Source organism: Oncorhynchus mykiss, chromosome 7 (genome assembly GCF_013265735.2).
Source record: "Oncorhynchus mykiss isolate Arlee chromosome 7, USDA_OmykA_1.1, whole genome shotgun sequence".
In the NCBI taxonomy this organism is placed as follows: Eukaryota; Metazoa; Chordata; class Actinopteri; order Salmoniformes; family Salmonidae; genus Oncorhynchus; species Oncorhynchus mykiss.
The window spans coordinates 25,795,794-25,939,332 of record NC_048571.1 but is presented as its reverse complement, the minus strand read 5'-3'; the positions used below and the strand labels follow the sequence as shown (position 1 = coordinate 25,939,332).

At 42.8% G+C, this 143,539-nt stretch overlaps 3 protein-coding genes across 14 annotated transcripts; all 3 read right to left on the bottom strand.

Moving 5' to 3' along the window:
* Window positions 1–4,968: 4,968 nt before the first annotated feature.
* LOC110527579 (ras-related protein Rap-2a) lies at window positions 4,969–17,614 on the bottom strand. The gene is made up of 2 exons (XM_021608959.2): window positions 16,638–17,614; window positions 4,969–6,456 (listed from the first exon to the last, which is right to left on the bottom strand). Exons 1-2 carry the CDS (start codon window positions 16,949–16,951, stop codon window positions 6,216–6,218), a joined length of 555 nt encoding a protein of 184 aa, XP_021464634.1. The 5' UTR covers window positions 16,952–17,614; the 3' UTR covers window positions 4,969–6,215.
* Window positions 17,615–35,835: 18,221 nt separating this feature from the next.
* On the bottom strand, window positions 35,836–44,604 carry LOC110527578 (N-acetyllactosaminide beta-1,3-N-acetylglucosaminyltransferase 4). Its single transcript, XM_021608958.2, has 2 exons — window positions 44,323–44,604; window positions 35,836–38,668 (listed from the first exon to the last, which is right to left on the bottom strand). Exon 2 carries the CDS (start codon window positions 38,662–38,664, stop codon window positions 37,585–37,587), a length of 1,080 nt encoding a protein of 359 aa, XP_021464633.2. The 5' UTR covers window positions 38,665–38,668; window positions 44,323–44,604; the 3' UTR covers window positions 35,836–37,584.
* Window positions 44,605–64,824: 20,220 nt separating this feature from the next.
* Window positions 64,825–135,783, bottom strand: LOC110527576 (muscleblind-like protein 2a). Of its 12 annotated transcripts, none has more exons than XM_021608947.2 (10): window positions 135,515–135,783; window positions 119,354–120,240; window positions 84,689–84,856; window positions 84,372–84,578; window positions 83,127–83,375; window positions 79,270–79,323; window positions 78,616–78,775; window positions 76,593–76,628; window positions 75,593–75,684; window positions 64,825–69,159 (listed from the first exon to the last, which is right to left on the bottom strand). In XM_021608947.2, exons 2-10 carry the CDS (start codon window positions 119,525–119,527, stop codon window positions 69,145–69,147), a joined length of 1,155 nt encoding a protein of 384 aa, XP_021464622.2. In that variant the 5' UTR covers window positions 119,528–120,240; window positions 135,515–135,783; the 3' UTR covers window positions 64,825–69,144. The 12 variants fall into 12 exon arrangements, with proteins under 12 accessions (XP_021464622.2, XP_021464620.2, XP_021464621.2 ...); XM_021608945.2 differs by having other exon boundaries at window positions 135,523–135,782; XM_021608946.2 differs by lacking the exon at window positions 135,515–135,783 and adding an exon at window positions 131,534–131,837.
* Window positions 135,784–143,539: the final 7,756 nt, after the last annotated feature.

Below are 143,539 nucleotides of genomic sequence, written 5' to 3'. Positions count from 1 at the left end.
ATATACAATATCCCCATGATATGGCAGGCCCTATAAAATACAAACTCATAAACGTCTCTTTCATTTCATAATTTTTTTGGAGTCAGTGGTGGGATAACAATTGCACGGAATGAGCATGCATAGTCATATAAACATGAAAGTTGTTCTCCAAGGGGTTGAGGCGTGGCACTCAATTAGGTGCGTGGTTAAATGTCGCCATCGTGTGTTCAATAAATGAAATCACATTTTATTGGGCGCATACACAGTACCAGCCAAAAGTTTGGACACACCTACTCATTCAAGGGTTTTTCTTTTACTATTTTCTGCATTGTATGATAATAGTGAAGACATTAAAACTATGAAATAACACGTGTAATCATGTATTAACCAAAAAGGTGTTAAACAAATCAATATATATTTTAGATTCGTCAAGTAGCCACACTTTGTCTTGATGACAGCGTTGCACACTCTTGGGATTCTCTCAACCAGCTTCACCTGGAATTATTTTCCAACAGTCTTGAAGGAGTTCCCACATATGCAGAGTAATTGTTGGCTGCTTTTCCTTCACTCTGCGGCCCAACTCATCCCAAACCATCTCAATTGGGTTGAGGTCGGGTGAATTTGGAGGCCAGGTCATCTGATGCAGCACTCCGTCACTCTCCTTCCTGGTCAAATAGGTGTGTTAGGTCATTGTCCTGTTGAAAAACAAATGAAAGTTCCACTAAGCACAAATCAGATGGGATGGCATATCGCTGCAGAATGCTGTGGTAGCCATGTTGGTTAAGTGTGCCTTGAATTCTAAATAAATCAGTAACAGTGTCACCAGCAAAGCACCCCCACACCATCACACCTCCTCCTCCATGTTTCATGGTGGGAACCACACATGCAGAGATCCTCCGTTCACCTACTCTGCGTCTCACAAAGACAGTGGTTTGAACCAAAAATCTAAAATTTGGACTCATCAGACCAAAGGACAGATTTCCACCGGTCTAATGTCCAATGCTCATGTTTCTTGGCCAAACAAGGTGCCGTTAACTCTAATGAACGTATCCCTATGCATCAGAGGTAATTCTGGGTCTTCCTTTCTTGTGGCATGAGAGCCAGTTTCATCATAGCATTTGATGGTCTTTGTGACTGCACTTAAAGAAACTTCCAAAGTTCTTGAAATGTTCCAGACTGACTGACCTTCATGTCTTAAAGTAATGATGGACTGTCATTTCTCTTTGATTTTTTGAGCTGTACTTGCAAAAATATGGACTTGGTCTTTTACCAAATAAGGATATCTTCTGTATACCACCCCTGTCTTGTCACAACACAACTGATTGGCTCCAACGCATTAAGAAGGAAAGAAATTCCACAAATTAACTTTTAACAAGGCACACCTGTTAATTGAAATGCATTCCAGGTGACTACCTCATGAAGCTGGTTGAGAGAATGCCAAGAGTGTGCAAAGCTGTCATCAAGGCAAAGGGTGGCTATTTGAAGAATCTCAACCAACAGTCTTGTTTAACACTGTTTTGGTTACTACATTATTCCATATGTGTTATTTCATAGTTTTGATGTCTTCACAATTATTCTACAATGTAGAAAATAGTCAAATAAAGAAAAAACATTGAATGAGTAGGTGTTCTAAAACGTTTGACCAGTAGTGTATATAGTAAAGTAAACAAGATAATTAAGAAATAAGAGAGGAAGCTATATACAGGGATAGACAGATATACATGAACACAGGGCTGAAAAGTGACTGGTAGCAGGAACATATATCAACTTCTGGTAATATACTACTGGTAAGATATACAGTTGAAGTCGGAAGTTTACATACACTTAGGTCGGAGTCAGTAAAACTAGTTTTTCAACCACTCCACAAATTTTTTGTTAACAAACTATAGTTTTGGCAAGTCGGTTAGGACATTACTTTGTGCATGACACAAGCAATTTTTTGTTTACAGACAGATTATTTCACTTTTAATTCACTGTATCACAATTGCAGTGGGTCAGAAGTTTACATACACTAAATTGACTGTGCCTTTAAACAGCTTGGAAAATTCAGGAAAATGGTGTCATGGCTTTAGAAGCTTCTGATAGGATAATTGACATAATTTGAGTCAATTGGAGGTGTACCTGTGGATGTATTTCAAGGCCTACCTTCAAACTCAGTGCCTCTTTGCTTGACATCATGGGAAAATCAAAAGAAATCAGCCAAGACTTCAGAAAAAAAAATGTAGACCTGCACAAGTCTGGTTCATCCTTGGGAACAATTTCCAAACGCCTGAAGGTACCACGTTCATCTGTACAAACAATAGTACACAAGTACACTGCTAAAAATAATAAAGGGAACACTAAAATAACACATCCTAGATCTGAATGAATGAAATATTCTTATTAAATATTTTTTCTTTACATAGTTGAATGTGCTGGCAACAAAATCACACAAATCTTATCAATGGAAATCAAATTTATCAACCCATGGAGGTCTGGATTTGGAGTCACACTCAAAATGAAAGTGGAAAACCACACTACAGGCTGATCCAACTTTGATGTAATGTCCTTAAAACAAGTCAAAATGAGGCTCAGTAGTGTGTGTGGCCTCCACGTGCCTGTATGACCTCCCTACAATGCCTGGGCATGTGCCTGATGAGGTGGCGGATGGTCTCCTGAGGGATCTCCTCCCAGACCTGGACTAAAGCATCCACCAACTCCTGGACAGTCTGTGGTGCAACGTGGCGTTGGTGGATGGAGCGAGACATGATGTCCCAGATGTGCTCAATTGGATTCAGGTCTGGGGAACGGGCGGGCCAGTCCCTAGCATCAATGCCTTCCTCTTGCAGGAACTGCTGACACACTCCAGCCACATGAGGTCTAGCATTAGGAGGAACCCAGGGCCAACCGCACCAGCATATGGTCTCACAAGGGGTCTGAGGATCTCATCTCGGTACCTAATGGCAGTCAGGCTACCTCTGGAGAGTACATGGAGGGCTGTGCGGCCCCCCCAAAGAAATGCCACCCCACACCATGACTGACCCACCGCCAAACCGGTCATGCTGGAGGATGTTGCAGGCAGCAGAACGTTCTCCACGGCGTCTCCAGACTCTGTCATGTTTGTCACATGTGCTCAGTGTGAACCTGCTTTCATCTGTGAAGAGCACAGGGCGCCAGTGACGAATTTGCCAATCTTGGTGTTCTCTGGCAAATGCCAAACGTCCTGCACGGTGTTGGGCTGTAAGCACAACCCCCACCTGTGGACGTCGGGCCCTCATACCACCCTCATGGAGTCTGTTTCTGACCGTTTGAGCAGACACATGCACATTTGTGGCCTGATGGAGGTCATTTTGGAGGGCTCTGGCAGTGCCCCTTCTTGCACAAAGGCGGAGGTAGCGGTCCTGTCATGTCTGCCACCTGCCCTCCATCAAGGTCCTGCACGACTCCAGGGCAAGGAAGAGTTCAGGAAAGATTGCCAACCCCTCCCACCCTGGTCACCCCCTCCTCCAAAAATGAACCCCTAGCAGGCGGTTCAGGTCAATCATGACCAAAACCTCCCACACCTGAAAAGTTTCTTTGCCCGGGCTGTGGCCTTCACCAACCGACCATCTGTCCGTTTCCCTTTCCCTGGATCACTATCCTGCTCTCCATCCTGACGGTTTTCCTGACCATCATTGAGTTTCCAAAATAGTCCAAATTGGTGAAGTGAAATGGAAAAAAATGACTTTTACAACAGAAAAGTGGTGCATACATATGTATTCACTCTCTTTGCTATGAAGCCCCTAAATAAGATCTGGTGCAACCAATTACCTGCAGAAGTCACATAATTAGTTAAATAAAGTCCACCTGTGTGCAATCTAAGTGTTACATGATCTCAGTAAATATACACCTGTTCTGAAAGGCCCCAGACTCTGCAACACCACTAACCAAGAGGCACCACCAAGCAAGTGGCACCATGAAGACCAAGGAGCTCTCCAAACAGGTCAGGGACAAAGTTGTAGAGAAGTACAGATCAGGGTTGGGTTATAGAAAATATATATATACAGTGGGGAGAACAAGTATTTGATACACTGCCGATTTTGCAGGTTTTCCTACTTACAAAGCAAGTAGAGGTCTGTAATTTTTTTTATCATAGGTACACTTCAACTGTGAGAGACGGAATCTAAAACAAAAATCCAGAAAATCACATTGTATGATTTTTAAGTAATTAATTTGCATTTTATTGCATGACATAAGTATTTGATCACCTACCAACCAGTAAGAATTCCAGCTCTCACAGACCTGTTAGTTTTTCTTTAAGAAGCCCTCCTGTTCTCCACTCATTACTTGTATTAACTGCACCTGTTTGAACTCATTACCTGTATAAAAGACACCTGTCCACACACTCAATCAAACAGACTCCAACCTCTCCACAATGGCCAAGACCAGAGAGCTGTGTAAGGACATCAGGGTTAAAATTGTAGACCTGCACAAGGCTGGGATGGGCAACAGGACAATAGGCAAGCAGCTTGGTGAGAAGGCAACAACTATTGGCGCAATTATTAGAAAATGGAAGAAGTTCAAGATGGCGGTCAATCACCCTCGGTCTGGGGCTCCATGCAAGATCTCACCTCGTGGGGCATCAATGATCATGAGGAAGGTGAGGGATCAGCCCAGAACTACACGGCAGGACCTGGTCAATGACCTGAAGAGAGCTGGGACCACAGTCTCAAAGTAAACCATTAGTAACACACTACGCCGTCATGGATTAAAATCCTGCAGCACACGCAAGGTCCCCCTGCTCAAGCCAGCGCATGTCCAGGCCCGTCTGAAGTTTGCCAATAACCATCTGGATGATCCAGAGGAATGGGAGAAGGTCATGTGGTCTGATGAGACAAAAATATAGTTTTTTGGTCTAAACACCACTCGCCGTGTTTGGAGGAAGAAGGATGTGTATAACCCCAAGAACACCAACCCAACCGTGAAGCATGGAGGTGGAAACATCATTCTTTGGGGATGCTTTTCTGCAAAGGGGACAGGACGACTGCACCGTATTGAGGGGAGGATGGATGGGGCCATGTATCGCGAGATCTTGGCCAACAACCTCCTTCCCTCAGTAAGAGCATTGAAGATGCTGTATAATGTGGTGTGGGAAGTCATGTTCAAAGTCTAGAGTTTCATAAAAACCTGATGATCTAATAACTAACACACGTATATAATTTATATCGTTTACACATGTAGGATTTTCATTTGAGCCAGTTTGCTACAGCAGCAACAGGAAATGTGAATTATTATGTGGATAATAATGAATTACATTTTTTTGTAGGGGTTGATACATTTTACAATAGGGCAAATCAAGTCTGAAATTTTGAAGTGGAAATGTAAAAACTCGGAAGCCTTTTTAAACCTTATACACTACATGTTTGCATTTCCGACTGTGCAGGAACATTCAAATGAAGATCCTACATCTGTATGATACTGATATTTGTATTATAGCCTATTAATAATTGTACAAATGTCATTAAATACATTTGACTCTTTTTCCACATTTGTTGAAAATGTATATATTGAGGTGCAAAATAAAACCGAAGTGGGAGATTAAATGTAACTGTACACATTAAAAACATGTGTAGTCAACCACGAACCTCAGGTAACAAGGCAAACAATTTGTTGTGTATGGCAACCAAGATGCACAGACAACGCCAAGCTAAACTATGTGAAGCATTACAGATTGCACAATAGAAATGTAAATTCCAATTGAGTCCGACATACAGTATATAGTGTTTACCGTAAATGCAGTCTCCGCTAACACCGGAAAATTGACTTTAAATTTCTATCCCGCTGTAAGGCTAAACTTTTGCGATACAGATTTAATAGAACCCTTAGACTGTCTGTCTGTCCGTGCTTCTGTCCGTCCTTCGGTCTTGGTGAGTTTGATTCTACGTACTCAATAGTGTCCCATACTATGCCCCATCCTTTTGAGTCAACACACGATGTAGGCTTACAATGTTAATCTGTTTTCTTTCACCCCTGTTTCCAAATGCTTCTCTGGCGAATGTGTAACGGAGGGAATTCGGTGTACCACTGTCGCATGAAGAGTAACCTTGCCTGAGACCTGAAGACTTCTATAGCTCACCATCACAAACATGTTTTATTCATTGAGGGCGGAATTGTCCAACTCCCCCCTGAAGTTGGTAAATACTGCAAACCGAGCAGCTGTGCGCCTATTTGTTCAGCCCCCTGTCCGCCACCCTCTCACAGACCCGCCTCCCCGCGAGCTACTGTATACTGCAGGCTAAGCCGCAGCAGGGTTCCGCTCTGTTGGGCAGCGAGGAGGAGTCCATCAGTCGGACGATTTCAGTGAAAAGCTCGTCCACCATGGTCTTGCTCTTCGCCGAGGTCTCTAGGAAGGGACAGCCCCAGTCCTCGGCCAAAGCCTGGCCCTCTCCACAAGACACCTCCCTCTCTCCCTCCTGGTCCACCTTATTCCCCACAAGGATCACAGGCACACTCTCATACCTAGGAAGGAGGGAGAGAGAGATAAATAGAGATGGGGGAGATACAGTATATCTGTATGCATCTCTGTATTTATTAAAGCAATGTACAGAATAGAGATACAGTGCATTCGGGAAAGTATTCAGACCCCTTGACATTTTCCACATTTTGTTACTTTACAGCCTTATTCAAAAATGGATTACATTTTTTGTTTTCCTCATCAATCGACACACAATACCCCATAAAGACAAAGCAAAACACAGGTTTAAATTCTTGTTCAAATTTCTAACAAATACATTGAAATATCACATTTACAGAAGTATTCAGACCCTTTAGTCAGTACTTTGTTGAAGAACCTGGCAGTGATTACAGCCTTGAGTCGTCTTGGGTATGTGCTGTTGTAACAGAGTAGGTTCTGTCCCTGTCCCTCACTGGGCACAAACCAGTTACATTCTGCACAACAATACTTTGATTCCATATCAGCTATTATGTACAGATCTAGGATCAGCTTCCGCTCCCCCAAACCTAACCTTAAACATTAGTGGGGGAAATGCAAAACTGACCCAAGTTCAGCAACTTCTCTCTACACCACATCAGCTGTCATAAACCAATAACCCACTTACATTTCAGTAAGCATTTATTTTGGGGAGTTTCTCCCATTCTTCTCTGCAGATCCTCTCAAGCGCTGTCAGGTAGGATGAGGGGCGTTGCTATACAGCTATTTTAGGTCTCTCCTGAGATGTGTGATCGGGTTCAAGTCTGGGCTCTGGCTGGGCTACTCAAAGACATTCAGAGACTTGTCCCAAAGCTTCTCCTGAGTTGTCTAGGCTGTGTGCTTAGGGTCGTTGTCCTGTTGGAAGGAGAACTTTCGACCCAGTCTGAGGTTCTGAGCGCTCTGGAGCAGGTTTTCATCAAGGATCTCTGTACTTTGCTCCGTTCATCTTTCCCTTGATCCTGACTAGTCTCCTGGTCCCTGCCGCTGAAAAACATCCCCACAGCATGATGCTGCACCACCATGCTTCACCGTAGGGACGGTGCCAGTTTCTCTCCAGACGTAACGCTTGGCATTCAGGCTAAATAGTTCAATCTTGGTTTCATCAGACCAGATAATGTTGTTTCTCATGGTCTGTGAGTCTTTAGGTGGCTTTTGGTAAACTCCAAGCGGGCTGTCATGTGCCTTTTAATGAGTGGCTTCCGTTTGGCCACTCTACCATAAAGGCCTGATTGGTGGAATGCTGCAGAGATGGTTGTCCTTCTGGGAGGTTCTCCCATCTCCACAGAGGAACTCTAGAGCTATGTCAGAGTGACCATTGGGTTCTTGGTCAACTATACGACCAAGGCCCTTCTCCAACGATTGATCAGTTCGGCCAGGTGGCCAGCTCTAGGAAGAGTTTTGGTGGTTCAAAACGTATTCCGTTTAAGAATGATGGAGGCCAATGTGGTCTTGGGAACATTCAATAATGCTGACATTTTTTGGAACCCTTCCCCAGATCTGTGCCTCGACACAATCCTGTCTCGGAGCTCTACCGACAATTCCTTCGACACCATGGCTTGGTATTTCAACAGGACAATGACCCAACACACCTCCAAGCTGTGTAAGGGCTATTTGACCAAGAAGGAGAGTGAGGGAGTGCTGCATCAGATGACCTGGCCTCCACAATCATCTGACCTCAACTCGAAATGAGATGGTTTGGGATGAGTCGGACCGCAGAGTGAAGGAAAAGCAGCCAACAAGTGTTCAGCATATGTGGGAACTCCTTCAAGACTGTTGGAAAAGCATTTCAGGTGAAGCTGGTTGAGAGAATGCCAAGAGTCCGCAAAGCTGTCATTAAGGCAAAGGGTGGCTACTTTGAAGAATGTCAAATATAAACATTTGTTTAACACTTTTATTGTTGTGTTATTTAATGGTTTTGATGTCTTCACTATTGTTGTACAATATAGAAATAGTAAAAATAAAGAAAAACCCTTGAATGAGTTGGTTTGTCCAAACTTTTGACTGCTACTGTAGGTTCCTCTCTACCTTCCAGCTGTGCCAGTCCATAAACAATAAAAATACCCCAAAATGTATTTATTATGATTTTTATTATGATTATGATTATTATAGCACTCATAATGGCTTGATTTTGGCAGTTCTCTTCCAGGCCTCCTCTGGCCTTGTAGGGAATCCTGCCATTATCACTAATGTTACATTTCTCTGGCCTCTTGCCTCTCTTCTGAACAATACTGATCCAGTGACAGATTACCATTGCCTTGGGCACTGCTGCTATGACAGTGATTCTCCAGAGTCCTAGGCCATTTCCATGACTCCATGGGCAGCAGGTAGCCTAGCGGGTTAAGAGTGTTGGGCCAGTAACTGAAAATGTTGCTGGTTTGAGTACCCAAGCCGACTAGGTGAACAATCTGTCAATGTTCCCTTGAGCAAAGCCCTAATTTCTCTGGATAAGAGTGTCTGCTAAATGACTAAAATGTAAGAAGAAAAAAAGACTTGTGCCACTGTGTTGAGGATCAGCATAGTGGAGGTGTTGTTTCCTATATTCACCACTTGGGGCGCCCAGTCAGGAAGTCCAGGACCCAGTTGAACAGGGCGGCGTTCAGACCCAGGGCCCCGAGCTTAATGATGAGCTGGAGGGTACTATGGTTTTGAGGGCTGAGCTATAGTCTATGAACAGTATTCATATATAGATATTCCTCTTGTCCAGATGGGATAGGGCAGTGTGCAGTGCGAGGGCGATTGCACCATCTGTGAATCTATTGGGGCGGGGCGGTATGCAAATTGAGTTGGTCTAGGGTGTCAGGTAAGGTGCAGGTGATATGATCCTTAACTAGCCTCTCAAAGCACTTCATGATGACAGAAGTGAGACCTACAGGGCAATAGTCATTTAGTTCAGTTACCTTTGCTTTCTTGGGACAGGAACAATGGTGGACATCTTGAAGCAATTGGTGACAGCAGACTTGGATAGGGAGAGATTGAATATGTCCGTAAACACTCCGGCAGCCTGCCGAGGGTTAAAATGCTTTAATCCCTTACTTAGGTCGGCCACGGAGAACGAGAGCCCACAGTCCTTGGGAGCGGGCCGCGTTGGTGGCACTGTGTTATCCTCCAAGCGGGCGTTAAATGTGATGTTTTCCACACTTTGGGTTTCTTGCAGTGCAGATTTGATTGAATTCCAAGTCCAAGTTTAATAACCCAGAAACAGTGCCGTCAGAAAGTATTCTTCCCCCTTGACTTATTCCACATTTTGTTGTGTTACAGCCTGAATTCTAAATTGATTAAATATATTTTTTTCTTACCCTCACCCATCGACACCCCATAATGACAAAGCAAAAACATGTTTTTAGCCTATTTGCAAAAGTATTGAAAATTAAATACAGACATATCTCTTTTACATACACTACCGTTCACAAGTTTGGGGTCACTTAGAAATGTCCTTGTTTTTTAAAGAAAAGCACATTTTTTGTCCTTTAAAATTACATCAAATTGATCAGAATTACAGTGTAGACATTGTTAATGTTGCAAATGACTATTGTCGCTGGAAAATTAATGGAATATCTACATACGCGTACAAAGGCCCATTATCAGCGACCATCACTCCTGTGTTCCAATGGCACGTTGTGTTAGCTAATCCAAGTTTATCATTTTAAAAGGCTAATTGATCATTAGAAAACCCTTTTGCAATTATGTTAAATTAAATACTGATGAAGCAATCCTTTTTTTCAATTTACACATACTGCGCTGGCTCAGCGCAGCTGGGAAGGTCCCCGACATCGCCCCGTACTACTGTGTGTTGTCCAGTCACGTGCGTTATTTAAATCACTTCACGAAACTCAGCCAATCAAAGCGAATGTTTACAATGCATGTTAGGAGACTGATGTTGTCAGAGAGAGACAGCGAGAGATGCAAAAGCGGAAGCGAGAGGAGAACTTATACAATGGCGTGCGCAAAAGTCAGGAAAGTCTATACAGAAAATCAAGCTTTCAAAGAGGAGTGGACTGACAAACATGCCTTTATCAGGTAGAGTATGTTCAGAGACCGTGGCGCTAATAAAAAAGTGCCAACATGAAGAGCCACTACGAAAACAAAGCACAGATATTTTGAGCAAACATATCCACAGCAGTCTGAGGTGAGGGCACGCAAAAATAAACAAATTGTTACGGTTTTCTTCTGGTGAAAGAGAGGAGGACCAAAATGCAGCGTGGTTATCTTTATACATCTTTAATGAAAAATAAACAATATACAAAAACAAGAAACGTGAAAAACCAAAACAGCCCTATCTGGTGCAACAAACACAGAGACCGGAACAAACACCCACAAAATACTCAAAATAATATGGCTGCCTAAATATGGTTCCCAATCAGAGACAACGATAAACACCTGCCTCTGATTGAGAACCACTCTAGGCAACCATAGACCTACCTAGACTACTTCACTAACCACAATCCCATAACCTACAAAAAAAACCTAGACAAAACACACCACATAAATACCCATGTCACACCCTAAAGAAAACACAAAATACTAAGGCCAGGGTGTGACACAAACTCAAAGCCCAGTATGATCATTCCACCAGAGTCCTCTCCCATGCCTTCACTGCCCAACAACGTGCAAACGAATGTTCCATAAAAAAATAGCTTGGATTTTGGGTCAACACCAAAAGCCATTTATTGACGGGGGAGTGGTGAACGAGTGCGTGAAAGCTGTTGCTGAAACATTACTTGACGGTAAACAAAAAAGGCGAGCTGTGTGAGAAGATCAAGCAAATCCCAATGCCATGTCCAACAACGGCAAGAAAGAGTGAAATACTAAAACAGGATGTATTAACACAGCGTGATGAAGCTATTCGGAGTGCACCATGCATAGCACTAACTCTTGATGAATCTACTGAGGTGAGTGATAAGGCCCAGCTTCTGGTGTATGTTAGATTTTACCACAGAGAGAAAGAAGGAATTCTGTGAAGACCTGCTAGGTGTAACACCACTCGAGACGCATACAAGAGGAAAAAGACATATACATGGCCATAAAGGAGATGCTGAGAAAGAGGGGGATAGATCTAAAAACAAGTGGTCTCTATCACCTCAGTGGTCTCTATCACCCCTGCCATGACAGGAAGAGAGAGAGGAGCTGTGGCACGGCTGAACGAGGACAACCCTGATCTCACAGCCTACCACCGCGTCATTCATCAGTCCGTCCCGTGCGCCAATCTGTCAGAAGGGTATGCTGAAGTGATGAATACAATGATGAAACTCATCCACTTCCTCAGGGCATCCTCATCTCATCAACATCACCTGCTGAGAGAATTCCTGAAAGAAGTTGAGGCAAATGCAAATGGCCTACTGCTGCACAACAACGTAAGATGGCTCAGTAAATGTAGGGTGTTGGAACGCTTTTGGTCCATTTGAAAGGAAATGACAGCTTTCCTTGTACAGCTCAAGAGCCAGAAGGCAACAAAGTTTTTTTTTTTCGCTTTTTTTTTGCAAGACGAGAGCAAAATGGATATTGTTGCTTTTTTGGTAGACATCACACCTTAATGAGCTCAACGTGAAACTACAGGGCAAGAACAATTCCGTTTGTGATTTGATGACATCTGTCCGCTCCTTCCAGAGGAAACTGGAAGTGTTCAAGGAAGATCTTCAAGGAGACTGTGCACACTTCCCAAAAGTGCAGGAACAGATTCAGGGTGAGAGAGATGTTCCTCCTCATGCTGACTTCATAGATAAGCTGATTGGAAATGTGGAGGTGACACAGACCTTCAAGTGGGCACGTGCTGGATCTCTACAGATGGAACCGATTGATCTGCAAGCAAATGTTGCACTAAGGGAGCACTTTCAACTAACTGATCATGACGCTTTCTGGCTGCAGGCTGTGTCTGAGACTGTTTTCCCTGGTCTAACCAAAGACACAACAAGAAAACCGCTGTGTTTTTTGAAAAGGCATTTCCATTCTTTGTTTCGCCTGAAGGAGCGTCAGCCTGCTCCCTTATCCAGCACACCGACACCAGCTTCCTAAAGCACAGTGCAATTACACTAATGACTGCGGAGCATGCGCCCTCTCCAGCACGATGCCCCCCCCCCCCCAAGCCTTGAGCTGCTGTTGTTTCATTGTTTCATTGCACCTTTAATTAACGACAAATAAGTACAACCTGGGATATTTGCATGCAATTTTTTTTTTTTGCAGGCAAGACATTTGCAGGAAATGTTTGGTCATTCAAATTAATGGGGCAGTGCATTGTAATACATGCTTTTTCAGTGTTTTATATATATACTGTATATATATTTCCACACTATGATGCTGGACTAATTCTGTGAAACTGTAACAATGATGATAATACCTTTTTTAGTGTAAGAGCTGTTTAAAAGGCTGCCTGAAATGTCTGCTTGTTTTTGCATGGATGCAGTTTTGGCTTGCCTGGCAACATCAAGTTAATAGATCGATAACAAATTAGAGTTGAACCTTTCTGCCAATAACAGCTAGTTTTCAGGTTACATATCCCTCCCATTAGGCTCCTCCCAATTAGGTCACTCACTCAGACCTATCCCAGACAGTCCTAGCAAAATTCTTGCTTAAATTGCTTTTTTACTATGTTTATTTTTGATCATTTCAATTGAATTTTTTTTCTCTCCCAGAAATGGTTTGAGATTATTGAGATGGTTGCATTGGACCTTTAATGATATACATCCCCATTGATTCTTGAAGAAAATAACTGCAGTCGGGATGAAACACAAATACCAGATTGTGGCTTTCCCAATCCTGTAGCCTTATGGTGGCTAAGCTAACATACAGTACTTAGATAGATGTTCCTTTGGCGTACTGAGGGAGAGCTAGGGAAAATAATAACAAAATGGATGTGGAGTCCCAAGAGATGCTGTGATGACGGGCTTCCCACACTGTGCTGCTGCTGCTGGGCTGTGGGCTTATAAACCTATACTTATAAGCTTATAAACTTACAAAAACTTAACACAACACAACAAAAGGCCACATATAGTTTTTGACAACAAAAATAAATAGGGCAAATCAGTGAATTCAACATGAACCATAACAGTAACTTGAACTAAATAATGTTCCTTCCTGGAACTTTAAAGCTCTATGGCAAACCGGGGAATGAGGCCTAAGAAATGGGTCTACATGGTCAAAAACAGGCTATTCGTGATACTTTTCAAATTGAGTCCCAGTACTTCTAAAACATAGCTACAAGTACTGGTTCCATTTCATAGCCTATATTTATGTTCTCTAAGTCATGCTGACCAATACCCATTTTTGTGTCTTTTTAGAAAAAATGTATCCAGATAGACCTACAGTGTTGAGTGCATACATTTTCATTCTGGTCCCCCATGGGAATCGAACCCACAACCCTGGTGTTGCAAGCTCCATGCTTTACCAACTGAGCCATGCAGGACCCTGTGGGTACCAAACATTTTGTTACGATGTGCCTAATGAACACCACCACGGTGAGCCAGGACGTGGGTTAAACGGCAGAACGTCAGTCACACATCCCTCCTTAGAAGTGTAGTTTGAGACCACACCCCATTGCACAAATGACTACACTTAACAGCCTGTGTTGTTCCTCTCTTGCTATTAAACACAGCATCAGTGCAGTGTGAAATCCATCTGAAAGTGCTTTGAAAACACAGCTTCTAGGTCGATCGACTCATTATCCTTCACATTCATGTGAGGAAAGCGTTAAGATCAAGTTGGAGCACACCCAGGTTGGATTTCCGAAACAACAATATACACGATACAGTAATTTATTTGGTTTGTGGGGTGCTGCAGCAAGAGTTGAAAGTACACACACACACACACACACACACACACACACACACACACACACACACACACACACACACACACACATTACCTCACTCTTGGATCCCCCTAGTTCTGAGGATTCCGCTGCTAGGAGTCAAACGTGGCTTTAGGTTATGTGCCTTCTCACTAATGGAGACCTGATGTTTCTTTGGCTTCCAAATCACACACAATCCCGAGTTGTGGTGAGTGAGGATATAGTGCACTTCTGCTCGCTGGCTCAGCAATAATGGGTTTTGCGAGGCAGTAAAAGTACTGTAAAGCCACTTTCTGGAGTTAGCTAATGGGAGTAGAGTGAAGTTTCCCCTAGATGCTGATCTTGGTTCAGTTTAGCATTTTCCCCACTAATGGTTAAGGTTAGGTCTGTGGGAGGGGAAGCTGATCCTAGATCTGTATCCAGGGGACATTTTACCATGGAGGAGTACTATGCATCTTAGTAATGACAGGCTGGAAAATAGAAGCTAAACCAAGCAAAACCAACCCGAGCTGTACTGGGATGGCCAGTAAAGTATGGTTCGCTTTGGGTCGGCCCTATAGTGTGAAACAGGCATCTGATTTGCATTTACCACTTCATCATCTCACTTGTTCCAACTAACAGAGTGAAACTTTGAGTAGGGGACTTTAGTTTTTCTTGACCATGTGATCTGAGCAGGACAAGTTATTGCCAATACCTAGGATCTAGAATTTTTCCTGGGCTTTTCTCTAAACCATCGTGTCTAACATCTCTGGTTACAAAGATACAGTACTTCCTAAATGAGTTGCCAGGGAGGAGGGAAACTGCTACTCTGGACCAGTATGTTATTCTGGACCAGCATTGGTATGGAGATGACCTACAGAGCCTTCAGAAAGTATTCACACCCTTTGACTTTTTCCACACTTTGTTGTGTTACAGGCTGAATTTTAAATTTAGATTTTGTGTCACTGTTCTACACAGATAATATCCAATCATTTCAAAGTGAAATTTAGTTTTTAGAATTTTTTACATATTAATAAAAAATGAAAAGCTAAAATGTCGAGTCAATAACTATTTATCCCCTTTGTTATGACAAGAACAAATAAGGTCAGACGTAAAGATAATCCGTTTTCCAGATGCCTCGCAAAGAAGGACACCGATTGGTAGATGGGTTTAAAAAAAAGGAATAAATACAGACACTGAATATCCCTTTGAGCATGGTGAAGTTATTCATTAGGCTTTGGATGGTGTATTAAAACACCCAGTCACTACAAAGATACAGGGAAGGAAACCGCACAGGGATTTTACCATGAGGCCAATGATGATTTTAAAATGGTTACAGAGCTTAATGGCTGTGATAGTAGAAAACTGAGAATGGAACAACATCCTTGTAGTTACTCCATAATACTAACCTAAATGACAGAGTGAAAAGAAGGAAGCCTGTTCAGAATAAACATTTTCAAAAAAATGCATCCTGTTTGCAACAAGGTACTAAAGTAAAGAATGTGGCAAAGACATTTACATTTTGTCCTAAATAAAAGCGTTAAATTTGGGGCGAATCCAAACACATCACTGAGTAACAATCTTCATATTTTCGAGCATGGTGATGGCTGCATCATGGTATGGGTATGCTTGTCATAGGCAAAATCCTAGAGGAAAACCTGGTTCAGTCTGCTTTCCAAAAGACACTGGGAGTTGAATTCACCTTCCAGCAGGACAATAACCTAAAACATAAAGCCAAATTCTAACATGTAATGACTCAGGGGGTGAGTACTTATCTAATCAAGATATATTTGTGTTTTTGTTTTTCATTAATACATTTTTTTTTTAAATAAAAACAAATCTTCCAATTTGACATTGCATCGTACTTTGTGTAGATAATTGACAGAAAAATGACAATTTAATCCATTTGAATCACACTTTGTAACACAACAAAATGTGGAAAAAGTCAAATGGTGTGAATACTTTCTGAAGGAACTGTATGTGGGACAATCTGAATGATGGCCTATGCTCTGACCTGTTCAGGTTTCGTATGGGTTCTCCATCTAGCTAGAAGTCCAACATCAAACCATAGGACTTCTGGGCAATAGAGTACAGGTGAAGCACAGCTGGACTTTCATGACTAACACATGACCTGGATGAATCAGATAATATCTCCTCAAAGAACAGGGAGATTATTTGGTTTCATGTCCAAGATAAAACTAAGCAGATGTGAGCCCAGCCCTGCTCAAGTATTATCGATCCAAAGGAATCAAATCACACACCCATGCACACGCACACATACATACTAATTTGGAATAAACTAGAGTAATTACTAGACCATTAGAATTTCCTAGAATATAGTCTATATTCATTGATTTCAATAGGGCCATTGGCCATGACCCTGATCGTGTTCCAAATTAACTTTCAATCTAGTGACACAGTCAGGGAATTAATATCAAACTCAGAAATCACCTTTTAACTCTGATGATCTGATCTCTCATTGGCTTGATGTCTTGGAAACTCTGTTGGTTGACCAGACTGTAGACTAGTATGAAGCCCTGGCCATTCTTGATGTAAAGGTCTCTCATAGAAGCAAACTGCTCTGTCCCAGCAGTGTCCAGAATCTCCAGCACCGACGGGGAGGAATCCACCTCGATCTCCTTTCGATAAAAATCTTCAATTGTCGGGTCATACTTCTCTATGAAGGTCCCGGTCACAAATTGCACGGTGAGAGCAGACTTGCCGACACCTCCGCTGCCGAGGACCACGACTTTATACTCACGCATTGCCCCACTGATGATGACGATTAGAATAATTTGTCAAAATGCCACTGCCTCCAGCCGATACCAAAGCAATTAAATAGGCTAAACTAAAGCAATAACATTTTATAGAATGTCCATTTCGTAACACAAAATAGCCTACGGCAGTTGATGGGACATTATAATAACTAATAACTTAATTACAGAAAATACCACATTAAATAATCTAAGAAAAAAAAAACGTATCGTTTTGTTGGAAAAAACTTAACGTAATGCATGTGAGTTCGACTGTATAGGCTGATTTGCTCATCTTTTCAGGCCATGGTTTAAAAACTTGCCTCTGTTCTGCGTGCCTTCTTCAGGAATCCTTTGGAGACTCCAGGATGATTTACGCAAAGGAAATACTTAGTTTTGAAATACCTTGCAGAAAAAGTTACATTGGAATATGTAGGACATTCCGACTTTCTATCACTCTATGTCCACCACTCACGCCTGTCTGACATTCTTCAGTCGCCATTCCCGCGGGTGGAGACAAAATATTTCGTCTCTCCTCGGCTTCCGTAGGCCTATATGCAATATGTCTCCCATCTCAATGACGAGAATACATGAAACAATATAATATGTCTACTCTCTCTTATGGAAAGAGTAGGCTGACAGACGAATGGAGCTCTTCATTTGTTATGTTCCACTTTAAGCCTCGCCCACATGTTATACGTCAGGTTGTACCAGATACTTTTTTTGAATATATGTAGCCCCCCCAGTAGTCTGTACAATAGTGACATCTTCAGACAGAACAGAATCAAGTATCCCTAACTCAAATCAAATCAATCAAATTTTATTGGTCACAAACACGTGTTTAGCAGATGTTTTTGCGGGTGAAACGAAATGCTTGTGTTTCTATTTCCAACAGTGCAGTAATATCTAACAAGTAATATCTAAGAATTTTACAACAATACACACAATACACAAAAATCTAAGTAAAGGAAGTGAGTTAAGAATATATAAATATATGGATGAGCAATGTCAGAGCGGCATAGACTAAGATACAGTAGAATGCAATAGAATACAGTATATACGTATGGGATGAGTAATGCAAAATATGTACACATTATTAAAGTGACTAGTGTTCCATTCATTAAAGTGGCCAGTCATTTCAAGTCCATGTAAATAGGCAGCAGTCTCGAATGTGCTAGTGATGGCTATTTTAACAGTCTGATGGCCTTGAGATAGAAGCTAATTTTCAATCTCTCGGTCCAAAGCTTTGATGAACCTGTACTGACCTCGCTTTCTGGATGATAGCGGGGTGAAGAGGCAGTGGCTCGGGGGGTTGTTGTCTTTTGATGATATTTTTGGCCTTCCTGTGACATCAGGTGCTGCTGGTGTCCTGGAGGGCAGGTAGTTTTCCCCCGGTGATGAGTTGGCCAGACCGCACCACCCACTGGAGAGCCCTGCGGTTGCAGGCGGTGCAGTTTCCGTACCAGGCGGTGTTTCAGCCCGACAGGTTGCTCTCAATTGTGCATCTGTAAAAGTTTGTGAGAGTGTAAGGTGCCATGCCAAATTTCTTCAGCCTCCTGAAGTTGAAGAGGTGCTATTGCGCCTTCTTCAACACACTCTCTGTGTGGGTGGACAATTTCAGTTTGTCAGTGATGTGTACGTCGAGGAACTTGAAGCTTTCCACCTTCTCCACCGTGGTCCCATTGATGTGGATAGGGAGGGTCCTCCCTCTGCTGTTTCCTGAAGTCCCACAATCATCTCCTCCCAAAGCCCTCACCTACTCCCTGTAGGCTGTCTCGTCATTGTTGGTAATCAAGCCTACTACTGTTGTGTCGTCTGCTAACTTGATGATTGAGTTGGAGGTGTGCGTGGCCACGCAGTCATGGGTGAACAGGGAATACAGGAGGGGCTGAGCACGCACCCTTGTGGGGCCCCAGTGTTGAGGATCAGCGTAGTGGAGGAGCTGTTTCCTACCTTCACCACCTGGGGAGGAGCCGTCAGGTAGTCCAGGACCAAGTTGCATACGGCGGGGTTTAGACCCAGGGCCTTGAGCTTGTTGATGAGCTTGGTATTACTGCGTTGAATGCTAAGCTATAGTCAATTAAGAGCATTCTTACATTAGGTATTCCTCTTGTCCAGATGGGATAGGGCAGTGTGCAGTGCGATGGCAATTGCATCATCTGTGGATCTATTGGTGCGGTAAGCAAATTGAAGTGGGTCTAGGGTGTCAGGTAAGGTAGAGGTGATATGATCCTTGACAAGTCTCTCATAGCACTTCATGATGACAGAAGAGAGAGCTACAGGGTGATAGTAATTTAGTTCAGTTACCTTTGCTTTCTTGGGTAGAGGAACAATGGTGGACATCTTGAAGCATGTGGGGACAGCAGACTGGGATAGGGAGAGATCGAATATGTCCATAAACACACCAGCCAGCTGGTCTGCACATACATGAGGACGTGGCTAGGAATGCCATCTGGGCCGGCAGCCTTGTGAGGGTTAACAAGCTTAAACCTCTTACTCACGTCAGCTATGGAGAAGGAGAGCCCACAGTCCTTGGTAGTGGGCCGCATTGGTGGCACTGTGTTATCCTCAAAGCGGGCAAAGAAGGTGTTTAGCTTGTCCGGAAGCAAGATGTCAGTGTCCTCAACGTGGCTGGTTTTCCTTTTGTAGTTCGTGATTGTCTGTAGACCCTGCCACATACGTCTTGTGTCTGAGCCGTTGAATTGGAATTCCACTTTGTCTCTATACTGACGTGTTGCCTGTTTGATTGCCTTATGGATGGAAAAACTACACTGCCAGATTCCCAGTCACCTTGCCATGGTTGAATGCAGTGGTTCGCATTTTCAGTTTGGCGCGAATGCTGCCATCTATCCACAGTTTCTGATTAGGGTAGGTTTTAATAGTCACAGTGGGTACGACATCTCCTATCACTTCCTGATAAACTCAGTCACCGTATCAGTATTTTCATCAATGTTATTGTCAGAGGCTACCCGGAACATATCCAAGTCCGTGTGATCATAACAATCTTGAAGTGTGGATTCCGATTGTTCAGACCAGCGTTGAACAATCCTTAGCACGGGTACTTCCTGTTTCAGTTTCTGCCTATAGGAGGGGAGGACCAAAATGGAGTTGTGATCAGATTTGCCGAAGGGAGGGAGGGGGAGGGCCTTGTAGGCATCCCGGAAGTTGGAGTAGGAGTGCTCAAGTGTTTTAGCAGCGCAAGTACTGCAGTCAATATGTTGATAAAACTTCGGTAGCGTTTTCCTCAGATTAGCTTTGTTAAAATCCCCAGCTACAATACATGCGGCCTCAGGATATGTGGTTTCCAGTTTGCATAAAGTCCAGTGAAGTTCTTTGAGGGACGTTGTGGTAACGACTTGAGAGGGAATATACACGGCTGTGACTATAACCTAAGAAAGTTATCTTGGGAGGTAATATGGTCGGGATTTGATTGTGAGGTATTTTAGGTTGTATGAACAAAAGACTTTAGTTCCTGTATGTTATCACAATCACACAGTGAGTAGTTAATCATGAAATATACACCTCCGCCCTTCTTCTTCCCGGAGAGATATTTATTCCTGTCTGCGTGATGAACTGAGAACCCCACTGGCTATACGGATTCAGACAGTATGTCCCGAGAGAGCCATGTTTCCGTGAAACAGAGTATAGTACATTACAATCCCTGATGTCTCTCTGGAAGGAAATCCACACACTCAGCTCGTCAACTTTATAATCCAGAGATTGAACATTAGCGAGTAATATACTTGTGTCGTGTCGTGACCATCATTAATGTGTTTGACTGTTATTTTATCAAATCAATTAACTACGTTTAATTATTACGATGATTACATTTATCATGTACCAATTAACACAGTAGTAATCTTGGGGCACCACGGGAAAAGTTTATTTAACAAGTTACTATCTCCTGACTAAACTCTAAAGATAAATATCTCTTACATCAGTCACAGTCAATTCATTAATTCTAATTTACCTCATCAGTCTCATTCTGAATGTCACAAATTCTTGAATATCTGCACGAAACCTAGCATAATTGATGAATCAAAGATATACAAATTGGCTTAATAATGTATTTACTAACTAACAAAATAATCACACAGAAATACATAAGCACACACAGGATAGGTTACACATTGATTACTACATAATGCAATGAAAATTCCCTTGTGGACTAACCCGATATGACGGCTTGTTACACAATGAAAAAGGAGGGGCATTTAAGAAAGAGCAGGAGAAGAAGAGACAAAGGACTTCACGTATCGTACATACAGTTGATTAATACGCTCATTATAAACATGTATATTTAGCACCCCAACAACCACTCATTCGGATTTAGAAATACAATGTACATATTTACGATTGTATGACTGTCGTCTCGCTCTGTTGAAATCACTCGATCAGTCTGGAGAGTAATTCATCAGAATCAATAATTTTCCTCTTTTTTTAGCATATCTTAGATATAAAACTTAATTTGTTCATTGAAAATTCTGAAAAACTCACCACAGGTTAATGAGAAGGGTGTGCTTGAAAGTATGCACATAACTCTGCAATGTAGGTTTGTATTGGAGAGAGTCTCAGTCTTAAATCATTTTCCACACACAGTCTGTACCTGTATTTAGTTTTCATGTTCGTGAGGGCCGAGAATCCCCTCTCACATACGTGGTACGTGGTTGCAAAGGGCATCAGCGCGATTTGCCAAGGCAAGAAACTCTGAGCGCAGCCCTATCCAGAAATCTGGCAATGGCTTCTGATTAAATTACATTTTTACAGAACTGCTTGTTGAAATTTCGATGAGGCTCTCTTGCTCAGATATCGGTAAATGGACTGGAGGCAGGGCATGAAAGGGATAATGAATCCAGTTGTTTGTGTCATCAGTTTTGGGAAAGTACCTGCGTAATTGCGCACCCAACTCACTCAGGTGCTTTACTATATCACATTTGACATTGTCCGTAAGCTTGAGTTCATTTTCACAGAAAAAAATCATACAATGACGGAAAGACCTGTGTGTTGTCCTTGTTTATGCAAACAGAGTAGAGCTCCAACTTCTTAATCATAGCCTCAGTTTTGTCCCGCACATTGAATATAGTTCAGGGGAGTCCCTGTGATCCTAGATGCAGATCATTCAGGCAAGAAAAAACATCACCCAGATCGACCAGTCGTGTGAGAAATTCATCTTGCAAGCAGTCAGACAAGTGAAAATTATGATCAGTAAAGAAAACTTTAAGCTCGTCTCTCAATTCAAAAAAATGTGTCAATACTTTGCCCCTTGAAAACCAGCGCACTTCTGTATGTTGTAAAATGGTTGTTACATGGTCGTTGCCTGTCACGGTCATCATAAAGAGGAGACCAAGGCGCAGCGTGGTAAGCGAACATAACTCTTTAATTAAAGAGAGAACACTGAACAGAACTAAACAAAACAACAAAACGAACCGTGAAGCAATGTGGCTAGCGCAGAACAGGCAACTAAACACAACCCACAAACTATCCAAGGAATATGGCTACCTAAATATGGTCCCCAATCAGAGACAACGATAAACAGCTACCTCTGATTGAGAACCAATCTAGTCAAACATAGACACACCTAGACTAGAAAAACCCCATAAACATACCAAATAACCACTAGATACAAAAACTACACAAACCACCCTTGTCACACTCTGACCCAACCAAATAATAAAGAAAACAAAGATAACTAAGGTCAGGGTGGGACACTGCCCATATCATTGCATAGTGCAGAAAATACAAGAGAGTTCAGGGACCTTGCTTTAACAAAGTTAACCATTTTCACTGTAGTGTCCAAAACGTCTTTCAAGCTGTCAGGCATTCCTTTTAATTAAGTCCTCCACAATAGTATGGGGCCTGCCTGTCCTAGCCACTCGGTAGCTCACAATATAAGACTCTTCTAGGCCCTTCTTATTTAATGGTATCTGTTGCTTTTATACATGTCTTACTACTTGAAAGTCACCTTAATTCTCGCAAAAAAAACTCCTGTGGCTTATTTTTCAAATTGGCATGTTTTATTTCTAAATGTTTGCACATGTGTTAAGGTTTCATCGAGTTGTGAGACAGTACTTTTGCACATATAGCACACTGTGGCTGAGGAAAGGCACTACTCCCAATATAAGTGAACCCCAAATCAATGTAGTTCTCATCATATTTGCACCTCTTCGATGGTCCCTGTCTGGTGTCCGGTGATTTCCTGGGTAAGGGGGCAGTAGCTCTTCAGCTGCATCAGATTCACAACTGTCAGTGTAGAATTGCTGATGCTGGCATTGGATGTGCTCGTGGAAGCAGAACGACTTGTGTCATCAACAGGTGCTGGTAGTAGCAATACTACCAGTAGAGCTGGTCAGTGTCTCTAAGGACGCGGGCCGTACTTTTTAAAAAGCGTTTATCCATTTTCGAGTTAATGTGATTGGATGTTCATTATTTGACTAGGCTACCTGTTTTTGCCATTGTGTTGTTATTTCGCTGAACACTAGATGGTTTAATTTTATTTTTGGCAGTGAACCGAGGCTACTCAGGTGAGACAAAAACCTCACCCAAACGTTGGAAAATATAAATGGACTGTTTGAAAATGTGAACAGGTATTCCCAGTTTGGGAATACCAGTTTTAGGGGAAGTGTTTGTTAGAGTGGATCTTTCAAAGTACCACCCGGTGGTTCTCTGTCGAGTTTACTAGACTAAAGTACTTAAACAGCTGCAGACTGAATGTTTCAGAGTTTCTAACCATTTTGTCCCTTTCAGCTCACGCTGTTGGTTACGCTGGTCTAATGTAGAGTCTAACCATTTTACATGTCCGGTTTACTGTCCGTATACTGGTGTCTAACCATTCGTGACGTCCGGCTTACCCTCCACCTATTGGTCTGATGTGAATTTCGTCATATGTCGTTTTACACACTCTGGAAAAAGGCCGGTTCCATTACGTTTGGCATAATGTCTGTGCTCACGTGGTTACTGACTGGATAAACTTTATTTGAAAAACATTTTCTCATTTAGAAGGGTAAGATCACATTTAATCTTCTCACAAATAGTTTCATATGTAATCATATAAGTCCCACAACATTTAGATGTAAATCTGATAACTGGGAAATATACACACTCAGAGATACAGTTATGTTGTTCTACTGTCCTTAGTTACATCACAGATTAGTAACGAATTCGACATGATTGTTCTTTAAGTCCCCCCCACCATTTCCAACATTATTTATATTAGAAATATTGTTTCATTCTCCACTTTTGGATGATGGAGTTTTGGTGGGAAGAAAGTTTTGTTGCAAAAGGGTTCTTTCCCCTCAATCCTGCAGAGCCCAAAGGCAGAGTTTCTGCAAGGCATTTACGACCGTTATAAAACTGTTCAACTCCATCCCTCTCCCTCTCTGCGGAGATCCTCACAGGAGAGTCATGACATTTGGAAGCTGTGGGTGGTGTGCCAGCCTCCTGAGTCGGACTAGAAGTGCACTCCGAGTACCTCTTCTATGCCGGCAATGTTTTGGGTCAGCCTCTGGAATCAGTTCAATTGCCCTTGGGGGTACGAACAAAGGATCCGATTCGGGAAAGCCGTATTCCTGGTCGTAATGCTGGTAATGCTGGTGAGTTACCGCCGCTCTGATATCCAAAAGTTCATCCAGGTTGTATGTAATAACACAAACATTTTTCTGGCCTAGTAATATAAGAAATAACACCTAAAAAAAACAATGGTAACTGCTCCTCACCTAAGGAAACAGCAGGGATATGTTGCTTCTACATCCAATCTACCTCCAATCTTCCTCATTGATCCTTAACTAGCCTATGTGCAGGTGGTTATGACCTGAGGTTGCTTCAGAAACGTGGGATGGATCTCAATATTCAAGCATCGTATGTACTGTATGAGCGTGGATTGGAGCAAAGAATAAAATCAAACAATGCAGAAGATAAAATAAAACATTCATTGCAGTGAATAAAAAATACCCAAGCTTATGCCTGTAACAAAAGTGGACTGCTATTTGCAATGAATTCAAAGCAAATTACATCCATTTCTAATTTCAATGTCTCAATTCGGGATGAACTAAATAACCACAATACATAAGACTTATAGCTAAATATGTTGTTTTAATCAGGCTTCAGCAGGAGAGACCAGAATCACCTGTACCCAGCTGTGTTCATGTAGAGTGACTGGTCTATGGATCCACCTCTCCAGTTCAGACAAGAAGACTTTCAAGTTAGATACATGTGCAGCAATAAACGTACCCCCCCCCCCCCCCCCGGTTAGTTCATAGAATCACGGTTATGTGAGTAACCTCTGATATCTGCTATTAGCGGTTGTGACAAACAGAGCAGTTTCTGTTTTCTACCTACACATTTGGCTAACTTTTGAGACATCCTACCCAATTATTTTCTGAAATACTGCCTCAAAAACAGCCAGATCGATCTGATCCTGGATGAAGTTGCATGGACTCACTCTGTGTGCAATAATAGTGTTTAACATGATTTTTTAATCACTACCTCATCTCTGTACCCCACACATACAGTTGAAATCGGAAGTTTACATACACTTAGGTTGGAGTCATGAAAACTAGTTTTTCAACCACTCCACAAATTTATTGTTAACAAACAAACTATATTTTTTGGCAAGTCGGTTAGGACATCTGCATGACACAAGTCATTTTTCCAACAATTGTTTACAGACAGATTATTTCTGATCTCAAGACATCAGTCAGGAAGTTTAAGCTTGGTTGCAAATGGGCAATGACTCCAAGCATACTTCCAAAGTTGTGGCAAAATGGCTTAAGGACAACAAAGTCAAGGCATTGGAATGGCCATCACAAAGCCCTGACCTCAATCCCAAAGAAAAGTTGTGGGCAGAACTGAAAAAGCGTGTGCGAGCAAGGAGGCCTACAAACCTGACTCGGTGGGCCAAAATTCACTTAACTTATTGTGGGAAGCTTGTGGAAGGCTACCCAAAACATTTGACCCAAGTTAAACAATTTAAAGGCAATGCTACCAAATACTAATTGAGTGTATGTAAACTTCTGACCCACTGGGAATGTGATGAAAGAAATAAAAGCTGAAATAAATAATTCTCTACTATTATTCTGACAATTCATATTCTTAAAATAAAGTGGTGATCCTAACTGACCTTAAACAAGGGAGTTGTACTCTGATTAAATGTCAGGAATTATGAAAGACTCTTTCATTGGCTAAGGTGTATGTAAACTTCTGATTTCAACTGTACTGTTCAATCTGTAAGGTCTCAGTCGAGCAGTGAATTTCCAAAACAGATTCAAGCACAAAGACCAGGGAAGTTTTCCAATGTTTCACAAAGGGCACCTATTGGTAGATTGGTAAAAAAAAAAAAGACATTGAATATATTTAAGCATGGTGAAGTCATTAATTACACTTTGGATGGTGTATCAATACACCCAGTCACGACAAAGATACAGGCGTCCTTCCTAACTCAGTTGCCGGAAAGGAAGGAAACCACTAAGGGATTTCACCATACTAACCTAATTGACAGAGTGAAAAGGGGCCCCCGAGTGGCGCAGTGGTCTAAGGCACTGCATCTCAGTGCTAGAGGTGTCACTTGTGAGAACAGAAATTGCAAGATTATGTTATAATACTGTGATTGCATCAAAATAGGGGGGTTTTAGAACACTCATCTGAGTGTGGACTGAAAGTGTGCCTGGGAGATTTAACACTGACAGTAGATTTACGATGGATTGGTGATAAAACAGCATTCCATTCCATGATTAATGTCTGTCTGTCGGTAACAGGGAGAACCAATCTCCAGTTTCTTGAGAGAAAGGATTTAGTATTCTAGGATGCATTAGTATTTTTGTACAAGCAAGCAGTAAATGAACTCGAGACAGATATTTGGCACCATATAAATCTTGATGTCTGTTGCATGAGAGCAAAATGTACCTTTGTATAAATTCTCTCATCTGTGATTTGTCATGAACATCCAGGAGGATGGACTGTGCTATACAATGCTGTGGCTTTTAATCCTGCTGGTTGGGCTCTCAACGAATCACCTACGGGAGGGTGGTTGACAAACTCCATTATTTCAGTAATTACATAATAAAGTTAACTTGTTTTTAAGAAATGTAATTCAATTTTGATTCGAATAATTTCATGACAATTTTGGCGACGATGAATGAACTTCATTTTTCTGATTGTTCCCGGTGAAATTCAGGTTAACCGTGCACGGGGAGTTGCATTAGATGCAGTTGGGGAATGCCACTCTCCACTATTCAGAGCAGATCGGATCCCCACCTGGCTGGGAGCGTCAGCTGAATGGATACATCATTTAGAACAGAATTGGATTGAGACTGGTTTCTTACAATCTTTGAACTTAAAAGTGCACAGAATTGATAGTACTAATTAGACATTAATTGAACATTGATGTCGGAGTGGACAATCTGTCAATAAGCGATGATAAGATAAGAAAAAATAAAGATAAGAAAAAGATAAAAGCTCCCGTTGAGGGTATGCTCAGAGCAAGGTGTTACGGTGCGTGAATGAGGACCCAAAAGCGAATTAACGTAAACAGAGCTTCTTTAATAACAAAACAAACGTAGGCTCAGATGGACCGGCAGATTCCGACAGGACAGGACAAGGTTGCAGCAAACATGACGATAGTCTGGTTCAGGCATGAATAACACAAACAAGAATCCGACAAAGACAGGAACAAAAACAGAGAGAGATATAGAGGACTAATCAGAGGGAAAAAGGGAACAGGTGGGAAAAGGGGTGACGAGGTAGTTAGGAGGAGACAAGGAACAGCTGGGGGAAAGAGGGGGAGAAAAGGTAACCTAATAACGACCAGCAGAGGGAGACAGGGTGAAGGGAAAGGACAGAAACAAGACACAACATGACAATACATGACACAAGGTCTTCCTTAAGAGGGCCACAGCTGGGGCAACTGAGTTGAGTTGATAAGAGTGTTCTTAAGTGAGGTATCCTTGGACATGATTGTTAATCAGCCAGTTGCGGGCTACCAAAAGTCCAGATCCGTGGTTCTGGGTTTGATCACAGTTGGACTGGTGAGGTTAACTTATTGAACAAGGAACTAGAGTGCAGGAAACGCCTTGCGAGGGCATCTGGCTTGGTGAAGTTGAAATTATAACTATAATGAAATGTTTATATTTGGGTAATATTTTGATAATGTTATGGGTTTCCCTGTTCATATAGACAGGGTTTGAAATCCTGTGTGGGTAATCTTTGTAAAAGCATTCTGTGTGGGCGTGGTAGGTTGACTCTGTGAGGGTGATCTTTCAATGATGTTCTGTGTGGACATCTGACCAAGTCTGTATGAGTGGTGTCGTGGAAATGTCCTCTATTTGCCAAATCATGAGAGCAAACCACACACCAGTCAGAGTTATGCTTAATCTTCACCTTTAATAATAATGAAGCTTTTGCAATAGCATTTTGACTTTCAACAGTTCAGTATCTCTAATGAAAAGTTGAGAGTCCCAACATAATGGCAAATGGGATCCTTTATAGCAAGGATCCACCCCCCCTAGACGACATGACAAACCACAGGTCTTAGGAACTTACACAAAGAAAAACTTTACTTCAGAGAGGAATATCCCCTAGCCAGACAGAGTTGGCTATAAATTATCGTTCAGTTTGGTCTCCTAAACAAAGCTCTTATTTCGTCCTTGGTACAAAATGGTACCAAGACATTACCCCCACCCTATTATATATATCAAATTGTCATTTAGATACAACCAATTCTAAATACAACCAAGCTCACGGAGAGGAGAGTGAGGCTATAGGTTAAGATAGGAGCAACAAAAGAGGGAGCATAGAATGATTCCAGACACTGCCATCCTCCTCTCCCCGATGGGAAAAGTAGGGAGTGACTGGCACACAGACACAGTGGAGCAAAAGTTATGTTTACACATGATGACACCTTGACCTCTCCCCTCTCTCCGGCCCAAGCAACTTAGTCTTGACATAGAACAGATACTGCAACCCCGCCACAGTATTATACAAAAATAACATTCTGATGAGAAGTAACTTACAAACATATGATGAATATAAAACATCTTACCTATGTTACCACCTAATTATGATTATTCCCCAACAGTGGTCTGACCATTCCTGTGTGGATGGTTATTTAGTAATGTTTTGTGTGAGCATTTGATCAATCCTGTGCGGGTGATCATTAAGGTTCTGTGCGAGCCTGAGAGAAATAACAATTAGTAGATAAGTTAATGATATGCAATGGTTTTAAATAGTTAGGCACATATGTGAAAGCTATAAACCAAATCCACCTATTGAAGTAAGAAAATATTCCTGCAGGTGATAAAAATTGATTAAGTGAAATAATATATAGACATTTGCATAATAAGATGATTGACATTTGCATAATAAGTATTGATATCATGTTATCGTGGGGTTCCGTCCATCACTGGGCATCATAGAATATCTCGGGGTGGTATTGAAAGCGGGATGTTAGCAGCAAGTCTATAGTTTCTGGGAGGCTGGACTTTTCCGTGGTTTCTGGGAGGACAGAGAGCCATTTAGGATCCCATGACAGGGCAGGGCAGTGTCTGGGAAAGTTCCGTTTTTTTCCCCCGGCTGGGAGAATGTTTTTGAACATGGATTGGTGGATGTGAGTACCTAAGAATTTCTAACGTTCGATATGGATTCTGTGAAGACATGAACATCTGATAAATTGTATGTGTGTATAATAGATTACTAGAGATTTGATAAAAGTAATACTGGGAATATAATGAGATGCAATTTAAACAACCCATTCATACAGTAGACATACTAGTAGACATACTTCAGAGTTGGTCCCTTTGATGAAGATGGTTTACGCATTATTAAACTCTACAAAGTCTGGGCAATTGTTTCAGAAACGGATCGGAGTGTGTCCAGGCACGGCGCAAGGATTTTTTTCTCTCCCGGGGCTAAGGGAGGGTTTGACCAATATGTGCGGGTGCTAAGAAGATAGTCGATGTTCATGAATTTAGAGTTATAAGGAAGTTCTCGCTTTTTCAATAAAAGCAGATATGGCACACAGCACATTAGATGTAAATGTGGTTTTTAATTGAATTTGACCAAATATTAAACAAAATAGCTATAAACCTAATACAGGTGACCACAATGCAATGACAAAAACGTCAGAAATGAATAATATCCAAAGTGCAGCCACAACGAGAAGTGCAATGCATTTAACCCATGCCTGTTAACTGTGCACACACTTGTAAAACGAACTGGCTATCATCACAATCTTAGTGATTATATTTCTATTGTAGGCCGATAATATGCTGCGTCTTCTTGTTCCATCCAGATCAGCGGGATTGAATCATGTTCCCACCACCGGACATGCGCACTCTGTCAATAAATGAAAGGCCTTTCAGTTACTCACCAAGTGTGACAGCCATGTCGTTTTCTACGTCTCCTCTCTGTGAAAGTACCTGGTATGCAGTGCAACGCAATGACTCCACACCTCCTCTCATATACTCTCTGTTCTCTCGGACTAGTTTCGAATGTCCATCACTTAGAGCATTGCATATTTATGCTCCACACTAGAGTTGTGTCTTGAATGAACTTGTGGACTTCTTCCAGTTCTGGTAGCCATCGAGGGTAAATGCCGCCTTCTCTCCACCATGGTTTCCTGGACGTTGAAAGTGGCGGCATGCAATGATAATTTTTTCCATTGATCAACCTTGAGACGTTTCTACAACTTGATTGGAGTCCACCTGTGGCAAACTCACTTGATTGGGCATGATTAGGAAAGGAAAACACCTGTCTGTATAAGGTCCCACAGTTGACAGTGCATGCCAGAGCAAAAACCAGGCTATAAGTTTGAAGGAATTGTCTGTAGAGCTCCAAGACAGGATTGTGTCGAGGCACAGATCTGGGGAAGGGTACCAAAAGATGTCTGCAGCATTGAAGGTCCCTAAGAACACAGTGGCCATCATTCTTAAATTAAAATAAGTTTGGAACCACCAAGACTCTTCCTAGTGAACTGAGCAATTGAGGGAGAAGGGCATTGGTTAGGGAGGTGACCAAGAACCCAATGGTCACTCTGACAGAGTGAGCCCGGACTTGAACCCGATTAAACATCTCTGAAAAGACCAGAAAATAGCTGTGCAGCAACGCTCCCCATCCAACCTGCAGAGAAGAATGGGAGAAACACTCCAAATACCAGTGTGCTAAGCTTGTAGTGTCATACCCAAGAAGACTCGAGGCTGCTATCACTGCCAATGGTACAAAGTACTGAGTAAAGGGTATGAATACTTATGTAAATGTGATATTTCAGTCTTTTATATTTAATACATTTGCAAACAATACAAAATAAGATGTTGCTTTGTCATTGTGGGGTATTGTGTAGATTGAGGGGGAAAAAATAATTTAATCAATTTTAGAATAAGTCTAACGTAACAAAATGTGGAAAAAGTCAAGGGGTCTGAATATTTTACGAATGCACTGTAAATCCAATTTTTATAGACTTGCTAAAGTGCAATTTCCACAAAAATGTTTTACTGCTGTGACTCCTTGGAAGATTTTAACCCACTTATCTCCAACATTTCTCCCGAGTTTTCACCATTTTTTTTTTTACAAAGTTGCACTACCCAAAAGGTAGGCTATTTAATTGGTGGAACGACCCAACTAATACCCAGTGCGCGTGTGTAATGTATTTACACTCAGAATGTAAATGTCAGAGCGAGAAGGATTACAAGCTGTCATGACTTCCGCTGAAGTCGGTTCCTCTCCTTGTTCGGGCGGCGTTCGGCGGTCGACGTCACCGGTCTTCCAGCCATCGCCGCTCCACCTTTCATTTTCCATTTGTTTTGTCTTGTTTTTCCCCACACACCTGGTTCACATTCCCTCATCAGACTAAATGTATATTAGCCTCTGTTTCCCCCATGTCTGTGTGTGGAATTGTTCTTTGTGTAGGGTGTTACGCTACAGGCTGGCTTGCGCTAGGTTTGAAACAAACCTAGCGCAAGCCAGCCTGTTGTTTGTTTTGTATAATCCGGTTCATGTTACCGTGGTTGTGCTTTGTGCTGCCTCGCCTGTGCCTTTGGGCCAGGGTGTATATTAAAGTTCTCCTGTTATCACCCATCTCTGCTCTCCTGCGCCTGACTTCCCGGCAACCAGTCACTCACCCCGTTACACAAGGATGGCGAAAAGAAAGCAAGTTTGCATTCCTTCTATCAAGAAAAATAAATGGATACATACTGTACATACACAGCTGACTATCAAAGCCATCTTATTGACCACATTGGGAACATGCAAAACAGGGAGATTCCACTGATGACGAGTGGACGGTGTGGCTGGGAAGAGAAGAATCTGGGCTTTTGTGATGGGCTTCACTTCTCATGCACACACAAATGGTATACTCACTTCTCCTCAATAGGGTCTGGCGCCAACAGATACACTAGATGGCATCGAACATCTCATTCCAAAATCATGAGCATTAATATGGAGTTGGTACCCACCTTTGCTGAAATAACAGCATCCACTTTTCTGGGAAGTCTTTCCACTAGATACTTTAACATTGCTACATTGACTGCATGCCACGAGCACTAATGAGGTCGGGCACTGATGTTGGGCGATTAGGCCTGGCTCGCAGTCGACATTCCAATTCATCCCAAAGGTGTTCGATGGGGTTGAAGTCAGAGATCTGTGGAGGCCAGTCAAGTTCTTCCACACCGATCTCAACAAACCATTTCTAAATGGACTTCGCTTTGTGCACAGGGGCATTGTCATGATGAAACAGGGAAGGGCCTTCCCCAACAAAGTTGGAAGCACAGAATCGTCTAGAATGTTATTATATGCTGTAGCGTTTATATTGCCCATCATTGTAACTAAGGGGCCCAGCCCAAACCATGAAAAGTAGTTCCAGACCATTATTTCTCCTCCATCAAACTTTACAGTTGACACTATACATTGGGGCAGGTAGTGTTCTCCTGGCATCCTCCAAACCCAGATTTGTCCAGACTGCCAGATGGTGATGCGGGATTCATCACTCCAGAGAAGGCGTTCCCAGAGTCCAATGGCGGTGAGCTTTACACCACTCCAGCTGACGCTTGGCTTTGTGCATAGTTATTTTGCCTGTGCTTAGCTTTATTATGTTTATTTTCATCCTACAAAACTCCCTAGTCCTTGCCGATGACAAGCATACCCATAACATGGTTCAGCCACCACCATGCTTGAAAATGTGAAGAGTGGTACTCAGTGATGTGTTGGATTTGCCCAAACATAACACTTGTTTCTGTTTTTTATTTTGAATACATTTGCTAAATAAAAAAATAAAAAGTTTTTGTTTTGTCATTATTGGGTATTGTGTGTATATTGATGAGGGGGGAAAAAAACAAATGAATACATTTTAGAATAACGTAACAAAATGTGAAGAAAGGGAAGGGGTCTGAATACTTTCTGAATGCACTGTATAGAATCTTCCACGTGGTCTACATTAAACGACACTTATTTAATATAACAGGCTTTTAAAATGTAAATATTGGTACACAATTTCTACTTAAAATACCACAACGGTACAGAAAAGGCACTCTTCATGTAGCGACCCAGTTATAGCTCATTGCTCTCAAAAGTATTCAGACATTCAATATTCAGACATTTAAGTGGCAGACATTCTTTTAGTGACTTTATGTAGTTTTTTTTTTTTTTGTTCATTGATGGGTACAATATCAAAATGTTATATTCCGTTTAGATCATATTTCACATTCATTATTTCACACATGTACAGTATATTATTGTTGTACCTGTGCCACAAAACATTTAAAAAAAGGTACATAACTACAATTGATCATTTTTATCCTATTACAGATGAAGTAATAATAAAATTCAGTATGTACAGGAAAAGAAAACACAAAAAGAAGTGGGCCTCAGCACCACGCAACAAGCAACAAGAAATTGCCCCCATCCCTCCTGGTATTGGGCAACTTTAATCTTTTTTGTTGTTGTTGTCTGAGTGAGGGAAATGCTGTAAATTAAGATGACTCTATGTCTTTTGAAAGACGTCACTTGGAAACACCAGTTAGTCCTCTCACTCAAACCCTTGTAATTGTTTTGTCTTATGTTGCACCTACCCCACATTTTCCAGGAATAGTCTTATCATGCTACTGAATGTAGCCAGAATATTTTCAGATTTCGTTATCAACAAATGCAACTGAACAGTACAGTAAATGTAAAATGCACATAATATCAACAGTGTAATTTTGGATTTGGTCTTGTGTCAGTTGCTAAGCTAAGGACCCTGGGACTAAACACCTCCCTCTGCAACTGGATCCTGGACTTCCTGAGGGGCCGCCCCCAGGTGGTAAGGGTAGGTAACAACACATCTGCCACGCTGATCCTCAAAACAGGGGCCCCCTCAGGGTGCATGCTTAGTCCCTGTTCACTCATGACTGCATGGCAAAGCACGACTCCAACACCATTCTTAAATATGCCGATGACACAACAGTGGTAAGCCTGACCACGGACAACAATGAGACAGCCTATAGGGAGGAGGTCAGAGACTGGCCGTGTGGTGCCAGGATAACAACCTTTCCCTCAATGTGATCAAGACAAAGGAGATGATTGTGGACTACAGGAAAAGGAGGACTGAGCCCACCCCCATTCTCATCGACGGGGCTGTAGTGGAACAGGTTGAGAGCTTCAAGTTCCTTGGTATTGTGACGACCCTCCCACTCTGTCTGCCGTATTCTGTCTTTGTTCTTAGTTACTTATTAGGATGCCGGTGGGCGGAGTTGGGAGGGTCGTCAGCTACATGGGAAACACCTGGGCCAGGTGTGTCCCAGGATAAATAGACCTCTTCCACATTCATGGAGAGACTCTCTCCATGCAGACACCTTTGTAGATTGTGTTGTGGGTCTTGGTGGCCGTTTGTTTGCTTTGTATATTTTCCTTAGTTGCTTTAGTTAATAAATATATATTTTGTTACTCCTTATCTCCATGTTGTCTCCCTTTGTTACGGGCTTTGAGCCGGTTCGTGACAGTATCTACATCACCAACAAACTGTCATGGTCCAAACACACCAAGACAGTTGTGAAGAGGGCACGACATCGCCTATTCCCCCTCAATATATATATATATATATATATTTATATATATATTTATAGATTTGAATTGAAGTGTTGTGTACTCACCTTTGGTCTAATCATTTTCCCATTATCTCAAAACTGTTCCCATCCCATTTGCTACCATGGTTATGCATATAATTTGCTGGTTCATTTCGATCCAAATCTAGTCGCTGAAGCGTTACAGATTGCGCCACAGCAGGGACAGGGAAGATGGTTAAAATTGATGGGAAGATGGATGGAGCCAAATACAGGACCATTCTGGAAGAAAACCTGATGGAGTCTGCAAAAGACCTGAGACTGGGACGGAGATTTGTCTTCCAACAAGACAATGATCCAAAACATAAAGCAAAATCTACAATGGAATGGTTCAAAAATAAACATATCCAGGTGTTTAGAATGGCCAAGTCAAAGTCCAGACCTGAATCCAATCGAGAATCTGTGGAAAGAACTGAAAACTGCTGTTCACAAATGCTCTCCATCCAACCTCACTGAGCTCGAGCTGTTTTGCAAGGAGGAATGGGAAAAAATGTCAGTCTCTCGATGTGCAAAACTGATAGAGACATACCCCAAGCGACTTACAGCTGTAATCGCAGCAAAAGGTGGCGCTACAAAGTATTAATTTAAGGGGGCTGAATAATTTTGCACGGCCAATTTTTCAGTTTTTGATTTGTTAAAAAAGTTTGAAATATTCAATAAATGTCGTTCCACTTCATGATTGTGTCCCACTTGTTGTTGATTCTTCACAAAAAAATACAGTTTTATATCTTTATGTTTGAAGCCTGAAATGTGGCAAAAGGTCGCAAAGTTCAAGGGGGCCGAATACTTTCGCAAGGCACTGTATCTGTAACAAAAATAGAAAATACATTAAAAAAAAAAAATCAATATTATGTGTTTCAAAACATGTGCAGGAGCTTTTGTGAAATTAACCTTTTAAACACATTTCAAATTACAGCGTGTATGTATGCTATCAGAAATAAATTAGGTGGGTAGCTAGGTAAGTGTGTCATTGTAGCAAAGTAATTATAAGCAACAAATCCGAACTCTTAAATGTTTTGTTCATTTTTGTTCTTTTATCTATACAATAGGCAATCATTGATCTTGACATATTACATCTTTCACGGAGTTTTCCGTTTTGATATGGTTATTTTGCCTAAAAACCTTTGGGCCTGCCAATAGAAAAAAAACTACTTTGCACTCCTGCCCAGCCTGGCCAGTGTCCTGAAGGCATAGCTGCGGGAAGATGTTTGGGGGTGCTGCTTTGAGAGAAAAAAAAAGTATCCCTGCGCTGCAGTCCTAATATAGGAGTAGTAAAGGCCCAGTGCACTACTTTTGTGAAATAAATCACAATATAAAAATGTATTTGTATTATTATTGTTTGTATTGTTATTTTTTTCACAAAGAAGTGCACTGTGCCTTTACCACTCCTGTATTTGTTTTTTTCAGAGGGCGCTGCAGTACCCTCAGCGCCCCTATGTCCCGTGGCTATGCCCAAAGTGTGTTCAGCATCCCCAGTGGCTCTACAAGTGCATAGATAGAGGGTATATTCCACTGCTGGCCTGCTCTCTAGGTACCATCTCATGAGGCTGAAGCCACAGACTCTGGCCAAACTTGTGTTTTCTAAAGTGAATTCAAAGGCATTTAATAAAGGAATTTTTCATTTCATTTGTATTTAATTATAAGTAAGTCACAGCCTATATGCGCAATTTCTAGACTAAAATGATTTAATACAACAAAATGTTGTTTAAATGCTGGACGCTTAATGTTCCTGCCAGTCTAGAGTGTTGGACTTGCAAATGCTTCATTTATTTATTTGTAGACTATAGCCTTGAAATAATTGAAATAAAAGGCTAATAAAATAGCCTAAATTATTCATTTTTGTTCCTTCCACTTGTTCCTTCCACTCAACTTGCTCATATACTCTGATCTTGGCACTTCTCCACCATTCAAAAAAATATTTTGGAAGCTATCAAAAGACGTATTAATATACCACTTATTCTATTACATAGCCTTATGCCTCTATTTAGGAAGATACTGACTTTACGGCCTAAATTAATCTACTTGCACTTTTTAGTCAATTTTGGTACTGGAAAAAAGATTTCTGATTAATATCGATGTCACATACGCCGAGAGAAGTCAGTTCCCGAGTTCAGACCTGCTTTAATGTTTCCCGACAATACCCCTGTAACCCACTCGACCTGTTTTTAAAGTTTCCCATCAATACCTCTGTAACCCACTCTACCTGTTTTTAAAGTTTCCCATCAATACCTCTGTAACCCACTCTACCTGTTTTTAAAGTTTCCCATCAATATCTCTTTTCCAACCTTATAGAATCCTAGAAACATTCTACAAACGTCCTCATCGGAAGTGTCAAATGGCACTAGATGCATCTCAGTATTCTTAAATGGATCTTACACTGTCTGTGCTGATCTGAACATACAGGATAAGGGAAGGCAAATGTCAGAATACATTCAAATATTAGTTTGGGTAAAGGAAAGTATGCTATTTTAGACCATTCATAAGGATAATTTATCTATGAAAGGAATTCTCAATTTAAGGTAGCGAGACAGATAAGCACAGCATGATATACACACAATGCCAGATGTCTCACGTCCTTGATCTAAAGCATTGCAGCTTTGGGTCCTGCTGTAGAGACCACATTGTCCACATCTCGGTGGGATTCAGTTTGTGCACCACCATGAGCTCCCTGTAAATGCAGGGGTTGAAGTGTGTCACCCCCTGTTTGAGCCCAAAGGTCTTGAAGCCAGAGTGGTGCGTCAGCGTGATGTTCATCTTCTGTAGGCACAAGCCCACAAAGACATCATCAATGGGGAACAGGTCAATACTGGACGCTGCCACTTCCAGACTCAGCACAGTCTGATTTGACATCAGGTAGCCCCCACCCCCAGCGTATAGAGGATATGGCTTGTTGGGGTACATCTCCACTGGTATGAAATATTTACTTTGTTTGTCCCGGACTGGATAGCCAGACATGATGTTCCCAGCATATAGTTGCTCGGAGGGCTTGTTGTCCTTAACATATTCCACCAGATTGCTGGTGTGAACAAAAACATCATCGTCCCCTTTGAACACATAGTGTGCCCAGCGGCACTCCAGGCGGAACCATTTGAGGAAGTGGATCTCCTTTAGGGTCAGGTTGAAAAAACTGTCGTCAAAATCCCACTGCAGGATGTCCCCAAACTCTCTGCTCTCCCACTCCAGTACCTGCTGCAGCGGGTAACCCTGTATTGTGTCTGAAGACTTACCTACTAGGAACAATAGTTTCACCGTCTTACCCTGAACATATCCCTTCTTCCCCCATGTGTTCCGAAGTGCAGACCTGCGATCAACCTGGATGGCTGTGGACTTAACGGCCAGCAGGAGAAAGAGGTCATTCTGACAGGGTGTCGGAGACAGCAGGCGGGAGAATGTCCTGCAGTGTTTGTACACAAGGAAGTTGCGGTGGGTAGGTGGAATAGAGGATGAAATGTTGTTCACAGTGTCATTCCGGGAGCACTTGAAGACATCCACAGCGGACTGTGAAGGTGGTGGTTTGGCAGAGGGAGAAGTGTTCCGGGGCCCATCTGTGTGGTTCACGTGCAATAGTCTGAGGACGCCAATCAACAACGCAGTGCCAATGACAAGGGACCATCTACTGCGGCTCTGGATTCTGAAGAGGATCCTCATGGTTCTGAAAAAGAATTGCAAGCATACCACTTTTTAGCCACAAGGAGACAGAATTGGAACTGGTACCAGTGGGGAGAACAAGTATTTGATACACTGACGATTTTGCAGGTTTTCCTACTAACAAAGCATGTAGAGGTCTGTAATTTTTATCATAGGTACACTTCGACTGTGAGAGACGGAATCTAAAACAAAAATCCAGAAAATCACATTGTATCATTATTAAGTAATTAATTAGCATTTTATTGCATGACATAAGTATTTGATACATCAGAAAAGCAGAACTCAATATTTGGTACAGAAACTTTTGTTTGCAATTACAGAGATCATACGTTTCCTGTAGTTCTTGACCAGGTTTGCACACACTGCAGCAGGGATTTTGGCCCACTCCTCCATACAGACCTTCTCCAGATCCTTCAGGTTTCGGGGCTGTCGCTGGGCAATACGGACTTTCAGCTCCCTCCAACGATTTTCTATTGGGTTCAGGTCTGGACACTGGCTAGGCCACTTCAGGACCTTGAGATACTTCTTACGGAGCCACTCCTTAATTGCGCTGGCTGTGTGTTTCAGGTCGTTGTCATGCTGGAAGACCCAGCCACGACCATCTTCAATGCTCTTACTGAGGGAAGGAGGTTGTTGGCCAAGATCTCGCGATACATGGCCCCATCCATCCTCCCCTCAATATGGTGCAGTCGTCCTGTCCTCTTTGCAGAAAAACATCCCCAAAGAATGATGTTTCCACCTCCATGCTTCACGGTTGGGATGGTGTTCTTGGGGTTGTACTCATCCTTCTTCCTCCAAACACGGCGAGTGGAGTTTAGACCAAAAACCCCTATTTTTGTCTCATCAGACCACATGACCTTCTCCCATTCCTCCTCTGGATCATCCAGATGGTCATTGGCAAACTTCAGACGGGCCTGGACATGTGCTGGCTTGAGCAGGGGGACCTTGCGTGCGCTGCAGGATTTTAATCCATGACGGCGTAGTGTATTACTAATGGTTTTCTTTGAGACTGTGGTCCCAGCTCTCTTCAGGTCATTGACCAGGTCCTGCCGTGTAGTTCTGGGCTGATCCCTCACCTTCCTCATGATCATTGATGCCCCACGAGGTGAGATCTTGCATGGAGCCCCAGACCGAGGGTGATTGACCGTCATCTTGAACTTCTTCCATTTTCTAATAATTGCGCCAACAGTTGTTGCCTTCTCACCAAGCTGCTTGCCTATTGTCCTGTTGCCCATCCCAGCCTTGTGCAGGTCTACAATTTTATCCCTGATGTCCTTACACAGATGTCTGCTCTTGGCCATTGTGGAGAGGTCTGTTTGATTGAGTGTATGATTAAGTGACTTTTATACAGGTAACAAGTTCAAACAGGTGCAGTGAATATAGGTAATGAGTGGAGAACAGGAGGGCTTCTTAAAGAAAAACTAACAGGTCTGTGAGAGCCGGAATTCTTACTGGTTGGTAGGTGATCAAATACTTATGTCATGCAATAAAATGCTAATTAATTACTTAAAAATCATACAATGTGATTTTCAGGTTTTTTGTTTTAGATTCCATCTCGCACAGTTGAAGTGTACCTATGATAAAAATTACAGACCTCTACATGCTTTGTAAGTAGGAAAACCTGCAAAATCGTCAGTGTATCAAATACTTGTCCTCCCCACTGTATATGAAGTAGGCCTAAAATAGGCTACAAGTGGCACAGTTTAATTTGTCTCATACCAAAAGTATGTATGTCACACATTGTTGTGCCTAGGACAAGTGGCACCTACCTCAGAGGCTTTCTCAAGCACAGAATAATACACCTACAGTTGAAGTCGGAAGTTGACGTACAACTTAGCCAAATACATTTCAACTCAAATCTTTCACAATTCTTGACATTTTAATCCAAGTAAAAATTCCCTATTTTAGGTCAGTTAGGATCACCACTTTATTTTAAGAATGTGAAATGTCAGAATAATAGAAGAGAGAATGAATTAGTTCAGCTTTGATTTTGTACCTGTTTCCTTCAACATCTTCACAAGGCCCTTTGCTGTTGTTCTGTGATTGATTTGCACTTTTCGCACCAAAGTACGTTCATCTCTAGGGGACAGAACGAGTCTCCTTCCTGAGCGGTATGGCGGCTGTGTGGTCCCATGGTGTTTATACTTGCATACTATTGTTTGTACAGATGAACGTAGTACCTTCAGGTGTTTGGAAATTTCTCCCAAGGATGAACCAGACTATTGGAGGTCTACAATTTATTTTCTGAGGTCTTGGCTGATTTCTTTTGATTTTCCCATGATGTCAAGCAAAGAGGCACTGAGTTTGAAGGTAGGCCTTGAAATACATCCACAGTTACACCTCCAATTGACTCAAATTATGTCAATTAGCCTATAAGAATGTTCTAAAGCCATGACATCATTTTCTAGAATTTTCCAAGCTGTTTAAAAGCACTGTCAACTTAGTGTATGTAAATTGCTGACCCACTAGAATTGTGATACAGTGAATTATAAGTGAAATAATATGTCTGTAAACAATATTTGGAAAAAAGACATGCACAAACTAGATGTTAGATGTAGATGTCCTAACCGACTTGCCAAAACTATAGTTTTTTAACAAGGAATTTGTAGAGTGGTTGAAAAACAAGTTTTAATGACTCCAACCTAAGTGTATGTAAACTTTCGACTTCAACTGTATGTGATTATAAATGTATTAACTCGTGACCTACCTCTCACATGCCCAGGGCCCACTTTGGGTCCCGACCCACAGTTTAAGAAACTCTGCTTTACCTCCCTAAGTGTGCACTAATGGCACACCTCATCATTGACTTTAAAGCATTGGATTGAGTTATATATTTTTTTCAATCTGGTTTGTATTTAAAACCCAGCAATAGCATATGATTTCAGCCTTTCTGGTCAAAGAGGACTGAACACATTTTATCGGTTACATTTTTTTTCATAATAACATAAATTGAATATCAATGCACAATGCTACATTTTTTGGGAAAGATACAATGCCTGTAAGAACCCTGATAATAGTACTTATCTAATTAGGTACTCTTTGTTTGTTTTACAGGTTGTGGAGAGGGTTGCAGTGGAGGTTGTAGAGTAGTGAGCCCTCGACTCCCCTGTTCCATAGATGGTGTCCAGACAATTGGGTAATCCGGTGTGTGTGTGTGTGTGTGTGCCAATCAGATTGCTCTGAACCTGTTTGAAAAAATGAATTGTTGAAATTATAAATGTGTTAATTATTAATATTTAATTGGTCCAAGCCTGTGTGTGGGTTGTGTGTTCATGATATGTGTGTGCCAATAAGGTTACAGATTTTGCCAAACCTGTTTTAATAAAGAATTGTTGAAATTATAAAAATGTGTTAATTGTTTATATTTAATTGCGTAATCCAGCGTGGTGTGTGTGTGTGTGTGTGTACATCTTCTAAATAAAATGTTAAATATATTTTGTTTTATTCATGCATCCTTATGAGAAAGTTAAGAAAACCATCTATGGGAACATTTATCGAGTTCCTTACTTTGTAATCTTCAGAGAACATTCCCAGAATGTTACAAACTCTGTAACCTTCAGAGAGCGTTCCTAACTTTGTAACATTCCACGAACGTTCCCCACTACCTTCAATACAGCCAAAGGAGAACGTTCAAAGAATGTTAAGAAAACCATCCATTTGAACCTTCAGGAAAGATTGGTGCAATGATCAGGGAACATTCCCACAACCTTCAGAACAAAAATGTTACTGTATAGAGCAAGTCTTCAAGGTGTTTGTGGAGGCTGGGTGTTGCGGTAATTCGGCCATTCTACAGCTCTGGTGGAATTTTCTATACAGTATGCTGAGTGCGGGGGCGATCACGGATCTGGTGGCATTTCAGAGAAGCCCAGATCCATGCATTCTTTGGAGGGGTGAATTGTGGATTTTTCTCAATGGGAAAGTTACAACAACAAAAAATGCTTAGGATCGCTAGCTAATTTGTCCTGGGATATAAACATTAAGTTGTTATTTTACCTGAAATGCACAACTTTCATAAATTAGGTGCATTACCGCCACCGACCTCGTTCGTCTTTCAGTCACCCACGTGGGTATAACCAATGAGGAGATGGCACGTGGGTACCTGCTTCTATAAACCGATGAGGAGATGGGAGAGGCAGGACTTGCAGCGCGATCTGCGTCACAAATAGAACTGACTTCTATTTTAGAGATTGGAAGCGCAGACGCTCGTTGGCGCGCACAAGCAGTGTGGATGCAATAATTGAATAACTTAGATTTCTACATTTATTTTGCAACGCTCGCGCATGCGATGCCAGCGGTGTAGACAGGGTATTAGCCTATTTTCTGGCAATTGTGCTGTTATCATGTGCCAGATGTTAAGACTACAATTAGTTATAAATGGCCCATTTGGGAGATCGACTTGTCATTTCAATAGGCATAGACTACAAATTAAAATCTGAGTTTATGATTGTCATTGAATTTTGCCATGGTTTGTTTAGATAAATGCAGTTAGCCTATAGCCCCGGATAGGTTTACACCTAATTTCAGATTACAGTAGCCTAGACAAGATGTAGGCTAGATGTAAACTGAACGATTTAGCAGCTTTCTTAGTTCAAATTGACAGACTCATTTATTCAACATGAATAGTGAGATGATTTCTGTGTTAAACATTCACTGAAGTAACTAGCAAGTTTGACAGCTACAGTAGTGGTAACCAAGTAAACAGACTTGCTATTTGCTAACCAGACCATCAGTCCTAGCATCAGTTTGCTATTATGAAAATCGAGTTTCAACAATATTAATACTGTTTTAATTTCGACTTTTGGTTTCAAAAGCAGCTCAAATAAAACCTGTAAAATGAACTATAGGCATTGAACTATACCATGCAAATATACCATGAGTAATAAGGAAATAAAAAAAAGCTGTGGTAGGCTCTATCAGACATTATAACACAGGTATCACAAAACATGTATTCTTACTGTTCTAATTACGTTAGTAACCAGTTCATGATAGCAATAAGGCACCTCTGGAGTTTGTGGTACATGTCCAATATCTACCATGGTTAAGGGTTGTATTCAGGCACTCAGTGTTGCATCAGCAACGTCTGCTTCCAACTTACTCCCAAACACGTAGATCCCCTGAACGCAGCTCACTCTCCAGACCCCAATCACCTGTTCACAAACCTGTATGTCATTATCACACACTATTTAGTTCACCTCTTTGCACCCCATCATTGTGAGGTATTGTTTGTTTTGTGACACTTCTATTCGGGGTTTTCCCGTAATTTACTCCTCCCGTGTATGATAGTTTTTGCCCGCCTCTAGCCTTTTCCCTACTTGTACTGTTGCCTTTTTGGACCACCTTATGCCTGCCCCTGGACCCATCTACCGACCTCCTCCTGTGGTCCTTTCCAATAAACACCTGCTGCGCCCTGCGCTTGAAACCAGCTCTCCAGTCTTCCATCGTGTTCATCACAGCATCGTGCATAAGAACAGCCCTTGACCAATATACTGTACAATGACTATATGCCACACCACCTTGTGCCTTATTGCTTAAATATACAGCACCAACTACATGAATATATCTATTAGGGTCCATTATCTGCTAACTGGACAACAACAAAAGTATTCTTAACCATTTACATTTTTAAAAATTATAATCAAAACATGGTCATTCACTTACTTGTTATTAAAAAAAGACGCAGTTGGACAATCAAAACGTTTAAACGTTTGTGCGAATTGAAGTGTGTGTCAAACTCCACAGCCCAGTCCAAGAGGATGTGCAAGCAATGTTTGTACATCTGTCGCTAAAACGCTCATTTGCTTGATACCGTTATGTATGCTAGTCCTGAACTATACCCGCGTTTTTAAGAAGTTATGTTATTCGTCTAGGCTAGAGAATCGTCTGGAATTGACTTAACTATACTATATTCAATGGTTACCAAGTTCCAGTTGCCTACAAGCCCGGAAGGGAAGGTGCCTTTATAGTCACCTTTAGCAGACCAGAAGGGCGTGCCTTTCTGCTTTGACATTAATGTGCTTGCTGTGCAATCATTAATGTGCTTGCTGAAAGCAAGGCCACTCTAGCACCCGTACATAATCTTTTTAGTGTGCTTGCTGAAGACAAGACACTAGATGTCTTACATACTTCTTATTAGTGTGCTTGCAGAAGGAAAAAACTATAAATTTCTTACATACTGTACTCATTATTGCTATTACTTAGTATCTTAAAGTGAGCCGAAGAAAATAACACAAAACCAACTTTCATTTATTTATGTTTCAGATTATTTTGTGCCAAGTAGAAATGAATGGCTTGCTTTGCTTTATCTTGGCCAGGTCGCAGTTGTAAATGAGAACTTGTTCTCAACTGGCCTACATGGTTAAATAAATGTGAAAAAAAGGTATACAATGTAGTTTGTAAATAATCTAGTTCGAGAAACAGACGCCTCACAAGTCCTCAACTGGCAGCTTCATTAAATAGTACCCGCAAAACACTAGTCTCAACGTCAACAGTGAAGAGGCGTAAAAAGCCATATCTCTGTCATGTACTGTCATGTTGTGTCTTGTCTCTGTCCTTTCCCTTCACCCTGTCTCCCTCTGCTGGTCGTTGTTAGGTTACCTTTTCTCCCCCTCTTTCCCCCAGCTGTGCCTTGTCTCCTCCTAACCACCTCGTCACCCCTTTTCCCACCTGTTCCCTTTTTCCCTCTGATTAGTCCCCTATATCGCTCTCTGTTTTTGTTCCTGTCCTTGTCAGATTCTTGTTTGTTGTGTTTCATGCCTGAACCAGACTGTCGTCATGTTTGCTGTAACCTTGTCTTGTCCTGTCGGAATCTGCCGGTCCGTCTGAGCCTACCTATGTTTGGTAATTAAAGAAGCTCTGTTTAAGTTAATTCGCTTTTGGGTCCTCATTCACGCACCGTAACAGAAGAATCTGACCAAGAATGGACCCAGCGACTTCGGATCCTCTCCACTCAGCCGTCGGGATCCAGGGAGCGATGCTAGGCAGACACGAGCAGGAAGTGTCTGCTGCTCGACATGCCGTTGAGACCCTGGCCACCCAAGTCTCCAACCTCACAGAACAGGTTCACCATCTCCGCCTCGATCCACCGGCCACTTCCAGGGCTTTCGAATCTCCGGAGCCCAGAATCAATAACCCGCCGTGTTACTCTGGGGAGCCCACTGAATGCCGCTCGTTCCTCACCCAGTGTGATATTGTGTTTTCTCTCCAGCCCAACACTTACTCCAGGAGCACTGCTCGTGTCGCCTACGTCATATCTCTCCTTATTGGACGGGCTCGTGAGTGGGGCACGGCAATCTGGGAGGCAAGGGCTGAGTGTACTAACCAGTATCAGGACTTTAAGGAGGAGATGATACGGGTTTTTGATCGATCTGTTTTTGGGGAGGAGGCTTCCAGGGCCCTGTCTTCCCTATGTCAAGGCAATCGATCCATAACAGACTACTCTATTGAGTTTCGCACTCTTGCTGTCTCCAGTGGCTGGAACGAGCCGGCCTTGCTCGCTCGTCTTCTGGAGGGTCTCCGCGCAGAGGTAAAGGATGAGATTCTCTCCCGGGAGGTTCCTTCCAGCGTGGATTCCTTGATTGAACTCGCTATTCGCATTGAGCGACGGGTTGATCTTCGTCACCGAGCTCGTGGAAAGGAGCTCGCGCTCTCCGTCGCCCCCCTCTCCGCATCACTACCATCTTCCTCTGCCGGCTCGGGTGCTGAGCCCATGCAGCTGGGAGGTATCCGCATCTCGACTAAGGAGAGGGAACGGAGAATCACCAACCGCCTCTGTCTCTATTGCGGTTCCGCTGGTCATTTTGTCACTTCATGTCCAGTAAAAGGCCAGAGCTCGTCAGTAAGCGGAGGGCTACTGGTGAGCGCTACTACTCCTGTCTCTCCTTCAAGATCCTGCACTACCTTGTCGGTCCATCTACGCTGGACCGGTTCGTCAGCTTCCTGCAGTGCCTTAATAGACTCTGGGGCGGAGGGCTGTTTTATGGACGAGACCTGGGCTCGGGAACATGACATTCCTCTCAGACAGTTAAAGGAGCCCACGGCCTTGTTCGCCCTGGATGGTAGTCCTCTCCCCAGGATTCAGCGTGAGACGCTACCTTTAACCCTCACTGTTTCTGGTAATCATAGTGAAACCATTTCTTTTTTAATTTTTCGTTCACCTTTTACACCTGTTGTTTTGGGCCATCCCTGGCTAGTTTGTCATAATCCTTCCATTAATTGGTCTAGTAATTCTATCCTCTCCTGGAACGTCTCTTGTCATGTGAAATGTTTAATGTCTGCTATCCCTCCTGTTTCCTCTGTCTCTTCTTCACAGGAGGAGCCTGGTGATTTGACAGGGGTGCCGGAGGAATATCACGATCTGCGCACGGTGTTCAGTCGGTCCAGGGCCACCTCTCTTCCTCCACACCGGTCGTATGATTGTAGTATTGATCTCCTTCCGGGAACCACCCCCCCCCGGGGTAGACTATACTCTCTGTCGGCTCCCGAACGTAAGGCTCTCGAAGATTATTTGTCTGTAGCTCTTGACGCCGGTACCATAGTCCCCTCCTCCTCTCCCGCCGGAGCGGGGTTTTTTTTTGTCAAGAAGAAGGACGGGTCTCTGCGCCCCTGCATAGATTATCGAGGGCTGAATGACATAACAGTGAAGAATCGTTATCCGCTTCCTCTTATGTCTTCAGCCTTCGAGATCCTGCAGGGAGCCAGGTTTTTTACTAAGTTGGACCTTCGTAACGCTTACCATCTCGTGCGCATCAGGGAGGGGGACGAGTGGAAGACGGCGTTTAACACTCCGTTAGGGCACTTTGAATACCGGGTTCTTCCTTTCGGCCTCGCTAACGCTCCAGCTGTCTTTCAGGCATTAGTCAATGATGTCCTGAGAGACATGCTGAACATCTTTGTTTTCGTTTACCTTGACGATATCCTGATTTTTTCACCGTCACTCCAGATTCATGTTCAGCACGTTCGACGTGTCCTCCAGCGCCTTTTAGAGAATTGTCTTTTTGTGAAGGCTGAGAAGTGCACTTTTCATGCCTCCTCCGTCACATTTCTCGGTTCTGTTATTTCCGCTGAAGGCATTAAGATGGATCCCGCTAAGGTCCAAGCTGTCATTGATTGGCCCGTCCCTAAGTCACGCGTCGAGCTGCAGCGCTTTCTCGGCTTCGCGAACTTCTATCGTCGTTTCATCCGTAATTTCGGTCAGGTGGCAGCTCCTCTCACAGCCCTTACTTCTGTCAAGACGTGCTTTAAGTGGTCCGTTTCCGCCCAGGGAGCTTTTGATCTCCTCAAGAATCGTTTTACATCCGCTCCTATCCTTGTTACACCTGACGTCTCTAGACAGTTCGTTGTCGAGGTTGACGCGTCAGAGGTGGGCGTGGGAGCCATTCTTTCTCAGCGCTCCCTCTCTGACGACAAGGTCCACCCATGCGCGTATTTTTCTCATCGCCTGTCGCCGTCGGAACGTAACTATGATGTGGGTAACCGCGAACTGCTCGCCATCCGGTTAGCCCTAGGCGAATGGCGACAGTGGTTGGAGGGGGCGACCGTTCCTTTTGTCGTTTGGACTGACCATAGGAACCTTGAGTACATCCGTTCTGCCAAACGACTTAATGCGCGTCAGGCGCGTTGGGCGCTGTTTTTCGCTCGTTTCGAGTTCGTGATTTCTTATCGTCCGGGCTCTAAGAACACCAAGCCTGATGCTTTGTCTCGTCTCTTCAGTTCTTCAGTAGCCTCCACTGACCCCGAGGGGATTCTCCCTGAGGGGCGTGTTGTCGGGTTGACTGTCTGGGGAATTGAGAGGCAGGTAAAACAAGCGCTCACTCACACTCCGTCGCCGCGCGCTTGTCCTAGGAACCTTCTTTTCGTTCCCGTTCCTACTCGTCTGGCCGTTCTTCAGTGGGCTCACTCTGCCAAGTTAGCCGGCCACCCTGGCGTTCGGGGTACGCTTGCTTCCATTCGCCAGCGTTTTTGGTGGCCCACCCGGGAGCATGACACGCGTCGTTTCGTGGCTGCTTGTTCGGTCTGCGCGCAGACTAAGTCCGGTAACTCTCCTCCTGCCGGCCGTCTCAGGCCGCTTCCTATTCCCTCTCGACCGTGGTCTCACATCGCCTTAGATTTTGTCACCGGACTGCCTTCGTCAGCGGGGAAGACTGTTATTCTTACGGTTGTCGATAGGTTCTCTAAGGCGGCTCATTTCATTCCCCTTGCTAAGCTTCCTTCTGCTAAAGAGACGGCACAAATCATCATCGAGAATGTTTTCAGAATTCATGGCCTTCCGTCAGACGTCGTTTCGGACAGAGGTCCGCAATTCACGTCTCAATTTTGGAGGGAGTTTTGCCGTTTGATTGGGGCTTCCGTCAGTCTCTCTTCCGGCTTTCACCCCCAGTCTAACGGTCAAGCAGAACGGGCCAATCAGACTATTGGTCGCATCTTACGCAGTCTTTCTTTTCGTAACCCTGCGTCTTGGTCAGAACAGCTCCCCTGGGCAGAATACGCCCACAACTCGCTTCCTTCGTCTGCGACCGGGCTATCTCCTTTTCAGAGTAGCCTCGGGTACCAGCCTCCGCTGTTCTCATCTCAGTTCGCCGAGTCCAGCGTCCCCTCCGCTCAGGCTTTTGTCCAACGTTGCGAGCGCACCTGGAAGAGGGTCAGGTCTGCACTTTGCCGTTATAGGACGCAGACTGTGAGGGCTGCTAATAAGCGTAGAACTAAGAGTCCTAGATATTGTCGCGGTCAGAGAGTTTGGCTCTCCACTCAGAACCTTCCCCTTAAGACGGCTTCTCGCAAGTTGACCCCGCGGTTCATTGGTCCGTTCCGTATTTCTCGGGTCATTAATCCTGTCGCAGTTCGACTTCTCCTTCCGCGATACCTTCGTCGCGTCCACCCGGTCTTCCATGTCTCCTGCATCAAGCCCGTCCTTCGCGCCCCCGCTCGTCTTCCCCCCCCCCCCCCCCCCATCCTTGTCGAGGGCGCACCCATCTACAGGGTCCGTAGAATTTTGGACATGCGTCCTCGGGGCCGTGGTCACCAGTACCTCGTAGATTGGGAGGGGTACGGTCCTGAGGAGAGGAGTTGGGTTCCCTCTCGGGACGTGCTGGACCGTGCGCTGATCGAGGATTTCCTCCGTTGCCGCCAGGTTTCCTCCTCGAGTGCGCCAGGAGGCGCTCGGTGAGTGGGGGGGTACTGTCATGTACTGTCATGTTGTGTCTTGTCTCTGTCCTTTCCCTTCACCCTGTCTCCCTCTGCTGGTCGTTGTTAGGTTACCTTTTCTCCCCCTCTTTCCCCCAGCTGTGCCTTGTCTCCTCCTAACCACCTCGTCACCCCTTTTCCCACCTGTTCCCTTTTTCCCTCTGATTAGTCCCCTATATCGCTCTCTGTTTTTGTTCCTGTCCTTGTCAGATTCTTGTTTGTTGTGTTTCATGCCTGAACCAGACTGTCGTCATGTTTGCTGTAACCTTGTCTTGTCCTGTCGGAATCTGCCGGTCCGTCTGAGCCTACCTATGTTTGGTAATTAAAGAAGCTCTGTTTAAGTTAATTCGCTTTTGGGTCCTCATTCACGCACCGTAACAGAAGAATCTGACCAAGAATGGACCCAGCGACTTCGGATCCTCTCCACTCAGCCGTCGGGATCCAGGGAGCGATGCTAGGCAGACACGAGCAGGAAGTGTCTGCTGCTCGACATGCCGTTGAGACCCTGGCCACCCAAGTCTCCAACCTCACAGAACAGGTTCACCATCTCCGCCTCGATCCACCGGCCACTTCCAGGGCTTTCGAATCTCCGGAGCCCAGAATCAATAACCCGCCGTGTTACTCTGGGGAGCCCACTGAATGCCGCTCGTTCCTCACCCAGTGTGATATTGTGTTTTCTCTCCAGCCCAACACTTACTCCAGGAGCACTGCTCGTGTCGCCTACGTCATATCTCTCCTTATTGGACGGGCTCGTGAGTGGGGCACGGCAATCTGGGAGGCAAGGGCTGAGTGTACTAACCAGTATCAGGACTTTAAGGAGGAGATGATACGGGTTTTTGATCGATCTGTTTTTGGGGAGGAGGCTTCCAGGGCCCTGTCTTCCCTATGTCAAGGCAATCGATCCATAACAGACTACTCTATTGAGTTTCGCACTCTTGCTGTCTCCAGTGGCTGGAACGAGCCGGCCTTGCTCGCTCGTCTTCTGGAGGGTCTCCGCGCAGAGGTAAAGGATGAGATTCTCTCCCGGGAGGTTCCTTCCAGCGTGGATTCCTTGATTGAACTCGCTATTCGCATTGAGCGACGGGTTGATCTTCGTCACCGAGCTCGTGGAAAGGAGCTCGCGCTCTCCGTCGCCCCCCTCTCCGCATCACTACCATCTTCCTCTGCCGGCTCGGGTGCTGAGCCCATGCAGCTGGGAGGTATCCGCATCTCGACTAAGGAGAGGGAACGGAGAATCACCAACCGCCTCTGTCTCTATTGCGGTTCCGCTGGTCATTTTGTCACTTCATGTCCAGTAAAAGGCCAGAGCTCGTCAGTAAGCGGAGGGCTACTGGTGAGCGCTACTACTCCTGTCTCTCCTTCAAGATCCTGCACTACCTTGTCGGTCCATCTACGCTGGACCGGTTCGTCAGCTTCCTGCAGTGCCTTAATAGACTCTGGGGCGGAGGGCTGTTTTATGGACGAGACCTGGGCTCGGGAACATGACATTCCTCTCAGACAGTTAAAGGAGCCCACGGCCTTGTTCGCCCTGGATGGTAGTCCTCTCCCCAGGATTCAGCGTGAGACGCTACCTTTAACCCTCACTGTTTCTGGTAATCATAGTGAAACCATTTCTTTTTTAATTTTTCGTTCACCTTTTACACCTGGCTAGTTTGTCATAATCCTTCCATTAATTGGTCTAGTAATTCTATCCTCTCCTGGAACGTCTCTTGTCATGTGAAATGTTTAATGTCTGCTATCCCTCCTGTTTCCTCTGTCTCTTCTTCACAGGAGGAGCCTGGTGATTTGACAGGGGTGCCGGAGGAATATCACGATCTGCGCACGGTGTTCAGTCGGTCCAGGGCCACCTCTCTTCCTCCACACCGGTCGTATGATTGTAGTATTGATCTCCTTCCGGGAACCACCCCCCCCCGGGGTAGACTATACTCTCTGTCGGCTCCCGAACGTAAGGCTCTCGAAGATTATTTGTCTGTAGCTCTTGACGCCGGTACCATAGTCCCCTCCTCCTCTCCCGCCGGAGCGGGGTTTTTTTTTGTCAAGAAGAAGGACGGGTCTCTGCGCCCCTGCATAGATTATCGAGGGCTGAATGACATAACAGTGAAGAATCGTTATCCGCTTCCTCTTATGTCTTCAGCCTTCGAGATCCTGCAGGGAGCCAGGTTTTTTACTAAGTTGGACCTTCGTAACGCTTACCATCTCGTGCGCATCAGGGAGGGGGACGAGTGGAAGACGGCGTTTAACACTCCGTTAGGGCACTTTGAATACCGGGTTCTTCCTTTCGGCCTCGCTAACGCTCCAGCTGTCTTTCAGGCATTAGTCAATGATGTCCTGAGAGACATGCTGAACATCTTTGTTTTCGTTTACCTTGACGATATCCTGATTTTTTCACCGTCACTCCAGATTCATGTTCAGCACGTTCGACGTGTCCTCCAGCGCCTTTTAGAGAATTGTCTTTTTGTGAAGGCTGAGAAGTGCACTTTTCATGCCTCCTCCGTCACATTTCTCGGTTCTGTTATTTCCGCTGAAGGCATTAAGATGGATCCCGCTAAGGTCCAAGCTGTCATTGATTGGCCCGTCCCTAAGTCACGCGTCGAGCTGCAGCGCTTTCTCGGCTTCGCAAACTTCTATCGTCGTTTCATCCGTAATTTCGGTCAGGTGGCAGCTCCTCTCACAGCCCTTACTTCTGTCAAGACGTGCTTTAAGTGGTCCGTTTCCGCCCAGGGAGCTTTTGATCTCCTCAAGAATCGTTTTACATCCGCTCCTATCCTTGTTACACCTGACGTCTCTAGACAGTTCGTTGTCGAGGTTGACGCGTCAGAGGTGGGCGTGGGAGCCATTCTTTCTCAGCGCTCCCTCTCTGACGACAAGGTCCACCCATGCGCGTATTTTTCTCATCGCCTGTCGCCGTCGGAACGTAACTATGATGTGGGTAACCGCGAACTGCTCGCCATCCGGTTAGCCCTAGGCGAATGGCGACAGTGGTTGGAGGGGGCGACCGTTCCTTTTGTCGTTTGGACTGACCATAGGAACCTTGAGTACATCCGTTCTGCCAAACGACTTAATGCGCGTCAGGCGCGTTGGGCGCTGTTTTTCGCTCGTTTCGAGTTCGTGATTTCTTATCGTCCGGGCTCTAAGAACACCAAGCCTGATGCTTTGTCTCGTCTCTTCAGTTCTTCAGTAGCCTCCACTGACCCCGAGGGGATTCTCCCTGAGGGGCGTGTTGTCGGGTTGACTGTCTGGGGAATTGAGAGGCAGGTAAAACAAGCGCTCACTCACACTCCGTCGCCGCGCGCTTGTCCTAGGAACCTTCTTTTCGTTCCCGTTCCTACTCGTCTGGCCGTTCTTCAGTGGGCTCACTCTGCCAAGTTAGCCGGCCACCCTGGCGTTCGGGGTACGCTTGCTTCCATTCGCCAGCGTTTTTGGTGGCCCACCCGGGAGCATGACACGCGTCGTTTCGTGGCTGCTTGTTCGGTCTGCGCGCAGACTAAGTCCGGTAACTCTCCTCCTGCCGGCCGTCTCAGGCCGCTTCCTATTCCCTCTCGACCGTGGTCTCACATCGCCTTAGATTTTGTCACCGGACTGCCTTCGTCAGCGGGGAAGACTGTTATTCTTACGGTTGTCGATAGGTTCTCTAAGGCGGCTCATTTCATTCCCCTTGCTAAGCTTCCTTCTGCTAAAGAGACGGCACAAATCATCATCGAGAATGTTTTCAGAATTCATGGCCTTCCGTCAGACGTCGTTTCGGACAGAGGTCCGCAATTCACGTCTCAATTTTGGAGGGAGTTTTGCCGTTTGATTGGGGCTTCCGTCAGTCTCTCTTCCGGCTTTCACCCCCAGTCTAACGGTCAAGCAGAACGGGCCAATCAGACTATTGGTCGCATCTTACGCAGTCTTTCTTTTCGTAACCCTGCGTCTTGGTCAGAACAGCTCCCCTGGGCAGAATACGCCCACAACTCGCTTCCTTCGTCTGCGACCGGGCTATCTCCTTTTCAGAGTAGCCTCGGGTACCAGCCTCCGCTGTTCTCATCTCAGTTCGCCGAGTCCAGCGTCCCCTCCGCTCAGGCTTTTGTCCAACGTTGCGAGCGCACCTGGAAGAGGGTCAGGTCTGCACTTTGCCGTTATAGGACGCAGACTGTGAGGGCTGCTAATAAGCGTAGAACTAAGAGTCCTAGATATTGTCGCGGTCAGAGAGTTTGGCTCTCCACTCAGAACCTTCCCCTTAAGACGGCTTCTCGCAAGTTGACCCCGCGGTTCATTGGTCCGTTCCGTATTTCTCGGGTCATTAATCCTGTCGCAGTTCGACTTCTCCTTCCGCGATACCTTCGTCGCGTCCACCCGGTCTTCCATGTCTCCTGCATCAAGCCCGTCCTTCGCGCCCCCGCTCGTCTTCCCCCCCCCCCCCCCATCCTTGTCGAGGGCGCACCCATCTACAGGGTCCGTAGAATTTTGGACATGCGTCCTCGGGGCCGTGGTCACCAGTACCTCGTAGATTGGGAGGGGTACGGTCCTGAGGAGAGGAGTTGGGTTCCCTCTCGGGACGTGCTGGACCGTGCGCTGATCGAGGATTTCCTCCGTTGCCGCCAGGTTTCCTCCTCGAGTGCGCCAGGAGGCGCTCGGTGAGTGGGGGGGTACTGTCATGTACTGTCATGTTGTGTCTTGTCTCTGTCCTTTCCCTTCACCCTGTCTCCCTCTGCTGGTCGTTGTTAGGTTACCTTTTCTCCCCCTCTTTCCCCCAGCTGTGCCTTGTCTCCTCCTAACCACCTCGTCACCCCTTTTCCCACCTGTTCCCTTTTTCCCTCTGATTAGTCCCCTATATCGCTCTCTGTTTTTGTTCCTGTCCTTGTCAGATTCTTGTTTGTTGTGTTTCATGCCTGAACCAGACTGTCGTCATGTTTGCTGTAACCTTGTCTTGTCCTGTCGGAATCTGCCGGTCCGTCTGAGCCTACCTATGTTTGGTAATTAAAGAAGCTCTGTTTAAGTTAATTCGCTTTTGGGTCCTCATTCACGCACCGTAACAATCTCAGACTGGCCAATAAAAACAAAAGATTAAGATGGGCAAAAGAACACAGACATTGGACAAAGGAACTCTGCCTAGAAGGCCAGCATCCTGGAGTCGCCTCTTCACTGTTGACGTTGAGATTGGTATTTTGCGGGTACTATTTAATGAAGCTGCCAGTTGAGGACTTGTGAGGCGTCTAATAACCTTGTCCTCTTGCTCACTCCTCTTTCTATTCTGGTTGGAGCTAGTTTGCGCTGTTCTGTGAAGGGAGTAGTACACAGTGTTGTACGAAATCTTCAGTTTCTTGACAATTTCTTGCTTGGAATAGCCTTAATTTCTCAGAACAAGAATAGACTGATGAGTTTCAGAAGAAAGACAATGTGATTGGCTGCTGTCCAATTCAAACTGTAGTCCGTTAAATGAAGAGTTGATGCGCTGCACACTTTTTTTAATAGCATCATTTTTAATATTTGGGCTTGGGGAGGGTATCAAGTCAGGTCGAGACATAAGGCTCAAGTCCAAGCAAGTCAAGTCACGATTCATTGGTGTTAGTCAAAGTCGAGTTGCAAGTCATCATACCTCCAAGTCATGTGCCTCGAGTCCACACCTCTGCAAGGAAGTGACTGAAAATGTGCAGGGAAGGAAGTGACTTCTGCAAGGAAGTAACTGAAAAGAAAACACTTTACAAAATACAATTAATTATTCCCATATCAGTATTACAGCGTATCAGACAAATTATGCTACACTCTGCCTAGTGGCTACTTAGCTTGTTAAAGCCTGTCTTAAAATACAACACTTCCCCTTAAAGACATAAAAAAAAGCTCTTTACCTGACTGATGGGTAGAAATGCACATGTTGTGCTTTTATTGGAAGCAACCACTCCGCCACTGTGGCATATACTGAAGGCCTACTGCGCCTCTGATTGATTATGGCGCACCGGTCTGTGTAGAGTCGTACCTGTCAATGCAATAGAATCCTACTCCAATTGCGCTACGCCTTCAAAAAAAGTGCAGTTAGTTTTGCATTCAACATTTAGCATAGTTTGTTCCATCGGTTCGGTTGCCAGACACAAGCGACCCATTCGTTCGGCCTTTTTGTTCTGTATCTAAATGTTTCATTGACATACTGGCTGGCAACATTCGTATCACACATCCATAACAATGAGCTAATGAGGCACGATTTCGCCTGGTATAGATAATGTGCTCTCTTGGCAGGACACTGTTGTTCAGAGGAGCTAGCCAACAACACAGCTAACACAATCACTTCAAACTGAAGCTGGAAAGACTGACAACTAGCCGCACTTCGTTTCGTTGACATTTCTTTGTATATCCATAAAAATGATGCCAGCTGATTCATGATTTCAACTGGCTGAGACACGCTGCCTGCCTGTCTCGTCCGGACTCGTTCACCTGCCTGTCTCGTCCCGACACGTTCACCTGTTTGTCTCGTCCCAACTCACTGGAGACTCCTGGAGATCAAATTTGAATATTGAAACAATGTTGCAAATGTAGTAGAGACAGGTTTATACAAATATCCACTGTTGAAAACTAAATGTTAGTCTAAAAGAAATGTGAGATAATGTCTAGCTTTTGTTCGTGGAAATCAAGTCTGTTTCTCAAACTAGACACTCTAATGTACTTGTCCTCTTGCTCAGTTGTGCACTGGGGCCTCCCACTCCTCTTTCTATTCTGGTTAGAGACAATTTGTGCTGTTCTATGAAGGGAGTAGTACACAGCTTTGTACGAGATCTTCAGTTTCTTAGCAATTTCTCGCATGGAATAGCCTTAATGTCTCAGAACAAGAATAGACTGACGAGTTTCAGAAGAAAGTGCTTTGTTTGAGCCTGTAATTGAACCCACAAATGCTGATGCTCCATATACTCAACTAGTCTAAAGAAGGCCAGTTTTCTTGTTTTCATCAGAACAACAGTTTTAAGCTGTGCTAACATAATTGCAAAATAGTTTTCTAATGATCAATTAGGCTTTTAAAATGATAAACATGGATTAGCTAACACAATGTGCCATTGGAACACAGGAGTGATGGTTGCTGATAATGGGCCTCTGTGCGCCTATGTAGATATTCCATTAAAAAAAATCAGCCGTTTCCATCTACTTTGTGCATGACACAAGTAACTTTTCCAACAATTGTTTACAGACAGATTATTTCATTTAGAATTCACTGTATCACAATTCCAGTGCGTCAGAAGTTTACATACACTAAGTTGACAGTGCCTTTAAACAGCTTGGAAAATTCCAAAAACAATGATAGGCTAATTTGCAACATTTGAGTCAATTGGAGGTGTAGCTGTGGATGTATTTCAAGGCCTACCTTCAAACTCGGTGCCTCTTTGCCTGACATCATGGGAAAATCAAAAGAAATCAGCCAAGACCTCAGAAAATAAATTGTAGACCTCCACAAGTCTGGTTCATCCTTGGGAGCAATTTCCAAACGCCTGAAGGTACCACGTTTATCTGTACAAACAATAGTATGCAAGTATAAACACCATGGGACCACGCAGCCGTCACACCGCTCAGGAAGAGAAGACGCGTTCTGTCTCCTAGAGATGAATGTACTTTGGTGTGAAAAGTGCAAATCAATCCCTGAATAACAGCAAAGGACCTTGTGAAGATGATGGAGGAAACAGGTACAAAATTATCTATATCCACAATAAAACGAGTCCTATATCAACATAACCTGAAAGGCCACTCAGCAAGGAAGAAGCCGCTGCTCCAAAACCGCCATAAAAAAGCCAGACTACGGTTTGCAACTGCACATGGGGACAAATGTCCTTCTTTTTGGAGAAATGTCCTCTGGTCTGATGAATCAAAAACAGAACTGTTTGGCCATAATGACCATCATTATGTTTGGAGGAAAAAGGGGGAGGCTTGCAATCCGAAGAACGCCATCCCAATCGTGAAGCACGGGGGTGGCAGCATCATGTTGTGGGGGTGCTTTGCTGCAGGAGGGGCTGGTGCACTTCACAAAATAGATGGCATCATGAGGTAGGAAAATGATGTGGATATATTGAAGCAACATCTCAAGACATGAGTCAGGAAGTTTAAGCTTGGTCGCAAATGGGTCTTGGTCCAAATGGACAATGACTCTAAGCATACTTCCAAAGTTGTGACAAAATGGCTTCAGGACAACAAAGTCAAGGTATTGGAGTGGCCATCACAAAGCCCTGACCTCAATCCCATAGAAAATTTGTGAGGACCTGAGCCCTAGGGCCATGCCTCAGGACTACCTGGCATGATGACTCCTTGCAGTCCCCAGTCCACCTGGCTGTGCTGCTGCTCCAGTTTCAACTGTTCTGCCTGCGACTATGGAACACTGACCTGTTCACCAGAAGTGCGACCTGTCCCAGACCTGCTGTTTTCAAGTCTCTAGAGACAGCAGGAGTGGTAGAGATACTCTGAATGATCGGCTATGAAAAGCCAACTGACATTTACCCCTGAGGTGCTGACTTGTTGCACCCTCAACAACTACTGTGATTATTATTATTTGACCATGCTGGTCATTTATGAACATTTGAACATCTTGGCCATGTTCTGTTACAATCTCCAACTAGCACAGCCAGAAGAGGACTGGCCACCCCTCATAGCCTGGCTCCTCTCTAGGTTTCTTCCTATGTTTTGGCCTTTCTAGGGAGTTTTTCCTAGCCACTGTGCTTCTACACCTGCAATGCTTGCTGTTTGTGGTTTTATGCTGGGTTTCTGTACAGCACTTTGAGATATCAGCTGATAAATACATTTGATTTGGATTTGATGATCGTGTACTTCAGGAAACAGCAGAGGGAGCACCCCCCTATCCACATCAACCGGACAGTAGTGGAGAGGGTAGTAAGTTTTAAGTTCCTCGGCGTACACATCACGGACAAACTGAATTGGTGCACCCACACAGACAGCGTGGTGAAGAAGGCGCAGCAGCGCCTCTTCAACCTCAGGAGGCTGAAGAAATTCATCTTGTCACCAAAAGCACTCACAAACTTTTACAGATGCACAATCGAAAGCATGCTGTCGGGCTGTATCACTGCCTGGTACGGCAACTGCTCCGCCCACAACTGTAAGGCTCTCCAGAGGGTAGTGAGGTCTGCACAATGCATCACCGGGGGCAAACTACCTGCCCTCCAGGACACCTACACCACCCGATGTCGCAGGAAGGCCATAAAGATCATCAAGGACAACAACCACCCGAGCCACTGCCTGTTCACCCCGCTAACAGCCAGAAGGCGAGGTCAGTACAGGTGCATCAAAGCAGGGACCGAGAGACTGAAAAACAGCTTCTATCTCAAGGCCATCAGACTGTTAAACAGCCTCCACTAACATTGAGTGGCTGCTGCCAACATACTGACTCAACTCCAGCCACTTTAATAATGGACAAATTTATATAAAAAATGTATCACTAGCCACTTTAAACAATGCCACCTAATATAATGTTTACATAACCTACATTACTCACCTCATATGTATATACTGTACTCTATACCATCTACTGAATCGTGCCATCTTTATGTAATACATGTATCACTAGCCACTTTAAACAATGCCACTTTTATATGTTTACATACCCTACATTTACTCATCTCATATGTATATACTGTACTCGATACCATCTACTGCATCTTGCCTATTATGTTCTGTAACCTCACTCATTCATATATCTTTATGTACATATTCTTCATCCCTTTACACTTGTGTGTATAAGGTAGTTGTTGTGAAATTGTTAGGTTAGATTACTCGTTGGTTATTACTGCATTGTCGGAATTAGAAGCACAAGCATTTCACTACACTCCCATTAACATCTGCTAACCATGTGTACGTGACAAATAACATTTGATTTGATTTAGTTCGTAAGCAAAGTTATACAACACCCAATGCCTCTGTGTGAAAAAGTATTTGCCTCCATTCACTCAATAACTGGTTCTGCAACCTTTAGCTGCAATGACTCCAACCAAACACTTCCTGTAGTTGTTGATCAGTAACATCGCCGTGAGGGATTTTTGGCACACTCTTCAACAGTGAACTGCTTTAACTCAGTGACATTTGTAGGTTTTTGAGCATGAATTGCTCTCTTTAGGTATTCCCATAACATCTCAGGGTCATCTCCATAACATCGGGTTTAGGCCATTCCACAACTTTACATTTGTTGCTTTTCAGCCATTCTGATGTAGACTTGCTTGTGTGTTTTGGGTCATTGTCTTGCTGCATGAACCGGCTATGCTTCAGCTCACAGACATCCGGATGGCCTGGAATTCTCCTGTAGAAATCTGTGCCGAAAGTAGACGGATGGCCTGGAATTCTCCTGTAGAAATCTGTGCCGAAGGTAGACAGATGGCCTGGAATTCTCCTGTAGAAATCTGTGCCGAAAGTAGACGGATGGCCTGGAATTCTCCTGTAGAAATCTGTGCCGAAGGTAGACGGATGGCCTGGAATTCTCCTGTAGAAATCTGTGCCGAAAGTAAACTGATGACCTTTAATAAAATAAAATGTTTAAGAACAGGCCATTGTCTCCTTTAGTTCATTTGGCTTTTATAATGTTAGCAAAATACCAACAAGTGACTGAATGTTTGAAAATTATATATGACATTAGAATTATGCATTAATCAATTGACTTGTAGGATCATCTCACATAAGCTTTTATCAACAAATTAGTGGTTTAAAATATACATCTTTATGATTCTGGTGGTCAATTTCCTTATGTCAAAATATTGTGGCTGCGCAACATTGCAATGTTGACCCATGGTTCATTTTCAGAAATTACGAACCTATAGCAATAATTATTCAAATTGACACAAACATGAAACTATGTCTAATAGTACATTTGTTTAAAGTAACAAGCATTACAAACCAGAAACATGAAGTTAAGACAGATATTGGTACAAAAGGTACAAAAGTAACGTTGTGGTAGTTCTGTTCTCGGTATATTTAATAGAAATGAAATTACAGTTGTTAAATGATAGAGGAGTTGTTTGCCATAACATATGGTGTCTCTAGCGATCTGAGTAATTAATAAAATAAAAAAATTGTTACTTTCTGCCCGGTTAAATATAAGTCTGCTTACACAAAATATATTTCTGTATACATGAGTTTTCATAGTAACAATATACACTGCTCAAAAAAATAAAGGGAACACTTAAACAACACAATGTAACTCCAAGTCAATCACACTTCTGTGAAATCAAACTGTCCACTTAGGAAGCAACACTGATTGACAATAAATTTCACATGCTGTTGTGCAAATGGAATAGACAACAGGTGGAAATTATAGGCAATTAGCAAGACACCCCCAATAAAGGAGTGGTTCTGCAGGTGGTGACCACAGACCACTTCTCAGTTCCTATGCTTCCTGGCTGATGTTTTGGTCACTTTTGAATGCTGGCGGTGCTTTCACTCTAGTGGTAGCATGAGATGGAGTCTATAACCCACACAAGTGGCTCAGGTAATGCAGCTCATCCAGGATGGCACATCAATGCGAGCTGTGGCAAGAAGGTTTGCTGTGTCTGTCAGTGTAGTGTCCAGAGCATGGAGGCGCTACCAGGAGACAGGCCAGTACATCAGGAGACGTGGAGGAGGCCGTAGGAGGGCAACAACCCAGCAGCAGGACCGCTACCTCCGCCTTTGTGCAAGGAGGAGCATGAGGAGCACTGCCAGAGCTCTGCAAAATGACCTCCAGCAGGCCACAAATGTGCATGTGTCTACTCAAACGGTCAGAAACAGACTCCATGAGGGTGGTATGAGGGCCCGAAGTCCACATGTGGGGGTTGTGCTTACAGCCCAACACCGTGCAGGACGTTTGGCATTTGCCAGAGAACACCAAGATTGGCAAATTCGCCACTGGCGCCTTGTGCTCTTCACAGATGAAAGCAGGTTCACACTGAGCACATGTGACAGACGTGACAGAGTCTGGAGACGCCGTGGAGAACGTTCTGCTGCCTGCAATATCCTCCAGCATGACCGGTTTGGCGGTGGGTCAGTCATGGTGTGGGGTGGCATTTCTTTGAGGGGCCGCACAGCCCTCCATGTGCTCGCCATTAGGTACCAAGATGAGATCCTCAGACCCCTTGTGAGACCATATGCTGGTGCGGTTGGCCCTGGGTTCTTCCTAATGCAAGACAATGCTAGACCTCATGTGGCTGGAGTGTGTCAGCAGTTCCTGCAAGAGGAAGGCATTGATGCTATGGACTGGCCCGCCCGTTCCCCAGACCTGAATCCAATTGAGCACATCTGGGACATCATGTCTCGCTCCATCCACCAACGCCACGTTGCACCACAGACTGTCCAGGAGTTGGCGGATGCTTTAGTCCAGGTCTGGGCGGAGATCCCTCAGGAGACCATCCGCCACCTCATCAGGAGCATGCCCAGGCGTTGTAGGGAGGTCATACAGGCACGTGGAGGCCACACACACTACTGAGCCTCATTTTGACTTGTTTTAAAGACATTACATCAAAGTTGGATCAGCCTTAAAGGACACACAGGTGTCTGTAATCATCAGGGTTGTCAACAAATTTTCAGGGTAAGAGGCAGGTTGATTTGTTGCTAAAAGTTTCTAAATTACGTTGTCATGTCATTGCGTGAGCCAACAATGATTTGCAATTTGCTGATATTGCTGCTGACGTCACTCACAATGCACTTTTGCAGCCAGGCACGTGTGTTGTGACTGAGTGTGTGACAGATAAAACCATTTGTGTCTTTTAGAGGGAAAATGCGTACATTTTAGCGTTTGGGTCACTTTTCAAAAGTTTCTAAAAGTTCCAAATCATTTTTTTTAAGTAGCTAAATTTGTTGCTAGGTGTTGTTTGAAAAAAATGTTGCCAGGGTAGTCTGAAAAGTGGCTAAATCTGGCCCAAAAATGGCTAAATTGGCATCACTGGTAATCATGGCCGGGTGTGGCCTGATATCATTGGTTAATTCTTAGATATAAAAATTGTGTGGGTCAAACAAAGCACAAATTAAAAGTACGAATCTCGGAGCATCGTAGCACCATTAGGTACAAAAACTCGACTTATCCGGTTGCGTCCCACTTTTTGGACGCAAACAACTCGATTTCGTCGGCTTTGAACATGTCACCCTAACAGGGAGAACGGGTGACCTCAACAATTTATTGTTAAAACGAGAGGCTGCCTGGATCTTTAATTTAAAATACCCTTGCACCCTTCGGTCTCAATTTAGATTTTGATCTGAAGCCATTATTGTGATTTTGCTATTGTAAATGTTTGTAGGCCTTTGTAGACAAATTGTATCTATGATCGTATGCTATTCATTCATGTTTTTGGTGTGTTATTTTTACATCTGAGAATTAACCAATGATATCAGGCCACACCCGGCCATGATTAGACACCTGTGTGTGTCCTTTGACACTATATAAACTAGTCACCCTGCAGTGTTTGTCATTATACCCTGATGAAGACAGCTTGTCTGTCGAAACGTTGGATATTAGGTTATTCAATTATTGCATCTGAGCTCCTAGTGTGAGACTCTCCTTACATTTTTTTCTAGATGGTGTTCTTGGAGCAGGTAAGGTGAAATTGTCATGTCAGAACTATACCTATCATGTAGTGAGAAGGCACAGCAAAATGGAAAAAACAACATTTGTTTTTGTCCATACAATCTACCTCAGCTGCTCAAACAATTCTGTATCCAGAGTATCCACCTAAGCGTCATAGCATGAGTTTTTTTTTCCACCTCCAAAAGCTTCAAAACACACTAGCAAAGCGTTGTATTCCCACCAACAGACCCAAACTACCAATGCCCATACACACCTCCATGTTGGATCCTCCACTGTTCTTGAACCATTTATGCTACAATCCCCAAATTAACGTTGACATGCAGACGGACAGCCATTCATTTCAATGGCGGAAGAACTGCCACAGAACTGTCAGAATGTTCAAACTAAAGCTATTAACACAAAACCAACTTCCAAATGTAGAGACGAACCCAATGGTCTGAGAAAATATTTTTGAAAGCATGTATACTTTTTGTACTACAACAATATTAAATGAGCTCCCAATACATTAATGGTAAAATAATAATAATAATTCTAAACCCATCTCCCCTTTCACCATTTAAGCTATCAACACCAAACCAACGTTGAGACGTTCAGACTGACCCAACTTAGATGGTTTACATTCCGATTTTGTATCATATTTATACTTTTTTGAATACTAACCATTTTAAATTGGCATAAATGAACATGGATTTGAACCACAAGGTTTGAATGAGAACCCCAGGAATACAGTGGCAGTTATTTCAAATGGTCCTGCTCCTTGGTCAATTAAGCAACAGGACAAACTTTAGAACTTTAAGTAAACTATAAATGATAAATACAATAAAATAAAAATCACCCTAGGTTCCTCGATATTTGGGAGTTTTTGCTGGCCACTGTGCCTTCGCTTCTTACATTCTGAAATGTATTTTTTTTCTGTTCCTCGTATCTATTGATCTGCAACATGCATGTTGTGGCACAGGGATCATCAACTACATTCAGCTGCGGGACAATATTTTCCTGAGCGAATGGTCAGGGGGCTGGAACATAATTACAAATCATTTGTAGACTGCAAATTGACCGCAAGAAACCCAAACAGATATAATATTTGACGAAAACAGTCATTTCAAACCTTATATGTGTGGGGATACTTTGGAACAGATTTCCAAATTGTAAATCACTTGGAGCTGATTTGTGTCATTTTTATAGTCTTATGTCCAACAATAAAACATAAAAAATGAATAAAATGTTTTACTTAGAAAACGTTGGGCCACATAATATCAGCTGCGGGCCAAATTCGGCCCATGGACCGCCAGTTGGGGAACCCTGTTGTAGCATGTCTGTCATTCACCACATCCATAAGAGCATTATTCATTTTTACATTTTGGCCATTACCATACACATTTCCAGAGCGACATACAGTCTGGGCATTCAACTAAGGTAAGTAAGAAAAGCGCATATCGCAGTCATTATTCACATAAATAAGGTCATTTCAACAAACATCCTTTCCATTTTTTCTTTATTTCAATAGATTTTACACTATCTTGCTGGAACCAAAACATTTGACTATAGTAACATAAAATAGCACAAACTATACGCACAAAGAAAACTGAAAAATGGTTACATCAAAACTAAAAATCCAATGAGGGTCTTTTACTCTCTCTATATATATTTTTGCAAAGTAGATGGGATACTGCATTTCTGATGACAAAGCAGTCAATTCATTACCTGGGTAATATTCAATAGTGCACACTGTAGCGAAACGTTTTGCAATGTTAAACGAAAACAAGCGTTTCTTATTGGACAAGTTCAGTTAGTCCCTTCTGTTTCGGCACGTTTGCTTCCTAGTGAATACGACCCTAGCGGCAGTCCTTTTAGGGACCATTCAGCATCGCATGTTGGCCACAGCCCTCATCATCAAGCTCTCTACAAGGACATAATAGGGCCCTGTTCCAATACTTGAACAAATGCATCGTTCCTTCCTCCTTCCTTCCTTGAAGAAATACCTAATCTGACATGGCCGGATTGGGGAAAGCTATGTGATAGAACTGTTGCTTACACCTACCAAATAATGTTAGATCCGAAAGTAAGTAAGGAAGGGTGTGTTAAAGTATTGGAACGGGGCTTAGAACACAAGACAGCTTTCTGTACAGCAGTCAATCCTTTTGGCCTCACCTTTAAAAAAAAATGCAAAAAAGTAAAAACTTCAAACAATTTAATTTATGTATATAAATAAAAATAGTTTTAAGTTTACATTTTAGCATTATATATATATAAACAAAAAAGTATGTTCAGCAGAGACCAGTTTACAGCCTTTAAAAGTTTCTTTTCAACAGCGCTGGAACATAAAACCTTAAGCACGATGGACTAACGACAAGGCAAAGTGTTTGGATAAGCTGTGTCTGCTCCGCTGACCCAAGTGCTTATATATTTAACTCTTATCATCAGTCAGTCAATGTCAACACATTTCATTTAAATAAATTACATTTCTCAGCACAATTCCATTCTCTTGGGCACAACCATGACCCCATTTGAGGACAACTTGAATTATTTGTCTCATGTGCAGACTATTTTTTGTGTTTTTCGGTATAACTAGAAACATTCAGTACGTTATCGTTTATTAATAAAAACTTTTTTTTTTTTTTTCATGCAAGATGTTCAAAGGTTATTTCTGTGATACAAACTGGTAGTGACTATTATACAGAATTACTGTATTACTGGTGTATAGTAACTTTGCCATACCTAATGAAATGTTCCATCGGTAATAATGAAATGTTTTATTTTACCAGAAGAAGTGCAATCCTTAACTGATGATAAACAATTTAAACTACATTCATAAATATTTTCCCATTGGTGTGCATGAAACCAGTGGTCCTTTCTCAGGGGAAAAGTTGTACATCTTAACTACTCAATTAATAGATCATTTGTTATAATTTCATCCTAAATATCATTGGTAACTTTGTCTATTACATCTTTAGTGTTAAAGTTACACCTTTATAGAGGCTGCTAAGGAAAATTGTCATAATCACGACAAATAAGAAATGTTGAAATCTGCTTTACAATCTAGTGATGTGTGCAGTGTTCTAGAAAAAAAGTAAACTTAACGATTAGATAATTTACAAAAATACAGAACTTTAGTAATTGCAACTTTATGTTGCCACAGCAACAACTTAATATTGTTATGAAATACTAGAGTGAAAAGTACATATTTTTAAAATTATTTTTTGGGTAAAATGTCACCTATACAATTAACATTCTTTTTTTATTTTCTATTTTTTTTTGTTGAACAATATAAGCAATTCTAAAGCTTTGCTCATTACTGTAATGCGATGAACTGTGTTGATGACAAGGCCAGGGAGATCCAGTAGCATTCTATTGGTGGCTTTTTAAGACTCCACCCCCTTGCTCCTGATCTGCATCTCATTGGCTGACTAAAGAGACCAGACCCTGTTGGGACGCACAGCTCAATAAATTACATTCATTTCAAAATAGAATAGGTTACATCATTCTGACTCATTTGACAAAACAATAAAATACGATAAATTACCAAAAAATCTTCGATCACCTTCCACACCAAAAATTACATTAAAACTGTAACTTTTTAGAAGAAAATCTCAGTGAACAAAAATAAAGAAAAAAAATCATTCTAAGACCAGTGCCATATTATTTTTTAACCAAAGGTGTCTCGTTGTGGATTGTCTGTGTTGATCAAGCGCCATGAAAATATGTCATGATTCTGATCTTTTTTTGTTGAACACACATACAAGGTAAATAATTGGTTGTGTAGGATCAAGAAATGTGATTTAGAGTCTAAATACATACATCTCATAAAACATATTAGGTAATAACGTGGAGGTTGGTCTAAAACAATGCTAGTACACTATTAACTATATCATGGCATAAAATAACGGATTGTTCTGGTGACACACATACCTTGATGCTTAACATCATAAAACATAAACGTGAATACATTGCTGCTACAACCATGAATATAAACTCTCAAAAGTATGAGACACGTTACATACATTACACACACACATCACAATTTCCTGTATTCTCAATCACTTTTTCCAATGTAAACTACTAAAAACCTATGGTAAGAACAAAATATTACATAATGAAATATTTATCAAACATTCTACCAAGCTATCTTGGTTAGTTTATATACCTTCTTTTCAGAAAGTTACTTTTTGTCGTGTTAAATATATGTTTACAATAACACTAGGGTACTGCTTTAACCATGGCATCTGCATGAAAAGTGAATAGTCTTTTCTCTAAATAGGTCAACATACTTTTGGGAACTTTGCTTGAACCATCCTTTTGTATATTCCTATTTTTTCTTTGACAAAGTATGTTTCTCCAGATGCTTGCTGTTTTAAAGTTAAAGGATTTTTAGGCACTTCTACAGTTTTTCTCAAATAGAAACAGGATTCTCGGCGATAGCAGGGTGACGACTGACAGTCACAGATAGCCCTCCAGTCAAAAACTTCAAGTCATCTCACGACGATGACTAGCATCTTCGAATGCACCTTTTTTTACTCTCTTTTTTTTTTTGGAGTCGTAGCACTTGTTTCACCCCTAGCCGATCTCACCCTTATCCCTCCTTCTAGCCCCACCCCTAACTCCCCCAAAGGCCTTGTCCTTGTGGTCTTGACTTTGGGGCCGCTGGTGGACTTACTCTGCCTGTTCCAGTCTGCTGGCAGATGTCTATGGCTTGGCCCATCAGGCTGAGGCTCCCTCCCGCCACATGCTCTCAGCCACCCGCAAGCTTTCGTTAAGCCCATGGCACACAAACCGGAGCCATATAGGCTAGTAGCACTCCCTGATGCCAGTATAACTCTCCCCAACACGGACCCCTCTGAGGCTCCCACCCAACCAACCACATACACACAAATACACCCACAAGCCAATGTCAGCACCCATCCAAAAGTTAAAACTGAAAATTTTACAAAATGAGAAGAAATTGAAATTCTAGGTTATCCCCCCCCCCCCCCAGGATGTGCACAAAAACGAGGCCCGACTGCACGTTTTGGCCACGAAGCTGTTCCACGTCTGTTACCTTGCAGATCGACTCCGATCGCTTCTGTCCGTCAAATCGGTCAGTCGCGATGACTTTCGTTTGGCAAGCCGTTGGTTTTCCAGAGATTAAATGTTGGCAAGTGGTTCATATGGAGCGCATACCACACCGTTTTAAAGGGGTGGTGTGATGGAGGGTGGGGGAGCACGTTCAAATCATTGTTAAGAGGACAGTCATTGAGTAAACATAAGCCTATAGTCTGCCCTAACATTTGTCTTTAAAAAAATAATTAAAACAAACAAAAAGTTAAACAATCCCTTCTAGCTTGGTCTGGAGCGCCAGTTGCAACCATGGGCTTCTCTGTGACTCTCCTGTTTAAAACAATGAAGCACTTTTGACAATAAGCACTAGTTCTCTTATAGTGCAAATAAGGTGTTTTCAAAGGGTGAACATTTGTGCAGATCGAGGTTCCGTTTTGAAAACAAAAATATAAAGGACCCATATTACTTTAACAGAGAAAACAATAGTTAAAATGAACTCGTCACCATCTCTCCACTAAGTGTTTGTAGTTCAGTACATATCATTTTTTTGTCATAATTTTCATGGCAATAGTTTCCTAGCAATACATATACATCTTTTTGTTATGTGTATCTTCTTACACCAGCACTCAAGTCTTATGGTTAATTGGTAGTATTACACTCTTAGCATGCAGGTTGCTGTAGTGGGAGGGGAAGGTAGTATGTACAGAAGGGCTGTTTTGGGCTTTGTAGTGCAGCTTCTTGACACTCCATTTCTTTCCTGACAGTTACTTCAGGATAATCTGCGGGAGAGGTGAAGAAAAAGAAAAATGGAAAACAAAAACGTCAGTTCATTGTCTATACCTTTTTCAAATGATTGGCTCCATCTCGTTTAATCTTTCCGTGATTCCTCACATCTGATCCCCTCGCCTTCTTCTCAACCATATTGGAGGAGAAGATCCAAGTTCCCTCTGACCTTCTCCAATGCCTTTTGAGAAGGAGGTGAGAAGAGAGGATGCAAGGAATCCAGGAAAAGATTGCACAAGAGCCAGATTGTCGTTGTAGGGTGGCTAAAAAACTAATCCCTAACATACACTAGATGACAAAGTATGTGGACACCTGCAAGTCGAACATCTCATTCCAAAAACATGGGCATTAATATGGAGTTGGTCCCTCCCTTTGACGTCAGGTCTGCGTGCAGGCCAGTCAAGTTCTTCTACACCGATCGACAAACCATTTCTGTATGGACCTCACTTTGTGCACGGAGGCATTGTCATGCTGAAACAGGACAGAGCCTTCCCCAAACTGTCACCACAAAGTTGGAAGCACAGAATCGTCTAGAATGTCATTGTATGTTGTAGCGTTAAGCTCTCCCTTCACTGGAAATAAGGGGCCTAGCCTGAACCATGAAAAACAGACCCAGACCATTATTCCTCCTCCACCAAACTTTACAGTTGGCACTATGCATTAGGAAGGTAGCATTCTCCAGGCATGCACCAAACCCAGATTCCTCCGTCAGACTGCCAGATGGTGAAGCGTGATTCATTACTCGAGAGAAAGCGTTTCCTCTTCTCCACAGTCCAATGGCGGCGAGCGTTACACCACTCCAGCTGACACTTCGCATTGTGCATGGTGATCTTAGGCATGTGTGCGGCTGCTCGGCCATGGAAACCCATTTCATGAAGCTCCAGACTAACAGTTCTTGTGCTGACATTGCTTCCAGAGGCAGTTTGGAACTTGGTAGTGACGGTTGCAACCGAGGAGAGATGATTTTTACAAGCTACACGCTTGAGCACTCGGCAATGCCGTTCTGTGAGCATGTGAAGCCAACCACCTCACAGCTGAGCCGTTGTTGCTCCAAGACGTTCCACCTCACAATAACAGCACTTACAGTTGATCGGGGCAACTCTAGCAGGGCAGAAATTTGACAAACTGACTTGTTGGAAAGGTGGCATCCTATGAAAGTCACTGAGCTTTTCAGTAAGGCCATTCTAATTCCAATGTTTGTCTATGGAGATTACATTGCTATGTGCTCTATGTTATACATTTGTCAGCAACGGGTGTGGCGGAAGTAGCCAAATCCACAAATTTGAAGGGGTGTGCACATACTTTTGTATATATAGTGTATGTGTATGCAATGTCAATCCTGCAAGCTCATAATAAGTCATTTTAATGACGCGAGTGGAGTCGTTTGACTTATGAGCAAAAAAATTAATAAAACAAAACAAAAAGCTGAATGTTATATTGATGTTGTGTGAGGTCCCGTTGGCTCCTAGTCGCTTACCGCTGGTTACCCAGACAGAGGCCCTATCCAAGCCCCTTGCCTCTACCCCCCTAGGCACTTCCGTAGATCCAAGAATACTAGATGGGTGTAAGTAACATCAGAGAAAAAGGTTGAGCTACAACCTATCCAATTCTTAAAAATATACAAAATAAATCCACTGTTTAGGTGGTAGGGTCTAGGGGTCGTTTTTGGACAGGACCACAGAGAGCAAATTATTGGCTTATCATGGTGGTGAAAGGCCTCAGTTAGAAAGCAGACAGACAGTAGATGAGCTGGCGGATGCATAGAGGACCACCATGATGCGCTGTACCAGCTACGGCATTGAAATAACGGCGTTTCCCTTTTAGTCATGATGGACAGAAAAAAAGGAAATGACAGGTCAGGGGTGGATGCCTGGCCCACCATAAAAGAAAAGCTAACACCAGATGATGTTGTGTGTGACACTTGATTGTTTTTTGTGCCTATGATGGCACAGAACTCCTTATTGCAGACAGCAGCCCCAAAGGGGATATTGTACAATCGTCCTGCAAATATGTGAACCAATGTCTACGCTAATTACTTTTTATAACCAATGTGACAAAACCCACAACTGTATCTTGGTGTATTTCCCAATTCAGCCAGAAGAGGGAGCCCCCACATCCGTGTCAGGGCAGTGAGATGTTTGACCTGCAGGTACTTATGATCAAGACTACTGTCTGTGGGGCTGATGCCAATTAGTCGACATGTCGATTGTTTGGTAGTTAGGCTGTTGGTCGACCCAGATTGTTTTAGTCGAGCAGTAACAAATTATATATATACACACACACACATTTGTGCCCCCTCTGAACTATTCCATTGTGGAGGCCTAGACTTTAAAACAATTTATGCTTGATCCAAAAATGTGGTCGAAGGCTTCATATGAAGCCTGTGACGCAACTGCGGAGCCTCCAGATGCATCCAGAGGCCAAACTGGATCGCAATGCGCCTCCCAAATGTTGTAACAATGCGGGAGGGCTCTGCATAGCTCCGCATTGACATGATTGGTTGACGGTAGGTGGGGGCGGTACATCCTGCAGAAAACAAAACTCACTTCCTTTACAATAGCTCTGCACTGCTCCGTGAAGCGCAAGAAGTATGAATGCCCTGACTTCTGCTGAGGCTGTATCCACGTAAATGCTGCATGGCCAAGGCCAATGCAGATGTCGGTTTGACAATGCGCCCAGATGCACAATGCACTTCTCTCTCCAGAATGTGCACTCTCCCGCCAATTTGTGCACATTCATTATTTCATAACTTGATTGTGTGAATTGTTTGCATTTGATTATTAGTGTATAACAATTCTCCATTACATACAGTACCAGTCAAAAAGTTTGGACACACCTACTAATTCAAGGGCTTTTCTTTATTTTTACTATTTTCTACATTGTAGAAAATTTTACATCATGTAGTAACCAAAAAAAAAGTGTTTAACAAATCAAAATTCATTTTATATTTGAGATTCTTCAAAGTAGCCACCCTTTGCTTTGATTACAGCTTTGCACGCTCTTGGCATTCTCTCAACCAGGTTCATGAGGTAACCTGTAATGCATTTCAATTAACAGGTGTGCCTTGTTAAGTCAATTTGTGGAATGTCTTTCCTTCTTAATGTTTGAGCCAATCAGTTGTTTTGTGACAAGGTAGGGGTGGTATACAGAAGATATCCCTATTTGGTAAAAGACCAAGTCCATACTTTGGCAAAAATAGCTCAAATAAGCAAAGAGAAACAACAGTCCATCATAGCGCTTGAAGGTCAGTCAATCCTTTTCAACAGGACAATGACCCAACACACCTCCAGGCTGTGTGATGGAGTGCTGCATCAGATGACCTGACCTCCACAATCACCCGACCTCAACCCAATTGAGCTGGTTTAAGATGAGTTGGCCCGCAGAGTGGAGGAAAAGCAGTCAACAAGTGCTCAGTATATGTGGGAACTCCTTCAAGACTGTTGGAAAAGCTTTCCAGGTGAAGCTGGTTGAGAAAATGGCAAGAGTGTGCAAAGCTTTGATATGTTTAACACTTTTTTTCACTTTCATATGTGTTATTTATATAGTTTTGATAACTTCACTATTATTCGACAATACAGAAAATAGTATAGTACAAATAAAGAAAAGCCCTTGCATGAGTAGGTGTGTTCAAACTTTTGACTGGTACTGTATATCACCAGTAGTACATTTACCGTTAATTCCTATAATTTCTTATCTACAAAGTTTGTTACTTTGGTTATGGTAATTTCTGTTAATGCATTCAATATCATTATTCCAGTCTTTCCGTTTTCATTGTCAGAGTGGACACATTGTTTGCAGAGTGCACAATCTATGCTACACTTGTAAGAAACAAGTTTTGGTTTATTTGATTCCATTTACCAGTTTTTTTTCTCCAATTGAATTATTGTCTTTTGTTTGGACCGCTCCTGTGACAGAGACAGATGCACTCCGCTCAGATCTACACAAGTGCATTGGGGCTAGGGGATGATTTGGGATTCAGGTTAGTCCCCCATATGGAACACTTTTCCCAGAATAGTGCACTACATCACTGATCAGGGCCCAAACGGCTTTATGTGCACTGTAGGGAATAGGGTGCCATTTGGAATGCCCTATGGAGAGGCTACAAAATGGCGACGGGTGTGTGCTTCTAAGGTAATCATTAAAAATCCTTCAGGGCAAAGTCATATTTCTCCCTGGTCATGGTCCAAAAACAGAACAATATCAAGGAAATTGCTAGTCATGAATGATAAATAGCAAGTGAGGCTGCTTATTGAGTTTTGAGCAAAAGGGTGGAGAGACCTATCCGTAATAGTAGACCTACAATAATAAAACATCATAGGCAGCAATAATAAGTCATGTGCCAGTAATAACATTAGCGTGGTTGGTCATACAGACTAGATGCTGGGAGGAGAATCAGTAGAGAGAGAATATTTTTTAGAATATCAATTGAAATTCTAGAGAGTCTTGATTAAAGGCGTTTAACATGTTAAAGTTTCAGTGCCTTCAGAAAGTATTTACACCCCTGGACTTTTCCACATTTTGTGATCACAACCTAAATTTAAAATGTATTAAATTGCGATTCTTGGTCACTGGCCTACACACAGTACACTATAATGTCAATGTGGAATAGTGTTTTTCTGTATTTTTTTAAATAAAAAATTAAACGCTGAAATGTCTTGAGTCAGTAAGTATTCAACCCCTTTGTTATGGCATGCCTAAATAAGTTCAGGAGTAAAACATGTGCCTAACAAGTCACATAATAAGTTGCACTCTGTGTGCAATAAGTGTTAAACATGATTTTTTTAATGAATTCCTTCAGTCCTTGAGTGGCCCGCCAAAGCCCAGACTTGAAGATTGCTGTTCAATGTCACTCCCCAACTAACTTAAGAGACCTTGAAAAAAATCTGCACGGAAGAATGGGAGAAAACCCCCAAATCCAGATGTGCAAGATGGGTACATACCCAAGACGACTCAAAGCTGTAATCGCCGCCAAAGGTGCTTCTACAAAGTACTGACGCAGGGGTGTGAATACTTATGTAAAGGAGATTTGGTATTACATTTTCAAAAAGCAAAAAACAAATATAAAAAACATTTTCATCTATTTTGAATTCAGGAATAAGTCAAGGGGTATAAAAACTTTCTGAAGGCAATATATGATGTGTAAGAGTACATTTTCTGGTTAATTTTTTGACCAACTAAAGCCTGGGATTGAATGTATAATGATGTGAAACCAACAGAAAACAAACCATCACTTTCTACACTGAGAATCTCTCAATATAAACCAATTTGAGGGAACAGTGTGAAATGATGAAGATTCACCGGCAACCGGAAGTCTTGATGATCATGGATCGACGTCATCCGTCCAATACATTTCTGGGAAAGCTCACTGACCACTGAGATGTAAATCAAATCTCATCAAGCCTGTAACGTGGCCACCGCTCAAGGCCTTGCTAAGTGGGGTTAATGGGAGATTGTTTGCTGCGGACACTCCACCTGGCAGTGCACTGTAATTGTCAGGTTTAAATGGGGTTGTGTGTGTGTGTGTGTGTGTGTGCGTCACCCGACTTACGCACCCAACTGCAACTTCCCGGCCCCAGCTGACACAGAGCCATACGTCTAGCTAGTAACTGTGCTTATCTGGAGCCATTTTAGGCCGGCGACATCGTCCTGTCTCCTGCAACACTAATATATAGCAGAGATGGCCACCCTGGATCGACAGTTTCCTCAAGGCTTTCGTCCTCACCCATCGCCGAAGAGGGAGTCAACATGGTGGAGCCAACATGGTGGATGGAGATGGAGTGGCTAGGCTTTTTTTAGGTGGAAAAAAAAGTGTATGTGCGTGCGTGTGTCACGAAACATACAGGTGATGTTTCTAACGCAGGTGAAGAGGGAAACTTGACATCAAAGTGGATGAAAAACAACATCCATGCAAAACAAAAACTAGGATCTAATGCAACACAAGACAACTATTATTTGCAAATGTGAGAGCTCTGAATAAGTGCTTCACTGGGTCATTGTGTGACACGGCCAATAAATTATTAAACATATACTTGTACAAAACGTACAGCAGTCCTCTGAAATAAAAGCCAACACATTCTGACACCTGTGGCAGACATTGAAATATACCACAGTAGCAGACTAGACTAGAGCATGAATGAGTTTCCCTGTTGGGACAATAAAGTTTGAATTTAATTGAAGGATGTTGAGGTTGGGCTCAGCCATAGAGTTGGATAGAGGGCACACTTGGCCCAAAACCTGTTTTAACATAGGCAGCGCCAGTGAGGGCTTTCGCCATTTTGAAGTAGTCAACTCTTCTGCAGTCATAGAAGTAAAATAAGAAATTGACTACTTTAATTGAAATGATAGTAGATCAGCTCTATGGACTACGGTTGTCAAGCACTTATTTAGAGCTCTGGGACTGTATGAAAGAAAGCTTTAAACTGAGCAAACCTGATTGGCTGGCGCTGCTGCTGCGTAGGGGACACTTGTGGCAGGAGTTGTTGTTGCAGAGATAGCAGGCGCAGCACTGTACATCATGGGTACTTTTTCAGGAAGGGGGGACCATGGAAGCAATGAACAGGTTGGCAGTGGAGGCAGTGTGGTAACCATGGCAACGTGTGTTGATTGTTTGGTTGTTGTTGTTTTTGGGCATGACGCATATTACAGAGAGGGGCGAGCCATCGTTAGGTTAGCCCAGCGGAAGGCGTGCACATCACAATGCAAAAGCGAGAGAAAGCATGGGAGAAAAAAAAAGAAGAGAAAAACCTGAATTACAATCAAGGAAATTTGTCCCGACAATTAGTTGTTCCCAGAGGACTGAGTGAGATACGAAGAGTGATATTATAAGATTGTGATTAACTAGAAAACAATTAGAGCCCCATCAAGATCGAGAGCTTTACTACCAATTGTGTTCACCCTCTTTCTATTTTTCTCTGGGATCAACACAGCACAGTAAACAATACAATATCTACTTTTCAACAAACAATTCATTTGGAATGCATTTTTCTTCATATATACTAATAATGTTAAGAATAACACTTCACATTTCATAATTAGGGTATAAGACAGTAAGTAACAATCATCTCTTACCGGGGAGCTCAAATTGCCATGTAGGACTTTGCAGCACTTTGTGGCGCTTTTCAGTAAAAACAATCAATCATGCACTCTAGCCCAATGTTCTACAACCGTGCCACTCACTGTGTCACAACATCCACGAACTTTGTGTCACCTGTAAGCGCTTACATCTCCCGGCCTGTTCCCGCTCTCCCCCCAATTTAAATAGGCTCCATGGTGAAGTTTCCCCTAGGTACAGATCTAGGATCAGCTTCTCCTCCCCCAATCCTAACCTTAAACATTAGTGGGGACCCAAGATCAAAGTCTAGGGGCAAATTCACCCTAAACCTTTAAATGAATATGTGAGAGAATGAAAAAGGGAAAGGAAGGAACCTACCAAGGCTGCTAGCAGGAGTCATGCACAAGACTGACCCTGTGTGATCATGCAGTGGAAAAGAGTGAACAGAGGGTTAATAAGGGAAGGAGAAAAACATGTTAGAGAAGAAAGACAGAGATTTTGGTGGTAGCCTGGTCCCAAATCGGTTTGTACGGTATGGCATGCCATTGACCATAGGAGCCGGCAAGAGAGCACAAGCAGATCTGGGACCAGGCTGGAGATTTTGGTAGTTGCTATATAAACAACATGCCTTTAAACACATTTCACAAGCCTGCAATTGGTATAACTGGACTGTGCAGTTTGACTCCATTTGTAGTCTTATGCCATACTTTATGCTACACATCCAGGCTGTATCACATCCGGCCGTGATTGGGCGGCGCACAATTGGCCCAGCGTCGTACGGGTTTGGCCGTCATTTAATTATGAATTTGTTCTTAAATGACTTGCCTAATTAAATAAAGGTTACATAAAAAAAAAATAACGTCTGGTCTGCAAATAAATCATGAAAAAATATGTTCTGGAGGGGGTGGGAAGGTAAGGTCACACATACTACAAATGAAACTTTTTCAGTGTCAGAGGTTAATTAGCCTCAGATAGCAGATGTGTGTGCCATCTTGCCAACTCATATGGTCTCTGTCACAGCAGACACATGGCGTGACACTGGCAATAGGAGCTGGCAAGACAGCACACACATTTCTGGGATCAGGCTAGGGAAGGTTAAGGACTGGATGCTTGGACCATGCAGTGAGAACGAATCAGACCTGAGTTCAAATAGTAAGTCTTCTTTCAAATGACTTTATGCGTTGGATCTGGAGTGCCAGATGGGCAGGGTTTGCACTTTTGGTTCAATAAAGCACAGCTAGAGTTTTCATAGAGAAACCGATATTAATTGAACTCATGTGTGGTGTGGACACAGCATTCTGAACAAGCTTCCTACACTAGGAAAGGAGAGGAAGGGTGTAAAAGCCATGGAGGATAAAAACACTAACCATATCTACATGTACATACTACCTCAATCAGCCTGACTAACCGGTGTCTGTATATAGCCTCGCTACTGTTTTTCACTGTCTTTTTACTGTTGTTTTTATTTCTTTACTCACCTATTCACCTAATACCTTTTTTTGCACTACTGGTTAGAGCCTGTAAGTAAGCATTTCACTGTAAGGTGTGTTGTATTCGGCACACGTGACAAATACACTTTGATTTGGACACTAAAGAAAGGAGTAGTTAGGGAGGGACAGAGGGTTAGGGAAGGTAGTCTCATCCACAAGAGGCTTAGGATTTTGGCAATGAATACCTTTATCTACTTCTCCAGAGTCAGATGAACTTGTGGATACCATGTGTATGACTCTGCGTCCAGTATGAAGGAAGATAGGAGGTCGTTTTGAGAGCCAATTGCAACTGGCATTAGCGCAAGCTTAGTGCAAAGACTGGAAGTCTGCCGTTTTATAAGTAGGCCTTAAAATGCCTAGTGTACTTAATATAATCATACAGCAATGTATCCCATCATCAGCCACAAAAGAGTTTTACCGCTGTGATCAAAGGATATCCATGCCTTTACCTTGTCCTGGCACCTGGCTGCAATTACACATTTATATGAGACGCGAGCATACCGTGGCTGCATTCCGAATGGCATCCTATCCCCTATATAGTGCACTGCATTATTTTGAACAGGGCCCATAGCAACTTGATTTCCACTTGAGGAAAAGCGCTTGATCACTCTGTTGGTTTAAAGAGAGACTGGAAATATGGGGAAGATCTTATTTCCTCACAAGCTCACCTGGTGAAACCTTTTAAGGGTTATATACTTGAACTTTGCCCTTTGATGCTTTTATGGGGAAAAGGAAAGTTGGGGAAGCTCTATCCAGTGTGTGTCTACGTGCTACATGGGTGTGTATCTGTGTACAAGAGTGTGTACAAACGTGTGTGTGTGTACATAAATTGTGTATAGGTGTGTGTGCCTACATACTAATGTGTGTGTCTGTGTGCATGAACATGTGTTGCGGGCGGGTGTACCCCCTACCTGTGGGAAAGCCACAGAAAGCCGTCTGCTGCTGCAGCTGTGCGTTGGCCAAGGCCTGCTGGTAGTGCAACATACTGGGGTGAAAGAGCGAGCTGGCCCCGTTGCTCTTCTCAAGCGCTGGTCTCTTTGGTAGGGGCTGCAGGCAGCCGTGGGGGAACGCCTGTACAGGATGGACGAGGAGACGTTAGATACAACGAGGCGGAGGCCTCAAAAATGACTACATTCACATGACTATTCTCTATACTATAACACGAGAAATCACCCTGCTGCTCGGGGTCTTTTGTGGCGACTAGCTACAAAACAGCACAAAGTTACGACAGAGAAGTCACAATGGCAACTTAGGTTTAAATAACAACATGGGGACAATGAAGGAACTACACACGATATCTAGCAAGGCAATTATAAAACAATGATTTACAGTACAGTAACAAACAAATTGATACTTGGGAATTAACATTCTCATTGTTGTTATACGATCAATCAATGTAAAGCATACTAAAAGAATAACTACACAAATCATATTGGTGGATATTAATTGCATAATACAAATACTTGGGCATTTAAAACAGCAAAAAGCCAAATTAAAATTATTGTGAGTTGCTACAGTACATTAAAGAAGCTACATGCAAAGCAAAAGGTGAAAGGTCAAAGTACCAGTTCTACAGTTGCCTCGAGGGGTCGCTTCATTGCTTTGGCAGTCGACTGAGTCTTTAAATAGCAGGCAGCGAGCACATGATGGCAGTGGGCCAATGGGAGTCAAGCGTATTAACATACAGGTAACAGCAAGCAGAGGTGCGTCATGGGGGACAGCATTGCATTGTGGATAGGTGAGAAGGAAAAACAAAACAAAATAATCTGAATGCAGTATACCACGTACAAAACAATAGGCATGCACATAAACAAAAAATTGTTTGTTTGTTTAAAGAAACGTATCGCTAAAGTTCTGAATTAGTACGAAAGCAAAAAAAGCATCAACTATACCTTTGGTTAAAAAGTTTAAGAAATACAAAGATTTACAAATGTACTTGATGAAGTAAACAAATTATTTGGATTAGTTCTGTAAAGCTAGCTACTTCTTTACAAGTAAATCTGCTATCTAATCAATCAATGTATCAAAATATCTTGGGGGGTATTATTGATATAAACACAATCGACATTCAGTTGGGCCAAATCCTAACTTGAGATCTGTGCGCATAAGTCAATATTTTTCACAAACCTCCCTTTGACATCGTGATTTACGTGAAAGTTTGAGTTATGTTCGCAGATCTAAAAAGGTAGGATTCGGCCTCTTCTGTAAACACACTATCTGCTATATGGAATATTGTTGGCTCTGTTTTTGGTGCTTTGGTGTGACTGGCCACCATGACAGAATAGGATGTGAGCGCAACATACATTTTTCACCGAAAAACCTGAGTCTTTGCTCTAGCCCTTACAATTGTGTTCATAGAGCTGAAAGGACTGGATAGGTGAAAGCAAACATATTAGAGGGCTAGGATGGAACCATCACCGTCGCTTCAACCTATCCAGTCCTTTTAGATCTGGGAAAACAAAAACAAGATAAGGGGCTAAGGGAATGGGCTACTAGGGACTAGATGTTCTCAGCAAGTGAGAGTTTTCAGCTCAATGGACAATGGAGAATCAAAAGTATTGTTGATTGGACAATGAAGGACCACATGTCTTGTCGATTGGAATTATTCGCTTTTACAATAAAAGCAGTGCAATTTGGAACCAATGCACATTTTATGGAGGCCATTATGACCAATGGTTTGATAGAAGATGCCCTATGGCAGACAATGGTAGAAAGGACAATGTTTTGGCAGCTGGTCGGTCACATCCATTTCAGTCACGGGGTAGAAAAATTCAGATTTAGGTGGTAAAAGCAAAACTATTATTTTTCTTTCCATAACTGCACTAATACATGAGTGAACCCAAATGTGTAACTTGTTAGTGTGTGGTTAATGGGCAACTTTGGAGAGGTGAAAGTCAAAATGTGAATTGTAACAATATCTGTTATTAGGAAAGTCATCACAGAATGTGGAGCTCTGTTTATTCTACATTCCTCTTGGTTTCTACAGTAAAAGAAAAATAGATATTTGCTCAATGCAATAACATTTAAAGAAGATTTAAAAAATGGCGTTTGTTTGCAAGCCTTCTGAATGAAACCAAATCGATGACATTGCACAAAGGAAACAGCAAACATCGATGGGACAACCAAGGCACTTATGATAACGAGACCATGCACAAGCCTTTCCTTTACGTGTAGGATAAAACTGTGATTTTTCGTTAACACTTTACATTACGGTACCTTTTATAAAAGGTATTAGGTATTTTATAAAGTGTTACCATCATTCCAAATGAATACACCTCAGATTCGGTGTTAGATTCAGACTGAAATGTTATGGTTAATGGAAGCAAACGGAGGAGGGGGTAGAAATGTTCTGTTTTAATTAAGGGGGGGGGGGGGGGGGGGAGCAAAGATGGCAGCATTCAACTTGGGACACGACAGGCTATGAAGACAAAATGGAGCAAAATGAAATCAAATGACACCTCAGTGTAACTGCATAGCGTAAAACTCAACCACCTCGACCTGTTGTTTATAATCTTATGTACTATAAACTTGGTTCTGTCTGGGGCATATTTCCAGATGACCAAATCGTTGGGGAATGTACGCTCATGATACATGTATTGTTGGTACAGCTCCGGGCACTAGAAAATTACACAATGCATGAGCAACATGGCACTCTGACTCCTTTTGATAGTTTGTCACAACAAACTGTACTATGGTACAACTTTTCAGTGCCTGTAACTGTATCTAACTTAGGACAAGAGTCTGGTCGAGAGGTTAATCCTCTCGCTTCTGGAACCATATGCTTCCCCCTTCGGCAGGGATTCGGTTTTTGCTCCTGCTCCTATCCTGTCATAGAAATGATAAATATACATAAGTTCTCCTTTGTAAAAAACTAAAACAGAATGTAACTTACTGTACCTTGTGTCAATACATTGTAATGGCTTTATAGTACATGATACATTTATTGAGATAATTGCAGTGGGGGAAATGCTCCCATAGAGCTGACTAAAAAGCTCTCTGTCCTCCGGTAAACCATAAGCCCTGTCGCCCCAATATATTTTATCTCAGGTCACGCCAGCTTAAGGAAACAGAGCGCGAGCTGTCAAACTCATAATCATGGCTTCAGCACTGGATGACGTGTGTTTTCCTATTGTTTAGGTCCTTTTTCTTTTCAACCATAACTGTGCTCGGGTCATCTTTTCACCCAGTATCAGTGGAGGTGTGGTTGTGTTTTTAGAGCTAGCAGCGATGGACGAGCAAGCTGATGAGACGAAAAGCATGCTGGACGATGCCATGGAATCAGACAGCAGCGCGAGAGCAGTGACAGCACAGTGTGAGTGACAGCGGGCAAGACAGAGCCAAGTTCACCCATTCAACAGCCACTGACTCGGACCAATGTGGACACGAAGTAGTGAGAGGTGAGAGGGACACGAGTGAGAGGGAGGGTCACAGCCAAGTGAAACTCCTATTGCCAAAACCTGCTCCTGCCTGCCTCTCTGCCTGCCTTAGTGAAGGGGGAGGGTCCAATAATGAGGGAGTGGACCAATGGCCTCGCATTCTCATCCATCTCTCTTGATTCAATTTGTACTAATCTGCAGAGCTCTACACTTATCATTGAGAGGAGGGTGGGCATCGTCTTTGTATGGATGATCAAGGGTGGGAAAAAAAGCTCCTAGCCTGAAGCTATACTATGGGAAAGACTATGTCCCAAATGACACTCTAATCCCTTATAGTGCACTACTTTTGAACAGAGGGCTCTGGTCAAAAGTAGTGCAGTATATAGGGAATATAAACCATTTGGGATGGGCCCTGGTCAAAATTAGTGCACTATATAGGGAATAGGGTACCATTTGGGACGCAAGCATAGACTGTTGTGGTCGTGTTATACATTCACTTTACCTTCTCTAAAGCCTGATAACTATAGAGCCTATACAATGACCTGAGTGTGGGTTGAGTGGTCACATTTCCGTGAATTGTATAAAAGTGTCCATAATTGTATACTAGGAAGATGGTATATCAACTGTATGGAAAAATAAAGCAGTGCTCCACATTTTATGTACTTGTGTTCTTTTGTAGATGTGTAAAGTAGAATTTTCAAGATTTAAGTTTGTGTACTTTACCAAACTAATTGTCTATAGTTGATTACATATTATAAACATTAGAAATTATATTTCTTGATCTGGCCCTTTGTCAGGTGTGCTGTCTGACATTGCTGGGGCTACAAAAGTCTTGCAATTTTCCCAAAAGTCCCAGGTTTTCCAGAAATTACGATTCAAGGATTCCCTCCTGATTTCAGGAATATTTCAACCAGGATTTCAGGCAAAACCAGGGAATTTGGAAAAGTTAGCAGATTTTTTGCCACCCTACTCTAGTGTGTGTGCTGTGAGGTGCTCACTACTCTACACTACAGGCTGTGAGGGGGGGGGGGGGGGGGGGGTCTCACCATGGCGGCGGCTTGTGCGGCCACGGCTGTCTGGTTGGCCTGGTGCTGCGCAGCCTTGATCTTGGCCTGCAGGTGGGCCGGCGGGTGGAAGTACTTGCACTTCTCCCGGGAGCAGCGTGACTTGATGTAGTCCATGCACACGGTCACCGTGTTGTCGCTGGTGTCAATCATAGGGCTGTCGCTGGGGTGAGCGAAGCGGCAGTCCGTCTCGCCACGCGCGCAGTTGCCCCGCTGGAACTCCCGGCACACCTGGGAAGGAGGGTGGGGTGCACACGGACAAACAGACACACACACAGACAGACACACACAAATATTGGTTTAATATATCATACAATATAATACACATGCCAATAACATAACAACAGCTTATCATTGGGTTTATAACTATAGACTGAATAATGAACAGATTGATGTGTTTATCTATTCAGAGCCTGGGCGTAGTCAATCACAGGGGGCTTCACTCACAGCCTGGGATGTAAAACAACACCGCACACTCACTAAGTGTGGGGAGAACACGCACGCACATGTACACGCAAACACACACTCAAATCCACACACACGCAAAGACACACAAAGAACACACACAGCCCCTCTACAAACACGCGCAGAAGGAGGTAAACAGTCTCACTTAGCGTGGGGAGTGTCCCCATTCCTCAGTGGAACACGGTCTCTCATTAGCAACCACATGGCTCTGTTGCTAAGTGACGGCACTTTGAGATAAACACACAATACACCTACACTCCGAGGCCTGTCTTTGCTTGCCATCCTTCCAAGGCTATTCTTTGTTTTCATTACGACACAATGGCCTGGGTGCTTAGTTGTTGTATAAACAAACCCCCCCCCCCCCCCCATTGAAATAACCTCATCTATCTTAAGTAGATTTAAACAACGGTGAGGTCTAGAATTCTGTTGGCCAGCGCTCAAGTTCCTAAAGTCCTCTATTCTTTCAACGTCAAGGTGTGTGGAAAGGGAGTATGTAAAATATAAAATGTTCTCTCTGATGGGTGAGGTTAGGACTAGGTAAAAATAAGATCTGTGTTAAAAGGTATAACTTCTACCTCAACCTAGGTGGGTAAGGATGTAAGGATGATGTCGTGAGATAATCATTCTCTTGATTCCTTGTATCGTGACTGCCCAGAGGCCGGCTCTCCTAACTCCTGGTATTGTTATTGGTTAGTTAGTGATGTCTCCTAACTTCTAATATACTAGGACATCTAGTATTGTTATTGGTTAGTGGTGGTGTACCTCCAGCTTGTCCGTGCGTAGCAGCTTCTGGTTGGAGGAGGAGCTCTGCATGGAGCAGGGAGGGCTGCCGGGAACGATGATACTCTGGGTGCTGGGCTGGAGCATCTCGGTGGGCATCATGCCCATGCTGTGGGTCATGTGGGTCAGGTAGGGAGCATAGCTCAGACCCGGGCTGGAGCCCAGGCCCTGGTTAATAGGAAACGACTGCTACCGAGGAATAGGGGGTGAGGTGGGGGGTGAAGAGGGGAGACAGAGAGGGACAGAAATGTTAAAGAGGTGAGAGAGGTAGAGACATAAACAAGTAGTCCATTACTCACCATGGTAGGCTGCATGGTCGTGCCAGGGAACATGAAAGGCATCTGTTGAGCCAACATGGCTGCTGCCGTCTTCTGTTGTATGAGGTTGTTGCGGCCGTTGATCTCCAGCTGAGTCTTGAGGTGGGCCGGGGGGTGGAGGTATTTGCAGTTCTCTCGCGTGCATCGGCCCTGAAAAAAATACAATAACAAATACATTAACACAAGTTAAAGAAAGACCTTGTTAAAGACCGAGATTATGAATAAACCCTAAAGACAGGTCAGAGGTTAGGCATATGCAGACAGACTTCAATACATTGAATACTGAGGGGCAACATTGATATTCACAGCTGATGCTTTTGCAGCGGCTAATGGGGATCCTAATATCGAACATTGTGGGAGTTGTGTGTATTGGCCTCAGCAACCAGACGGGGCTGCGCGTGTAGCTAGCTCAGAGGTTTGCGCTCGTTAGCTAGCTAGCTAGCTAGCTGCTTCAATAAAGGATCTTTAAAACCTTACAATGTGTAGCTTTGGCTTCAACGTGTGTTAGCAAGATAATGACGCCAAAGATAGAACAAGGCACCAGATATTTCCCTGGATGTATAAATCTGAAGTATCTTCTGCTGTTGAAATGCCTCACCTCCACACCACCAGGCAGTAAGGGGAGAGCAGTGACCTAATTAGCTGAGCACCAGCTCCCCAGTCATGGGTTCATGCTGAAATAGGACAACCTCCCTACCAGTCCACTGACAAACCAGCATACAGCCAGCCACTCTCCATGCACACACTGCCTAGCTAGCTCTGACCTAGAGCTGTCTTTACTACTGCAGATTGGCACGTGCTCCCTCAGATTTGTCCTGTTTTAATTGCTAAACTTAATTTAAGCACACATTGTTTCATAATTTTTTATACAAATATCTATCAGCGGTATTTTGAGGAAGGTGCCCACACTGACTGGACAAGGCAAAGAGTTACACCCCCCCCCCCCCCCCCCCCCCCCCCCCCCCCCCCCCCCCCCCCCCCCCCACACCCATTTTCCCTAGTACTGTAAGTGGTTACTTCCAAGGTGCATGGAGTAAAAGGATGCCTTGGCAGGATGCTAGACACTCAATGGAGAAAGAGAAAGGGTGTAGGGTGTAGAGTGACACACACACACACAGCATTTGTCCATTCATTCCTTTGTAAATAAAACACAAATGTTCTGTTGTAATACTAGCCACCAAGCAATTTTATGAAGTTGGCTTTAGCTAGCTAGATATGTTCCCCAATCTCCCAACTTCATAACTAGCTAGCAAGCCATTTCAGGCTATCAATCAAGTTAGAAAAGCTACTCTAACAATCTTAGCTGGCATGTCTGCTGGAAAGGTTGCTAGACCTTAGAAATGCAAGCAACTACTAAATGTACAGAATAAGACAAACATTCCTTTTAATCTTTTACCCAAATTGTAGTTTCTAAATAACCACCAGTCACAAGGATACAGACAGCTCAACAGGTATGCTTACATAACCTATACAGAAAAATATACATATTTTTTTTTTTACATAGAATTAGGCATAATGATTATGGCTCTAGAATGCGTCAAAAATCTGTTTCAGATGTTTGAAAAATTCTAAATTATCCTACTTCCCGAAAGGAATACCACCCCCCTCCATCCTCGCATACTTTCGTGCCCCTTCTAAAATAATGGGAACATGATGCCTCTGCTTTTAGCCAAGGCAACATGTCCGAGAAGATGAAGTGGACCGTATTTTTGATGACCAAATATTTTTCTTCACATCACATGCCAACATCAATTCTATAAGGGTGGTTGTAAATCTGAACCACGCTTTACGGTTCCCCCGTTTCAAAATCTGGCTTATTGTTCTGGTCACGAACGTGAGCAGACCTTTAATCAAGGAGGGGTTATCAGACACCGGGGAGTTCGCAGAGCAAATAACGTGTAATCACGCTGGTCAGCCGGGTGTTGTCAGCCCGATACAAAATTAGAAACCTGATGGAAAGTGTCTGTTTTTTACCCCACTGTGATAAAAAAAAAGCACCAGTGGGAGCATCAAACTGAGAGCTGGCATTCACACAGATGTGATTTGGGATATGAAGTTGAGCTGAGCCCAACAAAGCTATATGTGTGAAGGTATGCCTTATTTATGTAAGAAACTAGCTGTAGCTAGATATAATATGATTAAGTACTAAACCCATCATACAATCATCTCTAAGACAAGCCTGGGGCAAAGTAGGCTACACTGTTAACAACAAACACTGTTAGTTATCTATCATCATGAGACTAATACAGAGTTGTTGTTTTTTGATTCGGTGGATAAAAAAAATAGGCCTGATATAAAAGGAATGCAATCATGCACCATCCTTCAAAGAACTCCTATATTTCAGGATATGATCACCATTTTCCCTAGTGGAGGGGCACAGAGGTCTTGGTTAAGTGTGGGGAAAGTCAAGTCGCCAGTCAGATGGGGTGCCACAGGGCTGCACTCTACACCCCCTTCAGTTTCTACAGCTAGTTTGTGCCAGTGCTGTACTGTACTCCCGCTCAGTTTCTCCACTGGCGCATAATAGTGCTATCGATATCCCTCCTCCGCTTTACTCCATCCACAGCCAAAGAGTAATGTTATCGCTGCGCCTCGTAGCTAAGAGCCTGAGAGGTGTGAAAACCAATCAAAGCCTCTCTCACTGACGCCGCTCTGGGCAGACCGACTCCATGGCGACTGCTGGGAGGGGAAGAGTGATGGGGGATGCGGTGCTGCTGAGGCTGAGCTTTGGATGCCTTCCCTGTTACTGTGAGGATGGCCTGAAGGGCATTAGATTGTCAGGGGTCAAAGCACTATCGCATGAGTAGGGCCGTGACCACCTGGACCAAACCCCAGAACCTAGTTATAGCCTATTTTCTGTGGTCAGGAAAAACTCTGAAAATCATGGTTAGAAACAAGCCACATTACAACAATGCTTTCTTCGTGACATTTTGCTGCCAGTGTCATGATTGATTCAATGCATTTGGTGCCAGTTTTGAGCATCGTTACTCGCCATTTGAGGGAGGAGTTAAGCAGCCATAAAACACACTTTGGTAGAGCATTTCATTTGACACATTAGGAACGTATCAAATGTAGGGGGCACTTCTGCTTATTAGCATTGAAGGAGCGGTGTAAATTGTAATAAGCGTTATTAAATGATAATCACAGTGTCCTTTTCAGTCACGTACGTAATTAACTTCGAGCCCACCGGCTCTCGAAGTCACAGTGATGCTGGCTAGAACACTTATGCAGTAGGTACTCGTGAGATGACGCAAGCAGGGTCGGTCTGTTCAGAGGGAGTCGAGCCACTGACTCTGCAGATAGAGGAGCGTTTCTGGCTGGCTCCAGGAGCAGAGCTGCCGGAGAGTGCTACGGAGCATTCCTCATGTAACAATGACAGTGCTAAAAAGCTTCCTGTCTCAGATGATGAAACACTGAGCGAGAGACCGTCATTAGAGCTTGAGTCAGATGTTATCTTGCCGGGGGGGGGGGGGGTTAAGAGAGGCCCAGTTGTCTTAACCACCCACACACGGAGCAAGAATCTATTCATCCTCACCATCGCCTCAGAGCACGCATTTATGAAAAGAGGCTTTTCAAACCTGAGGCACATGATTACCCTGTTAAATAAGCCCGTTTCAGACGCTACATCGTTCAGATGTAATGACACAGTGGATCCCTTCTGCTAGCTGGGTCTGTTTCAAAATGTCAGCACAAAGTCAAGGATCTATGCATCTAGCTAATTTGTGATACCAGGCCTAATAATATAAGAGGTTTAAGAAGATAATTGTCTCTTAGGGGTTTGAAAAGCGATGACAATGAGGCAGGGAGTATAATACTACTAAATGCTTTATTTGGGTGAGGTTTTTTGACTCGCCTGAGAAGCCTCCTTGAAAGACCTGTGTGTTGTCCTTGTTAGTGCAGACAGAGAAGAGCTCCAACTTCTTAATCATAGCCTCAATTTTGTCCTGCACATTGAATATAGTTGAGGAGAGTCCCTGTAATCCTAGATGCAGATCATTCAGGCGAGAAAAAACATCACCCAGATAGGCCAGTCGTGTGAGAAACTCATCATGCAAGCAGTCAGACAAGTGAAAATGATGGTCAGTAAAGAAAACTTTAAGCTAGTCTCTCAATTCAAAAAAACACGTCAATACTTTGCCCCTTGATAACCAGCGCACTCATGTATGTTGTAAAAGCGTTACATGGTTGCGGCCCATATCATTGCATAGTGCAGAAAATACACGAGAGTTCAGGGGCCTTGCTTTAACAAAGTTAACCATTTTCACTGTAGTGTCCAAAACATATTTTAAGCTGTCAGGCATTCCCTTGGCAGCAAGAGCTTCTCGGTGGATGCTGCAGTGTACCCAAGTGGCGTCGGGAGCAACTGCTTGCATGCTCATTACCACTCCACTGTGTCTCCATGTCATGGCTTTTGCACCATCAGTACAGGTACCAGCACATCTTAACCACCGAAAGTCCATTTGATGTCACAAAGCTGTCCAGTACTTTAAAAATCTCCTCTCCCGTTGTCCTGGTTTCCAGAAGAGGATGTCTTCCTTAATTGACCTCCCATAAACGTAACGGACATATACCAGGAGCTGTGCCAGGCCCGCCACGTCTGTTGACTCGTCCAGCTGTAACGCATAGAATTCCCTGGCTTGTATGTGAAGCAGTAATGGTTTCAAAACATCTCCTGCCATGTCACTGATGCGTCGTGAAACAGTGTTTTATGAAGACATAGTCTGTATAGTTTTTTGGCCTTTTCCCCCAGCATTGTTCCAGCCATATCCACGGCAGCAGGAAGAATTAAGTCCTCCACAATAGTATGGGGCTTACCTGTCCTAGCCACTCGGTAGCTCACCATATAAGGCACTTCTAGCCCCTTCTTATTAATGGTATCCGTTGCTTTTATACATGTCTTACTACTCGAAAGTCGTCTTAATTCTCGCTCAAAAAACTCCCGTGGCTTATTTTTCAAATTGGCATGTTCTGTTTCTAAATGTCTGCGCAAGAGTGAACATTTCATCGAGTTGTGAGATAGTACTTTTGCACATAACACAATGTCTATAACACACTGTGGCTGAGTGAACCACAAATCATCCTATTTGCGCCTCTTCGATGGTCCGACGTCCCTGTCTGTTGTTCGGTGCTTTCCTGGGTAAGGGGGCAGTAGCTCTTCGGTTGCATCAGATTCACAACTGTCAGTGTCCATGCTAGCTGGGCTAACAACAAATGTAGAATTACTGATGCTAGCAGAAGGAATTCCCGCGAGAGTGTAACGGTTAACGTGATTGGACTAGGCTACCTGTATTTGACATTGTGTTATTATTTTGCTGAACACTACATGGTTTAATTTTATTTTTGGCAGTGAAACGAGGCTTCTCAGGCGAGAAAAAAACCTCACCCAAATGATTGCCAGAATAATCCCAGGGGGACAGAGATGAACGCCTGTTATTTCATGAACAGATTAGGATTATGCTCACTTAACCCATTTAGGCGTGTCCCCTTGGAGGCTAACTAATTACACCTAATAAATGCCCATGCATACCACCTTGCATCCCACTGCTAGCTTGCCTCTGAAGCTAAGCAGGGTTGGTCCTGGTCGGTCCCTAGATGGGAGACGAGATGCTGCTGGAAGTGGTGTTGGAGTGCCAGTAAGGAGGCACTCTTTCCTCAGGTCAAAAGAAATATCCCAATGTCACAGGGCAGTGATTGGGGACGCTGCCCTGTGTAGGGTGCTGTCTTTCGGATGGGACATTAAACGGGTGTCCTGACTCTCTGTGGTCACTAAAGATCCCATGGCACTTATCGTAAGAGTAGGGGTGTTAACCCCGGTGTCCTGGCTAAATTCCCAAGCTGTCCCTCATACCATCACGGTCACCTAATCATCACCAGCTTACAATTGGCTCATTCGTCCCCCTCCTCTCCCCTGTAACTATTCCCCAGGTCATTGCTGTAAATGAAAATGTGTTCCCAGTCAACTTACCTGGTTAAAATAAATGTGAATCCAAAGTCTTTAACACTGAGAAATTGGGTTTTTGCATGTTGTGATCGAATTCATGGCTCTTTTCCCTTGTCGTCATATTGGGGTAGTCAAATGGAGCCAAAGTTGTTTCCCTCAAGAATCTCAATAATAAGCTAGCCTAGTTAGCCTCTTCCCACAGCTGCTGTGAGTTTTGGGGCAAGCAAGACTACTACTATACTGTTGTTGCTTAAGCATTGTGCTACATTACCAGAAACAGAATGACACTGCTGTCCTCGACGAGGCCTTCGTGAGGAAGGAAAAACATGTACCTTTAAGGCAACACTGTGGCTGCCTGCTGCTGTATTGGCATGCCTCCCCCCCAGCCCCCATCACTGCCTAGAAAAAAAAAAAACTCAGACCCTCCCACCTTCTCAATCAGCTGTGCCCTGAATCGAGACAGAGATGACTGCGTGTCTGTGGGTGGCACAGCACAGAGGGCCACTTTACCAGGGGCAGCAGAATGGCGCTTCAGTTGAGGCCTCCGCTAACTACTGGCCATTTGCATTTTCCTTTCAATGGGGCTCTATTCTGCCTCGCCCGAGACAGAGGTTCACCGTCTCTCCAGCCGACAGAGGTGCAAAAAATATAAATAAAGTAAAGCCAAACCCTAATTCAGGGAAGGCTGGGTGGCCTTCCTTGTGTCACTATATGTTTTATTACATTTTGTATCTTGTATTCAACTCTGCATTGTTGGAAAATGACCTATAAGTAAGCATTTCACTTTTAGTCTACACTTGTTGTCTTAGAAGCATGTGACAAATTAAATGAAATGACATTACATCTATATGGCTTCGGGGGAGAGAGACGATGTTCGTGAATGAGAGGGGGCTTTAGTTATGGAGGGAAGTGGTGGGGTTCTGTCGCTCTCCCTGTGTGACTAGGGTCAGACACAAGCTACTCATTCACCCTCAGGAGAAAGGTGCTGCACAGGGTTCGCATAGCTGAAACCCACATTATGACATTATCACCATCCTGACAGCCAGGATCGATGGCCATTGGGAGAAGAGTGACAGACGAGAAGACCATTAAGACCGAATGCCATTTCAATCAAGGAAGAAGAGTGACGGAGAAAAAAAATAAATGAGGCACTGGTGAGACATAGTGGAACGCCACGGGCTAGGAATCTCTCTGTACGTTAGTTATTGTGCTAAACATTATTTATTCATGCCTTTGCGTTTCCAGAGACATCCACCACAACACCTGAGATGACTGCACCTCCGGAGAAGCTCTGACAACACAAAGTCCTTTCTCTTTATCCTTTAGTTCTTCTCCCCGGCGACGAGGGGAGGGCTTTGATCGCTGTGAGAACTGACACTAATTTCTATGACAAGAAGCCAGGAATATCTGTAATCCCCTTACACCATATCAGAGGGGCTCATGTCTCCACTGCCCTGACCGGGTGGCCTCTTCTCTTCCTCAGTTTCTCCCTCTGTCCGTCTTCCTCTCCCTAGGTCTCGCTCTCCATCTCTCGTTCTCTCTCTGGGCATTAATGGCTGCTGGCATGTCAACCTTATTCCCAGTCAAGTGTGACATTTTAGCGAAACCTTCTGCAATGAGAGAGAACCCAACAGGATGGGCACTTACAGAACACGTTAAGGCCCAGAAAAAGCAGGTCCCGACACCGCTCTGGAAGAAAGCGGAATGGTTCTCGTTGCTGGATGCACACAGACAGGAGGTCCCTTCATCCTCCTTAGGGGTAGTAGTATCCCTTTCCGGTGCCCTATTCCACTTAGGCCCACTGTAACAGGTTCACCTTAGCCATGAATACTACTCGAGGTGCCATGACATCCGTAGGCAGTGCTGGCCACCCTAGCTCAAGTTGAGGCATTCAACTCCATGCACACAGGTCTTCTAAAAGAAAATAGGCACTAATTGAAATGCTGTACTTCCATACTGAAATCATATCCTATGGCTTTTAATCTTGACATTTGAGAAGATGAACTATACCCATTAGCGTTTCCTTTAACTTCAGAGTTTCTTACACCATAGAAATAGTGAAAAGTACAATCGAAGAAAGAACGGTAGATATATCTGTAGCAAACCTTGCCCATTTTGTGTCAGCCTACATGTCTGGCGAGTCTCATCATAAGGCTATTATGCGTCAACACAAATGAGAGTCACCATTAAGAAAATGTAATTAGGGAACAGAGGACTTTGTTCTTGCTTTTTGTCTCACACACACACACACACACACACACACACACACACACACACACACACTCACACCCCGATGCATTTAGCCGCTGCCTACTAGATTCCAGTGTTGGCTCGACGGTAATTACATATGCCTTTGTTTCAACACCCGTAATCCTAGAGATGGGTAAGCGGTGCTACCGCTGACACGCCTGAGATTACCACAGGAGTGTGGCAAAGAGCCTCCTAAGCCTCCTGGCTTTCCACTGCAGAGGAGAGAAGAGCGAGAAAGAAGGAGGGAGAGTGAGTGAGAAAGATAGGTGGTGATAATTCCTCCCTCCTGTTTTCTCAGACGCAGACACACACACTGTCATCTGTGTAGGGACGCTCCTCAGCAGGGGTCCCTCTACCACAGGCCCACACACAACACACACACACACACTCCCAAAAACATATCTCCATCTGGGGAGAGGGCGTTGTAGAAAAATGTGGCAGGCAGTACTGTGTGTGCATCAGAAATAGAACATGAACCCATTCTAATTCTTTGACTGTAACATCAATGAGAGTGTATTCAGAGTGAGGTGCTGCCTGGAACATTGAGCATGCACACGGTTTCTGTGAAAGACGTGGAAAGAAAACAGCTTGAAAATAGCAGGGTGGCTCTTAATACAATGATGATCCTTGAGATACAGCAGAAATATACACACTTAGTCTTTCGGACTAAAAGCAAGTCTAACTTCTGCGCTTGTTGACAGAGGACTGTCTGACATATTGTTGTGGACCAGTTATGAGGGAGCGCCCTGACCTAAGTGCGCGGGCAAGTTTTTTGTGTGCATGTATGTTACAGAATTGTGTGTGTGTTCTGCTTGCCAGTCAACATAGAGAGAGTTAGGATGTGTGTGTGTGTCTTCACTGCTCTTACTGCAGGTGCCTCCCAGGTCTATGCTGTAGCCCAGTAGGCTGGGCTGGTAATCCAGTGAGCCGTGCCTGCTCCAGTTAATCTGATCATCTGTGACCTGCTGAGACATGAAACCCACCCTGTTGAGCTGCACTAATCCGACGACACACATACACACAGGCGTGCATACACGTACCATCCCAACCTCTGTGTTGACAGGCCGAGGTTCAGGACCGAGGCAATATTCCTTACAACGAAGCCTAACTGTCATGAGCACTCAGTCCATTTCAGACACTTGCATACCAGTTGTAAGATTGGCCTATTCGTCACTGACACCTTCGAGGAGGAAAAGGATTGTAGAATAAGTACTGGCCAACGTCAAACTGCAATTAGAGAAAAAATGGCCATTTCAAGAGAGAAAATAAACAACAATTGCTAGCCAATCTAAAATGAATCTATAGTGCAGCCGGAAAGCATTTAGACCCCTTGACTTATTCCACATTTTCTTACGTTACAGCCTTATTCTAAAAGCAATCTACACACAACAACCCATAATGTCAAAGCAAAAACACGTTTTTAGACAAAAAAATCAAATAAATGAAAACCTACATTTACATTTAAGTATTCAGACTCTTTACTCAGTACGTTATTGAAGCACCTTTAGCAGCGATTACAAGCCTCGAGTCTTCTTGGGTATGACGCTACAAGCTTGGCACACCTGTATTTGGGGAGTTTCTCCCATTCTTCTCTGCAATTCCTCTCAAGCTCTGCCAGGTTGGATGGGGAGACGTCGCTGCATAGCTATCTTCAGGTCTCTACAGAGATGTTCGATCGGGTTCAAGTCCGGGCTCTTGCTGGGCCACTCAAGGACATTTAGAGAGACTTGTCCCGAAGCCACTCCTTCGTGGTCTTGGCTGTGTGCTTAGGGTCATTGTCCTGTTGGAAGGTGAACAAACCTGCACCACAGTCTGAGGTCCTGAGCACCCTGGAGCAGGTTATCAAGGATTTCTGTACTTTGCTCTGTTCATCTTTCCCTCGATCCTGACTAGTCCCCCAGTGCCCCCACAAAGGAACTCTGGAGCTCTGTCAGAGTGACCATCAGGTTCTTGGTCACCTCCCTGACCAAGACCCTTTTTCCCCCGATTGCTCAGTTTTGACGGCTGGCCAGCTCTAAGAAGAGTGTTGGTGGTTCCAAACTTCTTTCATTTAAAAACGGAGGCCACTGTGTTCTTGGGGACCTTCAATGCTGCAGACATTTTTTGGTACCCTTCCCCAGAACTGTGCCTCGACACAATCCTGTCTCGGAGCTCTACGGACAATTGCTTCGACCTCATGGCTTGGTTTTTACTCTGACATGCACTGTCTGTCAACTGTGGGACCTTATATAGACAGGTGTGTGCCTTTCCAAATCATGTCCAATCAATTGAATTTACCACAGGTGAACTCCAATTAAGTTGTAGAAACATCTCAAGGATGATCAATGGAAACAGGATGCACCTGAGCTCAATTTCAAGTCTCATAGCAAAGGGTTTGAATACATATATAAATAAGGTATTACTGTTTATGTTTAATAAATACAAATTTCTAAAAACCTGTCATTATGGGGTATTGTGTAGATTAAAGAAATGTTTTGCTCATCAATTTTAGAATAAGGCTGTAACATACATGTGGGAAAAGTGTTTGTTGAAAAGAAGACTGAACCAGAATTTAGTCTAGGATATTGCTGGTGCTTAGCTCTATTCTGTTTCTTATTATCCCCAAAAACTCTAGAGTCCTTGCCGATGACAAGCATACCCTTAACAGAATGCAGCAACCACCATTCTTGAAAACATGAAGAGTGGTACTCAGTGATGTGTTGTCTTGGATTTGCCCCAAACATAACGCGTTGTATTCAGGACATAAAGTAAATTTCTTTGCTACATTTTTTGTAATTTTACTTTATTACAAACAGGGTGCATGTTTTGGAATATTTGTATCTGTACAGGCTACCTTCTATTCACTCATTTAGGTTAGTATTGTGGAGTAAATACAATGTTGTTGATCCATCCTAAGTTTCCTCCTATCACAGCCATTAAACTCTGTAACTGTTTTAAAGTCACCATTGGCCTCATGGTGAAATCCCTGAGCGGTTTCCTTCCTCAGCAGGAACTGAGTTAGGAAGGACTCCTGTATCTTTCTAGTGACTGGGTGTATTGATACACCATCCAAAGTGTAATTAATAACTTCACCATGCTCAAAGGTATATTCAATGTCTGATTTAAAAAAGTTTAACCAATCTACCAATGGGTGCCCTTCTTTGCGAGGCATTGATATTTGTGTTTGAAATTCACTGCTCAACCGAGGGATCTGGCAGATAATTGTGTGTGTGTGGGGTACAGAGATGAGGTAGTCATTCAAAAAGCATGTTAAAAACTATTATTATAGTCCATGGAATTTGTGACTTGTTAAGCAAATTCTCTCCTGAACTTATTTAAGCTTGCCATAACAAAGGGGTTGAATACTTATAGAATCAAGAGATTTTAGCTTTTAATTAATTTGTAAAATAAAAAATGTTTTAACCTAATTCCACTTTGACATTATGGGGAATTGTGTGTAGGCCAGTGACACAAGATCTCAATTTAATCAATTCAGGCTTCAACACAAAATGTGGAAAAAGTCAAGTGGTATGCATACTTTCTGAAGGCACTGCAACGATCACGTTAGATGCCTTTAATCAAGACTCTAGAATTTCAATTGATATTCTAGAAAACGCCAGTCACACAAGGGAGCCTCAGCAGGTGCTCCTCACACTCAAACCATAAAAACCACTAATTTTACATCTGACACTATTTTTTCATTCTTTCGAATTTGGATGTTTTTTTTTTTTTTAAGTATTTATTTTTTTACTCTGCCTTTGTTTTACCTTTTTATGTTTTGAGTACATGCTTAACTCCATAGCCAGGTTATTTTTTTCATCTTACGCACCGGCCGCCATTCACCCGAGCCCTCGCACTCCTTTTCAAGATTCATACATAAAACGCTACATCTTCTTTTCTCCAATCCTCTGAGGCTATTGATAGTTTGTCGGGTGTCTAGTGTTTCACAGCGATGTAAATCCATAGCCCAGACCAAGGGGGATAATGAGATGGAGGGGGTAGAGGGAGGGATGAGGTGGAGGGAGAGCAGGAGCCGATCTAGTCATCAAAGCCCCTTTCCAACACACTCAGCAAATGGATGAGCATAGATGTGTCCCAAATGGCATATCATTCCCTATTTAGTGTACTACTTACCCATAGGGCTCCGGTCAATAGTAGTGCCATAGGGTGCCATTTGGGACACAGACCAGAAAATCTGTAATATGGGAGACATGGCTGACACAGGCCAGTGTGTCCAAGGTTACGGTTGTGTTATGGGCCTTTTCTATTCATTCACAATTCATTGAAAGAGAATGCTGTATTAGTGAATCACTCTCAGACTACGAAGTGGCGCTTATAAACAAGACATCAGTCATCCGTATACGTTGAAATGGCACCATATTCCAGCCTCAGGTCAAAAGTAGTGCAGGTAGGGAATAGGGTGCCACTTGGACACAGACACCCTGATGAAGGATGTCATCCGGTAGCGTAAAGAAAGAAGCATTTTTTCCCCATCAATGTCAACTGCCCTTCAAGAGTGGCTTAGTATATTCTCGCAAGTTGGTTAGGCACCTTTTCCTCTACCCTGTGCATTTCCGTCATCTTTCTATATAATATGCCACTTTTTAGCCAAAGTGACTTGCATTACAGTGAGTGCATCTTTATTACGTTTATGTGGTCCCTACGGAAACGGAACACACAACCTTGGCATTGCTAGCATCACACTTTTACCAACTGAGCCACACAGGAGTAAGAGAGCGATTAGGGAGACACCTTGTGCGAGCATGACAACCAAGCGAGGACAGCATATGCATACAAAATGTTTTCTGGTTGGGATAGCGTTTCCCCTGGTGACAGATTTCCCCCTGTACGGCTGAACTCAAAAGCCTCTGAGGGCTTAGAGACGCAGTGGCAGCTCCTCGCCAGGGCCGTGTTCATAAGGCAGCAAAAAACATGACAGACTGAAACAGGGAGGGACTACCTGGACTTGTACAATGAGACATGCTCATTTTTGTTTTCCTTTGCAAAGCATTTTAAAATGATGCATGCCCTAATGAACATGACCCAGGGGTAGGTAGCTTGCTAGGTAGGTACTCTATGTAGGTTCTCTGGTGATATGGGCCTTCTGACTCTAAATATAAGCCCAAGGTTGCCTCGCGCTACAGGAAGTGAATTAGAGCCCAAGAGTGATGACTCACACAAGCCGCTCAAGTGCTACCTTAAGCGTACACACACGGCAGAATCACCAAGCAAAACACCCCTATATCGGGAATAGAGGGAGAGTAGGGCAGAGCAAGAGAGAGAGAGCACCACACCCTCTGTAGAACAACATAGGGGTGAATAGAGGGAGTATGGGGAAGACAGAGAGAGTTTGTGTTTCTATGAGTATTCATAAAGCCTGTCAAACAACAGAGACAATACATTTGTCTCATCTCATCATTTGTTAATGAATGTAAACGTTGAATTGCATTGGTCTTTATTAAACAATGACAAATGGAAGTACTTTAGAATCCCTGCGTCACCGGAAGAACACGCTCTCACTCCTTCCGCTCCATCCCTCCACCCTCACTCCTACACCTCCCTCGTTCTCACCTACTTTTTTCCTCCCGCCCTTGATCCCACATTCCTCTCCCTGACTTCCTCCCTCACTCCTTACATCTACCTCTCCCTCCCTCCTAGGATAGTTATAATGGACTAGGATAGTTATAATGGACTATAATGGACTGCAACAATATATGCGCTGCCAATTTGTGTGTCCCCCACAACCACCAGTACTCCCATCTATCTTTCCCTCCCTCTGTACACCCCTCTCTCCCTCCATGGGGTCATCTGAGTCTGGGGAAGTGTGTAGGCGTCCCAAATGGTAACCTATTCCCTATATAGAGCACTACTTTTGACTGGGATCCATGGTGCTCTGGTCAAAAGTAGTGCACTATAAAAGGAATAGGATGCCTTTGGGATACAGTCAGTTTGTAGGCCCTGGCCCTGTGTGCGCTGCCAATTAGTGTCCCCCACCTGTCGCCACGGGTCAGTGGCGCAGGCATCTGCTGGGTGTGAAATTGCCCATCTCCATTTCATCCCTGAACTCTGCATGCCCCCCCCCCCCCGCGCCTACCACCAGCAGGATCTCTAGACCTTTACCACATGACCATTCACTGGAGGGGGGAGGGGGGCATGCTGCTAGAGTAGATGGTGCACTGGGTCGTATCATTAGTACAAACCAGTGCAACATTTTGCAATGAAAACAAGTGTTTCTTATTGGACATGTTCAGGTAGTCCCTCCCCATTTGAGTCTGTTTGGTTTTCTAGTAAATACAACCCTGGAGTGTGTAGAGCACTGGAGAACATGGAAAACACTGATGTTGACTGAAAGACTTCTCAACCTCGCATGTTGAACCAAATCACTATAATAACGACTGGTCTAATCTAGTATTTGTACTTGGCAGTTATGTAATTACGAGGTACTTTGTTCATGTCAAATCATTAGGCACCCTTTGTGCAGTTGGAATGGTAATCAATCTGGCCTCCGTAATCATTGGATCATTTTCCACAATTGAAACGCATGTGCACAGTGCAGACTTTGACAGATGAACTTTATGTGACAGGATAGCAAGGCAACAGTAAACATGTCGTTCCCCACGAATGATGCAGCACCCTGACCCCCTTTGGGCCAATTGAGATATCGCCTGTGACCAACACATTTCAGTTAATTACTATAGCTCCCGCCTTGGGCCAGTCAGTGTAATTTGCAAGACGCATCATTCACCCAAGTTTCGTCAAAATTGGGCCAGTGCCTTTTGAGATATTGCGTGTGACGAACGTACGGATGAAGACATTATTATGAAATGTGACCTAACGGTTTACATGTTCAGCGATTGGAACCATTGTAAAGCATTCCCTGACCTTTCAATCTCAAAATCCGTTCAGGGTAACAATTAAGTATCTCACGATGATTGTTTTCAAATAAAATGGTCAAAAAGAAACAGAAATGCTGTAGCATCTTAGCAAAGAGCAATTTCTGAAATCTGAAAACTAGCCAATATTAGCAGAGGTTTGGAACTCTTTCTTATTGGTCTATTGACTAATTTACCGCTTGGTAATGTCACTGGGTTATGGAACGCTGTTTGGGTCTTTGCATGTCAAAAAATATACACGTCAAATAACACTGTTTAATTGTAGAATGTTGTGTTTGACCGCAACATGGGGTAGCTAGCTAGCTTTAGCTTGGTACCTAGCTAGCACCAATACAACCAACATGAAAACAATGACCAGAAGAAACTGCAGTCATTTTCATTATTCTTAGCAATGATTTAGGATTCCTTGTGAGTAAGTATTAGCTAGGTAGCCACTTGTTGTTCACCTATTGAAATTGAACTTCAGTTCATGAAAATAAATAGCTAGCCAGCTACTAAACCCTATTGCCCAAAGCTAACGTTATAAGCAGCCAGCTAGCTTCATGAGGCTTGACCGGACCGGGTTGTGAAGCTAGCCAAAATAAGGATTAAGCACAATATTTTTTAGAACTAATGGTTTGCCTTCAAAATAAATGTACCACGTTGAAAATGATGCAGGCCATATTTAGACTAGATAATGTTAAACAAGGTTGGAATGTGAAGCAATGAAATGGGGTATCCGTCTACTCAATACCAAAGATATTTTACGCAAATATTAGCATTGTAGCTCTTATCGCGGGACTGTGAAATCGCCTCCCCAGTCAGCCATGTGTGTATTGACATTCATATTGCACTGTACAGCTTTACCTAAGGATTGGGGATCAATGAAATGGGGTATCAGTCTACTCAATACCAAATATATTTTTTTCCCCAATGTCCTCCTCAGAGTTATCAGACTCCAAAACATACATGCAGTATTTTTTTCCTCTGGAATAGTGTTCAATACACATGGGTTGACAACAAATGTGGCTCAATTCAGTTGTTTCAGAGTCCCACAATAAGAGCTACGACCCTAATGTTCTCTGGGTGTCACTGAGTAGACTGATACCCCATGCCATTGATCCACAATCCACAGGTAAGGCGGTACAGTGAAATAAGCCCCCAATGCAATTCTAAAGTCTAATACATCAAGTGTGATTTCAACAGATTTTTGTCAAATTAACAAATGATTGCCTTTTGTTGATTTTATATAAACATGCCAACCTCGTTTAGCACAATCTATTCAATTATGGCATAATTCTACTATTTGTATTAATTTGCATCACTGTAAATGACAGAGCTCTATTTTGAAAGCTAACTGCAAAGTCCACTACTGTGGGTAATCCTTATTGTGGCTAACTCCACATAGATGGGTCTGGCCATTAATCAAATCAGAACTGTTTTATACATTAGGGTTATTTTAGATGACACCTAGCTAGCTACTGAAACAGATGTCGTTTTGCTATGTTTTTGGGGAAGAACATTGTCGGCATCCATGAGCTAGCTAGCTTTTTTTTAATGACCAGCACAGTAGGTGGGCGAGACAAGTTTACCAGCATCATAGCATACGTATAGATGAATCGTTGTGACATATGAAATACGAGTGATTGATTACACTATGTGTAATAACTACATAAAAAAAATTGAATAGGTTACCTTATAATGTGACGTGCAGTCATATTCAGGTCCTGATTGGTCAACAAGCTTATTTGACACGACAAATAGTGTTATTTGACGTGTATATTTTTTGACAAGCAAAGACCCAAACGGTGTTCCAAAACTGGTCAGGCCAAAACTGCATCCCACCAAAACAGGCTGAAATTTCAGGTGGTAGCTCTTACACTAAAAGGGCATTATCATAATTTGCACAGTATTATTCCAAACTTATAGTGTGGAAATACAGTATATAAAACCCAGGGAAATCCATTTATTGACTGCAGTGGGACTTTAAGGCTACCTCACTAAAACAAAAGAGTGCTTCACTTCAAGGCTTAAATCACTCCAAGATGACCGCCTCACTTCCCCCCGACATTCCCAGAAAGTGAAAGAAGAAATCATTCAGTCTCTTATCCATACAGACAAGTCATTCACTGGGCTAGTGATAAGTAATCTATTTAGGTCTCGTCCCCATCTGTATCATATTAGGCTGTCTGTCAGCACAGCTTTAGTCTGCATTCCAAATAGCTGGGTTTTTCAACTCCACTATATGCACAGTTCCTTCAGAAAGTATTCACACCCCTTGACTTTTTATACATTTTGTTGTGTTACAAGGTGGGATTAAAATTGAATTAATTGTCATTTTTTGTCAACGAATTACACAAAATACTATAATGTTAAAGTGGAAGAAAAATTGACATATGTAAAAAGAAATATATAGAAAATAACACTAATATATCTTCATTACGTAAATTCAACCCCCTGAGTAAATAAATGTTACAATCACCTTTGGCAGTGATTACAGCTTTGAGTCTTTCTGGGTAAGTCTCTAAAAGCTTTCCACACCTGGATTGTAAAATATTTGTCAATTTTTGTTATTCTTCAAGTTCATCATTGCTAGACAGCCATTTTCAAGGATTGCCATAGATTTCCAAGATGCTTTAAGACCAAACTGTAACTAGGCCACTCAGGAACATTCAATGTCGTCTTGGTAAGCAACTCCAGTGTATATTTGGCCTTGTGTTTGAGGCTATTGTCCTATTGAAATAGTGAATTTTTCTCCCAGTGTGTTGGAAAGCAGACTGAACCAGGATTTCCTCTAGGATTTTGAAAGTGCTTAGCTATATTCGGTTTCTTTTTATCCTAAACATCCTAGTCCTTGTTGATGACAAGCATACCCATAACATGATATAGCCACCACTATGCTTGAAAATATGGAGAGTGGTACTCAGTGATGTGTTTGCCTCAAACATAATGCATTGTATTCAGGACAAAGTGAAATTCTTTGCCAAATATTTTGTTGTTTTACTTTAGCGCCTTATTGCAAACAGGATGCATGTTTTGGAATATTTATATTCTATTCAGGAGTCATTCTTTTCACTCTCTCATTTAGGTTAGGTTACGTCACCATTCCCAAAGAGATATTCAATGTCTGCTTTTACATTTTTTTACCCATCTAGCAATAGGTGCCCTTATTTATAAGGCATTGGAAAACCTCCCTGGTCTCTGCGGTTGGATCGGTGTTTGAAATTCCCTGCTCGACTGAGGGACCTTACAGATAATTGTATGTGTGGGGTACGGAGACGAGAGTAATTCAAAAATAACTTGAAACACTAGTATTGCACAGAGAGTCCATGCAACTTACGTGACTTGTTAAGCAAACATTTTTAATTCATTTGTAAAACACTCTAAAAACATAAATCCACTTTGACATTATGGGATATTGTGTGTAGGCCAGTGACAAAAATCTAAATGTAATCCATTTTAAATTCCGGCTGTAAAACAACATTTGGAAAAAAGTCAAGGGGTGTGAATACTTTCTGCAAACACTGTACTTCTCAGTGGAGTTGGGTTGCGACGACTGGGAGGAATGTACCTCCGACTACATCAAGTTCCTGTCAGTCGATACGAGGAAACAGTCAGTGGTTGTATTTGACGAAAGTTTTATTTAAAGTATGCATTTCAGCAAACAATGAAAGGCACGCAGCAACAGAGGACAAACAGGTACAGAGTAAGGGTTTAAGAATTTACATTTTTACTTGTGTCAACAGACAGCGACTCGATGTAGTCAGAGGTTCAGTCTGCCCACAGTCGTCTCCGCTCAACTCCATTGATGTGATGTACATTGTAGAGTTGAGAAAAACTTGGCTACTTCCCAAATGGTCAAAAGTAATACACAAAATAGAGAATAGGGTGCCAATTGGGATGCAACCCTAGTCTCTTTTGGTAAACCTCAGACCTCATAGCAGCTCTTATATCAAATGGGCTTTCGGTTGATACAGTGCCTTGCGAAAGTATTCGGCCCCCTTGAACTTTGCGACCTTTTGCCACATTTCAGGCTTCAAACATAAAGATATAAAACTGTATTTTTTTGTGAAGAATCAACAACAAGTGGGACACAATCATGAAGAGGAACGACATTTATTTGATATTTAAAACTTTTTTAACAAATCAAAAACTGAAAAATTGGGCGTGCAAAATTATTCAGCCCCTTTACTTTCAGTGCAGCAAACTCTCTCCAGAAGTTCAGTGAGGATCTCTGAATGATCCAATGTTGACCTAAATGACTAATGATGATAAATACAATCCACCTGTGTGTAATCAAGTCTCCGTATAAATGCACCTGCACTGTGATAGTCTCAGAGGTCCCTTAAAAGCGCAGAGAGCATCATGAAGAACAAGGAACACACCAGGCAGGTCCGAGATACTGTTGTGAAGAAGTTTAAAGCCGGATTTGGATACAAAAAGATTTCCCAAGCTTTAAACATCCCAAGGAGCACTGTGCAAGCGATAATATTGAAATGGAAGGAGTATCAGACCACTGCAAATCTACCAAGACCTGGCCGTCCCTCTAAACTTTCAGCTCATACAAGGAGAAGACTGATCAGAGATGCAGCCAAGAGGCCCATGATCACTCTGGATGAACTGCAGAGATCTACAGCTGAGGTGGGAGACTCTGTCCATAGGACAACAATCAGTCGTATATTGCACAAATCTGGCCTTTATGGAAGAGTGGCAAGAAGAAAGCCATTTCTTAAAGATATCCATAAAAAGTGTCGGTTAAAGTTTGCCACAAGCCACCTGGCAGACACACCAAACATGTGGAAGAAGGTGCTCTGGTCAGATGAAACCAAAATTGAACTTTTTGGCAACAATGCAAAACGTTATGTTTGGCGTAAAAGCAACACAGCTCATCACCCTGAACACACCATCCCCACTGTCAAACATGGTGGTGGCAGCATCATGGTTTGGGCCTGCTTTTCTTCAGCAGGGACAGGGAAGATGGTTAAAATTGATGGGAAGATGGATGGAGCCAAATACAGGACCATTCTGGAAGAAAACCTGATGGAGTCTGCAAAAGACCTGAGACTGGGACAGAGATTTGTCTTCCAACAAGACAATGATCCAAAACATAAAGCAAAATCTACAATGGAATGGTTCAAAAATAAACATATCCAGGTGTTAGAATGGCCAAGTCAAAGTCCAGACCTGAATCCAATCGAGAATCTGTGGAAAGAACTGAAAACTGCTGTTCACAAATGCTCTCCATCCAACCTCACTGAGCTCGAGCTGTTTTGCAAGGAGGAATGGGAAAAAATGTCAGTCTCTCGATGTGCAAAACTGATAGAGACACACCCCAAGCGACTTACAGCTGTAATCGCAGCAAAAGGTGGCGCTACAAAGTATTAACTTAAGGGGGCTGAATAATTTTGCACGCCCAATTTTTCAGTTTTTGATTTGTTAAAAAAGTTTGAAATACCCAATAAATGTCGTTCCACTTCATGATTGTGTCCCACTTGTTGTTGATTCTTCACAAAAAAATACAGTTTTATATCTTTATGTTTGAAGCCTGAAATGTGGCAAAAGGTCGCAAAGTTCAAGGGGGCCGAATACTTTCGCAAGGCACTGTAGCTTGTCTCCTAAAGATGAGTCATACTGGTACGTCCACCAAGTCTACATTCGTACACTAAGTCACTCAAGGACTCTCTTGGGATACTGGCCTGCTATATAAAGCCGTGATTGAACATAGTGTTTTGTCTGGATCAAAAAGAGGCTTAGGTGGTGGGCGTGGCAGGGGGTGAGGCAATGGGTGCGGTCAGCTTGTCAGCGTGGCTGAATTGTCAAGAAAATTCTACACATGAAAGAACATGTTGCCGTTTTAAAGAAATTCCTGCAATTCTATGTATTTTGCCATGGATAATGCTGTTTTATTTTGCTCAAACATAATAAAATCCATAGTGCTAAATTAACTGTTTTTGACTGAATAATAATAAATAAATATATATATATATATATATATATATATATATATATATATATATATATATATATATATATATATATATATATATATATATATATATCTATATCCATTACCTTTTCTACATACTTTGTGTTTTTAGTTTACACTAAAAGCGTTTCTCCCTCTGGGAAAGTTGTATTTTTTAAACCGAAAAGGGTGGTGGAAAATTGTGTTCTATTAGGAGAGTACACATATTTTCCATTTTTGGTGGGTGACCATTAGTTAAGCACAGCTAGTTAAGCAGGAAAATTATGCTTTTGCAGCCTGAACGGAGGATACTTTACGTATGAGCCGGGCTACGGGACGGGACACACAAGTGTTTTACATCAATCCTAGACAATAGTGCAGATCTAGCGGCCACTATTGGCTGCCAAGGCTAGCTCCATCCCAATTGGCACCCATTCTGCATTGCCCTAAAGCTTACCAGTCAAATTAGTTGGTGGTGGTTGTGCCTCACATTAAATTTTTTAAGGCCAATTAAAAGGAGGCCTGTGGCTCATTAAAGGGACTCCGTCCCCTCTGAAGACAGCTGTGGCTGCCTGTCTCCTAGCTGCTCCCAGAGTGGTTACATTCTGTATCACCAGATCCCAAGGCTCACAAAACACAACGAGGAAAACAAAGTACGTAGGTGGAGTCCTTGTACAAATAAAATACTATTTATTTCGCCTAATTTTAAAGTTGTGTAATAAAGAGCACATATTCAACTTCATAACTAATATGTTTTCACATCAAGAGGTTAAATAAATAAATAAAAATACTATAAAAGTGACGATAAAAAGGGACAGGGTTGACGATTATCTTAAAATCAGCCATTACTCCCCTTGTGACAGGGGGAATGGAAGCTTGTTGTGAGCAACATCAAGGGGAAATTGAATGCAAGCTTAAAGATGCACTCTCAAACTTTTGCATCATTTCAGCCAGTAGTTTTGAAAGTGGTGCTTACGAGCCAAGTGGTCCACGTTTTTTGTGTACTAAAAAAAAAAGTTCCTTGGTCACGTACAAAGATTTGCAGATGATCTCACAGGTGCAGCAAAAAGCTTGTTTCTGTCCCGAAGCCACTCCCTGCGTTGTCTTGGCTGTGTGCTAAGAGTTGTCTTGTTGGAAGGTGAACCTTCCTTTTCATCAAGGATCTCTCTGTACTTTGCTCCGTTCATCTTTCCCGTGATCCTGGCTAGTCTCCCAGTCCCTGCCTCTAAAAAAAACAACATTCCACAGCATGATGCTGCCACCACCACCACCTTCACCGTAGGCATGGTGCTAAGTTTCCTCCAGACGTGACACTTGACGTTCAGGCCAAAGAGTTCAATCTTGATTTCATCAGACCAGAGAATCTTCCAAGCAGGCTGCCATGTGCCCTTTACTGAGGAGTGGCTTCCATCTGGCCACTCTACCATAAAGGCCTGATTGGTGGAGGGCTGCAGAGTTGGGCGAATCTTCCAGAAGGACAACCATTTCCACAGAGGAACTCTGAAGCTTTGTCAGAGCGACTAATCGGGTTCTTGGTCACCTCCCTGACCAAAACCCTTCGCCAGCTCTAGGAGGTTCAAAACGTCTTCCATTTAAGAATGGTGGAGTCCACTGTGTTCTTGTGGACCTTCAATGCTGCAGACATTCTTTGGTACCTGTCCCCAGATCTGTGCCTCGACACAATTCTGTCTCAAGAGCTCTACGGACAATTGCTTCGACCTCATGGCTTTTTATTTACTCTGACATGCACTGTTAACTGTGGGGCCTTACATAGACAGGTGTGTGCTTTTCCAAATCATATCCAATCAATAGAATTTACCACAGGTGGATTCCCAGGACCGGTCCTGGGAGCCATCATTACGCACACATGACATCAAATCATTACGTGCACATCATTATGAGTCACCTGGACTCCATTACCTTCCTGATTGACTCCCTTTGGTTCTTTCCTCAGTCAGTATTGTTCCTGTGTTTATGCGTAGACACCACTATTATGTCTTGTTTCATGTTTGTTGTTTTATTAAACATCGCACCTGCTTCTCGACTCTGTCTCTCCGTTACATATAGCTTGGAAAACAAATAAATGTGACTTTGGATGACAACATAGATTACAACATTAGGGCTATTTTCCAAAATAAGTTAAATACGCTTTGTGTTTTATTTCAAAATCCCGTTAAAAAAAAGGGGGAAATGACAATGGCTACGTCCCAAATGGCACCCTGTTACCTACATAGTGCTTTACTTCAGACCAGAATCCAATGAGCCCTGGTGAAATGTAGTTTACTCCATAGGGAATAGGGTGCCACGTCGGAAGCGGACAATGGCACCAAGGCCAAGCGTGTAGCTAGCTTCCGGCCTGCCTGCCTGCCTTGCACTCACTGGATCTCCCCTTGGTCTGCTGCAGTGCCTGCTTACCACAGCGGATGGATGGTGCAATTAGCAAGTGTGAGAGATACTGTAGAGGGATACATTCTGCAGAAGAAATTATTCAAGGAGAAAGCATTTCTCAGAGAGCATCTTGTTTTATTGAGAGAGCGAGAGAGAATGATTTAGAGCCAGTGAGGGAGGACTTGGTGAAGCCTCTGTCCTACAGACAGATTTTTTTAATGCTCTCAGTCTCCCATTATTGGCTTGCTTGTAATACTGGGTCACTAACACCCTGTGCTGAATCTTTGGATGAGATCATGTGGGGGAAGAAATCAATACAAAATGGCTACGCTTCAGTTCCCAATAACAGAGTAAAGCAGCCAATGCTTCAACGGCCTAGACCAGTTCTGCAGAGGTCAGAGCTGAGGCTGTGCTATGCCAGTGGTCTGACCGATTCTCACAGCGTAATTTATGTTTAGGAAGTCCATTCCAGGACTGTGGTTTCCAGCCCACAGAGACTGTCACTGGTCCCGCACTGCGCTATACTGCACTGTGGAGACTAGCAGGCCATAGCAGGCAGGTGCGAGCGCACACACACACACACGTGGGTCAGAGCAGTGGCCCATTTAAGAGGGAAACACTGGCCTCATATCCGCTGCAGCAACCATCTGCGACAGCTAGACCTTCGCCTCGTCCTATCAACTGTCTGACTGTCGGTCTGGGGTCACAAGATGGTAGCAGGAAAGAGTGACGTCACAGGGGCCAAATTAAGTCTGGAGTGTTTACGGTGTGGAGAGGAAAAGAGAGGCCGCTTTTAAGAGGGGGCTGCTGCCTGCTGGGATCATCAAAGTCTAGCCTCGTCCCCACCGGTATCGCTAGCCCTACCGTTAAAGCTCAGGTCAGCAGCCAGCGCTTCTTTGTCGCTGTGAATGACCCCGGGGGATCACTAGCTTTACTATGCTTTGCTGCCTGCTGCGCGGCACACATTCCCCGGTCCATGCGTGTTTGCTCTGGCGAGGGTGTGGCCCAGTTTAGGGAATTACCCTGAGGAATGCAAGTTCCCCCAACCCCCCACTCCCTAAAAAGTTTGCAAGCTGAGAAGTCAAGGTGAAGACTAAGTGAAGCATTAGGATTTTGATCTAAATTCAAGATCTAAGATCTAAATTCAAAAACGAGATTCAAAAAGTGTGTTAAGCTATATCCATGTTTCCTCTGCCCAGATCATGTACTGAAGCATGAGGGAGCCGCTGCTGCACAGAGCTCAAAGATGTCCGGGGAAGTTTTTGGTCTTTGACAATTGGTTTAAATCCAGCACCAGGCTTCCTGCCTGACTATACACGCTGTGTGCACCGTAGACCTTCCAGCCAGTGCACTCTCATACCTCCTCTTCCCCGCAAATCCATTTGTTTACAAACACTACCATTTTCACATTTCATAATGTCCTTACAGAGGAGAGAAAACAAGGGGATGTTCACACCGAGGGACTATGTCTGTGTCCCAAATGGCACCCTATATAGTGCACTATGTAGTCAATAGGGTGCCATTTGAGACTCAACCAATGTTTATTTGACAAGAGGAAAACACAAAACATGTAACAACAATTACTACTAGTGTAGCTAACCGTTTCTGTTTGAAAACTCTGAAATCTGATAGGCTGAGGCAGCGTTGGAAAACAGGTTGGTTGTAAACACTCAAGTCAGGCGTGGTGGTGGTCACCGAGAAGTAGCGCTGATGGTGAAGATAACAGGCATGGAGGCGAGGGAGGAATAATCCAACACCTCGCAACAGCATTCTGCTGGCGCTGTAAGAATCAAGCGCAGTTTTGACCGTTAAATCCCAATGAATAAGATTATATGGATAGGGGGGGACCTGATCCTAGATCAGCACCCCTACTGTGAGACACTTATTCAATTTGTCCCCTCGTTTTCATTCTGAGGAATCCCTTCTTGGTATTCATCCCCCTTGACTTAGTCCACATTTTGTTGTGTTACAGCCTGAATTCAAATTGGATTAAACCCCAAAATTCTCACCCATCTATATACAATATCCCATAATGACAAAGTGAAAACATGGTTTTTAGAAATGTTAGCAAATGTATTGAAAATGACATACAGAAATTGAATTTACATAAGTTAACACCACTGAGTCAATACTTTGTAGAAGCATCTTTGGCAGCGATTACAACGGAGTCTTTCTGGGTAAGTCTTGAAGAGCTGGATTGTACAACATTGCTATGCCTACATTGTGTTGTGTGCTTTGAGTAAATCTGAGCTGAAAAAAAACATTTCTGCCTATTCCATTGCAACAAATAGAGCCGTTGTAATCAAAATTGTTATCTTAATTGGCGCATTTCAAACTGTCCTTTTATTTTGCGCAGCTGGGAACTAGTTCTGTATGATGAAGAGTGGTGGGGTCGATAAAGCAGGAAGATTCCATTAATGTTTGAATCTCCAGTTTGGGAACATTTTGGCTCTCCAGTAGATTACAACGGCGATGGATAAAAATAGTTTATTGCCACTGCTCAACGAGAATGGCCTACACAGCTGCCAAAACCTCAAACATGTTGACACATTTACACTGAAATCACCCCAGTATTCCTACCACCGGAGCAAGACGGAAACTCCCACAAAAACACCACAACTTCGTCTCCACACTGCATTCAAGCAGTGGATTCTGACCGGGACAAAGAAGTTATGAGTGTTAGGTATGTTTATAGCCACGAATAAGCACCCATTCTCGGTGGTTGAGAAGAATAGGGAATTTCAGCACCTCGTAAAAGTGCTCAAGCCACCTTACGAACTTCGCCCTCTCGCATCCTTTTCAGTAAAAAGGTAGTAGCCTACCCACCACTATAAAGGAAGCTAAAGCCAAAGTTGTCAATGAATTGGCCAATGCACCCTGTATTGAGCTTACTACAGATGGATGGACCTCCAGGTCTTAACAGTGAAAGTCCATCACATTACCCCAGAGTGGGAATTGTAAATTACTGCGCTAGACACACCCCCTTTATGAGTCAAAAAAGCGCATATTATAGCAAAGGCCTATACAATGTCTGAGCCATGTTAACATATTGATTTCACACACATTGCACTTTATTAATTTTGCATGCCCAATTTTTCAGTTTTTGATTTGTTAAAAAAAGTTTGAAATATCCAATAAATGTCGTTCCACTTCATGATTGTGTCCCACTTGTTGTTGATTCTTCACAAAAAAATACAGTTTTATATCTTTATGTTTGAAGCCTGAAATGTGGCAAATGGTCGCAAAGTTCAAGGGGGCCGAATACTTTCGCAAGGCACTGTACCTTCTGTCCTTTGTAGAGGTCGACCGATTAATCGGAATGGCCGATTAATTAAGGCCGATTTCAAGTTTTCATAATCGGAAATCTGTATTTTTGGACACCAATTTGGCCGATAAAAAAACAATAAAAATGTATTCTTTATTTAACTGGGCAAGTCAGTTAAGAACACATTCTTATTTTCCATGACGGCCTAGGAACGAACGGTGGGTTAACTGCCTTGTTCAGGGGCAGAACGACAGATTTTTACCTTGTCAGCTCGGGGATTCAATCTTGCAACCTTACAGTTAACTAGTCCAACGCTCTAACCACCTGCCTCTCATAGCACTCCACGAGGAGCCTGCCTGTTACGCGAATGCAGTACGCCAAGGTAAGTTGCTAGCTAGCATTAAACGTATCTTATAAAAATCAATCAATCATAATCACCAGTTAACTACACATGGTTGATGATATTACTAGTTTATCTAGCGTGTCCTGCATTGCATACAAATCGATACGGAGCGTATTCGCGAAAAAGGACTGTCCTTGCTCCAATGTGTACCTAACCATCATTGCCTTTCTAAAAATCAATACACAGAAGTATATATTTTTAAACCTGCATATTTAGCTAAAAGAAATCCAGGTTAGCAGGCAATATTAACCAGGTGAAATTGTGTCACTTCTCTTGCGTTCATTGCACGCAGAGTCAGGGTATATGCAACAGTTTGGGCCGCCTAATTTGCCAGAATTTTACGTAATTATGACATAACATTGAAGGTTGTGCAATGTACAGCGAGGCAAAAAAGTATTTAGTCAGCCACCATTTGTAATTTTCATCATAGGTACACTTCAACTATGACAGACAAAATGAGAAAAAAAATCCAGAAAAATCACATTGTAGGATTTTTAATGAATTTATTTGCAAATTATGGTGGAAAATAAGTATTTGGTCAATAACAAAAGTTTCTCAATACTTTGTTATATACCCTTTGTTGGCAATGACAGAGGTCAAAACGTTTTCTGTCAGTCTTCACAAGGTTTTCACACACTGTTGCTGGTATTTTGGCCCATTCCTCCATGCAGATCTCCTCTAGAGCAGTGATGTTTTGGGGCTGTTGCCGGGCAACACGGACTTTCAACTCCCTCCAAAGATTTTCTATGGGGTTGAGATCTGGAGACTGGCTAGGCCACTCCAGGACCTTGAAATGCTTCTTACGAAGCCACTCCTTCATTGCCTGGGCGGTGTGTTTGGGATCATTGTCATGCTGAAAGACCCAGCCACGTTTCATCTTCAATGCCCTTGCTGATGGAAGGAGGTTTTCACTCAAAATCTCACAATTTTATTTTTATTTATTTCACCTTTATTTAACCAGGTAGGCAAGTTGAGAACAAGTTCTCATTTACAATTGCGACCTGGCCAAGATAAAGCAAAGCAGTTCGACACATACAACGACACAGAGTTACACATGGAGTAAAACAAACATACATTCAATAATACAGTATAAACAAGTCTATATACGATGTGAGCAAATGAGGTGAGATAAGGGAGGTAAAGGCAAAAAGGCCATGGTGGCAAAGTAAATACAATATAGCAAGTAAAACACTGGAATGGTAGATTTGCAATGGGAGAATGTGCAAAGTAGAAATAAAAATAATGGGGTGCAAAGGAGCAAAATAAATAAATAAATTAAATACAGTAGGGAAAGAGGTAGTTGTTTGGCCTAAATTATAGGTGGGCTATGTACAGGTGCAGTAATCTGTGAGCTGCTCTGACAGTTGGTGCTTAAAGCTAGATACATGGCCCCATTCATTCTTTCCTTTACACGGATCAGTCATCCTGGTCCCTTTGCAGAAAAACAGCCCCAAAGCATGATGTTTCCACTCCCATGCTTCACAGTAGGTATGGTGTTCTTTGAATGCAACTCAGCATTCTTTGTCCTCCAAGCACAACGAGTTGAGTTTTTACCAAAAAGTTATATTTTTGTTTCATCTGACCATATGACATTCTCCCAATCTTCTTCTGGATCATCCAAATGCTCTCTAGCAAACTTTAGACGGGCCTGGACATGTACTGGCTTAAGCAGGGGGACACGTCTGGCACTGCAGGATTTGAGTCCCTGGCGGCGTAGTGTGTTACTGATGGTAAGCTTTGTTCCTTTGGTCCCAGCTCTCTGCAGGTCATTCACTAGGTCCCCCGTGTGGTTCTGGGATTTTTGCTCATTGTTCTTGTGATAATTTTGACCCCACGGGGTGAGATCTTGCGTGGAGCCCCAGATCGAGGGAGATTATCAGTGGTCTTGTATGTCTTCCATTTCCTAATAATTGCTCCCACAGTTGATTTATTCAAACCAAGCTGCTTACCTATTGTGGATTCAGTCTTCCCAGCCTGGTGCAGGTCTACAATTTTGTTTCTGGTGTCCTTTGACAGCTCTTTGGTCTTGGCCATAGTGGAGTTTGGTGTGTGACTGTTTGAGGTTGTGGACAGGTGCTTTTTATACTGATAACAAGTTCAAACAGGTGCCATTAATACAGGTAACGAGTGGAGGACAGAGGAGCCTCTTAAAGAAGAAGTTACAGGTCTGTGAGAGCCAGAAATCTTGCTTGTTTGTAGGTGACCAAATACTTATTTTCCACCATAATTTGCAAATAAAATTCTTTTAAAAAATCCTACAATGTGATTTTCTGGATTTTTTTCCCTCATTTTGTCTGTCATAGTTGAAGTGTACCTATGATGAAAATTACAGGCCTCTCTCATCTACGTGGGAGAACTTGCACAATTGGTGGCTGACTAAATACTTTTTTGCCCCACTGTAAAAGGAATATTTAGACTTATGGATGCCACCCGTTAGATAAAATACGGAACGGTTCCGTATTTCACTGAAAGAATAAACGTCTTGTTTTCGAGATGATAGTTTCCGGATTCGACCATATTAATGACCTAAGGCTCGTATTTGTGTGTTATTATGTTATAATTAAGTCTATGATTTGATAGAGCAGTCTGGCTGAGCGATGGTAGGCACCAGCAGGCATTCATTCAAACAGCACTTTCATGCGTTTGCCAGCAGCTCTTTGCTGTGCTTCAAGGATTGAGCTGTTTATGACTTCAAGTCCATCAATTCCCGAGATTAGGCTGGTGTAACCGATGTGAATGGCTAGCTAGTTAGCGGGATGCGCGCTAATAGCGTTTCAAACGTCACTCGCTCTGAGACTTGGAGTAGTTGCTCTGCATGGGTAACGCTGCTTCGAGGGTGGCTGTTGTCGATGTGTTCCTGGTTCAAGCCCAGGTAGGGGTGAGGAGAGGGACGGAAGCTATACTGTTACACTGGCAATACTAAAGTGCCTATAAGAACATCAATAGTCAAAGGTATATGAAATACAATTGGTATAGAGAGAAATAGTCCTATAATTCTTATAATAACTCACTACAACCAAAAACTTCTTACATGGGAATATTGAAGGCTCATGTTTAAAGGAACCACCAACTTTCATATGTTCTCATGTTCTGAGCAAGGAACTTAAACGTTAGCTTTCTTACATGGCACATATTGCACTTTTACTTTCTTCTCCAACACTTTGTTTTTGCATTATTTAAACCAAATTGAAAATATTTCATTATTTATTTGAGGCTAAATTGATTTTGATGTATTATATTAAGTTAAAATAAGTGTTCATTCAGTATTGTTGTAATTGTCCTTATTACAAATAAATAAATATACATTTTTAAAAATGTAAAAATAAAAATAACATTTAATTTTTTTATTTAAAAAACGGCCAATTAATTGGTATCGGCTTTTTTGGTCCTCCAATAATCGGTATCGACTTTGAAAATTAATAAATCAGTCGACCTCTAGTCCTTTGTTGCGGTCACCCAACCCCTCCTCCTCCTTCACGGTCATGGTTCCCTTGGTTAGCATCTTAGACAGTAGTCTAACTGTTGTCAGGTTAGTTCAAAGCAAACCAGTAGCCTGTTACAAAGCGTGATAAAAGAGTAAGTCAGCCAGCTTAGGCCAATTCTGAAATCAAAACCAGATAACCGTTGTCATGAAGGTGGCTCACCTTTTAGCCAGGTAAATTGCTATGGCAACACATCCTTCAGCTCTAACCTTCTCTGGGGCAGGTTCACTCCAACGTATCTTGAATGTGTCTGTTAGCTCAAACCAAACCTAGTTTTAAAACCCACAGTGTCACAGTGTCCATGCAACACAGAACTTCTGTCCATCGGGAGAGAAAAGCACCTGAAAGGACGCACGCAATCCACAAGACAGTACGAAATGCTGAAAACAGTAAGACAAAGTCACGGCGGAACGGTGAATGTAACAAACGATGCCTGTGACAGATTTAATTTATCTTGCACTTCTTGTTAATGCAGGGCACACAGAGGGAGAATGCAAAGCCTGCTGTTCAACCTACCTCTGCAGGTCAAACCTGCCAGTGTTTATCTGGACTCTGCTGCCAGTGGCCTGACTGGCCTCTGTCTCACTGCTCTGTCCCCGCACCATGGGGGACTGAACTTGGTTGGGTGACTGCTGTACCTCCAGGGGCTCTGTGAGGAGGCCTGACTGTTCTGTTATGCAGCAGAGTGCCTCTACCTCACCTCTCTCTGAGGTTGCGCCTTTGAATGGATCCCTTCAGATCTCCCCGTGTCACGCCTCGCACTATAGACAGGCTAGATAACCTTGTCACAGATGGGGTGGCTGAGGAGGATCCAGGCAGGCATATATTCCAGATATAATAGGAGAGAGCTCGGACTCTTGACATTGGCCTGGCGGTGATGTCTCAACTGGCTTCCGAGGCACGTGAGGATATGCCTCGGGGGGGGACAGGTCAACAGAACAGGGCTCCCCAGATAACCACCAGAATAACACTGAGCTTACGAGGGTTAGGAGGACACACCGTTTCAACAGAGCGGAGCCTTGCAGTTTGTTTCTTCATATCTGACTCTGTGGCATCTCAGTATCTGTTTTACACTTCATATGAACAATAACACCACATTTAAAATGTCAGTGACAAATCAAACGTTTCAATGTAGCTTGCATCTCGACAGAACGTAGGCGAACACCCGGAGAACGGACGTCAGGTCCTTACGCGGCACGATTACAAATCGATCCCAATTTAAGTCAGCTGTACACCCATTAAGCTGTTGCAGGGTTTGACGGAGCCGGGCAGCTGTAATAGACCGCCAGTCAATTGGCCGATTGCTCTGCAATAACTCAAAGGGGCTTTACAAATACCAAGGGGGTTGCCAAGAAAACAGCTGATGGCCCCATAAATGCAACGCCATTTTCAACAGCGAGTTGCCTCAAATGATGTAGAGCTGCCAAGACTCATGTAGTTATAGAGTGGTTACTGGGTTTGGTTCTGAACTGAAGCAGGCAGAATTCCACACATGCCAAGGAGGTGATGATCATTACAGATGATGACATTCACAATTTGCAAATTAAACATATATAGTATTTTTGCCCTAAATCTTGCTGGACAGAGATGTTGTATCATGTAGAATGCGCATTGATCCTAACTCACGCTTTTATAGGGTCAGCGACAGTGGGAACAACACCAGAAAAATAGCAGACCCCCAGTGAGTTCTCAGTATTGGTATCATGTAAAAAGCGCATCTCACTCTTGTGTGAAACTCAAACCTTTGCCTTTGACCCAAAGCATGACCTTGAAGACCATGTTATAAACACTGCATAACCTTCTGGTTGAGGTCCCTTTAAAATGGCTGCAATAGCTCCCACTTTCATCTAAAAAGCTAAGGCATTGTGACGTATGACTATTGTTCGGCAAGATACCTGCTCCAGTTTCTCTGGTCATTCATCATTGTCACTGGGTAGGTTTCCAAGGTTTAATCGCAGCTACTGCTACCACTGTCTTAAATATAAGGGAGCCTGCACTCCCCCATCCCCACTGCAGTAGTTTGCTGTGTAATGTTATGTAAGGGAACCTGCTTTTAATACGAGGGTCTTAGCAGGTTCCAGTATCGGCCTAGGTCTTTTCAATGACTGAAACAAAATGTTTACACAGTGCAGAAAAAAAACCTGGATAAATAAATAAATATAAAGGATAAATCCTTGAATGTGCCAGCTAACACTATCTGGATAGTCCCAAGTATAAGTTCAATGAGTAGCAACAACATTTCATCTAACTATCCACCAACCCTAACCCTTATCCTCAACCTAACCCTTCCGTAACCGTTGCAAGCATTTGCTTATCTACAGATAGTGTGTTTATCGTATGACTATCTGTACATCATCTATATGGGACTATCCAAATAAAAGTGTGACCATGCACCATACTCGTGTAGGTTTTATGCTATTGCAACAACTGCTTGCATAAGCCAAATAAAGAAAAACAAACAGTCACCTTATTCAACATGTCGTTTTATGTGTCACAGCTGACAGAGTCTAGAAATAGAACCATCGGACACCTCTACACCGGTCAGACGTTGGGTCACTAGTATAAAAGGATGGACGTGGAATGGTAACAGAGCTAAACGTATTAAAAACCCACCCCACAACTGGCGGCAGAGATCACGACGACCTTTCGCTCATAGGGTAAAGCTCGTCTTGACTCTCGCATTGCGTGGAGAACTGACACACACTCTAATTCGTGTGCCTCCTACCATCGGAACGGCAAAATGTTTAAAATTCAGGTGTACTTACATGATACTGTGGTATGAATGATCTACGGCGCAATGCAGTTTACACATAACCTGCTCCAGATTGAGTCCCCTCATATTACAAAATTGTTATGTAATAGGCCAAGCTAATTTGCTTCGATATGCTACCTTACCTGGCCCTTAACCTTCTTCAACAGGCTCTTTTAAACTTATTATAACTAGGGAGTTATTTAACAATGATTAGGCCTACAGCAAGACATATCTATTCAAACCAGGGCAAAAGTGAAGCCATTATGAAACAAAACCTGGTTGTAGCAAACTTAAAGTGTCTTCATTCTGTAGTGCCCAATTTAAATATTAAAATCTATTAAAATCTGTCCCAATTTAATGAGCAAAGGATTTGGAGCGAGATATCACAGAAGCCCTTAGAATAGTAGGGTCAAACTCAATCACCGTAAGGGCCATATTGAAAAAACAACAAATTCGTAGGCCAGACATAGCCCGTTTGTATTTAGATTTTTTTTGGCCATTCTTTTACTTGAAAAAGTATGCCCCTTTATATAATGTCCATTAAAAACATACATAGGATGCTGTATTGAGCGTTTCAACATTAAACAAAAGATAAATCATATTTGTCCAGCCTTTGCTGCTATGCTTGCAGAGGTGCATAAGATGCTACAACCCTAAAAGTATTTCAAAACTGCAAATAACAAAAACGTACCTAGGTTGTACATTTTTCGCGCTGCATGGATCACAGGAAGTTGAAAGCAGCTGTATGTTGCTGTAATAGGCCTACATGTTTATCCTTTGCATGGTGTTTTGTTGCAGGTTTAGTTTTTTTTGTTTATTCATTGTCAAGCTTTGAAAACTGAAGCCAGACTGCAACATTTTAGTAGCCTAGGACTGTGGCATGTGTCCATGCACTTTCCCTCCCCTGCGCACTTTGGGAGCGTATCAAACTGTTGACTCATCATACTCACGTGTGTCGTAATTTATACTCACGTGAATCCTTTATCTAATAACTTTTTGACAACCAATATGACATTGTCTGTGGTACAACAATGACCCGGTTCCTACAACACGCTTAAAATCAGTCAGTGCCCTTAAGGAGAACAGTTGGGGATAAAGCAAATGTTTAGTGATGATATGATACAGCACACTGGCGGGCTCATGGTTGGGTGCGTGTGCGTGGGTCTCTGGGAGGTGGTGTGTGTGTGTGTGGGTCTCTGGGAGGAGGTGTGTGTGAAAATGTACTGCCTTTGGTGCACAGAATGGGCCGGATAGAAATGTGTCACGGGCCGGATCCTGCCGGCGGGCCTTGTTTGACACATGTGCCTTAGAATAAATACGTCACCTTTATCTCTGCTCTGCATTCCTTACCTTTAGTGAGTCAAAGCAGGCAATCACCCTTCCGTTCTCCACCTGGCAGCTTTTGGGTGGGTGCGCAAATTTGCATTCCTCATCACTCCGCGAACATGTCCCCCTCTGGAACTGCCGGCACACCTCCAGCGTCAGCCATTTTGTGTCTCGCATCGAAGCAATATTTAAAGCCATAGCAATGCCGAGGTGGGGTAAAGCTAGCCACTTGTTTAAGGAGAGGCTATACTCTAATGGCTCTTCAGTGTGCTAGAAAAACAACTAAAAGTGTAGCAAAAAAAAAAGGTGTGTGGATCAGTGAAAGTCGTTTGCCCTTGCAGACTTCAGAGCAGCAGAGCTGGTGGATTTGCAACCCAGATGTGGTCGCTGCTTGGGAGATGGCGGCTATCAGAGAAGCTGCCAATCAAGAGACGTCGCTCGTCAATCAGTTAGTCCCAGGTGCAGGCCACTGACAGAGCAACGGGGGCATGCTCAGAGGCAGGCTGGACTGACGGACCGTCTGAATGTGGTGGTAGTGGGAAGGAAGGGGTGGCGGGGGAAGAGAATTGAAACTGGTGCTATTTCGAGGGTGATGGCACTGCTTGGGCGAGAATATTAAGTGGGTGTAGACGTTGGGTTGGGTATTGACTAAACTTGCCCGAATGAGTCAGTCAGCACTCTGTGTTTTGGCAGAGTGGCCAGACAGTTCCCCCAACCTCTGCAGTTAAATCGGTCTGCTTGGGTTTCTCTAGTGCAGCGACGGAGCCTGAAAAAGGTGAGTTGGTAGGGCAGGGGCTGAGGTTGAGCTATCTTCTGTCACAGCGAAGGGAGGGAATGTTGCAGGCTCGGTGGAGGAGACGTGCAGGCAGGCAGCTCAAGTAAGAATGTCGAAGGCACTTTCTGTCGACGATCTGTGTGTGAGAGAGAGAGAGAGAGAGGTTATTTTCAGAGTAGCTACACAACTGCCTTAAGCATTAATGCAACAGTCTTTTTTTATTTAAAGCTAAAAACGCTTAATAAAATAAACTGGAAACGTATTGCCGGGGACAGCATTATTTCCCCAAAACTCCTTTCAAGAAGAGTGAACAATCAATTAGAAAACTCTAGAAAAATAAATAAAATAGCAATAAATCCACTGTTCACAAGATGAAGCTGTGAATGTGCTTTAACAATACATACCCATTGACAAAAGAATTCAGAGATTTTTCTGCCATTGTGATACTTGGGTGGGCTGCTAAAAAATGTTTTATTTCATTACATTTTTGGGATGGAAAAACACTGTCAGTGTAAACTTGAACGACTAAACCATACAAAGTAGGCTATGTAGAAATTAGAAAAAAATTCAATAAATGTAGCAATATTATACATTTTGTTATTAGACGCAAGCAAAATAACACAGCATTAGCCATGGCAAAATGCATAGAATTGCAGAAAACTAGCTTTAAAAATCAGCAGACAAATTTGGGAAAATTTGTAGAACTGCAGAAAATGTGCTTAAAAAAAGCCAACATTACTATACACCGCCAAGATGAGGAACTCAAAGATTTCAAAAGAATTTGGCGTGCAGACAGGCCGATCACGCTCATTCCCACGCCCCTGACATGCCCACCGCCTAAGCCCCTTTTTGAGCTATAAAAAACACTGGTATCGATGCAATAACAAGATTATAATCACATTTGTTTCGGTGGAAACAATATAATTCTAATCCATTATCAGGAATTGCATCAAGCCCTCCAAATCGAAACCAGCTTAAGCTAGAAGAAAAATGGTATTATCTCAATGTCATGGCCTATTCTGTCCTGTTCTAACTTTAACCCCAGTTGTTAGTGCTCTAGCAGACTTTACCAGTGGTGGAAAAAGTACCCAATTGTGATACTTGAGTAAAAGTTACCTTGTAGAAAATGACTCAAGTAAAAGTCACCCAGAAAAATACTGCTTGAGTAAAAGTCTTAAAGTATTTGGTTTTAAATATACTTTAGTATCAAAAGTAAAGCTAATCGCAAAAATATCGCTAAGTATCAAAAGTTAAACATGCAGACATTTATTTAGTGAGTGAATTGGATCCCTTTCCTGTCCTGCGAAGCATGAGTACTGTGTTTCAGGGAAAATGTTCTCTTTAGAAAGGTAGTGAAGATAAAGAAAAAGTAGTCAAAAATATAAATAGTAAAGTAAAGCAGATACCTAAATATATATATATATATATATATATATATATATATGTTTTTTTAAATACTTAAGAAGTACTTTACACCACTGGACTTTACCCCCAAAACTGAAGTTTGTGCCCTAGAAATGTAGGGCCTAAGCCAAACATTGAGAAATGGGATAGCAGTGTTTAGCCACATAATAACCAGGAGAATAATATGACTGTCAAAAACGCATCGATAGAGAGACGTCTGGCGCCCTGTTTTTAGTGGCGTGTGTGTGTGGGGCTAGGTAAGAGGAGGCTGGCTTGAAGTGTCGTGTAAGCCAACAGAGGGCGGTTGCGAGGTTATTCAGCTGCCACTTGGTCTGAGTTCCCAATCATTACTTTACGTCATTGTGTGCCAACTCGCCCGGCGCAGCCCCCAAGCGTGTTGAATACAAAGCAGAGCAGAGAATGGCAACGACCCCTGTGCAATGAGACAGCAAGAGTGCAGTAAACTGAGCCAGTGCGGGACAGGAGGGTTAAAGCCCCCGGGGTCCATCCACCCTGTCGAGTAATGCCGTGGCGAGAGCCGCCAGCTAATAGAAAACATGCAGCGCAGCATTATTCCGGGAAGCCATCCAACAGGCAGAGCGAGAGACCAAGACAGATGCATGTGCCAGACACGATTACGCCACTGCCCGGGTACCTAGAGCGCCTCAACACCCACCAGACAGGACCAGTCAAATTAGACGACGGATCATCGATGTGACCAGTGGATTTTCAATTCATAGAGAGAGAATATAGGTCTCGCGGCTCTCGCTCTGCATCTGTTTTCAGGCACTGTCCTCCGTCTACTGGGGTTGTGTGTGGGGGGGAGGGGGGTGGGGGGGGAATGACTCGCTAGATAAAAAAAATAAAAAAATGGACATAGTCTATCCTTTAGCTTGCTTTTTGAACCCATTACAAACCAACTACCGCGCAGGGAGCCTGTTACCCCCATCTGGAAATATTTTCTGGTGATAACTGGGAGAGGGGGGTGGGGGTGGGGCAGGCGAATGAGGGAGGGTTGTAAAAACCTGCAGCTGCTGTTTAAAATTCCCTTCACTGTTTCATATACCACAGATCCCTCCATTCAAAAGGCATTGGGCAAAATAAGTACAACAACACTAGCATAGTGAGCATACTGCACTCCACAATGAACAAGAGACATTGGTCAGACTCCATACAAACAAATAGACCTATGTGCAAATCATAGTCAAAACTTTGGGGAAGTAGCTTTAGTGGTCATGAAAGAAAGCAAGTCCAGACAGTAAAAGCCATGGCAGAGGCCTACCGTAAGATAGGCGCTCTATCTTTGATCGCTTGGTTCGATATCATGGGCAGTTGTCACATTCAGGTCTGCTTCAATATAAAGTTAGAATAAAAACAATTAAGAAAAAACATCGCATTTCCATATCTATAACCATGCAACAAGCTGCTGGTGCCAAGTTAAAGTAGGCCTAACCCATCATCAGCCATGATGCTCCATTTCTGGACCTGAAAACCAACATATAGGCATACTTTACAGGCTAATTTACAATATTATAGTCACATTTCTCGTGAAATAATATTTACAAATGAATGGCAAATGATGTAGTGTGTCATTTTGGAGTCACTTTTATTGAAACAAAAATAGAATGTTTCTAAACACTTCTACATTAATGTGGATGCTACCATGATTACAGATAATCATTATTCACGATTCAGTCAGGATTAAGTCACACAAATATCGCACACCCACAAAAAATGCTTGGGGTATGATATTTGTGCATCTGTTACTTTCTCATCTAGTTTAAGAATATAATATGTTTCTTACACTAAAGGTGACTCCAATATTTACCATTCATTTCTATTAGACAGAAAATAAATCTATAACAACCAAAACAAACAGCAAACGCATCCAACCAATTGGTAGAGTCACAAGCTTGATGTAGTCATTGCGTGCTAGGAACATGGGACCAAATACTACACTTTTACTACTTTAATACACACAGATTAATTTATCCCAATACTTTTAATCACCTTAAAAATGGGGAGATAATGTACAAAAAGTGCTGTAATTACTAAACTTTTCACTCGATATGGATGAAAATTACATGCTGACCACACAAGCATTGCAAAACTAATTGACACATACATGTTATTCAATCATTGCACCCGCCAACGAGCGCCAACGCTTCCAGTCGATAAAATAGAAGTCAGTTCTATTTGACACTGAATGGGTCCAAGTCCTGCCTCTCCCATCTCCTCATTGGTTTATAGAAGCAGATACCCACATGGGTGATTGAAAGATGAACTAAGGTCGGTAGTGGTAATTCACCTTATTTTGAAAGTTAGTTGCCAATCGCTATATAAAAAAGAAAAATCCTGGAAGGAGGAGAGATGACTAGAAACTATTTTGTTGTGTGTGGATTAATTGTCGGAGTTGAGGACCTTTCAGCGTTTAGAGCTCCATTTTAATGGAATGGTCTGCCTACCCATGTGAGAGAGACAGACTCGGTCTCAACCTTTAAGTCTTTATTGAAGACTCATCTCTTCAGTAGGTCCTATGATTGAGTGTAGTCTGACTCAGGACTGTGAAGGTGAACGGAAAGGCACTGGCGCAACGAACCACCCTTGCTGTCTCTGCCTGGCCGGTTCCCCTTTCTCCACTGGGATTCTCTGCCTCTAACCCCATTACAGGGGCTGAGTCACTGGCTTACTGGTGCTCTTCCATGCCGTCCCTAGAAGGGGTGCGTCACTTGAGTCACTGACGTGATCTTCCTGTCCGGGTTGGCGCCCCCCCTGGGTTCTGCCGTGGCAGAGATCTTTGTGGGCTATACTCGGTCTTGTCTCAGGATGGTAAGTTGGTGGTTGAAGATATCCCTCTAGTGGTGTGGGGGCTGTGCTTTGGCAAAGTGGGTGGGGTTATATCCTGCCTATTTGGCCCTGTCCGGGGGTAACATCGGATGGGGCCACAGTGTCTCTTGACCCCTCCTGTCTCATCCTCCATTATTTATGCTGCAGCAGTTTGTGTCGTTGGGGGGGGGGGGGGGGGGGGGGGAGGGAGTATTTCTCCTGTCTTATCCGGTGTCCTGTGTGAATTTAAGTATGTACTCTCTAATTCTCTCTCTTTCTCTCTCGGAGGACCTGAGACCTAGGACCATCTGGCCTGATGACTTCTTGCTGTCCCCAGTCCACCTGGCCGTGCTGCTGCTCCAGTTTCAACTGTTCTGCCTGCAGCTATGGAACCCTGACCTGTTCACCGGACGTGCTACCTGTCCCAGACCTGCTGTTTTCAAGTCTCTAGAGACAGCAGGAGCGGTAGAGATACTCTGAATGATCGGCTATGAAAAGCCAACTGACATTTACTCCTGAGGTGCTGACCTGTTGCACCCTCGACAACCACTGTGATTATTATTTGACCCTGCTGGTCATCTATGAACATCTTGGCCACGTTCTGTTATAATCTCCACCCGGCACAGCCAGAAGAGGACTGGCCACCCCTCATAGCCTGGTTCCTCTCTAGGTTTCTTCCTAGGTTTTGGCCTTTCCAGGGAGTTTTTCCTAGCCACCGTGCTTCTACACCTGCATTGCTTGCTGTTTGGGGTTTTAGGCTGGACTTCTATACAGCACTTTGTGACATCAGCTGATGTAAGAAGGGCTTTAAAAATACATTTGATTGGTTGATTATATCCCAGGACAAATTAGCTAGAAACTGCAAGCTAGCTAGCTAAATTTCCATAAATGTTTAATGCTTTAACCGGTCTCCAAATTATATAATTGGTTCAGAGTTTGTTTTGATATTTCAACCTGATAAATTCAGGGCAGCAGTATTACAGAGAGCAGTAGCAACATATTTGCAGTTCTACATCGCTAAAGTTATATCTTTAGAAAAAACTCATTTTATAGGCAAGATGCTACACCGCAGAACAATCTGAAACTCATCTCTCGGCCCACTCATCTCAGTCAATCATGGCTAGCGGGAAGGTTCCTGACTTTTTCTTTGGCTAAACCAACCAGGCTCTTAATTTAAAAACGTTATTCGTATTTACAGATGGCATAAAAGTTTGTTATTAAAGGCGCATGAAAGTTCACATGTTCGGTGAAGGCATATACGGGCAAAAAACTTGTTTTGATAAAAAAAAAATTGTGACTTGAGACATATGCCTTGTTTCCTGAATCGGGTTACATATCGGCCCAACCCTAGTGTGTGTGGTAAAACACCATCCTGTTATCTTGGAAATTGGCCCACTTTAGAACCACACTGCAAATATGAAATGAGATGCATTCTCTCTCTGACACCAAGCCTGCAGTCTCAAAGGCAGGATTTAATTCCACAGCATCTCCCCGGGGACAAGTGAGTCGCTATGAAAGAACCAGGTAAGAACCATGTCAGATGTGACCTTTCACTATTAATACCTTTTTATTTTTAGAATCATCGGCCCAACCCCCCCCAAAAAATAAAATAAACAGATGGTCTCATTTTATTAGGGGTGCAAGACAGTTAAAGGATACGGTTCCTGGCAGCGAAATGACTTAGCCTCACTTGGGTTTGTTTTACTGGTTGGTACAGAGCCAAATGTATGTGTTACATTGTAATATACTATACTAGGCCACCGTATAATTCAAAATTAAATAGGTCTTAAAAGGGAAATTCAGGATTTTGGCAATGGAGCCCTTTATCTACTTCCCGAGAGTAAGATGTACTTGCGGATACCATTTGTATGTCTCTGCATGCAGTTTAAAAGGAAGTTGCTAACTAGTCTATGGTATCTGCTAGAATGCTAGTAGATACAGTACCATTCATTATGCTAACACTAGTTAGCATTGGCCCATGACATTACCTTTAAATTCCTTCCTACTGGATGTAGAGACATTTTCTTGTGTTTTTAATTCACGGATAGCCATGGGCACACTCAGATAACATTTACAAAACGAAGCATCTGTGTTTAGTGAGTCAGCTACAGCAGAGGCAGTAGGGATGACCAGGGATGTTCTATTGATAAGTGGATGAAATTGACAATTTCCTGTCCTGCTAAGGAGCATTCAAAATGTAATGAGTACTTTTGGTAGTCAGGGAAAATGTATGGAGTAAAAAGTACATTATTTTCTTTAGGAATGGGGTGAAGAAAAAGTTGTCAAAAATATAAATAGTAAAGTGCAGAAACCCACATGTAATACGGTGCAGGGTGAATTTGCCCCATGACGCTGATCTTGGGTCAGTTTAGCATTTTCCCGACTAATGCTTAAAGTTGGGATTGTGTAATGCAGTTCTGCATTTAATCACCAATTGTTTATATATTTCTTTCTACGTTTAATTGGCTCAGAAAACATTTTTTATGCTCCTAAATCATGACAGGCTGAATCATCATCATCATCGTTCAGAAGCCAAGTATTTCTCAATTTCCAGGCATCAGCAATCCCCACAAATCGATGTGTTATTTGAATAACTGTCTGGGTTACAGCATAAGCTGGGCCAAAGTTGCAAAATGCTCTAAAGCTTTTTTTAAAAGATTCAAACAAAATTGCAACACAGTGTCTTCTTTCAATTGTGTTATGACCCCATATCAGGGTGAGATAGATAAGAAAAGCAGAAAGGCATTTATAATATCAGATTACCAGTGTAACATCTTATTGGCCTACTCTAACACTCTTCCTTCCTGGTTCAGAAAATACAAAAAAACACAGCTAAGATACCTGGTAGCCTACATATCATGAAGAATGGCCTGAAAAATCAGGTTACTTGAGCGCGAGAGAGCTCATACAGCCATACGATATAGCTTAGCCCTAGCATATTACTGAACCCGTGTTTGTACTGTAGCCTGGCCTAAGCTAGCCCATGTACAGTATATAGGCTACATATTCAGTGCCTTCAGAAAATTCACAGCCCTTGACTTTTTCAGCCTGAATTTAAACATTTGAAAATGTTGATTTTTAGTCACTATGCCTACACACACACCCCATAATGTCAAAGTGGAATTTGTTTTTTCAAAATGTTTACAAATGAATTCAAATGAAAAGTTGAAATGTCTTGAGTCAAAATGTTACGGAAAGCCTAAATAAGTTCAGGAGTAAACATTAGCTTAACATTGCATGGACTCACTGTCTGCAATAATAGAGTTTACAATATGTTTTTTATGAATACCTCATCTCTGTACCCCACACATACAGATATATGTAAGGTCACTCAGTTGAGCAGTGCATTTCAAACAGATTCAACCACAAAGACCAAGGAGGTTTTCGAATGCCTTGCAAATGTAACCTTCATTTAACTAGGCAAGTCAGTTAAGACCAAATTCTTATTTACAATAACGGCCTACCCCGGCCAAACCATGATGACGCTGGGCCAATTGTGCGCCGCCCTATGGGACTCCCAATCCCGGCTGGATATTAAAGCCTGCAAAGAAGAACACCCATTGACAGATGTGTAAAGATGTGTAAAGAAAAAAATGTAAAAGCAGACATTGAATATCCCTTTTGAGCATGGTGAAGTTATTAATTATAATTTGATGGTGTATCAATACACCCAGTCACTACAAAGATAGAGGCGTCTTTCCTAACTCAGTGGCCAGAGAGGAAGGAAACCGCTCAGGATTTAAATCATGAGGCTAATGTAATGGTGACTTGAAAACAGAGTTTGGCTGTGATAGGAGGAAAATGAGGATGGAGCAACAACATTTTAGCTACTCCACAAAACTAACCTAAATGGCAGGGTGAAAAGAAGGAAGCCTGGACAGAATAATAATAACCTGTTTGCAACAAGGCACTAAAGTAATGCTGTAATTAGATATTTATGTATTTAATTTTCAATAAATGTGCGAACATTTCCAAAAACATGTTTTTACTGTCATTATGGGGTGAAAGACAAAAACAAATATTTAATCCATTTTGAATTCAGGCTAACACAACAAAATGTGGAATAATTCAAGGGGTATGAATACATTGAGGCTAGCCTAGCAGACACACCTCCAGGAAAGAGTGCTGATGAGGACGAGTGGAGGGACAGATGGTGCCCAGATAGGTAGGGCCATGCGACACCCTTGTTGTGACCTGCACAGATTAGTCCTGTATGCCCCCGCCCAGCTCTCTCTTGGTGCTTTCAGGACAGATTGATGTGCGCAGTGCTCAACAGTCAAGCTTGTTTTGGCTTTCCACTACAAAATAAAAAAAAATTACATATGCAACAAAACTAAAAAATATCCCACTTGGTACACTGAAATGACAGGCAACCTTCAAAAACTGTAGTTACTCTGTTGCCTGAATAGAGGCAGGTAAAGCCATGTCATCCAGTAAAAATGCAATGTTTTACCAAAGAGCAGCTAGCCTAACCAGCTAGGAAAGGAGACCTAAGAGCAGGCCAAAGATTTGTGGGGACTGGGGAACGCTCCATGTTACGACAAGACCTTGATGGATTACAGTTACTAAGGCCAGCTGGCCAAGCATTATCTTGGTCATCTCCGAATTTGAATGAGAGCAGGCCAGTGCAGGGTTCTCTCAAGTGAAAGTCATTAGCTTGACCTCTGAATACCACCCATGTATCCTATCAGCTGTGTTCGTCTCCCCTGGATGTTGTCAACCTGAGAGAAAGGCCAAGTCTACACTTTACATCGTTTTCCAGAATACAGACGATCTTATTAAAGCACCAGCTAGGTGTTAAACAGCAGGTCTATAACAACCAAGCAAATGAATACCTTCTCTTTTGAATTGATTACAATGCAGACATGGCAATCCACCATATATTTGCATATGGCCAAGAGGAACACAAGTAGGCCACATTTTCCACGGCAGCAAAGAATGCGAGTGTGCTTCAGTGTAATGAAAGCGAAAATGTCCATCGATTGGTTGTGGAAAAACAAGAGTAATAGTGCTGTTTTTTTCTGATCAGGCTAGTTTAAAAAAACTATCCTAATTATAATGGTTCTAAAGAGCATATATGATGACAGTATTTTGTTCTGAATTTCCATATGGTCAACTGCCGTATCGTGCAATCCATTTGCTGAAAATTCCAACATAAAAATATAGCCTAGGCTCTTTTTTTTGTTCTGCAGATTTCTCTTAAAAAGATCTCGTTAAACTCACAAATTAAAAGTGCATTCACATCACAAGGGAACGTATTTAAATAAGCTTAACTTGTATACCACAATTTCCTGCAAGTCTACACAAATGTCTTACCAATGCATATTTTCAAAGCTCAAGTCATAGGCCTGCTATTAAAATATTAGGCTAGGATAAAATGGGTGGAAATTAAAGTATGCCATCCTGCAAATTGATATTGGCATTAGCTACAGCTCCTGGAGCTTCAAATTATCAAATGTTATTAGCGTAAGGGGAAATGAGTGACACTAGCTCAGCACAGGTTAGCGGACTAAGCTAAGCAGGGCAACTGGGAAGAGGCAAAGCAGAGAACATTTAACAAAGTCAGCACAAATGTGTGCCTCATATCCTAATTGCCTTAACTAAAACTCGGTGACCGCAATGGTCATCTCATGCCACTGACACAGGCAACTGGCCTATAGGATATTTAACCAATCCCCTGCACTGATTAGGCCATCTACAGCTCAGTATAGATCTGATAGCCAATGAGAGGGATGGATTTGAAGTGTATGTATCCTGTAACAGACAGGAGACCTATTTGATGTGACGGTCATGAACTTTCCTGACTCGAGTACTAAAAGATGTAAGTACAACTGTACATTCACACAAAAGTTACTCAGGAAGAAATGTTGTGAAACTATTATATCATCCAACTTCAGATAATCCTCTAATAACCTGTCTGTCTTTTAAAATTGAGCATTTAGCTAGCATTTAGACTTTTCGGTAGTTCTGGAAGAGAAAACAATTACTTCCAATGTGGCCTGTTCATTTTAAAGCAGATGTATCCTTTCACTGAAAAGCCATGCTAACATGAGGGCCAAATGATTCAGCGTTCTTTTCACAGCACACACACAAAACCAGTGCTTGGACATTAAGAGATCATTTTTTTCAAGGTAATGTAGATTGTTGTTAATGTTTAAAAGGTCTGGAGGAATATTTTTAGCTGAAAGCTAAAAAAATTCACTAAAAGCTCCCAAACCTTTAAAAAGGCATGGCTAATTACCTTTCTGTGTCAGCAGCGACAACTCACGTGTGAATCAATTTAGGGAGGGAGTTGCTTGGGCTTGCAGCCCTGGCCTTGCTAATGAAGAGCCATTGCAAGTCTGTGACGTTACTGTTTTTTGTTGTTCATTTTTGTAACAGGAAGGGCTGAACGGTCTTCCATTTCAGAAAACACCCACTTCCTCCTCCACTGCCCCCCTGTGACTGCCAACTGTTAGACAGACACCGTTCTAGTGTTTTCCTGCTTGTTTCCAGGCCGCACCGGTCAACATGTACAGCTCCCTCCCATACTAGCACACTACAGAGCAGTGGATAAAGAGCTTACTGTGGAGTGTGGCTGTGGACCTCCTATGTGATAATAAAATACGTGGGACCTCCTTAAAATAGTAAGAAGCCCAAGCAAGGCAAATTAGGGAGCCAGCCCTCGGCTCTGTTTCAGGTCCACCTCTAGTACAAGAGAAAGATATTTTAGCTACGCCTATGAACTAACTGCATTGAAAGTGAAACTCTTTTTATATGGCAAACAATATCCTGGCATAAAAGTACAGTTTGAAACAGCCTATGAAGCAGACTACAAATAAATCGGGCAATTCATTCTCTCTCTAGGAGGTCCACGTGCTCTGAACTTCATGGAGAGAGAAGTCTGCATAATTTGTCTGCATCATGAAGGGAAGGGAGAGGCACTGCCTGTCTGTGGTAGTTCCCCTCGTCATCAACAAGTCCCAATACAAGCATGAGAAACTCAAGCGGCTGTAACCCGCAAAGTGCTTGTTAGACCATATCAGCGAGTTCCCCTCACTCTCACGCATTTGTGCTCCCCCTCTTTCCCTCTCTGTAGCTCCCTCTCCCACACAGACACACTCTCTTTCTTTCTTTCCTCCCTACCCACCCAGGATGGTATGCACCATACTGCAGCAAACTACTTTTAAAAAAATTGATCAGAGAGACGTTCTTCCCACCTCGTTTTTTGCTGAGTCCCGAATAGCTCTGTCGTGCCTCTCTCTTTAAGCCACAGCATAGATAGACACACCAGGTGCAGCTGCTATGCTTCGGAGTAGTTCCCCTGCTTCAGCGTCTGGAGCTAATGACCACGTGAACTGTTGTCATTCCCTGCGAGGAGCTGCCGAGTGCTGCAGCAGCCAGAGTCCCATGCCTAGACAGGGATTTTTTTTTCTCTTTCTCTCAGCCACGGAGGGGAGCGGAGCGGAGCAGGCAGACAGGAAGCAGAGCAGTGTCTGCTCAACTATCTGGCTGAAACACTTCCAGCCATCCCCCACAGCCAGCCCCTTCCTGCCTGCCTGCCCAACCGCCTCCAGCCAGGTCCACCCACTCAGGGCTCAGCCCAATAGGAAAAGGGATATCAGGGCATAGCGCTTTTCTGGTTGGCTCGCAGGGTACTGACTGGCAGGCAGGCAGAACTCAGAACAACCCAATGACACAGACACTGCTGGATCTTAAAGGTATTTCCCCAATTTCATGGCCAGCTCAACTGTTGCAAGCCATCCATCCCCCTTTTGGGCATTCCACGAAGGACACAACATCTAGCTACAAGGCAACCAACATGAAAACAGCAAATCCTCCTCTGTATCACTATAAGCAAAACAAAAACACAAAGTTTATATAATAAAGCTAAATACCTGTATGTAACCTATTTATAAAGTAGTAGTCTATTTTAAAAAGAGAGACAGGGCGTATTGTTTTTTGTTTTACACCCGTCTGATGTGAAAGGATCTGATGTAGAGCATAAGCTCTCCCCACCTGCACTGTAACATGACATAAGCTTTGCAGCATCCCCTCAGGAAAGAGAACATTGTCTCTCCTCTTCTCCCCACCCCACCCCACCCCGGTGACGACACACACAGCAGCCTATTTAGTATCACGTGAGACCTGGTGGATGGAGCGGCAGCAGCACAGAACTGATGAGTCAGAGCCCCGGCCGGCTTCATGATTTTTCGATTCCAATACAACACAACAGCTGTATTCTCTCCCTTTCTCTATCCAACTCTCACTCTTTTTATCTCACTCACCCTCTCTGCGTTGAGCTCCCACTCCCATACATGCCTGAGCCTGAGTGCTTTATCAACAACATCGATGAGGCTAGACATGCTCTTTCCAGTCCACCGCCAAATAAACCTGATAACCCTCAAGGCTAGCTCGGACAATAACACCTAGTGCTCTAAAAAAAGAGGAACAGATGTTTTTTTTTTTTTTTTTTTTTCCCCACCATCCAAATCGGTGGTGTGGTGTTAATCTATCCTCCTAAACAAAGTGAATTGTGTATCCTACCTCAGCAGTTGACAGACTAAAAACAATTATATTAGCGCCATCCACCAACATCATCGTTGCATGCGACCCACCCATAGACCGTAATAGGGGACCCAACTTACAGGGTCATATTCATTAGTGCGCATCGTAGCAAAAGGTTTTGTAAACAAGCGTTTCTTATTGGACATATTCAGGTAGGTCCCTCCAGTTTCAGCCTGTTTGTTTCAGTTTGGTTTGAGTGAATAGTGATATAGAATCAGTTGGTGCTCTACTCTCATCCCTACGCTGAGAGAAGGGGGGGGGGGGGGCTGGAAGTGACAGTTTGCAAACTGTCACAATACAGCTATGCTTGACAACACTAGAAAGTGCTTCAGACAGAGGTGGAGAGGAGATGACTGCAGGAAAACATAGCCTAGGAGCCTACTGGGGAGCAAGTGGTCCTAAACGAAGTCCAATATTCTACCTAATCCAAATCACTTTGATGATGGGATACTAGACATAAAGGAGGTAATGTTGCAGAAATAGATTACCAACAGTAACACAAAGGCCTTGCGGACAAACAAGTCAGGCTACTTCCTTCCCACCACGGTATCCCCTCCCTAACCTCTGTCCTGGTTCACCCTTGTGCCCAACTGTGATATTAAATAACAGGCTATTAACTCCACAAGTGACTTTCCAATGAGTAGGCTAAAGAAACAAAAACAACCAACACAAGAGATATACATAGATATTTTTTGATACGTTTTTTTTTTTAATTGGAGGAAGGTTTAGAATTTGTGGGAACATTTTTTGCCCTTGTTTTAAAGCAATTTCCAAGAGAATTTCATGAACTTTATAGTGCATTTTAGTAAGGAAACATTGTTAGGCTAAATTCTTACCCTGTTTTCATATAGTAATAGTACATATTTTTTAATTGCCCTGTTGAGGAAGCTTGCAAGCATTTAATTGCACCATTTACACTGCATCCTGTGCATATGACAAACATTTAATTTGATTTTATAGCCTATGGCTAAAAGAGGCAAGCAGACCAATCGTTCACATAAAATAAAGGGTGTGGCATCTCTCCATTTCCAAGATTTGAATAAAGAAAATAATGGAAACCAGTGAAAGCTCAATGATGGGATGCTGCCTTCCTGTTGTTGGCTGTAATTAAATAGCAAGAGGCAGAGTTGTGTTTCACTTTGAACCCCCTGGATGAAGGACTTTCTGAAGACCAATGAATACATGACTGAATAGAATGTACAGAACACTATAGAATAGAGTGAAATGAGATAGGTTTACACTACATCCGAATGCAGCTATGTAACATCGTTCAGATGACTGACAATACAAAGAGGCTCCATCTTGTTGAATTGTTCATTTGCCCCTGCTATGTTGCAGAGCTTCAAGTCTCAATCAGCAGTGGGTTTCCATGGATACCCAAGATGGACAAAACAGATCCACGGATAGACCTATATATCCTCTGTGAATCTCATCAACAGTTCTTCGCAATGCATATTCATTTCAGGATCTCTCTTTTTGTAAGACACACAATAACCTGCTATTTGAAGGCTAGGCTATACCATTAACTACATATTTCTAAAGTCCATTGCCTAGCAATTCTCCAGGACACTGAGCAAAATAACATTTGTTAATCCAATTTTGTTTATTTTTTATGTTTTTTTGTAATATCGGGCCTCGGCTATTGCATTAGTTTGACATCTGAAATCGAGTCTGAAATCTGTATTCTGCCCTGCAAACATGAACATCAGAACAAGGAATAAAACAATTATGAGTCACACATGCATAGCCTAACTGTTTATTGAGCCTTACTAAATAAATCATCCTCGATCAGCATCAAATCATCTTTGGCACATTAACACACAAGCATAGCCTATTGACCTTCACTCACACTGTACAAGAAAAGTGGGTGAGTGAGTGAGTTTTTGTATGTCTAAGTCATAACATATATGTTATAAGTCAAAGTTATATAACCTGCATTATGTTTACTTAACCTACAAAAGTATGTATGTACTGTTACTGAGGCTGATTATGTCTGCAACGCACTGTCATTTTGCACCTGAAAGAGCCATCTAGGAGATGCTCAACCTATCCTAGTAATGAATAGATTACTTTTCTCTTTAAATTGGACCAAGATGTGGCCATGGAATTTAATTTAGGTAACTAGCTAGTTTGCATCGGCTTTGATATGGCAGCATTGGCTTGCCAAAGCCAACTATCTAGTCAATAACATAAATAACATTAGTGACACTGACAGCCACCTGAAGCTTTGACAGCTCAATAACATGTTCGCGTGCCGTGAACTTAGGAAACCGTTCTAGCCAATAGTTGGAAGCTACCTCGCAGGGGCAATTTAGTGCTAGCTGACAACATTGGCTAACTGAAGTAATATTTTCAAAAAAAATCTGTCAACTCACTTTGAAAGCCTACGAGATGCTAGCTAGCTAACGTTAGCTAGCATTCTTGTTGGAGTAGCTGCGGAAAAACGAACTAACGTTAGCTCGCGCCGGTAATAACATAGCTAGCAATCTATCTATGTTGGCAACCACGGTCACAAAGCCAAGCACAAGGTGACGAGGTAAACAAACTGGCTAGTTAACAGGTAACTAACCATAATCATAACGACCCAAGTAAGAATTTAGCGAGAATTTAGCTATTCTATGCTAGCTGGCTACCTGCTCACCTGTCGCATCCAGCTGTACTGGTCACCGCGCGCAGTCAAGAGACGTTCATCGGCCCACGCGGAACAACTCCCAGGAAAGGTAAAATAATATTGAATATCAAGTTGCAAACATTCTAGTCGGAAAATAAAAATAGAAATTCGGTAAAGGCAGAAATTATTTTTTCTCACCACTAACTACTTTACAGTAAGGCTATCGTGTTGCACAAGCAACAAGCTCTTTTGCAGTTCAGTCACAGACAAGAAGGGGTAACCCAGACTCGTCACAGGGGCTATAAAGCTGAAGCATCCGTTTGGAACGTTTTCTCTCCACCAAATATGGTAGTGAGAGGAAGTCCTGTGGCAGTAGGAGCGGATGGAACTAGCTGGAATTGGTCTGACGTTCTTCTAATTTTCTCATCGATTAAATATCTGATCTCAATGTTTTTCCCAAAACTATATTCTGTTACGAACACAGTGCACTAAGTTTTATAGACTTGACGCTTTTCCAACGTTTTAAATTGCGTTGTTTAGGAGTGCAAGGTCGAATCGAGTTTCTGCACACACGCGCACTTTACAGAGGAGACGTTCACTAACGGAAATATGCAAATGCATTCTACAACGCCAGCTCGTGCTTGGATTTTCCCACCTCCTCGCTTGTTCTGCCCCCTATGCTTCATTTTCTCCCGCTGTAAACGACACAGATGAACTATCTTAGGTTAGTTATAAATATCTTTGGTTCAGGGATGGCCAAAGAATGGTAAAGAAGGATGCACTTGACTACAGGGGGGTAGTGGTATTATTATGTATTGCATGTATTAGCACTCAATTTTGCAGTAATTCTAATTTTCACAGTTATTAATGTCAATTGAATTTGTTGTCCAACAAATTGAACTAGATTATGTTTAGATAAATATCACCATCATCCTACCAATAGCTGTACTTGGTATGGTCCAAAATGAACGTCAGCAGCACAGGGAAGGGCAAGGGGTCCGCTTGTTGCCTAGGAAACAACTGTGAATCTCCCGGGACAAAATATGAAGCTAGCTACTGTGGCTACAGATTTTAATAAACAGGAAGCTCTTCCAGTGCCACTGGGATTGATATTCAGGATTTTTGCAAGTCATTTAATATTCATCATTTCGCAATGTAGTGTGGTTAATCGACACTGAGCTCAACATTGATAAATCCAAAAATGAAAATCACTGCCCATCTTCTCTACAAAACTATAGGTGTTGATTAGTTATTAAAAAGATATTGGTTATCAGAGCACTTTTATATTTTCATAATTGTTTTAGTTTCTGTACAGTTTATTGACTGAGATTCTATTTCTCTGCGTTGAGTATGTTTACTTTACACACACAGCCTACACACAAACACAATCTCTCACACACACACACACACACACACACACACACACACACACACACACACACAGCTATTAAGTAATACATACATTGGATTTTTTTTGTTGGAGCTCTCGCATATAGGACAGTACGTACTAATTCAGTAAAAATATCATAAAAAGAACATCAATTTAAAAAGTGCGAAGTGGTAAGATCATTAAAAACTGCCCAGTCATGTGCTAAAGTGCTACAAATAGGATGAAAACAGCTCAGGTTGTTTGGTTAACCACATAATTAGGAATTAGAATACTAGAATGGGAAAGAACCTTGTTATGATGGTAATAAAAGTCAGCCATTTTTGTCAGGGGGTTGGTCAACCATGGTTTGCCAATGCTGTGATAAGATATTGAGTAAAATAATTAATTTTAAGGATTTATCTGCATTGCATGGTTGTTAGCTAGCTAGCCAGCCAGTTTAAGATGAATTATTTCATAAATGTTTCAAATTAACTTCCAATATGCCAACATTCCATACAAACAATGCAGTCAATCCACAGCCAAACACTGGCTGAACTCAGTTGATGATAGGATTTAAACAAGTTGTAAATGCAACAAGAAAACAATAATGTAGACATTTATGGTCTGTTTACATATATTTTAGAGGCTATTTATATAGAAAATCTGTATTTAACAAGTATAAACTGTATTTATAATTATATTGCAATATTTTAGATTGACAAATATTCTATTACACAATTTCTGATCTATCACATACCTTACTTTTATTTTCTTGCTAAGTAAAATCAGGATTATGCCTATACTGTCATTCATTCAGACTGGTTTGGATTTCTCTCTGACCAATATTGCTGCCATTTTAACTGCATTCTGATACTGCGTTCTGGGGTTTATGACATAGCCCCTAAGCTCTCTATGGGTTTAACACACACACACACACACACACACACACACACACACACACACACACACACACACACACACACACCTACAGTATGTGTGTGTTCTTGTAGTCACAGTAAGGTTTTGACCCGTAAGGCCTCACTAAAAATGGACACCTCTGTCACCTTCATAGAGTAGCTCCTCTTCCCTTAAGTCAGCGTATTCCTCATGCTCAAATGCTTTGCAGAAGCACCCACTTGTTATGATATTTTGTAATATTGCCAAAGCTGGATTTAGCATCCATCTGCTACACAAACACTTCTGCCCTCAGCAAGTAGCACAAGTCAGGGAGGACCATGTCAAAAATATTAGTGGAATGAGCAGGGCATGGATTTGGCTCCTCTGAGTCCTGCCCACGCCATGCCTAGCCTATTGAGTGAATGAACAATGAGCCAGCTAGCGCTAGCATGCACTGTGCTCAAGGCCAAAGGGCCAACATAGTGAAATGTGTGTGAATGCTAGCCTAGCACAGATGAAGGGGGAAGATTGACTCATCTTTAGGGATTGTCAAGGCTATTCTGTACAATTGTATAGTAAAGGCATGCTTTTTATGGTTAAGTAAATAGAATTAATTATATGGGCAAAACACTGAATATTCGTCAATTTAAGTAGGTTATGGAATTGTAGCCGATGGCGACAGTATAATGTCCCATGCGGGTCACGAACCCAGGTCTGATAGAAAACTTACTAACTGTTCCAATAGGGTTAACCCACTTGAGGGAGATCACAACTATCTAACCTAGATAAGGATTGCTACATTATCCCCTCCATTCAGGAGAGCATGTCCCTACATTTCCCTATAGCATGTCCTCCATATACAAGCCCCTCTGATGGCCACACGGCCACCAAATCCCACTTCTGACACCAATGTAGCACATGGTGCCAGTGTAATGCCATTGAAACTATGTGAGGGCCCCATGACGATATTTTAAGTCTTACACAATGTCTGCTCTTAATTTGTTGTGTAAACAAAATTAGAAAAATAATTTTGAGAAAGAGTCATAAGCTGCTTATCAGGCATGCGCTATTGCTTGGCAGACATCTTGTATTGTCCTGAGCATCTTGTCAAAGTTATCTTTGTTATGTTGTTGTCAGTTTGGATTAATTGGCGATACATCGCTATTCGGTTATCAAGCATATCTTAGATAATTAGGCACCACAGCAAGTGACCACAGCAAGTGACCGTCTCTGCCATTTAAGTAAGCCTAATTCACAAATGGGACCTCATTATTTATCAGCTTCTCATTGGAATTTCCTTAGGAAACAGAGCAAGTCAGCAGCTGTGTCCCAAATGGCACCATATTGCCTTTACAGTGAAATACTTTCGCATGGCACCCTATGGGCCCTGGTCAAACGTAGTGCACTACAAAGAGAAAAGGGTGCCATTTGGGACGTACACAGTACACAAAGTCTTTTACAGTAGTGCTAGCGTTTGAGGGTACTGGAGTAAGATGTAGTTTGATTCTGCTGACTGTGACCTCTCCCTTACATACCCTTACATACACAGCCTGTTACTTCTAAGTGTGCACTCTTAGGAAAAAGGGTTCCAAAAGGGTTCTTCAGCTTTCCCCATAGGATAACCCTTTTTCATTCCAGTTGGAACCCTTTTGGGATCTTTGTAGAGCCCGATAAGGAAAGGGTTCTACCTTTAACCAAAAGGGTTCATCTACCTGGAACCAAAAAGGGTTATTCAAAGGGTTCTCCTATGGGGACAGCCAAATAACCCTTTTAGGTTCTAGATAACACCTTTCTTTCTAAGAGTGTGCGTGTATTCAGTGTGTGTGCGTACGTGTGTGCGTACCTGTGTGTACGTGTGTGCGTGCGTGTATGTGTACCTGTGTGTCACAAGTTAAAAGGTTTCACAAATAATGTGCATAGAAACCTTGTCAGTTAAGGATTTCATGGCAGTGGAAAAATTACTTTGGCACAATGTGCTGAATTCACCTCTGAAAACTCAAAATGGGGCTCATGTGCTTTTACTTAAGTGGAAAGTGAAGAATGTCCGACAATGGAAACTAACAAATACACTCCTGACCTTTAACCCCAGAGATTTATGTTAGCACTTAAATGGTTGAATATTTGATATATATATGTTATTGCATGTCAGGTATGCAACTGCAAAGTATCAGCCTATGAGCATGGATAACAACACAACAAAATCCTATGTTTGTGTTCATGAATCCCATCTATACTGTACTTTTCTATTGTGTGTTACAAGAAATAAGTATATGAATGGCCTCATGGTATCATAGCAGGGAGTTATTGTAAATACTTTGTTAAATTAATTTGAAGGTAGGTTTAAGGGTATCCTCTTCATCTCAGAAAGCCCCCTAGTGACAACTAGACCACCTACTAGGCTACCAGCTAGTGAGAGGAATCCTTTATACTGGAAGGTATACAGTAGATTCATCACAACACCTTCAATATCCATATGTTTGACATTGAAATGAAAGTTTGATCTTCAAATATTATAATGAATATAAACACAACATGTAAAGAGTTGTGTTTCATGAGCTGAAATAAAAGATCCCAGAAATGTTCCATATGCACAAAAAGCTTTTTTCTTTTAAATGTTGTGCACAAATGTATTTACATCCCTGTTAGTGAGCATTTCTCCTTTGCCAAGATAATCCATCCACCTGACAGGTGTGGCATATCAAGAAGCTGATTAAACAGCATGATCATGACACAGGTGCACTTTGTGCTGGGGACACTCTAAAATGTGCAGTTTTGTCACACAACACAATGCCACAGATGTCTCAAGTTTTGAGGGAGTGTGCAATTAGCATGCTGACGGTAGGAATGTCCACCAGAGCTGTTGCAAGAAAATTGAATGTTAATTTCTCTACCAACGTCGTTTTAGAGAATTTGGCAGTACGTCCAACCGGCCTCACAACCACAGACCATGTGTAACCACACAGGCCCAGGACCTCCACATCCGGCTTCTTCACCTGCAGGATCGTCTGAGACCAGCCACCAAGACAGCTGATGAAACTGAGGAGTATTTCTATCTGTAATATAGCCTTTTTGGGGGGAAAAACTCATTCTGATTGTCTGGGCCTGGCACCCCCATTGGGTGGGCCTAAGCCCTCCCAGACCCACCCATGGATGTGCCACTGTCCAGTCATGTGAAATCCATAGATTAGGGCATCATTTATTTATTTAAATGTAATGATTTCCTTATATTATGAACTTTAATTCAGTAAACTCATTGAAATTGTAGCATGTTGCGCTAATATTTTTTGTTCAGTATATATTCTATTACAGTACACTCCAAAAATGTTATTTGATTGTCCCCATATGAGAACCCTTTTTGGTTCTAGGTAGAACCATTTTTTATTCCAGGTAGAACCTTCTGTGGAAAGGCTTCTATGTGGAAACCAAATAGGTTCTACCTGGAATCAAAGAGGGGTTTTCAAAGGGGGACAGCCGAATACCCCTTTTAGGTTCTAGATAGCACCTTTCTTTCTAAGAGTGCACTACACAGCATAGAATGCAAAAAAGACTCAAAACACATCGATGAGAGACAAAAACCTCAGGAGTAGTTTTATACTGACAGTGGCAAGACTGTAATAATGATGACGAAAAACTGCCTATGCCTGAGTCACGCTCATCCCTAAGGGTCTCCCGATCGATTTCACTGCAGAGGAGACTTTACCCTAGTTTTGCATATACCCCTCTGCGCAGCTATAAGTTTTCAGGTGATGAATTGTAATTGTATGGGTATGGATAGACCATATAATTAAAAGAACACAGAAGAGGAACATAGACCATATAATTAAAAGAACACAGAAGAGGAACATAGACCATATAATTAAAATAACACAGAAGAGGAACATAGACCATATAATTAAAAAGAACACAGAAGAGGAACATAGACCATATAATTAAAAGAACACAGAAGAGGAACATAGACCATATAATTAAAAAGAACACAGAAGAGGAACATAGACCATACAATTTAAAAGAACACAGAAGAGGAACATAGACCATATAATTAAAAGAACACAGAAGAGGAACATAGACCATATAATTAAAAAGAACACAGAAGAGGAACATAGACCATACAATTTAAAAGAACACAGAAGAGGAACATAGACCATATAATTAAAAGAACACAGAAGAGGAACATAGACCATATAATTAAAAGAACACAGAAGAGGAACATAGACCATATCATTAAAAAGAACACAGAAGAGGAACATAGACCATATAATTAAAAGAACACAGAAGAGGAACATAGACCATATAATTAAAAGAACACAGAAGAGGAACATATACCATATAATTAAAAAGAACACAGAAGAGGAACATAGACCATACAATTTAAAAGAACACAGAAGAGGAACATAGACCATATAATTAAAAAGAACACAGAAGAGGAACATAGACCATATAATTAAAAAGAACACAGAAGAGGAACATAGACCATATAATTAAAAAGAACACAGAAGAGGAACATAGACCATACAATTTAAAAGAACACAGAAGAGGAACATAGACCATACAATTTAAAAGAACACAGAAGAGGAACATAGACCATACAATTTAAAAGAACACAGAAGAGGAACATAGACCATACAATTTAAAAGAAAACAGAACAGGAACATAATGTACAGTATCTCAATATCTAAATATCAAAATGAACATCGTATGGTTCTCCATAACTGAAATACAGCACCCGTGAATGTTGGGTAGCACCCCTCCCATATGACATCCTGACATACAAGCCTGGACTACACCGGCTCCGACGCTTGTCGAATGTGGCAGGGCTTGCAAACTGTTACAGACCCACTCCAATTTGCATACCGCCCCAACAGATCCACAAATGATGCAATCTCTATTGCACTCAACACTGCTCTTTCACACCTGGACAAAAGGAACACCTATGTAAGAATGCTATTCATTGACTACAGCTCAGCGTTCAACACCATATTGTCCTCAAAGCTCATCACTAAACTAAGGGCCCTGGGACTCAACACCACCCTCTGCAACTGGATCCTGGACTTCCTGACGGGCCGCCCCCAGGTGGTAAGGGTAGGTAATAACACATCCGCCACGCTGATCCTCAATACGGGACCCCTCAGGGGTATGTGCTCAGTCCCCTCCTGTAATCCCTGTTCACTCATGACTGTACGGCCAGGCACGACTCCAACACCATAATTAAGTTTGCCGATGACACAACAGTGTCTGATCACCGACAACGACGAGACAGCCTATAGGGAGGAGGTCAGAGATCTGGCCGTGTGGTGACATGACAACAACCTCTCCCCCAACGTGATCAAGACAAAGGAAATGATTGTGGACTACAGGAAAAGGAGGACCGAGCACGCCCCCATTCTCATCGACGAGGCTGTAGTGGAGCAGGTTGAGAGCTTCAAGTTCCTTGGTGTCCACATCACCAACAAACTAACATGTTCCAAGCACTCCATGACAGTCGTGCAGAGGGTATGACAAAACCTATTCCCCCTCAGGAGACTGAAAATATCTGAGGCATGGGTCCTCAGATCCTCAAACGGTTTTACAGCTGCACCATCGAGAGCATCCTGACGGGTTGCATCACTGCCTCGTATGGCAACTGCTCTTTCTCCGACAGCAAGGGACTACAGAGGGTACTGCATCCGGCCCAGGACATCACTGGGGCCAAGCTCCCTAGCATCCAGGACCTCCATACCAGGCGGTGTCTAGCTTCAAAAGGCTTCTTAACAGCTTCTACCCCCAAACCATAAGACTCCTGAA

What these genes read in the sequence shown, in the direction of transcription:
- LOC110527579 (XM_021608959.2), bottom strand. Translation starts at nt 16,951, where the DNA reads ATGCGTGAGTATAAAGTCGTGGTCCTCGGCAGCGGAGGTGTCGGCAAG. An exon ending in CAGATCATCAGAGTTAAAAG is followed by an intron (nt 6,457 to 16,637) that starts GTGATTTCTGAG and finishes CCTCCTTCCTAG; the next exon opens with GTATGAGAGTGTGCCTGTGA.
- LOC110527578 (XM_021608958.2), bottom strand. Translation starts at nt 38,664, where the DNA reads ATGAGGATCCTCTTCAGAATCCAGAGCCGCAGTAGATGGTCCCTTGTC.
- LOC110527576 (XM_021608947.2), bottom strand. Translation starts at nt 119,527, where the DNA reads ATGGCTTTAAATATTGCTTCGATGCGAGACACAAAATGGCTGACGCTG. An exon ending in CCTGCTTTGACTCACTAAAG is followed by an intron (nt 84,857 to 119,353) that starts GTAAGGAATGCA and finishes TATTTTTTTCAG; the next exon opens with GGCCGATGCACGCGAGAGAA. An exon ending in TACGCACGGACAAGCTGGAG is followed by an intron (nt 83,376 to 84,371) that starts GTACACCACCAC and finishes CCTCCTTCCCAG; the next exon opens with GTGTGCCGGGAGTTCCAGCG.